General features: G+C 42.8%; 1 protein-coding gene and 1 long non-coding RNA gene across 2 annotated transcripts; both read right to left on the bottom strand.

Annotated features, from left to right (window-relative positions):
• Positions 1-37,293: 37,293 nt before the first annotated feature.
• ULK2 (unc-51 like autophagy activating kinase 2) lies at positions 37,294-100,533 on the bottom strand. The gene is made up of 27 exons (XM_074263911.1): positions 100,332-100,533; positions 98,372-98,464; positions 97,374-97,415; positions 82,601-82,633; positions 82,259-82,295; positions 79,545-79,718; positions 78,198-78,271; positions 76,866-76,967; positions 73,099-73,157; positions 72,390-72,472; positions 70,076-70,123; positions 69,658-69,746; positions 65,610-65,781; positions 61,785-61,848; positions 55,592-55,726; positions 54,005-54,150; positions 53,668-53,748; positions 52,817-53,103; positions 52,510-52,697; positions 52,159-52,268; positions 47,866-48,015; positions 47,085-47,293; positions 45,703-45,881; positions 42,773-42,891; positions 42,187-42,344; positions 39,234-39,369; positions 37,294-38,835 (listed from the first exon to the last, which is right to left on the bottom strand). The coding sequence occupies exons 1-27, from the start codon at positions 100,419-100,421 to the stop codon at positions 38,768-38,770; spliced, it is 3,126 nt and encodes a 1,041-aa protein (XP_074120012.1). The 5' UTR covers positions 100,422-100,533; the 3' UTR covers positions 37,294-38,767.
• A 25,641-nt stretch (positions 100,534-126,174) lies between these two features.
• LOC141540188 (uncharacterized) lies at positions 126,175-143,008 on the bottom strand. The gene is made up of 2 exons (XR_012481477.1): positions 142,907-143,008; positions 126,175-126,738 (listed from the first exon to the last, which is right to left on the bottom strand). It is a non-coding gene; the product is annotated as an uncharacterized LOC141540188 (long non-coding RNA).
• Positions 143,009-144,179: the final 1,171 nt, after the last annotated feature.

Raw genomic sequence — 144,179 nt, 5'->3', positions numbered from 1 at the left:
GGAATACAGAAATTTCGAGGAAAAGGGGTAAAATAAGGGGAGGATCTTTAAGGTGGGGGAGGGATCCTAAAAAGGGAGGGCTGTGAAAAGCAAGTGGTGTTCACCAGTTTAATACTGGGTAGGAGGGTAAAAGGGAAGGAAAGGGGAAAAGCATAGGCAGGGGTTAATAGGATGGCAAGCAATATAGAATTAATCCTTCTAACCATAAATGTGAATGGGGCAAACTGCCTCATAAAGAGGAAGCAGTTAGCAGACTGGATTAAAAGTCAGAATCCTACTATATGTTGTTTACAGGAAACACACCTGAAACAGGGTGAGACATTCAAACTAAAAGTAAAAGGGTGGAGCAGAATCTATTATGCTTCAGGCAAAACCAAAAAAGCAGGAGTAGCCATCCTCATCTCAGATCAAGCAAAAACAAAAATTGATCTAATTAAAAGAGATAAGGAAGGGCATTATATCCTGCTAAAGGGCAGCATCAATAATGAAGCAGTATCAATATTAAACATATATGCACCAAGTGGTGCAGCATCTAAATTCTTAAAAGAGAAATTAAGAGAGCTGCAAGAGGAAATAGATAGCAAACCTATAATAGCAGGAGATCTCAACCTTGCACTCTCAGAATTAGATAAATCAAACCACAAAATAAATAAGAAAGAAGTCAAAGAGGTAAATAGAATACTAGAAAAGTTTGATATGATAGATCTTTGGCGAAAGCTAAATGGAGACAGAAAGGAATATACTTTCTTCTCAGCAGTTCATGGAACCTATACAAAAAGTGATCATATACTAGGGCATAAAAACCTCAAAATCAAATGCAGTAAGGCAGAAATAGTAAATGCATCCTTTTCAGACCATAATGCAATCAAAATTACATTTAATAAAAAGCCAGGGGAAAATAGACCAAAAAATAATTGGAAACTAAATAATCTTATACTAAAGAATGATTGGGTAAAACAGCAAATCATAGACATAATTAATAACTTCACCCAAGAAAATGACAATAATGAGACATCATACCAAAATGTGTGGGATACAGCCAAAGCAGTAATAAGGGGAAGTTTTATATCTCTACAGGCCTACTTGCATAAAATAGAGAAAGAGAGGGCCAACGAATTGGGCTTACAACTAAAATTGCTAGAAAAGGAACAAATTAAAAACCCCCAGACAAACACAAAACTTGAAATTCAAAAAATAAAAGGTGAGATTAATAAAATTGAAAGTAAAAAAACTATTGAATTAATTAATAAAACTAAGAGTTGGTTTTATGAAAAAACCAACAAAATAGACAAATCCTTAGTAAACCTGATTTAAAAAAGGAAAGAGAAAAAGCAAATTGATAGTCTTGAAAATGAAAAGGGTGAACTCACCACTAATGAAGAGGAAATTAGAACAATAGTTAGGAGCTACTTTGCTCAACTTTATGCCGATAAATTCGATAACTTAAATGAAATGGAAGAATACCTTCAAAAATATAACTTGCCCAGATTAACAGAGGAAGAAGTAAGTAGTCTAAATAGTCCCATCTCAGAAAAAGAAATAGACCAAGCTATTAACCAACTTCCTAAGAAAAAGTCCCCAGGACCAGATGGATTTACAGGTGAATTCTACCAAACATTTAAAGAACAACTAACTCCAATGCTATGTAAACTATTTGAAAAAATAGGGATTGAAGGAGTCCTACCAAATTCCTTCTATGACACAAACATGGTACTGATACCTAAACCAGGTAGACTGAAAACTGAGAAAGAAAACTATAGACCAATTTCCTTAATGAATATTGATGCTAAAATCTTAAATAAGATATTAGCAAATAGACTTCAGAAAATCATCCCCAGGATAATACACTATGACCAAGTGGGATTTATACCAGGAATGCAGGGCTGGTTTAATATTAGGAAAACTATTAGTATAATTGACCATATTAATAATCAAATTAATAAAAACCATATGATCATCTCAATAGATGCAGAAAAAGCATTTGATAAAATCCAACATCCATTCCTACTAAAAACGCTTGAGAGTATAGGAATAAATGGACTATTCCTTAAAATAATAAGGAGCATATATTTAAAACCTTCAGTAAACATCATATGTAATGGTGATAAACTAGAACCTTTCCCTGTAAGATCAGGAGTGAAACAAGGTTGCCCACTATCACCATTACTATTCAATATAGTACTAGAAACTCTAGCCTCGGCAATAAGAGCCGAGAAAGAGATTCAAGGAATTAGAGTAGGAAATGAAGAAATCAAATTATCACTTTTCGCAGATGACATGATGGTATACTTAGAGAACCCCAAAGACTCTGCTAAAAAGCTATTAGAAATAATTCAGAATTTTAGCAAAGTCACAGAATACAAAATAAATCCACATAAATCCTCAGGATTTTTATACATTACCAACACAATCCAACAGCAAGAGATACAAAGAGAAATTCCATTCAAAATAACAGTCGATAGTATAAAATATTTGGGAATATATCTACCAAAGGAGAGTCAGGAATTATATGAGCAAAATTACAAAACACTTGCCACAAAAATAAAGTCAGATTTAAATAATTGGAAAGACATTCAGTGTTCTTGGATAGGCCGAGCGAATATAATAAAGATGACAATACTCCCCAAACTAATCTATTTATTTAGTGCTATACCAATCAGACTCCCAAGAAACTATTTTAATGACCTAGAAAAAATAACAACAAAATTCATATGGAAGAATAAAAGGTCGAGAATTGCAAGGGAACTAATGAAAAAAAAGTCAGAGGAAGGTGGTCTAAGTGTACCTGATTTAAAGCTATATTATAAAGCAACAGTCACCAAAACCATTTGGTATTGGCTAAGAAATAGACTAGTTGATCAGTGGCATAGATTAGGTTCACAGGGCAAGATAGTGAATAAAAATAGCAATCTAATCTTTGACAAACCCAAAGATCCCAAATTTTGGGATAAGAATTCATTATTTGACAAAAACTGCTGGGAAAACTGGAAATTAGTATGGCAGAAACTAGGCATGGACCCACATTTAACACCACATACTAAGATTAGATTAAAATGGGTCCAAGATTTAGGCATAAAGAACGAAATCATAAATAAATTGGAGGAACATGGGATGGTTTACCTCTCGGACTTGTGGAGGAGGAAGGAGTTTGTGTCCAAGGGAACTAGAGACCATTATTGATCACAAAATAGAACATTTTGATTACACCAAATTAAAAAGTTTCTGCACAAACAAAACTAATGCAAACAAGATTAGAAGGGAAGTAACAAATTGGGAAAACATTTTTACAGTTAAAGGTTCTGATAAAGGCCTCATCTCCAAAATATACAGAGAATTGACTTTAATTTATAAGAAATCAAGCCAGTCTCCAATTGATAAATGGTCAAAGGATATGAACAGACAATTTTCAGATGATGAAATTAAAACTATTTCCACTCATATGAAAGAGTGTTCCAAATCACTATTGATCAGAGAAATGCAAATTAAGACAACTCTGAGATACCACTACACACCTGTCAGATTGGCTAAGATGACAGGAACAAATAACGATGAATGTTGGAGGGGCTGTGGGAAAACTGGGACACTGATGCATTATTGGTGGAGTTGTGAAAGAATCCAACCATTCTGGAGAGCAATCTGGAATTATGCCCAAAAAGTTATCAAAATGTGCATACCCTTTGACCCAGCTATACTACTACTGGGCTTATACCCCAAGGAACTACTAAAGAAGGGAAAGGGACCTGTATGTGCCAAAATGTTTGTGGCAGCCCTTTTCATAGTGGCTAGAAGCTGGAAGATGAATGGATGTCCATCAATTGGAGAATGGTTAGGTAAACTATGGTATATGAATGTTATGGAATATTATTGTTCTATAAGAAATGACCAATAGGAGAAATACAGAGAGGCTTGGAGAGACTTACATCAACTGATGCTGAGTGAAACGAGCAGAACTAGGGGATCATTATACACTTCAACAATGATACTGTACGAGGATGTATGCTGATGGAAGTGGATTTCTTCAACATAGAGAAGAGCTAATCCAATTCCAATGGATTAATGATGGACAGAATCAGCTACATCCAGAAAAAGAATACTGGGAAATGAGTGTAAACTGTTATTTTTACCTTCTGAATCCAATTCTTCCTGTGCAACAAAAAATTCGGTTCTACACACATATATTGTATCTAGAATATACTGTAATATATTTAACATATATAAGACTGCTTGCCATCTGGGGGAGGGGGTTGGGGAAGGAAGGGAAAAAATCTGAATAGAAGTAAGTGCAAGGGATAATGTTGTAAAAAATTACCCATGCATATGTACTGTCAAAAAAAGTTATAATTATAAAATAAAATTAAAATTAAAATAAAAAAAAAGAAAATAGCTGCCCAAAACCCCTGAAGTTTGGGACCTTGCACCCTCCAGCCTGGAAGCAGAGGCCTATTATAACAAAGAATTAAAAGTCAAATAATAGGCTGGGGAAATAAACAAACAACAAGACAAAAAAAGTTACTATGGTGATAAGCAAGCTCAAAACATACTCTGAAGAAGATTATAAGTCAAAGGTCCCACATCCAAAGCTTCCAAGGAAAAAAAAAAGAATTGTTTTCAGGCCATGAAAAAGTTCAAAAGAGATTTTGAAAATCAGGAAAGAGAAATAGAGGGAAAGTTGGGAAGAGAAATAAGAGTGATACAACACGAACAAAAAAACCAATGAAGAGGAGAATGCCTTAAAAAGTAAAATTGGCCAAATGGAAATGGAGGTACAAAAACTCACTGAAGAAAATAATGCCTTAAAAATTAGAACTGAGCAAGTGGATGCTAATGATCTTATAAGAAATCACAAAACAATAAAACAAAGCAAAGAGAATGAAAAAATAGAAGACAATATAAAATATCTCACTGGAAATAAATCCTAGAGAGATAATTTTGAAAATGATTGTATTACCTAAAAGCTATTATTTTTTTAAAAAGAACATAAATGTCATCTTTAAATGAATTGCCAAGGAAAACTGTCCTGATATTCTAGAACAAGATGGTAAAATAGAAATTGAAAGAATCCACTAATCACCTCCTGAAAGAGATTCCCAAAATGAAAACTCCCAGGAATATTATAGCCAAATTCCAGAACTCCTAGGTCAAAGAGAAAATATTACAAGCATCCAGATAGAAACAAATCAAGTGTTGTGGCACCACAGTCAGGATAACACAAGATTCAGCAATTTCTATATTAAAGGATCAGAGGGCTTGGAATAAGAATCACCTGCCCAGCAAAACTAAGTATAACCCCTCAGGGGAGAAATGGGATATTCAATGAAATAGAAGACTTTCAAACATTCTTGATGAAAAGATAGGAGTTGAATAGAAAATTTAACTTAGAAATACCCGATTTAAGAGAAGCATAAAAAACATAAGGTTAATCTATTTATATTCCTACATGGGAAGATGATACTTAGTACCTCATAAGAACTTTCTCATTATCAGGGCAGCTAGAAGGGAAAAAACAAACAAACAAACATATATATATATATATATATATATATATATATATATATATATATATATATATATATATATATTCCTTCTAGCTGCCCTGATAATTATATATATATATATATAATATATGATACACACATACACAGAGAGTTACAGAGAGAGAGAGAGAGAGAGAGAGAGAGAGAGAGAGAGAGAGAGAGAGAGAGAAAACAAGTGTGAGTTTAATATGAAGAGATAATATCCAAAAAAAACAAAACTAAGGGTGAAATAGAAAAGGGAGAGGTAGAATGATCTAAATTATCTCATAAGAGGTAAGAAAAAGTTTTTACAGTGGAGGGGAAGAGGAGAAAGAAATGACAAGTGCTTGAACTTTCATCAGAATTGGCTCAAAGAGGGAATAACATACTCTCTCATTTGGATGAATCTATTGAGTAGAAATCTATTTTACCCTACAGGAAAGTAGAAGGTGAAGTGGATACAAGGATTGGGGAGGGTGATAGAAGGGAGAGCAGATTCAGGGAGATGGTAGTCAAAAGCCAAGCACTTTCAAGGTGGAACAAGATGAAAGGAAGAGAGAAAAGAATTAAAAGGGATGGAAATACAGTTAGCACTAGTAATTGTGAAAAGAATTTTGAAGTAAGTTCTTCAGAGAAAAGCCTCATTTCTCAAAAATATAAGAAACTGAGATGAACTTATAAAAATAAAAGCCTTTCCCCAATTGATAAGTGATCAAAAGATATGAACAGTTTTCAGATGAAGTAATCAAAGCTATTTATAGCCATATTTAAAAAAATAACTTACTATTGATTGGAGAAATGCAAATTTTAAAAATTCTGAGATACTACTTCATACCTATTAGATTAGTTAATAGGCCAGAAAAAGGAAAATTATAAATAAAAGGAAATGGGGGGGGGGGAATGGGACGCTAATGTATTGTTGGTGGAGTTGTAATCTAATTCAACCATTGTGTAGAGGAAATTGGAACTACACCCAAAGGGCTAGCTGTTATTATTACCATTTCCATTATTACTTATAGGTCTGCCATTTTCTTCCTATTCACCTCCCATCTCAGAGTCTCGGTTTCCTTTTACATCCTATATAAGGATCCTTCTTTATGACCTTGGACAGGCTCTCTCCCTCTCTCTCTTTCCCGCTTTCCCTCTCTCCCTCCTTCTCTCTCTCTTCCTCTTCCTCACTTTTCTTGGATATCAGCTCCCTATTCTGTAATTTCCCAGTGAAAATTTCACTCCCCTTAGCCAAGAAAAGAGAAGACATTTAAGAGCTGAGCATAAATTGTCAATGCTGGAAAATTATCTATGCATAAAATTTTTGTAAAAATTAATTTAATTAATTAATTTTTAAAAAGATACTTTAAAAGAGAAAAGTCTCATAATTCTCACAAGAAAAAATAAATAGGTGAAATCAATATATAAAAAAAGAGCTGAGCATATTGTCAGCTATCATCACCCCATTCATCTCATGCAACAATGCCTCCCTTTTTTTGATCCCCCTTTCTCCCATTATAGCTTTTTTAAAATTCATTCTGTTGTCCTTATCTTCTATCAACAGCCTCAGATCATTCAAAGTTTTAGTCCTCTTGACCCTATTTTTACAAAGCTTTCCCCAATCCTAATCAGCTTGTGTTTCCTACCCTGTTTCTGTGGTACCTTTCTTTTTGAAATCAAAGTTGGCCAGAGAGTTCTCTAGCCATCCACATCAATCTCTTCACACGATTCTCATTTTTCCTCTTAGTTGGTATGTCTTACTTTTATATCTGCAAAATTTGAGAGTCATTCTTGACTTCTGCTATAATTTTTGTCAATGGGATCCTATAGGTCCTTCATCCAAATCCTTTGAAATATGCTTTCCCCAGACTCTACCTGGCTTTCCTCTTCTCAATCATGTTTCAAGAGCTAGAAGTCCCTTTCCTCCATTGTTGTTGTCACTTCAATCCTAGCAACCATTTCTTCCTTGTTTGTGAGAATCAATAAGGAGAATTTAGGTTCACTGTCCACTCTGCCATTAAAAGGATAAAATGATTCTTAAGGCAATTATTAGCTTCTCTGCTTTGAGGATGGAGAGACAGAGACAGGACAGAAAGAAATAATAATTGAATAATTAAAGTTTCCCATCCTCCTATACATTAATATATCAAATATAAAGATATAGTTGTAGACATAAGATGTAGATATTGGTAGATAATGACTCCCTCACTCCCATTGCCTAAAGAACCCCCTTAAGGAGTTCTCTGATACCCTTCGGGAGCTCATGAGTACCCTGGCTCATGTGCTTCAAGTGGCTTCAGTCCAAACCAATGCTATTCCCCCAAATATAGAGAAGGGTCCCCTGTGTTCCATTTAACCACTAAAAGTCAAATTAGCTTTTACAAAGAAATATTTACCTCAAAAGTATAATCACAAATATATAAATTTCTCAGTATATAGTGCTTAATTCCCCTACCCCTACCTCCTTGCAACCGCTCAAAATCTGAGGAAGGGAAAAGAAAGATTCATAGTTTAAGACAGTCCAACATTCCAAGTCTAAAATTCCAGCCTGATCATGTCCACAACACCCTGGCTGCTTTGGGCTTCCCTACCCTGTGGATTGCGCCACCTTTCTGCAAACTTGGCTCCCAGGCTGGCAAGGCTCCAAAAACCTGGATCAAGAGAGATCAGCCTGGCACCTGAAACCACCAACAAACATCCCCAGGCTTTTTTCTCAGGACAAAAAAGAGAGGAAGGGAAGGCATCTCTCTTTCAGGGTTCGGGTCTCTGTGTCCTTGTGATGGGTGATCCTCACCCTCTGAAACTAGGAAAGAGACTACCTGAGTCTGGCAGTCGTAAAAGAAATAGCTCATTCTGCTCCACAGCCAATTGCTGGAGGCTACTCTGGGCCTCAAAGTAGGAGGTCCGTGTTGGGACAGGACCCCCTCCCAGGAGCAGGTTAGGAGGTCTGCACATGTGCCAGGCAAACTCTATAAATATATCCATGAATATAATGTATATGCGTGTATATATATGTATTTTTTATTTAAGAAAGATATAGATATAGATAACCGATTCTTATCATTCATGATAACACTGAATTTAATGACTGCAGAGTCTTGGTCCTAGGACAAATACAGAGTTAGGCACCTTCAAACACTGTTAGAGCAGCCTCACACACAGGTCATGCTGCTGATTTATTAACTGTGAACTTCCAGCCAATTCATGCCCAAACAGAGCTTATCTGATAGCCATGTTTTCTCTGGAAGGCAAATCGAAGCCTTTGCAGGCTCAGGAAAATCAGATAGTATTTCAGCCCAGGGATTGGGAGCCATTTTAAACAGTGAAATCACTAAGAAAAAGGGAAAATGCCCCAAAGGGGCCCAAAATGGGCACCTGCTTAGAGTGGGAGGACTGAAATGAGAACGTGGACGATCACCTTGTTCAGCCTCAGCTACAAATATGGGTAGAACAAATGTTCTGCTGCTCCGTACATGGCCACAGACTGTAACGGAGGCCAGTATTGATCTTGAGGTTACAGATAAATTTAATGGGTAAGCAAATTCTCAAAAATGGAATTCATGAATAATAAGGATCAACTATATACATGTATATATATATATATATATATATAACATATGCACATACATGTGTGTATATGGTATATGTATGCACACACACACACACACACACACACACACACACACACACATCTACAAACATTCCTATTACCAGATGTGATGTTTCCTGAACTCTGCATCTCTTCCCTCTTTCTGTCCAGGAACTCTTATATGACCCCATTTAGCGGTTTTCTTGATAAAGATTCTGGAGAGATTCGCCATTTCCTTCTCCAGATCATTTTATAGATGAAGAAACAGGCAAACAGGGTTAAGTGAGTCAGCCAGGGCCATATATTAGTAAGTGCTTGAGGTCGGATTTTAACTCAGGTCCTCCTGATTCCAGACCCAGCACTCCATCCCGTACAGCGCCACCTAGTGCCGCTATCCCTTTTCTTTTGAATACAATATACTCACTCATGGACCACATTCTGATCATGGATCTCACCTCTGCTAGGTTTTTATATGGCTAGGTAAGCTCTATTTGCTTGTTACTATAAATTTTATGCACTCATGTGCAGACGTTTGAGGCAATGGATTTTATTACTAGTGTCTTACTTGGATTTTTTTTCTTCTTATAAACTTCTGAATGTCTCGATGCGATTCTTTCTTTGTGGTGCCTACTATCAAAACCAGGACATTCGTGCTTTGCTGTATATACATACCATGGACCTCTTGGATGTTAGTGAAAACCCCTTCTGAGAATAATGCTTTAAGGGAAAGGAGGAAGAGAAGGGAACAAGCATTTACTAAGTTCCTACTATACACCAGACACTGTGCTAAGAACTTTATGAATGTATCTCATTTGATCCTCAAATGCATAAAATAAAATACATGCAATTATAAAGGACACCATTTATATTAAAATAGTTCCTTTTTTTTTATTGTTAGTTCTGCAAGGGTCATTTTTCCCTTTTCTATCCTTTTAAATCTAAAACCTTTTTTTTTCCCCTGAGGCAATTGAGGGTTAATGACTTGCCCAGGGTCACACAGCTAGGAAGTGTTAAGTGTCTGAGATCAGATTTGACCTCGGGTCCTCCTAACTTCAGGGTTGGTGCTGTATCCATTGCACCATCTAGCTGCCCCCCTTTTGCTAAATCTTAAGAGGTTCTCAGTCATATTTTGTATATTTGCCCTAGCAAGATGTTGGACCCCTCTGTTGTCATTAGAGAAGCTGTGAGAAAAAAAAAAATTATAAAGAGGAAGACAACCTTGGAAGGAGAAGTGGACATCAAATGAAAGAATGAATGAAAAAAGTATATTAAGTACTTACTATGTGCTAAGCACCGCACTAAATGCCATGTACGTAAATAAAAAAGAGAGAGACCTTTCCCTCAATAAGCTTATAGTCTAATAGGAAGAGGATGTACCTAGCAGAGAAGTTGGGAATTCCCAGGGACAGTGAGTGGAACTATAGGAAAGTTGGTTGGTGAGGGCGGGGGGGGGGGGGGTTCCAGTGGCAATGGCAGTGTTGGTTTGATTCTAGTTCAAGAGCTGGAAAATTAAAAGTGAGGGGAGATGGAAGGGGAATGGAAAGAAGATGGTCAAGAAGAAATGAGAAGCACATAAATAATACATTAGTAGTTACTTATATATGTACTAATAATCAGACCCCTCTAGGAAAGGGTTAATCCAACTCCACTTGGTTCAGACAACTGTTCACTCTCTTCAAGTTAGTTTAGACTTCTGTGTTATGCTCTAGAATAACATAACTCACTCTAGGACGCTTGGTGTGGCATTTGTGAATACTTTTCTTGGTTTTTCATTTTCGATTAATCATTGCAAACTGTTGACTTTTGAGCTTGTGTAATGGAAGGAGCCTGTTTTTCTCTCTTTCGCTGTCTCTGTATTCAACCCCAAAGAATTGTTTAACTTTTCCATGTCGTTTTTGTGGTTGGATCCTTTTGAGTATGGAAGTTTATCTTAAACATGTCAAAGACTGTCACATCACTCTTCTGTAGAGAAGATTGATTCCAAGGTATTTGACTTTGTTTGTCTCCTTTTTCCTAAATGAGTCACTTACTGTCTAATCTGGAACTCATAATAAAGATGCAAGAACAAAAGCTAGTATCATTGTATGTATGTGTTGGTGTGTCCTCTTTCAGTTGTATTTAGCTGGTTTTCAGAATGCTAATAAAAATTTTTGAAGAGTATTTTAAATTTAATTTAATTTACTATAATATAATAGATATAATTTAAATTATATTTAAATAATTAATTTAATTTAATTTTTAAAAAAGAAAGAGAAAAAAAGAAATGAGAAACATGGAGTAAATATATTGGCTCTTATGACACTCTCAACTGACAATTTAGCCCCCAGAGAGAATTCCAGAAATGAAAAGGTTAAGTCCACTAATGTAAAATTTCTAGAGGTCCAGAGATTCAGAATAGTGGATGGCAAGGTCCCATGGGCCAGAAGATGCTGTGTCAGGAAGAATGGATGGTTAGAAAATGGCTAAGGAAGGAATCCACTTTTTTCTCCACAGAATGGAGACAGACAGTGTAAGATATTGCCAAAGCATCATGGCATACAGGAAAGAGCTCTAAGAACTGGAAGACCTGAGGTCCAATGCCACCTTTATCCCACTCTAGCCATCTGGGCAAGTCAGTACTCCTATCTGAGCCTGTCATGATCTTACCACTTAGTAAAAGGTCTTTAAGACTATAGCGGAATATTTCATCATCCCTAATCCGGTGATAACATCTTTGGAAAATTAACTAGACTGATTCTCTCAAAAGACAGTATGGGCTCGCCCTCCAAGCCTTTCTAACTTGGTAGGACCTGCAAGAGTCTGCAAAGTGGGCACACTTCAGGCCTTCAGGCATTTGGCATCCCCCTCACATTACAAAAACACATCAAAAGTCTCCAGTGCAAGGGTTCTAAACTCTATCTTAGGATGGTTAACCTTTTTACTAGTGACCCGGATAATGTCATTGGCACTCACTTATCAAATTCACCAATGACATTGAGGAAGTTGGGAGGGAACACAAACTAGATGATGGCATTAGGACCCATAAAAAGTCTTGACAGCCTGAAGTATTGGACTCAATTGAGAAGATAAAATTCAAGGGAATAAATATAAATTTAAAAAATGTTTAAATCAATCCCATAAATATAAACTGGAAAAGGCATAGTTAGACTACAATTCTCTTGGAAAAACTTTGAGGGCCTTAATGGACCACAAACTCAAAGTGAGTCTGAGGTGTGATATGGCAGCCAATTGCTCATATATCTCATTAACAGGACCTTGGTCTCCAGGAATTGTGAGATTCGCTATGGGAAATTGTGCTTGATTCTGAGGACCAGGGTCTAAGAAGGATATGGATAAGCTTAACAGTGTCCAGGACGATGAAGGGCATTGAGTCTGTGACTCATGAGGATCATTTGAAAGAACTGGGTTTGCTGATGTTGGAGAAAAGAATATGAGTGTGATAGGTAGGGAGTGGTAACTGTCTATATGGAAGAGGGACTAGACCCATTATATTGGTCCTAGGAGGCAGACCTGGAAGTAAAGGGTGGAAACTGCAAATGGGAAATGGGAAATTTTGGTTTTGGTAAATGCCTCCTAAAGATTGGAGCTGCCCATGAGTACAATGGGTTGCCTTGGGCAGCTGGGAAGAGAGCCCTTCAACAAAGGCAGAAGTCCACATATCAAGTATGTTAAAAATGGATTACACCACATTAAAAAGTTTCTGCACAAACAAAACTAATGCAAACAAGATTAGAAGGGAAGTAACAAATTGGGAAAACATTTTTACAGTTAAAGGTTCTGATAAAGGCCTCATCTCCAAAATATACAGAGAATTGACTTTAATTTATAAGAAATCAAGCCAGTCTCCAATTGATAAATGGTCAAAGGATATGAACAGACAATTTTCAGATGATGAAATTAAAACTATTTCCACTCATGTGAAAGAGTGTTCCAAATCACTAGTGATCAGAGAAATGCAAATTAAGACAACTCTGAGATACCACTACACACCTGTCAGATTGGCTAAAATGACAGGAACAAATAACGATGAATGTTGGAGGGGCTGTGGGAAAACTGGGACACTGATGCATTATTGGTGGAGTTGTAAAAGAATCCAACCATTCTGGAGAGCAATCTGGAATTATGCCCAAATAGTTATCAAAATGTGTATACCCTTTGACCCAACAGTGCTACTACTGGGCTTATATCCCAAGGAAATCCCAAGAAAGGAAAGGGACCTGTACGTGCCAAAATGTTTGTGGCAGCCCTTTTCGTAGTGGCCAGAAACTGGAAAATGAATGGATGTCCATCAATTGGATAATGGTTGGGTAAATTATGGTATATGAAGGTTATGGAATATAATTGTTCTGTAAAAAATGACCAACAGGAGGAATACAGAGAGGCTTGGAGAAACTTACATGAACTGATGCTGAGTGAAACGAGCAGAACTAGGGGATCATTATACACTTCAACAATGATACTGTATAGGATGTATTCTGATGGAAGTGGAAATCTTCAACATAAAGAAGAGCTAATCCAATTCCAATTGATCAATGATGGACAGAATCAGCTACACCCAGAGAAGGAACACTGGGAAATGAGTGTAAACTGTGAGTATTTTTTTGTTTTTCTCCCCAGGTTATTTTTTACCTTCTGAATCCAATTCTTCCTGTGCAAGTAACAACAACAAAATTCAGTTCTGCACATATATATTGTACCTAGGATATACTATAAGATACTTAATATGTATGGGAATGCCTGCCATCTAGGGGAGGGGGTGGAGGGAAGGAGGGGAAAAATTCGGAACAGAAGAGAGTACAAGGGATAATGTTGTAAAAAAAAAAAAAAAATTACCTATGCATATGTACTGTCAACGAAAATGTTATAATTATAAAAAAATTAATAAAAAAAAGAAAAGAAAAACAAAAAGAAAAAAAGAAATACAAAAAAAAAAGTATGTTAAAAATGTTCATTCATCCCATGTGTTGCTTGGATGAGATGCCTGAAGAAGGGACATTCAACTCTCAAATTCTGTGAAGAGAACTTCAGTGAAAGTTTATCTTTCTCCCTTATTTTTTTTATTCACATTCATTTTTTCTTTTCATCTTTTATTTCTCTTTTTTTTTCTCTCCCATTCCCCTCCTCCTCTTCTTCCTCATCTTCCTCTTCCTCTTTCTCCTCCTCCTCCTTCATCAACATCTTCTTCTTCTTCTTCTTCTTCTTCTTCTTCTTCTTCTTCTTCTTCTTCTTCTTCTTCTTCTTCTTCTTCTTCTTCTTCTTCTTCTTCTTCTTCTTCTTCTTCTTCTTCTTCTTCTTCTTCTTCTTCTTCTTCTTCTTCTTCTTCTTCTTCTTCCTCTATCTCTGTCTCCCTCTGTCTGTGTGTCTCTGTCCCTATCTGTATGTGTGTATGTGTCTGTCTCCTGCACCCTCATCCTAGGTTCAGCTCCTTTCTGTGACAGTCATATGTGATTATCAACAGGTCCCTCCCCCTCTCTGAGCCTCAATTTTCACAAATATCAAATGGGTTAGTTGAATTAAATGATCTCTGAGGTTTCTTCCAGTCCTAAATCTATAAATCTTGCGATCTCTTTCTTAAATGACTTTCTTCTCTTCCATTTATTTCTCACCTTATCCTTTCTTTCCTCTTTCCTTCCTTCCTTCCTTCTTCCCTTCTTTCCTTTCTCTCTTTTCTTCCTCCTTCCCTCCCTTTCTTTCTTTCTCTTTCTCTTTCCTCCTTCCTTCCTTCCTTCTTCCCTTCTTTCCTTTCTCTTTTCTTCCTCCTTCCTTCCCTTTCTTTCTCTTTCTCTTTCCTCCTTCCTTCCTTCCTTTTCCCCTTGCTTTCTTCCTTGTTTTCTTTTTTTTTCTTTTCTCTTCTCTTCTCTTCTCTTCTCTTCTCTTCTCTTCTCTTCTCTTCTCTTCTCTTCTCTCTCTCTCTCTCTCTCTCTCTCTCTCTCTCTCTCTCTCTCTCTCTCTCTCTCTCTCTCTCTCTCTCTCTCTCTCTCTCTCTCTCTCTCTCTCTCTCTCTCTGTCTCCCTTTGCCACTAGCCCCTTCTGGAGCATCCACACGTCTTTGAATAGGCCTCCCCTGAGTAATTGTTGTTGTTTGTCCTTCATTCCCAAAGATTACCTTGATATTTGGGAGGTGAATTGGACTTGAGTGAGGGAGGGCTGGGCAGGGTCACCTGCCTCACTTTCCCCCCTGGAGCCATCTGGGGCCAGAAGCCAGATGTAGACCAGGATGACAGGAGATGACCCTCGATACACTGGGAGATCTTGGTCTTATTAAGCTAAGGTCTTCAACAGGTCTTAGTTTTTGACTGAGGTAACGCACATTCGGTGATTAAGGAAAGCTAAGAAAGAAATGAGACAAAGAAAAGCCCCTTTTACCTAGTCACAAAAAATAAAATAAAATAAATCCCACCTGGGAGGGGGAACCCTCACCCAGAAGAAGGCCCAATCCCAGAGTTCCTAGCACTCTGTACAAGTACTTCATCTTCCAGTAGGGCAGAGGGCAGGTGCAGGTTGGAGCTGACCCTGAAGCTAGATTGTTTCTCCTGCCAGTCCCTTGCCAAGGCAAACACTTTTCTCTGAAAGTCTCTGTCTCTGTCTCTCTGTGTCTCCATCTCCCCCCCCCCCTCTTTTTCTCACTCTCTCTGAACAATCTTAGATTGTTCAAGCCTGAGGAAAGCAGAACTGGCCATGCCAGTGAGGAAAGCTCAGAGTGCCAGGGGTTCTTCACCAGGGGACAGTCAGTGCCAGTGGCCCACCACCCCACCCCTCCTTTGGTCACCATCAGCCTGAGTCATTTATCTCTGGCAGGCTCTACCTCTGTCCCAGCATCCTCTGCTCCCTGCAGCCCCACCCCACCGGGGTATTCAAGGTGCTACATGCCTGGTTCCACCCTGGGACCCATGCCCAAACCCAAAGCAGAAATCAGCTTCTCAGCTCCCAAGAACTCTCGCTCACTACTTTACCCTAGATTTCTGAGGTGCCTCAATCATTACAGGTCCCTCCCAAATTTCTTTTTTTAAAGACTCCCTTGAACTCAGTCAATCCAGGAGGTATTTACTTGGTAATTATTGGTTAGCAAGTTGCTGGCCAGGCTCTGTGGGAGAGACTCGGGGAGAAAGGTCCCCGCTGGCCAGGACCAAAGGGCAGTCTGCGAAGTTTAACTTTGTGAGAAAGAGGGGAGCAGAGTAGTGCTATGGGAAAAATAAAACTGGATTTGGAGCCAGAGCTTTGTCCCTTCTCCTTTCTATCTGTCTTATTTTAGACCAATCACCTGACCGGTTAGCTTCCTCTTCCTCATCAATAAGATGACCTCTGAGCATTTTTCTCACTCTGATGGAAGAGGAGTCTATCCCTGGATGTCAATCATCCTGAGACTTAAAGGTATCATCGAGATTATCTACGCTCAGCAGCCCTTTCATCAGGACTGAACCCTGCTTCAATGAGGCTAAACAGGGAACTGAGTGATTAGCAAACCAAACAAGCCAAGCATGGTCCTGGGAGTATTCCAGTGCTTGTTGGGTCTGGCAAAGAACATGTCTGATGGTGGAAAATCATTGATACAGAGGAATATATATATATATATATCTTTGAATCTCTCCCTTTCTCTCTGTCTCTGTCTCTGTCTCTTTCTCTTTCTCTCTGTCTCTTTCTTCTATTCCTCTGTCTGTCTTTCTCTGTTTCTGTCTCTCCCCTTCTCCTCTCCTCTCTCCCTTTCCCTCCTTCTCTCTTCCCTTTCTTCCTTCTCTCCCTTTCTTTTCCCCTCTATATTTATATCTTTGTATTTATTGATATTAATATGCTTCAGGAAAGTTACAGGATATAAAATAAATCTTCATAAATCACTAGAATTTCTAATATTACCAAGAAAGTCTAGCCATGAGAGATAGAAAAAGTACATTTAAAATAACTACAGATAACACAAAATACTTGGGGTTCTACCTGCCGAGATAAGTCAAGGAGCTATATGAATTAAAAAATACTTCTCATACAACTAAAGACAAATCTAAACAGTTTGAGAAATATTCATTGCTCATGGTTAAAGTGAGCCAATGCAATGAAAATGATAATTCTACTCAAATTAATTTACTTATCAATACCATACCAATCAAACAAGCTTTTGAGACAAGGGTTCACTATTTGACAAATGTTGCAAGGAAAACTGGAAAACAGCTTGTCAGAAAATAGGTATAGAGCAACATTTTATACAACATACTAAAATAAGCCAAAATGGAACCATGTTTTAAAAATAAAGGGTGCTATAAGCAAATCAGAGGAGCGTGGAATATTTTACCTGTCAGATCTATTGATAAGGAAAGAATTTTGTATGAAAACAAGAGATAGAACATTATAATTTAATATAAATTTTACAATTCTGTAGAATGTAAAAATGGAAAAATTGTAATACATTAAATTTAAAAGGTATTACACAAACAAAACCAATGCAGCCAAGATTAGAAGAAAAGCAGGAAACTTGGAAAAGGAGGATGGAGAATAGAATTTACAACAAATATCTCTGATAAAAGCCTGATTTCTCCAAAAATATAGACAACTAAGTCAAATTTAACAAGAATACAAGTCAATCACCAATTAACAAATGGTCAAAGGATATAAATAGGCAGTTTTCAGAAGAACTCAAAGCTATTTATAACCACATGAAAAATGCTCTAGATCACTATTGATTAGAGAAATGCAAATTAAAACAACTCTGAAGTATCACTTCACACCTATCACATTGACAAATTTGACAGAAAAGGAAAATGACGAAAAGAGAAGATGAGGAAAATTTGGGACATCAATACTTTGTTGGTGAAGTTGTGAACTGAGCAAACCATTTTGGAGAGAAAATTATGATGAAAAACATTACCCATCTCAAGAGAAAAAACTGATGGAGTCTGAATGCAGATTGAAGCATACTACTTCTTTCTTTCTTTTTCTTTCTTCCTTCCTTCCTTCCTTCCTTGCTTGCTTCCTTCCTTTCTTTCTTTCTGGTCCTGTTTTCTTTTGCAACCCGATTAATATGAAAATATGTTTTGCATGACGACACACATATAATCTATATCATAATGCTTGCCTTCTCAAGGAAGGAGGATGGGAGGATGGAGAAAGGGAATTTGGAACTCAAAAATCACCAAAAAAAATGTTAAAAGTTGTCTTTACTTATAATTGAGGGGGGAAAATAAAATAAAAACATTCTTTGAAAAATAAAAAGAATGTTAAGTGATCACTAATAATGGCTTACACGACTTCATCCTGAAACAGATTAACCTTATTCCTTTTTCTGATGGATCAATAGATTTCCAAATCAGAGAAATGCTATAGACCAGCATTCAAACCCTTCATTAACATATATAATGGGGGACAGACCTAGTCTTTGTGAACATGTGCAGAGTGTTTAGCCTGACATAATCCTCTATATGGACCAGCGCTTGGAAGTGAGGGAGGAGTGGAGGGTCCAAGATGCCTACCCTCCTTCACCTTAAGGGCTCCTAACCAGAGAAGCATATCTAACCCCCCAATTAAATTTTAGGCCTCCCAGTCAGACATCCCAAGTCACCAGATGGGACCCAGCTTGCCCCCTTTGCTTGGTACCCTCGGTGACTTTACTTCCCCGAGCCTCAGTTTACTCATCTGTAAAATGAAACCATTAGATTTGATGATCTGGAAGCTCCCTCTAGAGAGGTAGTCCCAATACAAGAAACAGATACCTCCGGTCTTATTTCTAACACTCCAGAGTGCCATCTGCTGCCCACATCTCATCCCCTCCATCCTCCGCAACATCCTTGCTTTAACCCTTAGCCTGTATTGTAGCTCATTAGTCGTTATGATCCTGAGCACCTAGTTTTGTTTTTTCCAAAGGCTCCTGGGCACCAGGGGCCCTGCAGTGGCCACTCGTCCTCCCCGTAATCCCTCCATCCTCTTCAGGGAGTGCTCGTATCGAAGCCAAAGGGGCTCCTCCAGCAATCTCTTAATTTTTTCTTGGCAAGAAACATTCTGGGACACCCAAGAAGCAAAATAATATCCTTGGGGGAAACTGGGAGAAGTAGGAAAAACATGCTTGGAAGCCAGGGAGAACCTTCGGAGATTGCTCTACTTCTTATCAGCAAAATTCCCTCCAGTGACACAACTTGGTGCAATGGCCTGACAATCAGGAACTGGGTTCAAGTCTAGCCTAGGGAGGATGGGCAAGCCCCTTGATCTTACAAGGCTTTTTTTTCTTCACTGTAAAATGAGAGAATAATCCCTTGCAAGGTTGTTGGGAAGGAAGCCTTTTTTAAAGCTTCCATGCCCATAAGAATGTGCATCATTTCTATTAAAAACTTATTAAAGGGATGCATGATTTTGTGGGTGGGGATGGGGAGGAGGTTCTTCCTTCCACCAACACCCATCTCATCCCTTCCGTAAGCAAACAAATGATTCTCAAGGGTCCAAACCTTCATCACTGTGACCAAACACGTGAGACTTACTGGGGCTGGTCCTTGAGTGACGGATAATGAATCCAATGAGTTTGTTTTTATCCTAGAGACAAGAGGGAGCCAATGAAGCTTCTTGAGCAGAAGAGTGACATATTTGGGGAATGGAAATATATGAGGTACAGCAGAGTATTTAAAAGGAATAGTAAGAAACAAGTCTGAGAAATTTTGGGAGATGCCCAATTGTAGAGGGCCCTCAAGGCCATATAAGGGGATTAAACTTTGATCAGCAGGCACCACCAGGCTCCATTTCACCCTGCACCCTTCATCTGTGAGCTCTAACATTTTATAAGTCTTGGATGCTGAGATTTATGGGATGAGTGGGGGGGATGGGAGGAAGGAAGCACAGCGGCCTGCTCCTCCTTTCCTATCCTCCCCACCCAACGGGCTGGCCTGAAGTCTAAATTGTGCTCCTCTGTCTGCAAATCCTCACAAAGCTAGCAGGAAGTAAGCTCCCTGAGGCAGGGGCTGCTTGCAGCCCAGTGCCTCAACTAGAAGGGACCCATAATATTGGTCACTGGGGTCACTGAAGGTCCCCAGACAACCTGGCAGTGGCTGGGCCACTTCAGCCTTTCCTGCAGGGTTCCAGAGAACTCAAAGGGGCAAGCCTAAGACTTGCAAACTAGTTTGTCAAAGTGGAGCGGTGGGCAAAAATTACCTGAAAGAGAAATAGACAGACTTCCGCCCACCCACTTCCCTCCACCTCCGGGGACAATTCCCAATTTTCCATCCCACCTCAAGTGGTGGAAGATCTCCTGTGATGCTTTGCCACCTTGTGGCCTTCTGGGGTAACAGCACCTACCTTATTCCTCCCTTGACTTTCCCAGATCATTTACAGGCAAACTCCTTTCTAACACTGACAGGAATGAATTGGAATCAGTGTGTATCAGTTTCATCGAACCAGAGAGCCGCTTGTTAAATGTTCATTGTAAGTATACATTAGAAATTGGAAAACAGCTCAAAGCAAGATTTGATTTATTATTTTGTTGACTATACAGACTTAAGAAAGCAGTGGAGAAAATGTTAATGCAGATTAAATTTTAAAATGTGTCATGCTTATGATTAGGTTCCCCTGAAAAGCCGGTTGTTAAACATTTGTCAGCACACCTTTGGGCACGGGGCTGAGGTTGGTCTGCTTTTGCCCCTAAAAGCAGATACCTCATCCCTAAGGGAAAGTACAAATAGAATCTGATTTGTCTAAAGCAGTTGCAGGATCCAGGAATATTGCCCAGAGTTAAGTATAGTCCAGACATCACTTGGCTGGTACAGTGCTCCATTCATTAATTCAATTCAATTCCAAAAGGATTTATTAATGGCCTACTATGTGCCACTGGGTCCTGGGACCCTTAAAGAGTTTAAAGAGAATTCTTGGCCTACCTATTCAGCCAATGAGGGATCATAGAATAGAGCTGGAAGAAATTTTAGACCAACTGGCTTCTTTCTTTTTTTTTTTTTTTTTTTTTTTTTGTTTATTTTTCATTTAATAAATTTTTTATTTTAGCTTTTTATTTTCAAAACATATGCATAGTTTTCAATATTCACCCTTGCAAAACCTTGTGTTCCAAATTTTTTCTCCTTCCTTTCCCCCACCTCTTCCCCTAGATGAGAAGTAACTCAATACATATTAAACAAGTGCAATGCTTCTATACATTTCCACAAATATCATGCTGCCCACAAAAAATCAGATCAAAAAGTAGGGGAAATGAGAAAGAAAACAAAATGCAAGCAAAAACAACAAAAAGCGTGAAAATGCTATGTTGTGGTCCACACTCAGTCCCCACAATCCTCTCTCTGGGTGCAGATGGCTCTCTTCATCACAAAATCATTGAATTGGCCTGAATCCCCATCAGAATTGATCATCTTGTGATCTCCTGGTTTTGCTTATTTCACTTAGCACCAGTTCCTATAAGTCACTCCAGGCTTTTCTGAAATCATCCTGATGGTCATTTCTTATAGTACAATAATATTCCCTAACATTCATATACCATTACTTTATTCTGCCATTCCCCAGCTGATGGGCAGCCACTCAGTTTCCAGTTTCTTGCCACTATAGAAAGGCCTGCCACAAACATCTTTGCATACGTGGGTCCCTTTTCCCTTTTTTACGTTTTCTTTGCCAATCCCCCCCTGCACCTTGTTTCACAGATGAAAAAAACAGGCTGAGAATTTCTCCATTCTTATACCAGTGGTGTCTGAGTCAGGATTTGAACTCATATCTTGGCCCAATGCTCTAGCTACTGTACCTGCAAAACAAATGCGCTGGAGATGCTGGGAATCGAACCTTCTGTATGAGTAATGATTTAACAACACATCCCCACCCTAACTTCTTAAAATCTCTTTCCTTCTAAACTCACCTTTGGTGATCTTTCCTGGCCCATCCACCAGGTAATAAGTGCTGCTCTAATGCGGCCTCCCCTCTAGATTAACTTGTAATCCTCTGTCTGCCCTTTATACATATGTACATCTCCCCCTGATACAATATGAGTGCTTAGATAATTGTATGTGTGCACATATTGGATTTAACATGTTTTTACCATGTTTAATATATATTGGATTATTTGCTATCTAGGGGAAGGGGTGGGGGAATAACTGGAACACAAGGTTTTGCAAGGGTTAATGTTGAAAAATTATCCATGAATAGATTATGAAAATAAAAAGCTTTACTTAAAAAAATATTTTTAAAATGAAATAACATGTTAAGTGTTTTAAAGTGGTATTATTTTTAAAATTAAAATGGTATAGATTTTTTACAATAAAATTGCAACTTTATTCACAAAAAAATTAAGCTTTTTAAAATAGCAAACTCCAGGAAATTGCAACTACACATAAAAAGATAGGACTATACAATCACACTGCCCCAAATACAAAAATAAACATTCATAGCCTTAATTTTAAAAAAAATGCTGAGTGAAATGAGCAGAACCAAATCATTATACACTTCAACAATACTGTATGAAGATGTATTCTGATGGAAGTGGGTATCTTCAACAAAGAGAAGATTTAATTCAGATCCAATTGATCAATGATGGATAGAACCAGCTACACCCAGAAAAGGAGCACTGGGAAATGAGTGTAAACTGTTTGCATTTTTGTTTTTCTTCCCAGGTTATTTTTACCTTCTGAATCCAATTCTCCTTGTGCAACAAGAAATTCGGTTCTGCACACATATATTTTATCTAGAATATACTGTTAACATATTTAACATATATGGGACTGCCTGCCATCTAGAGAAGGGGTGGAGGGAAGGAGGGGAAAATTCGGAGCAGAAGGGAATGCAAGGGATAATGTTGTAAAAATTTACCCATGCATAGGTACTGTCAAAGAAAAAAAAAAGTTGTAACTATAAAATTAAAAAAAAATATATATATATATATATGAGTGCTTTTTTTTTTTTTTTGGGGGGGGGGTGAGCATAGGAGGCAAGAGAGACATTTCTTTGTGTCCCAACATCTAGCAAAGTGGAACATGATATTGTTCAGTCATCTTTCATTCATATTTGACTCTTTGTGATCCCATCTGGAATTGTGTGGGATGTAGAAGACCCTTACCCAAAAGGACTACTCAAGAGATCACTCAAAGTAGAAAGCAGAAAAGTCCTTTATTATACCTCTGGAGGATGAGCCATTATATCACAAAATAAGGTAAAGAGAAAGCTCATGGCAGGAGGCCTAAAGAAGTAGTAGAGATCCACAGCTTTTATACAAGAGATTATATCACAAGGAAGAGAGCATTGAGAAGGGGGGGAGGGGGGAAACATCTAATTGGTTGTTGCTATCCGGAGAGATTGGAATGGAAGGAATTGATAAATGGTCAAAGGATATGAACAGTTTTCAGATGATGAAATTAAAACTATTTCCACTCATATGAAAGAGTGTTCCAAATCACTACTGATCAGAGAAATGCAAATTAAGACAACTCTTGAGATACCACTACACACCTGTCAGATTGGCTAAAATGACAGGAATTAATAACGATGAATGTTGGAAGGGATGTAGGAAAACTGGGACACTAATACATTGCTGGTGGAGTTGTGAAAGAATCCAGCCATTCTGGAGAGCAATCTGGAATTATGCCCAAAAAGTTATCAAAATGTGCATACCCTTTGACCCAGCAGTGCTACTACTGGGCTTATATCCCAAGGAAATAATAAAGAAGGGAAAGGGACCTGTATGTGCCAAAATGTTTGTGGCAGCTCTTTTTGTTGTAGCTAGAAATTGGAAAATGAATGGATGTCCATCAATTGGAGAATGGTTGGGTAAATTATGGTATATGAAGGTTATGGAATATTATTGCTCTGTAAGAAATGACCAGCAGGACGAATACAGAGAGGCCTGGAGAGACTTACATCAACTGATGCTGAGTGAAACGAGCAGAACTAGGGGATCATTATACACTTCAACAATGATACTGTATGAGGATGTATTCTGATGGAAGTGGAAATCTTCAACATAAAGAAGAGCTAATCCAATTCCAATTGATCAATGATGGACAGAATCAGCTACACCCAGAAGCAACAACAACAACAAAAAAATTCAGTTCTGCACATATATATTGTACCTAGGATATACTATAAGATATTTAATATGTATGGGAATGCCTGCTATCTAGGGGAGGGGGTGGAGCGAAGGAGGGGAAAAACTCGGAACAGAAGGGAGTACAAGGGATAATGTTGTAAAAAAAAAAAAAATTTACCTATGCATATATACTATGAAAGAAAATGTTATAATTATAAAAATTAATTAAAAATAAATAAATTAAAAAAAAAAAAAAAGAATACATAGATTGGAATGGAAGGTTTCTGTTTCCTCAAAATCAGGAAACAGAAAATCAGGCCTTCAGGTCAAGGCTCAAGTACATATGGCCTGCACATGTTATACAAGTCATAGAGAAAACAGAAATAATGAAAATAAAATACAGAAAAATTCACATATTCCTGTAAGTTCTTCACATTATCTCTTTATTCCACACAACTTCCCCACTTTTTACATGTAAATGATTTTTATCATATTTCTATGAAGAACTTCCACATTGTTCAAAATAAGTTAACATATCTATATACAGTATTTATAAAGTTCACCATCAAGATCATCCCTCTCTAATACATTTCAACCTTTTTTCTGAAGAATAATTTTAATAGCATCTTCTGTATGCAATATTTCTATAGGAACCGTTGAACTATTCTGGTTACTAATGTAATTATACGGGGTAGACAGTGGCAATAAGATAATACCACTGTTGCAATAAGTCCATACCATAAAAACTGCTTCCACCAACTGTCTTGGAAACAGTTACATCACAGAACAGATTGGCATTTGGCAGACATAAACATTATATATTATAAATATATATATATATATATATATATATATATATATATATATATATATATATATATATATATATATATATATAAAATGATAAATTAAAGATGACAATCTAGAGAAACTGAGGCACATTAAAGATGACAATCTAGAGAAACTGAGACACATTATACACTCTCCTTCTGAATATCTGAATTATTAAATTACCTCCACCTGGATACCTGGAAGGTCTCAGCACCATAATTTTGACCCACCCAATGTAACAACTTATGGCAAGGGCCAGTCGTTTCCTGACAACCCCAGAGTTATCAGCAGTACAAAGGCCCTCATCTCAGCCGGAGAATCCAGTTTGAGATGGACAGTTCACTATGTTAGGTTGTCTGCAGTCATTTGTGCACTTAACTCAGCTTCTGCTTATATAGGGAGTAACGGGGCTCAAGACAGTCGTGCTGCCCATTCCCTTACTCCAGGGAAGGGTAAGGCTTGGAGCAGCTGCACCTGTCCCCACCTAGAGGAACAGACAGGGTGCTACTAGGATACAGATTTCTGAGCAGAGTTATCAGAGCATGCCCAGTTAGACCATCAAGGAAGGCAAACCCCGAACTTTTAGAGGCCGGAAACATCCTTTGAGAATGCTGAGATACCAATTAAGAAACTGGGGTTACAGGGCTGGAGACTGCCAGTCCCAGGGCAGGTATCTATATCTTGGAGATTTCCTAAAAACAGGCAATCAGAGAATAGTCTGCCAGAGCAATTCCAACAGAATAAGGGATTTCAAAGCTAAAGCATCAAGTAACCATCCCACATATAAAGTTCCTATACATCCATAAGAGCAATAGTTGCCCAATTTAACAATTTCCATTCCAAATCTTAAACACACAGTAACACAGTTGTAATTTTGACAATAATTCACAACCACTTTCCCGCTTCCCCCATATCAGTCCAAATTACAACAGGAGCAGGGGCAATGGTCTCAATCTAAGCTGCTTCGAGAAATGGGCGAAAGCTCTCAATCCACGCAGGGGTGTGGGTGCGGCGTCAATCTAAGCTTCAGACGGGCCGATCCATGTCTCAGAAGAGGTTCAATAATCTGTAATTTGACCAAAATCTAAAACAACAAAAACCCAAATCTAACAAGATTAGAACAGTCTGAGATAGAAAGACTTGATTCACCAAATGTGAGCAAGCCAGCAACTCAATTTTTTTCACAAGATAGGCGAACAGCTGTCAGCTATATTCCAATAAATGAAACAGCAGTTAGATTTCACAGACAATTGTTAATTGTCCTCTTACCATTTAGAAACCTTTTAAAAACCAACACATCAATACCCAATAACAGACAGATGACCAGGCTAAATACTTATTGGCCTAAGCATTTAGGATATAATGATTGCATATAATCATGTTGAGATAAAGGAGGTATGGTATTATTGAAATGCATTAACAGTTTCTATTGACCATTGTTCTGATCATAGAAATCAGTCACAGGAAGAAAAAATGCAAGAACATAACTATAACATAAGCAGTTAAAACTTAACTTTCAGCAAAACAGGATCAAATAGCTTGAATTCATTTTTACTACTGTTAATTGTCTCACTAACTGTCAAAGGGTGGAGCTGGAAAACTCCCAAATAGCATTAATTAGAAGTATTGAGGGCGGTAGCCCCTTTGGTATTCCTTGTTTGATCTCCAACTTCCTTTGGGACTTGGACTTTGATACAAGATCTGGTCAAACTAGTCTGGGCTTGTACCCAGCCCCCCACTGGATTTGAGCTGGCTCAGATAAAGCCCACCAAAGATCTGGCCTTCTAGGAATTAACCTGAGCTCCGCCCATTACTTCTTCAAGCAGATAAAAAGAGCAAAGCTAGAACCATCTTTGGTTCAGAGATTTGAAAGATGCCAGCCAAGATGCTTGCATCAGAGATTCTCTGTCCCCGCCGCTTTCGGTGTATATCTTCCTCTATCTAATGCCTTTTACTAACCAGACCTTAACTTCGCTTCCAAACCCTGCAATAAACATCTTTTACCCATCTAGGTTTTCGGGCCTGTAAATTCATTTACAGGGGACTCTCGCCGCCACTAGACCTGATTTAACTTTGTATCCTTGCGCCTAATCCTAAGGGGGTTGCAGGGGAGCTCCATGTGACTCCCTGTACCCCGAATCCTGCCACTAGACCTCACTTAATCCTATTGAGGTATATATCTCATTATTAGGTATTTATCTCATGATTTGGTTCAAGTTACCTCATCATTTTGAGGTTCCCTATTACCTCATCAAGAAGTCCAAAGAATTTTACTTCTAATAGTTTCAGACATATCCTACACAGATATTTACCATAACTTTATATTGGTAACAGTAAGAAATTTATCCCTGAGAATTCACACAATTCTTGCATACCAAGTAGATGGTGAATCTTGAATAAGTTGAATATTATATCAATCATTTTGCTTTTAAAATACCCAATACACAGAAAAAGCCCAAAAGACATATTGTTCACAATAAAAACATTTTCAAAAGGATGAAGGCAAACACTATTATTCTTGGAGTCCCTTTCAGATAATTGGTATCAATACAGTTAATTAAAACTTCCTATTTTCACATAAAAGAATCTGAAGTTTTTGAAAACTTCAATTAAACTTTTCTTGAAATAACCCTTTCAAACTATGTATCACATTTCTGATCATATTCTTTAATATTCATAACCATTATGTATCTAGAGAAACAAATGTTCAATCAATTAACATCTTATAAGAGCAGCCTCTCCCATTTAAATCAGTTTGCTTTCTTCAGCCAAAAGCGGCTGGAGCTTTCCATTGCTGCTTTCCCCCCACAAAAAATATCCCTCTCACAGCCCTCTCTGTGACTACCCTTTCCAACCAGTTCCCTCTTTTTCCCACTGATTTCTTCTTGAAATCATTTGCTCCCACTAAGCAATCTTTCTTAAATCACCTTCATTCTCCTGTCCCATCTCTGTCTCTCCTTCCAAGGCCTACTTGCTCAACTTTGTCCGACATACTTTAAACATTCCCAAATCAATAACCCTTCTGACTAGATGCTCCATTTAAATTATTGTTTTGTAAATCAATTTCTTTTCTTGTGTCTTTAAATCACCTTTTTTTAAACTATAAACTTCAAGATTCACAATTAATTTTGAATCAAGTTTCATAAAACTTATAATATAGTTTACAAATTACCCAATAACTTCTAGAAAGCAACATATCATTTAAATAGGGAGATACAAACACGGCCTCCTCTAAGGTAAGCTACTGGCTTTTGTTTAATAATCTTGTTTAAAAAAAATAAAAATAAAAATCTTGTTTAATAATTTTTTGTTTAACAATCTATATTTTAATTTGAAGTCCAACCAAACAATAAAGGAAAAAAAAAAAAAAAGTTTTGCTCTTCAGTTGTAAAGGCCATAATATTCAAACAATTCTTAAGATTTTACAGTCAGAGGGGGCAGCTAGGTGGCGCAGTAGATAGAGCACCAGCCCTGAATTCAGGAGGACTCGTGTTCAAGTCTGGTCTCAGACAGTTAACACTTCCTAGCTGTGTGACCCTGGGCAAGTTACTTAACTCCAGCCTTGGAGGAAAAAAAAAAAAAGAAAAGATTTTATACTCAGAATAAATCTAACATGTGCAAGGCAACAATAAAATTATTTCCCCCAATTTCAAAATTTTAGTAGCTCTTTAAAATAGTTTTTAAAAAATAAATAAATAAATTATATATATATAGTGAGTTCCCAAAACTCTTTATCAAATGTTGCAGACAAACAATTACCCAGTTCAGCCTTCTTAAACTTTCTGTTCTCTAACTCCATGAAAGCAAAATAGCTAGTAATGATTTTTCTTTCTTCTCCTGGAACGTTTTTTTTCTTTTTAGAAGTATGCCTACTTTTCCCACAGGTCCAGCAGGTCAGAGAGCCCCCGTGTTCAGCTATTTACCTCTCTTACTCTATTTTTATTCCTCTCTTCAAATATCTACAACTTATTATTTCCAATCTTAAATTTCCAATCCTAACACATGCCAATTTAAAGTTATTTTAAAATTAACTAGTACTTTAGATTGTGAAATTTCCTAAAATCTACCTAGCATTCCATTCAAACTTCTTTTCTTTAGTAAGGCAGGAAAGAGTGAAGCACCAATCCTTGCTTTACCTTGAATTTTTTTTTTTTTTTCTGGCAAGAATCCACAAGCCTGAGTTATTGGTAACAGGGCCCTTTGTTTACAGGAGTGATAGCCACTGTTCTATTTTCTCAAAACTTTCCCAACTTTCAATCTGTTTTTATTTTTCCCTTCTCTCCCCCTCTTGCTGCAAAGCTGCTGCAGTCAGCCAGAGGCAGAGGGAGAGAGAAAAGCCCAAACTAGTTCCCAAATTACCTTCCCATGATCTAAGACCAATACATTGTGAGCCACTGAAAGATTCTCATTCCCACAATGCAGCCTGATAGTTTTCTAAGCCTGCAACACAGAGGCTGAATTCTCTCTTACGAGCTTGCTAACTTTTAACACAGAACAAAAAATGCAAAGCGGACACACACACACAGACACATGCAGAACTCTATTTTCACCTTTTACATACAGATTTAAGTCCTGGGAACATTCTCCCAGTTTTCTTTCCCTTTTATATCTGGGGAAGTTCCTCCCAGTCTTGATACAAATTCTTGGACTGCTTCTATACCACCCTGGATCCAGTCCAGGTGTTGGCAGAGGCCCTTCCCCTCACGCCCTGCAGCCATCCGAGAGCTTCCTCAGGAAAGTCCTTTCCTTGGGGTCTAAAAGCAGTCCCCACACAAAAACAAATTTAGGAGGGCTAATCCCTCGGGGTCTCCCTCAACCCAGCCAATGGACCGCCAGACCCCTGAGAGCGCTACCTCGAGTTTACACGTGTACATTACTTATCTTTCAGGCTGCAATGCGGGCCATCAAGACTCTACCTCCTTCAATCTTCAATTCTGCTTTCCACTGAGTATCCTGCCTCGGGTCGTTGTCTAAGAGGGAAGAAGGCTGCTCACCCAGAGCCAGAGACCACGGAGAGAACTGCTCCGTGGGCGCCTGTCCCTGTCAGGGTGCACAGCCGTCTCCCCCAAAGACCCCATCCTGGATGAGCCCCCAACTGTGTGGGATGTAGAAGACCTTAACCCAAAAGGACTACTCAGAGATCACTCAACATGGAAAGCAGGAAGGTTGTTTATGATACCTCCAGAGGAGGAGCTGTCCCATCATGAGATAAGAAAGAAGCAGCTTGGGGTAGGAGGCCTAAGGAAGTAGTAAAGATCCACAGCTTTTATACAAGAGATTACATCACAAGGAAGAGAGCACTGAGAAGGGGCTGGGGGAGGCATCTAATCACAGTAGCTCTCAGGAGGGATTGGAATGGAAGAAATCTCCTCATTTCTAGGAAACAGAAAATAAGGCCTTCAGGCTTCAGATATCGCCGGCCACAGCTCAAGCATACATGGGCCTGCACATATCATCCGGGTTATAGGGGAAACACAGAAATAATGAAAATAAAATACAGAAAAAATTCACGTATTCTTGTTAGGTGCTTCACCTTCTCTCTCTATACCACACAGAATGGTCTTGACAAAGATCCTGGGGGGGTTGACCATTTCCTGTTCCACTCCATTTGACAGATGAGGAAACTGAAGCACTCAGAGGTAAGTGACCTGCCCAGGATCACACAGCTAGGGAGGGTCGGAGGCCAGGTTCGAATTCAGAAGATAGAAAACGAAGGTGCTCAGTAAATGCTTAATCATCGGATGGATATTTCAGTTTTAAGGCTGGGAATCGGAGAAAGGGATGGAGGGCCCAAAGCTGGCTGCTTTTCCTTCTTGTTTTAAAAGTGCTGACAAGTTCCTGCCTTTGGGGCGATGGTTGCCTTTGACTCCAAATGGCAGGATCGATGACTTCAGAGCCTCCGCTTCTCACCTGCAAAATGGCGGTTAAATTGGATCCCCCTGGCCGGAAACCCGAGGGGCTATATCAATAATAACCCTCTTCCTGGCTCAGGTGAGCCCCTTCCCCATTCTCCCACAGCTCAGGCCTGTCCCCCTGCATCCTGACCCAGGACAATTAACAACTCTTTCCAGCTAAGAGAGGGCCCCTTCCAGCCCACACCTACCCTGGTCCGCCATGTTCCCCTTCCCGGTCTGCCATGTTCCCCTTCCCCGGTCCGCCATGTTCCCCTTTCCCGGTCCGCCATGTTCCCCTTTCCCGGTCCGCCATGTTCCCCTTACCTGGTCTGCCATGTTCCCCTTTCCCTGGTCCGCCATGTTCCCCTTCCCTGGGTCCGCCATGTTCCCCTTCCCTGGTCCGCCATGTTCCCCTTACCTGGTCCCCCATGTTCTCCTTACCTGGTCCGCCATGTTCCCCTTCCCTGGTCCACCATGTTCCCTTTCCCGGTCCGCCATGTTCCCCTTCCCTGGTCCGCCATGTTCCCCTTTCCCGGTCCGCCAGGTTCCCCTTCCCTAGTCCGCCATGTTCCCCTTCCCTGGTTCGCCATGTTCCCCTTCCCTGGTCCGCCATGTTCCCCTTCCCTGGTTCGCCATGTTCCCCTTTCCCGGTCCGCCAGGTTCCCCTTCCCTGGTCCCCCATGTTCTCCTTACCTGGTCCGCCATGTTCCCCTTCCCTGGTCCGCCATGTTCCCCTTCCCCGGTCTGCCATGTTCTCCTTACCTGGTCCACCATGTTCCCCTTCCCTGGTTCGCCATGTTCCCCTTTCCCTGGTCCGCCAGGTTCCCCTTCCCTGGTCCGCCATGTTCCCCTTCCCTGGTTCGCCATGTTCCCCTTTCCCGGTCCGCCAGGTTCCCCTTCCCTGGTCCCCCATGTTCTCCTTACCTGGTCCGCCATGTTCCCCTTCCCTGGTCCGCCATGTTCCCCTTTCCCGGTCCGCCATGTTCCCCTTCCCCGGTCCACCATGTTCCCCTTTCCCGGTCCGCCATGTTCCCCTTCCCTGGTTCGCCATGTTCCCCTTTCCTGGTCTGCCCCAGACCCTCCCAGCTAGGATAATGCTGCCTTCCCCCTCCCTACCCAAAGCTGCCCCAGGAGCCGCCAAGCCGGGCCTGGACGAATGAGCTGCAGTCCCGGGAGGCAGCGGCTGTTGCCATCTGCGGGGGAGGGTCAGACAGGCGGGGGTTCCTCCTCCTACAGCGACATGAGGACAGACTATAATTTCGGAAATGCTCCCGAAGGATGGGGGTTCACAGAAGGGGGTGCCCCCCAGGACCACAGTGGGATTCCCGGCCACCACATCCGGGTTTTTACCTGCGGGGTGAGTTATGGGGAGGCTCAGAGGCCCAACCGTTGCTCCAGTACTTAAGTACTTCCACTTGAGCCCACGTGAGTGCTGCGCGGCGCTTTTTAGAGCTCTCCCCTCCCCCACCTCCGCGCCGTGTGCCCGTGAGCGGCTCTGCCCGTGGAGAGGACGGGGATGGCTGGGCCAGGCCAGGCCTTCCCAGGCTCCCCAGTAGGACCGCCCGGCGGAGGGGGCAGGGCCATGGGTGCTGGGGCAGCAGGAGCAGGCTCAGTCACTGCTGCCACAGCCCAGTAGGGCAGCCATTGTGGATGGCACCCCGGGCCTGAGGGGGGCGCTCTTGTACCTCTCTTCCCGGGGGTCGTGAAGTTAAAAAACGCCAGGCCCGAGGACTTGGCCCGATCAGGGTTTTGTTCTGGAGGGCGCCCTCAGCGCGTGGGCGGGCTCCCGGAGGGGCCCAAAGTTTATTGACCAGAAGCCTCAGGGAAGCGCCTCATCCAGCAGGCCGGCTGTCTGAGTGATGGGAGAAGTACCTCATACCTCTCCTGAAGGCGAGAGGGACCCCTCCCCCAAGCTACGCAGGGGAGCACGAGCAGTCCCTTTCCGGTGCTGGGGGGGGAGGGTAAGACAAGGGCTTTCTTCCTCCCTCCCCCTTGTGATCCCACCCAAGCCTTTAGACAACTTATAAATACACATCTAACATATGTAAAATGTATGGGATCGCCGGTCATCGAGGGGAGGGGGTGGAGGGAAGGAGGGGAAAACTCGGAACAGGAGGGAGTCCAAGGGATAAAGTAAAAAATTGCCTATGCATGTGCACTGTCAAAGAAAATGTTGTAATTATAAAACTAACTAAAAACAAAACCGAGAAGGGAGAGAATGCTGACAGCTCCTAGGAGATAAAGGCTTCCCATAGGAGGTAGCAGCCTTCTAAGAGGCAGAACTAAGGAAGGAAAGGCTTTCCGGGCATGGGTCACAGCTGGGGCAGTGGCACGGAGGCAAGAGCTGGATGACCAGTTCAGGGAGCGGCGTGTAGTTGGCTGCAATGTCTAGGAACGCGATAAATGGGAAAGTATTTAGGAGCCAGGCTGAGAGAGGCCTTCATTAAGCTGAGGAGCTGATGTTTATCCAATAGGGACTTTGGGGAGCATTGCTACGACAGCTGTGGGGACGGGATCCGCAAGGTCCGAGCCCAAGTGAGCCGGGCTAGGGGCTGGGATTGGAGTGGAGCCCCCGGAAGGAGGGGGAAAGGGGTCTGCTGGGAGCAGGCTGCTCGCCCTTCAGGACGTCAGGGAGGCGGTCCCATGGCATGCAGGTGACTTGGATGTGGAGGAGGGGGAGCCATGGGGGGCCAGTGGCCTCTGTCAGGTTGGGGGAGATAACCAACCATGATGTAAAACAGAACCTTGGAAAATGGGGGTGAGGATAATGGGGAGACGTCAGCATGTTGGGAGGCAGAGGAGCCCATCGACAATCCAGAAATGCTTTCAAAAATGGACCAAAATAAAGAAAATCAGCTGCAGACTCTTCGGCCCTGCCCAGGACCACTTACAAGGCTGACCACTCCCACAGAAATGCACAGTAGAGGCGAGCTGCAAGAGGACAGTGAGAGACCTGTCTCCCAGCAAGAGATGAGGCTGACCAGCGCCCCCGCTGGCCCTGCGGCCCCATCCTCAGCAGCCCGGAGAGCCAGGACGGGGCCAGGCCAGCCTGCATTAACCTGGATGGAGAAGCTGTAAGACAATCCCAGACCCACATCCAAGAGCTTAGCTGGGCCGTTTCATGTCTAAGGGCTCGGGGTAACCTGCTTTACCTTATTTTGCATGAAGCCAGAGTTAAGTAACCGCGCTCACACAGGCTTCCGGCTGTTTCTGGCCCCACACTGGGAGAAGACGGAATGAAGGGACTAGATCCAGCAGCTGTGACTTACTGCAGTTACTTCAGACTTAATGCCAGTAGTTTGCATTTGCTTTAGTGAATTCTGTTCTAAATGCTGAATGAATTTGAGCCTTTAGTAAGGGGAATAAGTGAAGTCTGAGACTGGACTTGAACTCTGGTTCTCCCAGCTCCCAAACGGGCACTCTATCCTAGTCACCCACCTCTTCTAGGTCATTCTTTAGAAAAACCAATTATGGGGAAAGCCCAAACCTGCATTGGTGAGGGGAGCATCCTCACTCCTTGGGAACACTTGGGACTTCTCCCAGCCGAAGCAGAGATTTAGTTCCTATCTATCCCTTTATCCCAATATAAGTGGTACCTTATTGGATAGAGAGGGAAAAAATGATTTAAATACAAAAAATAAAACAAATTATAAAAACTGACTCATCTCATCTATCAAAGCATTGGAAAAAGCCAATTTCTTTTGTCCTGATTCTCCATGTTTCCCTCCTCATCCAACAATTCTACATTGGCAGGTGCTGGGTGCTGGGGATTCAGAAGCAAAAGTCAGTCCGTATTCTCACGTTCTAGACGAGGGGTTTTCTTTTTTGTCTCGTCACCAGGTGCCTGGCATTGGGTGGTGCTGATGGAGGAAGGGATGATGTGGAGGGGGAAATGGGACCGAAGGCGATCTAGCCAAGGAAGAGCTGTATGTAGGTGGACCTCCCGGGTTCCCTCCCCAAACAGCAGAGTGCCCTTGATCCTCCCTGGCAGCAGGACGAGGGCCGGACTTCTGAGCAAGGAGACAGTTGTGTCAAGAGCATCACCTGCGTCGCAGCGTCTCAGGTGTCCCAAGAGGAAGCCTTTCTGCTCCAGCCTGGTCCAACAGCCCTGGATTTCTGCTTTGTTCTCGGCTAATTCTCCCGGCTTCTGCCTTCCCTGCAGATGCCTGATGGATCTACAGGAAGCAAAGCCAGTTCCTCTCTACGGATCCCTCTTGGCTGGGAGGAGGCAGCCAGGGCAATCGGCATTGAGAGCACATCCTCCTCCGGTTCTCCTGGAAATACTCCTTTTGTCTGTCTGTGCTCTAAGGAAGCAGCTTGGAAGAACTCAGCAAGCTCCGGCCCGAGACTCTCCCAGGGCAGTCACGTTCCTGTAGAACACAGCAACGTGTTTTGGGAAGAGGATGAGAAAGCTCACTCTGCCTGGAGATCTCAGGCAGTAGCTAGTGATGGCTGCCCTTTATTTGGACTCTTCAGGGAGAAGGGAAGGGTTCAATAGTTGGCGAAAAATACAATTACTGCTAAAGGCCGGGAGACTGTAGGTGTGAGGATTTGCGCCTCTCTGGTCAGAGCTCTGACAGTCCATTTCAACCTTGTATGTCTGAAACTCTAAGAAGCAGCCTTCAGGCTTCCTATATAGAAATACAGACTAATTCCATTCCCTCCCAAACCATAATTCTTTAGCTCATGTTACCCCCATCACTTGGGATCCCCATTCTTGTTCTCCTTACTTTTAAAGACCCAAAAATTCACTCAACGTTTAGAACAGAATTCACTGAACTCAAAATATTAGCACTAAATCTGAAGTGATTTCAATAAATCATAGGTGCTGTGATAGTCTGAATCTGGTCCCTTGACCTTTTTTTTTGCTTCGGTTGTTTTCTCACAATATGGGGCCAGAAACACCCAGAAGCCTTTTTCTTTCCTTTTTTTTTCTTCTTGGTAGATGGGTACTCCCCAAGTATTTATCTCAACCATTAAAAGGGCAGGAACTATGTTCAGTACAAGTCACTCGGGTCCTCTTGCTGTTCTGCAGGCCAGACCCTGAGCAGCCGACTCCAGATATTAAATGTTGGAACAGGCCGGCTCTACAACCGGTAGGTCCCGGCGGCCCCCTTCTCTCTGGAGAGACTCCCCCCACCAGCCAGAGATCCTCCCAAGCCTTTTATAGCATCCCACCAGCGCCAATCCCTGGTATCTGTCCTTCATGGCAGGGCTTGGAGGCTCTCCCCACTCCTTGGGCCTTATATTTATCTCTTTGGTGCTTAGAGATCTAGAAAAGGAGAGAAAAATGGGTTCATGCCATGAAGCAAAAAAGCTGCTTCTAAAGAGGTTACAATTGTAATTGAATACTATTATACTCCAGTAACCAACCACAAATAGAAGGAATAGAAACACGGGCAGTCTTGCAAGAACTGATGCAGAGGGAAAGAGCTGAGCCAGAAAACTGTACACAATGAGAATATTAATGAAAATATCACAAAAAAAAAAAAATCCTTCAATCCTCATTTACAGATGAGGAAACTGGGGCAAACAGAGGTTTGTCCAGGGTCGTACAGCCAGGGAGAGTCCAATTTGAACTTCAAACTTCTCAGCTTCCGGAGGCGGGTGTTGCACACTGTCACCTAGCCACCAAATGGAAATCAGACTCCACAGACTCTACACTCTGTGGAAGGACCCAGAGCAGCAAATGTTTGTGAAATGTATTCCTTTCCCAGGTAAGCAAAGATGCTGTCCCTTGCAGCATTGGTCAGTTTTCCTATAAGAAGGGAGATTAGGATGGGGGAGGAAACAGAGCACACCTGCTGAGTTTTAGGGGTCAAGTCCATGAAGCTCTTGGAGACCTGGGACTACCAGGAGCCATTAAGGACGACAAAGCAAAGGTGAGAATCCCCAGACAAGTGACACTGGACCATGTAGGAGCACCTGCTGGCCAAGGGGACGCTGGAGGGGGACAATGTGGAGCGGCTACCCAGACCCCTTGACTGTTACCAGAAGGAGTGGGGGGCCCAGAAGGACACGGCTGACCAAAGCTTCCTCCAGTCAAGGATAGGGAAGGCCGGAAGGAAGAGGCCGGATGGAAACAAATGTTCTACAAGGCTCTGAGCCAGAGAGGAGGGCAGGCTCCCCATAAGGCTTTAGTCATCCTGGTGGAATCATGGATCCCACAGTAAGGAACATTACAGGATGCTGCAAGACCCATCCCTTGTCCCCCAAGGACAAAGACAAGTGTCTGCTGCAGCAGGATCTCACCATCTTATTATCAGGAGGAGAAAAATGGGCTCTCTGGACAGGTAGAGAGGTAGGGTCTCATCTGTCAAAATAGGGATAAAAGTAACTAAAATAGGGATAAAACTAACTCCTAAAGCATGAGGACCAAATGGAAACATGTGTGAGGTGTTTTGTGAACCCTAGAGATATATAGATAACATTACACGTACACTATTACCAGGTTGACAAGTAGCTACCTGTCTGTCAGGAATCAAATTTTGGAAGAGACCAAACTGCACCTAGAAACCGTTGTCAGTTTTATTTTCCCTTAATATACATTTATACAGGCGCTAATAAAAAGGCTCTCACACAACAGTTCAGTGAGTTATTCCCTAGTTTCCAGAAGAATGCATGCTGTTACAAATGAGAGGTAGAAACACTGTATTAAAGACCTAAAAATACAAACATTGTATAAATAAACGTTCAAATTAACTGTTGGAATTTCATACAGATAAATAAGGTAAAAATTACATTACTTTGTCAAAGTAAAGAGAAACTCATGGTTTTCATCAGTACACTAAAACGCTATCGATGCCAGAGCTACTGTACAACTTTGTCAAAGAGTTCAGACCACGTTATCTAAAAGGATTAAAATGATTTTGTTCTGGAGAATGGTTTATTCAAGTATTCAAGCAGTTAAGTAACCCAAACAAAATAAAATACAATATTGGAACCATCTCCAGTGGAGTCTTCAGGTGACTTGCCTAAACACTCCAGGCCTTACTATTTGGTAAGCTGCAAGAACTGAGCTTGAAATGAAAAGTGCCCACCCAGGTGAGGGAGCCCCCACCCCCACAAGAAAAAACAACCCTGATTTTTTTTTTTTTGTTAACTTGATGTAGAAACACCACCTCCTTCAAGACCTTGGTTCGGGCCTTGCAGTTCTGGAGAATCCCCTCTCAATTGCCGGCACTGGCTCCAATGCGGCCCAAGAATCCGGAGACGGAGCACCCCAAGACCCCAGGCGCTGATTAATGCACATTCTGCATGCACAACAAAAATGCAACCAAGCCTTGCAGAGGGAAAGCAACAACAACCAGGAACTCCAAACATTTCCATTACTGAAAAAAGTGGTAGCTGTAGACAAACAGGTAAAAAAAAGGCAAAGGATCACATGAAGATAAGTTTGTACAGTCTGTTTAAAATTCTCCTAGAAGTTACATTTGAAATTCCACGAAGGGTTTATTTACAATAAAATGAAACTTTTTTGGAGTTAAGTCCATTGTGCCTTATCTGGTGTTAAAGTAATAGTTCTGCAAAGTCCAATACGATTGCTTTAGTAAATTAGTGCAATGTGAAATCGGTTGGAAGGAGTTCTAGCTGTATCACATCAGATCAAATCCAAGACCCCAGGCGGGGCAGGGCACAACTTCATCCTTTAAAAGGCATCTTCCCCTTCTGGACACAGCTTGGCCTGAGCCCATCTTGCCCCAAGAGTCGGAGCTGCCCCTGTCTGGGGCAGGGCTTCCCACTTGATGCCTCAGGCATTTCCTGGCAGTCTGAGAGGCAAATTTTGAAGGAGACTCCCCTCCGGCAGCATTGGGGCACACTTACCCAGCTGAGACTGAAACCCAGGGAGAGGAGGGGGCTTCTCCCAAGGGCAGATCCTTGCTACAAATACAGCAGGAGTTGGGGGACCCTTGTTCCTCTCTGCCTCTTGGTGGACCCCACCTCCCTCATGTCACTGCTGCTTAGTCCAGGGGAGGGGCTATGGCTCGTAGACGGTCACCGCCCCATAGCAGAGTGCAGAAAGCCTTCTTTCAATACTAGATTTATCTGCAAGCAAAGCCAGAATATTCCCTTTAGGACAGACATTATCAATCAAGAGAGCTGACCCTCCCTCCGTTGCCCCAACCTTGAGACTCCAGGACCAGGTCCTTCAGGACTTCACCACTTGCTTGGGGCACCTGCCAACCTTGTTCTAACTCAAGCCCTGAGACGGGCACTACCTCCTGGGCAACTCCAGCACTGGAGTGCAGAGCCTGGCATAGAGCAGGTGCCTCATGGAATTGGACCTCAAAGCGGGATCTAAGTCCCTTCCTCTCTAGCACTTTCACCAGGATGGTATGTCTGGTGCCTCGGACATACGTTTTTCCAGTTAATAGCCTCTTCAAAGTTTTGGGGTCAAAGGGGACAATGATTTTATCAGGATGAAGAGCTGCAGACCCACTTACATTTGTGAACATTTTCAATGTCTGCAGGGTCCTGCAGGATCTTTGTTAAGCCTTCCAAAAGAAGAGCTGCTTTGTGGTAACGATATACAATATCTTCTGTCTGCTGAAACATCTCATCAAGGGCTGCTGACTGTACCTAGAGATAGAAGAGAAAAGCAAAACTTTCTAGACTATCCCAAGCAAATATTTAAAACGAGGCGGCTGCAAGTCTTGGAATTAAAACAAATGCCTTTCACATTTTGAGGAAACTAAGTTGAATTACTATACAACTATATGAAGCTAAAAACTTATCTACATGAAATTTTGTTGGAAAATGTAAAAGCTCTCAGAGAACCATCCTTTTGGGAAGTAAAAAATGGCTTTATCTTAAAAGCTAAGAGGATAACTATACAGCTTCACAACGCGCACGTTAGCATAATTAGTACAACTGCCCTTCATAAAAGTAAGTTTGTCATAACATCAGACATAATCTGATCGAGCCTCTCCAAACCAGGGCCACCCTATTAATCACCAACATTCTCCTGGTATGGATTCTCCTTCGGGGCTGTGGTCCAAACACTCTGGGAAGCAATTCAGAATAATGTTCCCTGTGCAAGGAGTTCTTTGTTGAAGAAAAACAAATCCTTCTATCACAGAACCCCGGGTACAGCATCCAGTCCATGAGGGAAAGGAGTCCAGCTCTGCCAGGAGGAACACCAAAGTCCACCTTGGAAGGACTTGTGCAGAGAGACCAGCTAAGTGTGAGAGGGCTGAAGGAGCCTCCTCTCTCTCCCTAACACAAGTGGGGGGGTGGGGCCGGCTTTGGCTATGGCATACTGAGGAAAGCAGCAGAATTATACAATGGGTGGGTTAATTTTGCTCAACAAAGATCCCTCCCCCTTCTTATCTTTTGTTATAAAGGCTGGATGTGTGGAAGAGGATGGAAGGGGAGGGATGAAGAATGTATTTTAAAAAACTAATCAAAAGAATGTATCCACTGTAGAAATATTCCTTTGCCTCTGAATTATGAAATAGGTTTTGAACATATCTGTGGGTAGCTAATAGACCCATTATGATTTAGATATCTAAATTAGAGATCTCTAAACTAATTACATTTAAATCTTTTAATTATAATGAACCAAGAGTTGTTCTGTACAATTAGTCTTTCATGTTGTAAGGAAGCAAAAATTACCTGAAACTGGAGAACAAGATTATCTCCTGATGGCAAGAAACTTACCACAAAATCTTACATTTAAGTTTTGTTCTTTTTTTCCTTTTCTAACATGGTCAACATTTCCATTTCAACATATATTTTTGGTTATGATGATCATATAATTTTTCATATTAAAACCAGGCAATTAAAAAAGTCACTTATTTCGTTTCTCTACTTCAGTAACCTGAAAACGAAATCTGAGCCTGTAAATTTCTGCTAAGTCTAGATAAGTCAAAGCATGTGTTTTCTTAATGGCTTTATCATGGCCAAACTACTTAAAATGCAGAAAATATTTGTCATCAAAGTAGCAAGCCATTATTACAAACTGAACAGTCAGATCAAGAAGCCAGTACTAAGTGCCTACTATGAGCTAGAGAGACTGTCCTAAGCCTCAGGATTCAAAGAAAGGGAAAAGAGCCTCTGTTCTGGAGGAATTCAGAGGGCAAGGATGGTGCTTCAGAGGGCTGGGTCCTAGAGCAAATGGGGAAGCCTCCAAAGGAGAAGCAGGACTGTCTGATCCTGGTGGGAAAAGTATGAGGGACATGGTCCGTACTTGGAAGTCCAAGAAACGGAGCAGAACAGAGACAGTGGGAGCACAACATGTAAATGAGAGGACAGAGGATGACACCTTTGAGGGTAATGGGCAAGGGGCCAAGGCAGGAAGGCCAGTAAGGAGACACCCTAAGAACTGGACAATGAAAATAAGAACCAGAGGCCACAGAGACAGATAGGAAACTAATCTGTGGCAACCAGTGAGACCATAAAGAGAAATATTATAAAGGGAGAAAAGGGGGATTTTGATCACATTGGGGGCCTCCCCACCAGAGAGAGGGCACGACCTAGACAAAGCCCCAGAAAAGGAGCCTGAGCAGTGAGGTTCAACAAACAGGAAGCCTGGAGGAGGAAGAAGATGGAAGCCAGGCTGCAAAGAGCAAGGCCTGGAGACAGCCTTCAAGGAGCTTAGCCACAAAACCAGGGAGGGGATAGGAATTACATGAAGATTTGGGGGGGAGGGGAACTATGCTTAGAAACAGCCAGTGAATGAGGACCACCAGAAAATCCTCAGGTGAGCCGGTTTGGGGAGGGGGGGATGGGAGGTCAAAGGGCAGCAGTGCAGGCCCAATGGGCAGGGAGCTGCACTGAGACATGCTCCCAAGGATGTGATCATGGATCTGTTGGAGCAACCCTACAACAAGGTCAGAGCCAAGCAGGCCCCTTCTCTATTCAAGCCTCCCATCCACCTTTCCTAATCTCTCCCCTTCCCAGGCACCTTGCTAGGCCACCCTGCAGCTTCTGGCTCCTTCCTTTTCCTAGAAGGTCCTAATTTCGATTCTGTTTGTGAAAATACTATCTGTGCTTCAAAACCACATCAGATGCTGCCCCTTCCACGGAGCCTTTTGAATCTCCCAACTGCAAATGATTTTTCCTATTGTGGACCATGTAACAACTTCTAGCTGGGGCTGTTGGAGTCCCCCACTAGACTGTAAGTATCATTAAAGTAGGGACTGCCTTCTTTCATTTGGATAATTCCTAATGCCAAGAATACCTCTGTATATATCAAGCATACTTCTTGAAGTCAATGTATAAATTATATTAATGATTAGGCAACAAAAAGCTTTTAGATTTATTCTATTACAAAGACAATCCTCTCCATTCTTCTTAAAGGAAGAAATGGTGCTGCATGATAGATACAGGCAGAAGCCCTAGAGAACCTCGGCCATTCCCATGTAAACCCCACAAAAGGCAAAAGTGATCACTTACCATTTCTACAGCACAATTGTAGATGAGTTTCTCTGCAGTCACACTATTGATCTCATCAATGAATCTTTGCTTGTCAGAGAAGAAACGATTCAGCTTTTCTGTAAGTTTCTTGCACATGGCAATACAGAATTTATATCTCTCATTCAGATTTTTGACAACTGGAAAAGATATGGTATGAATTTATCAATATTAGAAATGGAAAAAATCCCCTAATTTGCCTCTTTCTACTCCATTACACTAAATTAAGATTTATCTTAGAAATGTGACTAAAAAATCCATTTCCCCCCTAAGGCTTCCTTTCTCTTGATTAAAATAATAAAGAAGTAATTTTAACACTTTTTTCTCCATCTCCTGCATAGTGGATACTCTTTACAAACTTTTTTTTTTTTTTTTTTGGCTGAGGCAATTGGGGTTAAGTGATTTGCCCCGGGGTTACAGAGACCAGATTTGAACTCGGGTCCTCCTGACTCAGGAGTACACTGTGCCAGCTAGCTGCCCCTACTTTTTCCTTTCTTAAATAACTCTCATAAACTCTTACTGGAATAATTAAGACAGCGCCACTAATGCCTGTGGCAGAGTTCCATACCTTGTTTGACAGCCGTGGACGGGTTCAGCTTCCCTGATTTGATCTGGGCTTTGGCAAGATGCAAAGATGAGGCAAGCAGCTGCGCCGCCTTCATGTATAATACGAGTTGTTCTACTTGTCTAGAGAGGAGACAGGGATACCAAGTGTAAACACCAGACCCCTCGAGGATGACTCCCCAGCCTTCTGAAGGTGGAATGGAACATCCCACCAAGCCCGACTGCCCACACCTCAGGAAATCAGAAATACCAACAGGACAGAAGTCTCTGCCGCCATCAAAGTCCCAACCCCTAAGCTAGACCTGTGCTTGAGTGGCTGCTGGGCTGCCAACCGGCCCCATTCTGATGAGTATCTGTGGGCAGAGCAGCTACAGAAACAAGAGTGAGGGTCCCACCAACAGCACCGCCTCTGGCTGACACAGACTCCCGACAGAGACAAGTGAGCATCCTGAAGATGGAGGGCTGGGTCAGAAACGAGTATCAGTCGTGTTCTAAAACAAGGAACTCACCATAATTTAAAACTCACACAGAGCAAAGTATGTATTTTACTATTAAATGTCCAACAATTATTTGTAAACTAAATGTTAAAGTTCCAAGCTGAGATGCACATAAAGGCAGATGTCAATCATGGGACATAAAATGAAATGTAAACTTGGCTTTTTGGGAGAACAGTATTTGGGAAAGAGCCTGGGGAGAGGGGACGAGAGGTGTGTTTGCGACGGTGCATCATGGGACTTCCTTCCCTCAGCACAGCTTTTGTCAGCTTTTCTCTCTGCATTTTCATTTGGAGCAAACGCTTTCATTCTTGGGGACCAGGGACAAAGTGGTGAGCGTCCCCTCGCTCCCTCTTAAAGCACTGCAGAGGAAAGGCCACAAGCTCGGGTCTCAGTCCAGCTGCTTTTAGCCTCAAAGCAGGGCCAAAGGAGGGGGAGAATTGCATCAACCCCCAGGACCAGACTGTTCAGAGCTGTCCCCCACCTCAGCCCAGAGCCCAGCTTCCCTGCAGGTGTTCCTTGTCCCTTGGCTGCCAATGCTTTTCCTCTTCTGAAGTCCACTCATCAAATGATGGTTGGATGGCCAAGTCACCTAGGACAGGCCCAAATGAGGGAGACCTGCCCACCTGACCCCCGCTCCCTCAGCATGCTCCTGGTGCCCACATTTGCACACATCTATCAAGTGGCGTAAGCTTCTTTATCACTTTGTCTTACAGCCTCAGCCCTTAGCACAGTGTCTGCCATGTAGTGGGTGCTTAAGAGTTTGCTGACAGATTTTTTCCATCCTTGGCAACCACATGGCATAAGGTCAGAGAAAGACATTTTAGAGATATCTTCCTGCAGATAATATTTTGAAAGCTACAAAAAGGCCATTTTCAAAGAAAGGTAAGCTACCAATAGTCATACAAAGGCTACAAATCAATCACTAAGAAATTTGAATGAAAACAAGTCCAAGTTTGTGCTTCTTACTCAAACTGGCAGAAATGAAAAGAGTGAGTACTGAGGGGGCTGGAGGATGATGCTGGCAGAGCCATGCACTAGGCTACCTGTTCTGGAAAACAACTTACAATTGTTACAAAATGTACTTATACAAAATGATACCACTTTCCAGGAAAGAAGGAAAGGATCCATAAACTCAAAAATAGTCACAGCGCTTGCAACAGCAACAAACTGGAAGGAAGATGGGGCTACACAAAGTGGTCAGTCAACAAAAACGTATTAATTGGGAGCTTGATTTCTGGACTAAACAAGAAGGAAACAAAGAAAGGCCTCCTGGGCAGGTAGGCTTGGAATAGCCTTGAAGGAAGTCAGAGGATGTAATGGACGACAATGCATTCTAAGAAACCAAAGAAAAGAGAAAAAGCTGGGCAGAGTGAAATCAGCCCCCTGAGTCCCCTGCAGAGACATGGGGTAGAAGCAGTATGGGAGGCTGTGCTCACTTATTACTTTTTTAATAGCTTTTTATATACAAAACATATGCATGGGTAATTTTTCAGCATTGACAATTGCAAAACCTTCTGTTCCAACTTTTCCCCTACTTCCTCCCCTTCCCCAGATGGCAGGTAGTCCCATACATGTTAAATAGGTTAAATCAGTGGTCCTCAGACTTTTTAAATAGGGGGCCAGTTCACTGTCCCTCAGACTGTGGGAGGCCGGACTAGAGTAAAAACAAAAGCTCACACTCTGTCTCCGCCCCTCAGCCCATTTGCCATAAGCCGGCGGGGGCATAAACGTCCCCAGCGGCCGCATGTGGCCCACGAGCTGTAGTTTGAGAACCCCTGGGTTAAAGTATATGTTAAATGCAATATATCTATACATGTTCATAGTTATTTTGCTTGTATGGTCATAAAAAGAAAAAGAAGTAGGACAAGACCCTATTATTTTTGCTTCTTGGTACCAAGAGGATTCTCCCTCTTTCAGAGTATTAAAAAATAGTTCCCCCCATACTCAGATGCTCAGAAAGGACATTAGACTCTGTCTTTTTTAGCAACGACACACCTCACAACCTCTTCTACTCTCACCTGTCTACAGGCAGAGGGGCAGTCTTTTACTTATACTAAGTTTAATAAAACTTTTAAATGTAACAGTTCCAAGTTTCAAATAGTGTCATCTTTGCTCACTGAATGTTCACAGTTGCTGGTAGTGCTGTTCAAAATAAAAGTTTTTTAAATAAGAAAAGACATGGCAGACAGGCTGAGTCAGCCTAGAGAGGGCAACAGGAAAAGCAAGAAGCGCCCCCAGGATGAAGGTGCCTGGTCTGCAGGTCCCCTCAAGGCCCGTTCAAATCCAAGTCCCACCTAACAGCCTGGGCACAATGAAGTTACGGCAGAAAAGGGATTCTGCACCTCCTGGCTCCCTCCCCCTCCTCGCCGCCACCGAAGTCTGCTGTGACAGGACAAAATGGAACAAAGGGTGTTTCCCCAGGAATGGAAGCACTTACCCCCAGTCTTTGCTCAGCTGGCTTATCTGATCCACCACGACGCTCTCCTGGATCTGGTACAGGGACACGGCCGACGTGCACAGCTCGGGGTTCCCTCCCCTGATGGCGGTCAGATCTAGGACGCACTCGGTGAACGTCAGCATGGTGTTCAGATGGCGCAGTGTGTCTGTGTGCTCCCTCTGTGGGGAAGAGCAGGGTGTCTCTTAGCTTCAGCCCCAAGGAAAGAGTCTCTGCCTGTCTAGGCAAGGTAGAAGATCGATTTTAACTTCCCCAAGAAGGATAAAGTGACATGTGCGCTGCCGTTGTACCGCTTCATGGGGAGAAGTTCCTGAGCAACTACAGCTCTCAGGCCTAATTATGGGCTGAAAATGAGCATTCACTCAAAGCCACAAAGCAGTTATTGGGGGGGCCAGAGAGACAAACACAAAACCACCTCTACTCGCAGCAAACCCACATTCTCCTCTCTGTGAAAAGGAGGCAGTTTCAAGAAATAACATTCCATGGTTCTTCATCTTAAAGCTCATCTGGACCTTTTAAAATCAAGGTTTTCCATACTGAACAACAATTTCAAAGGTTAATTTCCTCTTCCTGTGCTCTTCAGGGTGCACCACATTGCTCCCTCAAGACACAGATGTGGTTTAACGTGACTTAACTGACTTCAAATATGGTCCAAATGGTAAAAGATGGCTGGACAAGCCGGCTGGATCAGAGCAAAGAAACACCCTTTGGTTTAGCTTTCCCCTGGAATTCTGTGTTGGCAGGCAAACAAAATGTACAAGAAGGGCCACAAGACAGGGACAAAGGAATAAGCCGCCTTATAGCAAAAAGAAACCCTGCTGACCTACTGCCTCAAAGAAGGAGGACAGAGTTTGCTGCTGGGGGCCAGCCCGAAGGACCCTGGGGTGGGGGAAAGTGCCCCCTGGTGTAGCCCAGGGAAAGAAGCGAGCTGAAAGCTCTGGGTTTTGATAGGCTTTACTGAGGATAGAGATCAGATCTCTTTGGCTACAACAGGGATTGGGAGGGGCTTGCATGAGCAGGCTAGTCTCTAGCAACATAGACAGTTTGCCTATTTTTAACAATTTTGAGAACAAACAGTGAACATAAGTTAATTTTTTTTTTGATGTTGGGCCTCCTTGGTACTCCCTAGATAACTAAGAGCGGCTTAGTTACAGCCCTCTGTTGATATTTCCCATTGGCTCTAGCTTTTAGTAGATAAGGTCACATCTAGTTTATTTGGAAAAGAGTAAAACAATTTTTTTGGATAAAAAAAAAAAAAAAAGGAAAAGAAAAAAAGAAAGCTTCTAAGTGTGATTCAGTGGTGCCTTTTCAAATTTATTTTAAATAAGACATTAAAATGCCAAAATCTCTTTTTTTTTTACTACCTCCATGAGAGTTTCTTCTGGAAGTTCTGGAGCTTCAAAAGTGATAAAGCCTTCCAAGCTGGGAGGGGATGTCCCATAAGGTGCATACTTCAGGCTTGGTGCTGCCTCTGCTCCCGGCGGAGAAGAGCCCATATAAATGCCAGGAGGGGAGCCCATATAGACACGGCCACTAGTGGAGCAGAGAGACCCTCCAGAACTGTTTGATCCAACTACATAAAAGAGAAAGCACAGGAGTTAACTGCAGGTAATTCATTTATTTATCAAACATCAGAGGATTAAAGACATACATGAACCACTGAGGCTATAATATCAAATGAGAAAAGAAGGAAAATACACAATTCTATCTTCAAGCTTTCTATATTCATAAAATTAGAAATCTGACTGAATCATATGCAAAATGTGAAGAAAAACTCTCCAAAGGGAGAAACACTTGAAACATCACTTTGGCATCCAAAACAACTTTTACTTTCCAAAGTTGTTTGGGTCTATTGTCACAGGCCTTCAAGTTAGGATCTAAAACACCTAAAACTGCTCATTTATCTTTTAAATTATTCCATCAAGGAATCAAGAGATAATTCACATTTTTAAAATACCTTTACCCCAGACATTCTTGATGACAAATATTAATTTGCTCATGAGGTCCCGAGAGGTCCTCTGACCTGTCTCTGAGGCAGACACCGATGGCACCGTCTGGAATAGGTCCAAGTCAAAATCCCTTCCAATACCAAGGTGGTGCCCTGGCCAGCAGTCTAAAGCCTGCCATAAAACCGCCAAGGCTCACCTGAGGTCGTCCTTGTCCGCAGAACCATCTGGGTGCAAGTGGGAGGCGTGGCGCTGCTGGGCGGAGAGCCTACAGTGAACATCACAGCCCTCGAACTCACCCCGGGGGCCACGGGAGGCCCCAGAACTACCGCACAGGCGCCCGCAGGAGCTGCAAGACAAGAGCATAAGGTGGGGAAACAAGCCTGCGCTCTCCCAGAAGTCTCTGGTCCTCCCTCCCAGGTCGGAGGTTCTGTATCAGAGCAGAATCTGACAGGACTGAATGACTGCTAAAGCCTGATGGCCTCTCCTACTGCATCAGTGATCTTGCTAAACACTTTTTTAAGTGAAATTCCATCAAATAACTTCTATTTTCCCATTGACTTTATTATTAAAATCAGACATTCACTCCTCCAAAAGAAACTTCTACCTCCCAAACCACCAGGAGTCTTCCCATCCACTGTCTGCTCAGCATCTCAGCCACTACAAACACCACATGCTAAGTGGGGATTATCCCCAAAGCATTCTTTCTTCCCTCTTCCACCAAATTCTTTCTTCCCTGGTCTGGACACTATAAATGAGGGATGAGGGAAAAGGCCCACACTGAAGTGACAGGCGCTGGCTTTTCCTAGTGATAACCCACAAGTCCTAGGATGTTCTCTCCCCTGTTCCTATAATAGTCCCCAAATAAGAGGGAGCTAGGGCATAAATTCAGGCTGCTGAAGAGTCAAATGGAAATCTTGGTTTTCCAAGATTCTCCCTCAAGAAGGAATTGTCAATACAAATGTAAGAAATCTGCACTGAACTGGCTCTAAACTACATTATAGTCAACTTTCACATAAGTTGTCAACACATGCTAGTTGGAGCACAGCCTAGCCTCTAGCTGAGGCACAAACTGCCTTTTCCTATCTGTGGCCTCAAAATTTGGGTGTCTGGTCAGCACAAACACTGAAACAAAAATTACTTGTGTAAAAACTGCAACTCCCCAACTAACGCTTATCAACCACAGCTACAGACAGTACACACAGAAACACTTAGAAAAACTCTCCTGCTCACATTGGAGAAAACCAGAGTCAAAGACTAAAAGCATGACGTTTGTTAATTATAAGGATGAGCATAAAGAGGCCAGAAATAGCAACAGTTCTGCCTTAGTGTCTATTGTCTTAAAAAGCTCTGTGTGTGTGTGTGTGTGTGTGTGTGTGTGTGTGTGTGTGTGTGTGTGTGTGTAAAGGACAGGAGACAAACAGGACAGGAATATTCTGTTCTTAACTTACATAAAACTGGGGAAAAAATCTCACTGGAAAATTTTTTAAATCTCAATAATACCACAAATATTACAAATGCAGAGATGGGGATAGAAGATGCACAAAAATGGAGAGTTATTGCTTTAACAGCCGTGGAGAAAAGTAGCCAGGCGATTTGGACTGCCATTACAAAGCAATGTTTGCAAGTTTTAAAGAAGGAAAAACTCCAAATCAACAGAATGCTGCAGCTACCCAAATAGATTCTCTAAGTACATTGATATTAAGAATCTATTCTCTAGTTTTTACACTGTAGGTTCATCATCATAATCACCACCAATTTAGAGTCCAACAAGGGCTTCCAGAGAGCACTTTCCTACTCTCTGCAACCTTGTATGTATACATATGGCACACATGATTTATATTCTGTGGCTGTACAGCTAATAAGATTCAGAAACTGGATTTGAACCTAAGTCCCCAGACTCCAAGCTCATCCTCTATTATAAGATGCTATCTCTGAACAAAACTGAATTCAATTTCTATATTTTGAATTCTCTTAGGGCAGGACAAAAGCCCAATGTTTCTATGTGCAAGTGAATTTCAACATTTTTTCTGTCTCTCATGAGCAAATGACATGTTATCATCTATACAGGTATAGTCAAAGGAAAGAATTTATTATGAAACCTGAATTATACCAACAATGATAATGATGCTAGGATCTGAGGTTTAGAGGCTATTTGATCTAATCTCTCATTTCACAGATGAGAAAGCTGAGGTGCCAGGATGCTATGGGATTTGCCCAAGATCATCTCTTATCTTCTGGTGACAAACCCAGCATTTTCTCCATTGAAGAAGTCAGCCAGCACTCCAACACGGACCATCCGAGAGGGCTAGGGCTTTTCCCATTGACCCATCCAGTCCTTCTCAGCTTGAAGCTGTGTTAAGATTACTAACTGCTAGCTGTGAGAACAACCCGATCTAATGGAGCCTGTGGTCAAGCTGGAAAATGGCCCCCACGGCAAATAGATGCACCTAGCCCGTGTAAGTAAAAGCCGAGGACTGTGTGGTCCCAGCAAGAAAGGGGAATTGTTTTTGGATGAGCTGGCCTTTGAGGTTGCCTTTAAAGATGGGCAGGATGTTCTGGGCATAAGGGAGCAGTAGGAGCAAAAGCACAGGGAGAGGGTGCTGGAGGATGTGAGAGAAAAGCAGTGGCAGATAATCCTGGGCTGAGAGAGAGCGCTGGGCTGGGAACATGAGCCAAAGTCAAGCAAAAGATCATAAACTTCACTAATTGTCCACAGGGAAGCCCAGAGAGGCCCAAGCAGAACTGACCAGACGGGATGGAAGCAGCAGGTGATGATACACGAGGCACCAAGCAGCAGCATGGGGACTCAGACTACAGTTCTGGGACTCTAAGTTTTCCAATCTATCACCTATAAAGCGCCTGCTAAATGCCAGCCACCAAGCGAGGTGCTGGGAGAAAAACGGAATGGTCCCACCTCCACAAGGGAGATGGAGGAAGTACACACACAAACCAATACAAGATTCTTAGGGAAAGAAGCCCCAGGTTGGAGGTTCAGCAAAGGCTTAGAGTAGGAAATGTGGGCTCTAAAAGGTGGAGAAGGCACCAAGATGGCCTACGCAAAGCCCCAGGGGGTGAGGATGGAGTCTGGAGTGATGAGGTAGTGAAGAGGCTGGGAACATGATGAAATGTTTCTGGAAAGCCGGGCAGCAGAGGAAGCAGGGAGAGATGGAGAGAGGCTCCAGTTATTGTGAAGGTGGAAGCAGGCAGAGTCCAGCAGCCCTGGGGAGCATTCCACGAGCCAACCGGTCAAGTCAAAGTGCATCAGTAGATGCTTACTATGGACCAGGCACTGAGCCACGAACATGAACATCTCATAGACAGAAAGATAACGGGGTGGGGGAGAAAACACTACACAGGAGAGACTCAGAGAAGAAGAGAAAATGGTGGTGAGTATCTTGGAAACATTTATGGCCTAAGTGGATGAGAAGGGCTTAAGGTGCCTCAAAGTAGGTGAACTGCCAATGAAAGAATGGAGAGGAGGAGCTGAGAAAAGGGATCGCTATAAACATGAGATCCAAGGATGATAGTACAGGATGGGAAGAAGGATATTGGGAAATTTTTGAATACCTGGAGGAACAATATAAGCAGAAGACATCAAAAAAGATAGTGTAAACATAATGTAAACAGAACACAAGGACTCCAAAGAAAGAGTACTAAAGATCAATGGAAGAGAAATGGTCCAAAAATTTATAGAAGTAATCAAGGCCTGGGGACAATGAACTCAAAAATTCCAAAACCATACTTTTGATCATTAGCAGTCTCAGTCAGACGTGTTAAGCAATATACACAGAAAACATAAAGGAAAACTTGATGAAAAGGAGAAAAATAGCACAAGCTGATGAGATCCCATGTTCGCAGGGAGAGAGCTACTTGTAGAAGGGCTGAATATGCAAGGTCAGCTCCTTCAGAAGGACCATTCACGGGGATCTTTGTAGGTGCAGGAGCTGCTCCAGGGCTGGACCCAGGCTTTATACTAGTCAGCATGTCACTGGTGGAGTTTAGAGTAGTGGAGACATTCTGGAAAGCATCACAAAACTGAACAATCTGGCTCAACAAGAACTGTACCCCAAAAAGTCATAAGGATCTTTCTGTACCAAAAATCTTCTTCTTTACTTGCAATGGATGTTTATTTATCAGTCTTTGATAAAGATTAAACAAACTTTTTTGAGGGAATATTTACCTAGGGAAAAACATGAAAGGTATTTCCTCTTTTCTACATTGCCCATGTACTTTTAAGTTTCAGTATGCTATATCTAATGCCAAAGATTTCAGCAGTATCACTGTTTAATAGAAAAGTGTAATTTTTACTTTAATTGAGTGACACACTTGTTATGTTCTGAAGCATGATTTAACTTTTTTCTCCCTGTGCTAGGGCTCATCATGAAAGAAATGGGGTGATAGCTGCGGAGGCAGACAGAATTAAGACCTAATGAAAAAATGCTAGTACTATATAAATTCTACATTTAAAAAGAATCTTAATCCCTCTTACCTGTGTCCATTGGTCGTTCTGTGTTGAGACTATCTGTACTGCCCTGATACAGTTGCCCCCCTAAAGGTGTCTTCACTTGTTGATCTGACAACTTTCCAGTACTTACAGATCTATAAAAGAACAGTAATGTTATCAATGGAAAAGATAACACTTGATCTTAAAAATTATTTTGAGTGCCAAAAAGACAAAGGCTTATATTGAGATTATAAGTAATCCACAAAAACAGGTGGGAAAGGAGTGCATGCTAAAAATTGTAGGGTAGAAATAAATTTAGACACAAATGTAAAGTTGTTTATCTTATAACTTCCATAAGGGAATATGTACAGCCAAAGAAAAACTGGCTTATTTTACCTGCCAAATGTGGCCTTGCTATGCTGCTCAGCCACCTGCCTTTCACTTCCTTGGGCTGAGAGAAAATGTGAGAACTCTCGTGGGTCACTCACATCCTTGGCTGCCACATCTGCTGGTCCCTGACGAGTAACCAAGGCTAACAAATTGGAAGATGCTTGGGTTTTAGGGATCTTGGAAGGAGCTGTGGCCTGGACAAACATATTTAAAATGGTTTTAATAGAATTCCTGTTCATTTTCCATTTGTGACATGCTAAAAGATGGAGGCTTTGGGTAAAGCACTACCATGTTTCTTAACTTATAAGCCAACCTTTGTGGGAGAGCCAATGATTGTTGGTAAAGGAGTTTTAAAGAGCCAGTCCGAGCTCCTGGGAGAGGATCCCATGTGCTTGGTGGGGGAGGTCCCCAGGCTGACGGGCCGACTGGGCTGCGGTGAGTAGCTATACCCAAATCCTGCGTGGGACGGGCACACAGGGTCAGAATGCTGCTTCCGAAGCTTTTGTTTGTTCTGATAGATATCAGTGAGCGTGGGGGCGCTCTGAAGTCTAGCACCCAACAAAAGAGACTGTGGTGACTGCGACTGTGGTACTGGAGAACCTGGGAAGAAGAGTGAGCAAGGAGACAAGAGTGGGATCACGAGTGGGATCACAAAGCAATGTTCACAGTCCCTACGAGGGCCGGACACACACTTCGGCCTAAGAACTCCAGTGACTCGTCCTTCCAGGACGCACTGACCTCTTCATTCAAACCTCCAGGAAAGGCCCCTGTGCTCAGCCTTCTCGGGACAACGGCACATCCTGCCTTTACCAGCAGCTGGCAAAACCAAATAACTAGGGAACTAAGGAGCGGAAAACTATCCAAGGGTCTAGATCGCCACATCACAGCAATGTGGGAGATCATTTTGGCCTGCAGTAAGAATACTATAAAGACTCATTTTCTGCATCATTTATCATATTTACACGGGATTGTTTGGTGCTTCAGAGTCACTTTTCTGAAGCACTGATGACACAGTAAGACAGTGAAGTAACTATGATGTAAACCAAAGATGGCACACAAAAAATGCTGAAAACCTAAAGACTTTTAGTTCATTTCTACTGACAACAGTCTAGGACAAAATTAACCTGCAAAATCCCAGTCAATCCCCTGCCTAAAGTAACCCACCTGAAGAATTCCTACTCCTCGAGTCATGGCCCTGTGGCTGGCCACAACAGCAATGGCCAAGCTGTTCAGGGATGGTGCCAACTGTAAGAGAAGGACAAAGAATTGAAAGCTTGACTGTTCTCTTACCATAAGAGGCAGAAGAACAGAAACATATCAGACTCTCAAAATAATTTGGTAAATTAGGATTTTAAAAATATCTAACTTTAACCACATGCCATTTGCAGTTAGAAATCATATTAAAACAAAAACACTCACAATTCTCCTTTTACTTATCCACAAAATGCTTCTACCAGTGCACATCAGTAAAGATTAAGATAATCCCTTATGCCTTCCTTACCTAATGGAGAAGGGGAGTATGGCCTTGAGGATCCCGTGGACAGCCTACGCCCAGCAGTCTGTACGGTGTCTGCGGGTACTGGAGAGCAGGAGCCCATCTTGAGAAAGCCCAAAGGGCTGGTATTAGACCTTCGAACTACTGCAGATCTGAAAAGTTTATTTGTTTTTAAAGGTGGAATTTCAAGAAAAACTACACAACCCAGTATGCTAAAACTTTAGCAAGGAATACATGCCAGGCACTGAGTAAATGCTGGGACACAAAGAACCCCAGGCCTTGGGAGCTCACAATCTACTAGAGAAGACAACATGAAAAACCTTGCACAAACAAGCCTATGTAACTACCAGAATTAAAAGGGCTTTAAGAATGTTTCCTGCAGGTGAGATTTTTAACTGAGACTTGAAGGAAGACAGAAGAGGGCAGACGTTCCAGGAGTAGCGGAGAGGGAGTTGGCTGGGAACAGCCAAGTGCCCCAGGTTACTGAACTGAAGAGTACAAGCTGGGGAGGAAGGTCTGAGCCAAGATGAGGTAGGGTTCTCAGCAAAGGGAGGATTTAATATTTGAAGCTGGAGTTGAAATGGGGCCCCTGAAGTTTATGGAGTGATGGACGTGGTCAGGGCTACACCTTAGGAAAATCCCTCTGGTGGTTGAATGGAGAAGGGACCTGAAGCAGGAAGAGCTCCAACAGAGGGTGAGGAGGGCTGAACCAGGGTGGGGGCAGAGGGGAAAGGGGGAGGCTGCTGAGGAGAAGCTGACAGCCGTGGTGACTCTGGATGGGGGGGGGGGGGGGGTTGAGGGATCATTCCCATGACCATCCTGAATCCCATATCCAGCTACTATTAGCAAACAGATGGCCCCAAACATTCCCCCCCTGACAGAATTTCCGACACAGGGCTAAGAACTAGTCCAAGCCCTCTACAAGTGAAGAATCTGAGACTCAAGAAGAGAGTGACCAGCCCTGAGGTTATTTCCCTCACAAGTCTTAGAGCCGGGCCTGGTCTTCTGGGCTGGAGACCCAAACAGCTCTTTTAACAGCTCCTGTTCCAGAGCAACTCTGAGAGCCCAGACCACAGAACTGAGGCAAAGTCTCCAATACCAACATCACAGGACCAGGACACAAACAAAAATAAAAGAACACAGCCCAAGCAGCAAACAGGGGCTGAATTCAGTGGAAAACAGGAGTTTGTTCAAAACAGAGGGAACGCTGATCATCCCCTGACAAATGCTAGCTGGTGGACGATAATGCAGCGGATGGACAAATCAGCACTGAAGAAGAAGGCACCCCAAGGTCTGCTAGGGTTGTTCAAAGACAGCTACAAACAAAAGGAGACTTTAATCTTTCCATAAAGCAATGCTTCCTTTTGGAACAATTCAGTCACATGGACCAAGCCAAGAGGCACTGTCTGGACCAAAGACTGACCCAATTCTAAATGCACAAATCATCACAGAAATAGCCAGATCAAATCTGGTCTCAGACACTTAGCCCTTCCTAGCTCTGTGATCCTGGGCAAGTCACTTAACCCCAGCCTCAACTGCCTCAGCAAAAAAAAAAAAAAAATATATATATATATATATATATAATTGGCTCACCTTGGAGAACCATGGGGGTTTGCCCCAGGGCTGGCTGAGGAGAGGTTCTGCTCAATCCGCTGATAATTCCTTAACTGAGTAGGCACTGGAATAGGGGCTGTCTCACTGTGAGGTGATGGAGAGGGCTGACACGGTCTGCAACCACAATTTGTTGACAAAGGTAAGAAAAATGCTGACAAAGCAGCTTCTCTGGCCTGAATTGGCACTTAGGGATTTAACATTCTATATGTGCATGTGGCATGACTTGAAGTTTTTCTGAGGTCAAGCTAAACGCAATGACTTTAAAACTTAACACATTTTGTATCGTCATTTTAAAATGTTCTTCCAACCCTCACTAAAGACCAAGAACTGTGACATGAACTAACAAGAACTAAACAAAGACAGTAATGGACAAAGTTCCCAAGTCAACTGAACTCCATGTCTCCTACTGGCAGATCTCTACACATTGAGAGCAAAACAGTTCTAGGAAAATCTACTGCACAAAAGAACAGGAAGTTCAGAAGCAAAGAGGAGTGGAATGTTTACCAAAGCTGTTAATCAGAAGGACATCAGAATTTCTCAAGATTAAAAACATGTTGTATGAATGATTCCTCTCTTTAAAAAACTCACATGCTGCTCTGATGTGGACTTTGAAACCAATTTATTTTCTTCCCTTATTATCAGCTTTAGCCAAATCCCAGATAACTTATGTGTATACAGAGTTATATAAGGACAGAACTTTTTAATCAGCCTCCACTGTCTACTCCTCCAACCTCTGAACATCTTTAAACAACTTTTGAGATCTTGCTTAGCATATGATTAGACAGGTCTGAGATCTGGTCAGCCAGATGGAGTCCACCTCCTCCTCGATCCCTCTCTTCTGAGCTACCATACTGATTCCTCCCCTTACCTCAGAAATACCTTAAAAACTGTGTGCCCTGAAATGTAAACTGCTCATTCATTTATGACTCTGCATTGTAACCGCTTCAGCCTGTGAAACTATTTTCATGCAAATTGTGTGTAGATACTTGACTTGATTTCTTCAGGTTAACCGAACTGTAATCAAATCTCTTTCAAAGTATTTTTATAATATTCTTTACAATTATCCTTTCCCAAATCTATTGTTCTCCCAAATCCAGTACATATTACCACTCCTGGTAACTCTACCTCTTCAGTTCTATTTTCTAAAAAATTTACATATAAAATTAGGTCCAAGGATTTTACCTCCTTCCTCAGTTTCAATAAGTGTAGAAAAGTGACTAAGAGATCACTATCAGAAATGCAGGAAATATTGTTCTTAAGATGATTTCATATTTCTGGTTTAATGTCTAATATCACAACAAATCTTGAAATTTCATCATGGCTCAGGAGCAATACAGGAATAGGAAAGTTTCCTAAGAAGTTTCCTTTCCCAGGAAAGCTTTGTGAACTTTTTCTCTTCCTAACAGGATTAAGCATAACAAAAGCACCCGTTCAAATATCCCAAACAAATGGCATTTATATCCTCAATATTTATCTATTAGAATATTTTAACACTCTTCCAATTAAAAAGAAAAAAGAAACCCCAACAATACACTTCAAACAGAGAAACATTCTTTGTCTTTTAAATATTCAGATAAAGAAATATGCAAAACAATTATTCATATTTAGTAACTTTACACCTGAACTTTATTGCAAACTGAAAAGACAGAAAGCCATTAACTTCCAAGTTAAATGGCTTTCTCAGAAGGCAGCTATGGAGTGTCTGCCTTCATTATGGTATCTTGCATTTGAGATGGTAGAGAGATCACTAAAACAATCAGAAGTCCGAGGATTAGAGCACGAAAAAATTTCTTTCTCATGAAAAAGGGTGTGCAATTTGACATACAAAGGGAGGTTTGAGAGAGAGTGACACGAACACCCAGGCAAAGGATGGTCCCTTTTTGATTCCCTAACTCAAGCTGCCCTCCCCAAGCCCCTGGCTTCTTTCCCCATTGGCTGGGTTTTCTAAACAGCAGTTTCTAAAAATGTGAAGTAAAAAAAAACTGAGAGGATCAAATGCTTAACAGAGCAGGATGTTTCCTATTCAATACAGTCTCTGCCCCCAAGGAGCTTATTCTTACATTCTTTTAGGCCAGTTTATCTCTACTTCAACCACCCTCCAATGTCCCTGTGCATTTCAATTTTCTAATTTAAGTTTCATAACTGTGGAAACCGAATAGATGCCCATCCAACCTGGCGGAGTGAAGCTAGGAAGCTGCTTGAGCTCTCCCAGTTTCCCTTGAAAACCACATGAAAACAAGTCTGAACAGTCTGACGGAATGAAACCTCTCTCCAGCTCAAAACATATTGGAAGGACTTCAAGAAAGCTCAGTCTCACTGGGGTGAAAAGGGTGTTCAGCCCAGCTCAGACTGTAGAAAGCCGGTGAGAGGATCTTAATCACAGCAAATAGGCAACTCAACTCAGACCCTCAGTCCTGGCTCAGTAGAGGAGCTGATTGGGGGGCAGCTTCCAGTTCCAGCTCAGAAGGCAAACTCTGGGAAACCAGGCTGTTTTCTGAACAGAACCAGCAAAGCTAGCCCCCTGTTCTCAAAGTCAAGGCTCAGAGATGCTTGGGACAAAGCCCCTTAACTCCAGGAGTAGAGTTTGACCATAAAAGTTAAAAAAAAAAAAAAAAAAAAAAAAAAGAGGAAATACCAAAAGAAAAGGAAAGAAAATGAGCAAGAAACAGAAAAGAACCTTGACCACTATGGTGACAAAGAAGACCAAAACACCAACTTAGATGAAAACAAAATATCCACAGAGGAAATCTCAATGATATGAATTGGTTCCAAACCCAGAGACTTCTTGGAAGTGCTTATAAAAGACTTTAAAAAGCAAATGAAACAAGGAGAAGAAAAACAATGAGAAAAGTGAGAGGTATGCAAGAGAGTCAACAGCTTACAAAGGGAAGGCCCTTCCTTAAAAAATACAATTGGGGGGCAGCTAGGTGGCGCAGTGGATAGAGCACCAGCCCTGAATTCAGGAGGACCCCGAGTTCAAATCTGGTCTCAGACACTTAACACTTCCTAGCTGTGTGACCCTGGGCAAGTCACTTAACCCCAGCCTCAGGGGAAAAAAAAAAAAAAAACACTGAAGAAAACACCTTCAAAAGTAGGATTAACCAATTGGAAAAGGAGCTAACTGAAGAAAATCACATATTAAAAACAAGAACAGGGGAACAGGACAAATGAAAGTTAATGATTCTTGAGACATCAAGAATTAGTCAAGCAAATTAAAACAAATAAAAAAGGGGAAGAAAATGTAAAATATCTCAATGGAAAAACAGGGGACTTGGAAAATAGATCCAGAAAAGACAACTTAAAAATTACTGGTTTACATGAAGGCCATAACCAAAAAAAAAAAAAAAAAAAAAAAAGCCTGATTAGCATTCTTCAAAAGAATTGCCCTGATAGTCTAGAAACAAAGGGGCAAACAGTCATTGAAAGAACCTATTGATCACTTTTGGAAAGAGATTCTCACAAGGAAAATATACAAAAGCCCATCCATTTCTCACCTGTGATAAATGTGCAGATGATCCTGCATTTTCAGTGATTGAGGAGAGCATGACTGGCAGTGACCTATGTCTTTTTGTAGGGTGATGAGGCCATGGGCAGCTAGGTGGGCATCAGCAGAGAAAGCCTGAATCACTACATAATCTGGAAGAGCAGCCACTCCTTGAGGCAAGCTGGGAGGGGCACTGATTGGATCACCTCAGCCTTAAGTGGGCCTTCTGATTATAGACCCACCCCAGATGGGAGTCTCTAGAAACCCCACCTTTACTTTCTTATACAATTAAAAAGCCAAGTTATGTCAAACACCTCTCCTTCAGGTTAAAACTTCCCTATAAAAAATATGCTTGTACTATATAGATCAGTGGTCCTCAAACTTTTAAAACAGGGGGCCCTCACACTCTGTTCCTGCCCCTCAGCCCATTTGCCATTACCCGGTGAGCCGCATAAACGTCCTCAGTGGGCTGCATGTGGCCTGCGGGCTGTATTTTGAGAACTCCTGATATAGATCCTTGCTCAACTCCTTTTTTAGGGTTGGTCCACCAGTCATGGCTTCTAGGTAAGTTCAGACCAGTCAGTCAATGGCATAATTCCCTTCCCCCTAATAATTACCCCTTGGCTAAATTTCTCTATGAACTTAGCACTAGTGGAGCACATGGCATTTTCCCTTTAAGGATGCCTTCCCCATGTTTAATTGTGAATTCCACTAGGAAATTTGTTTTTCCCTTTGTTAGTTTTTCCTTTCTCTTCCTTGCTAATTCCCCTTGGAACTTTGTTCACCCTTAGCAGCATTCATAAAATCTTTGCCTCATGATTTCCAGCTCTATGTCTACAAATTCTTTTGGGAAGACTAGCAACACAGGTCCACAATCCCAATATACTTTGGGGATCTCACCCTACATTCCATTATTTTGGTGGCTAAGCTCATCATTCTGGAAGACAGGAAGAGTCTGTACCCCGTAACCTCAATCAGAAATTGTGGCTAGAAATGTTCTGCATGGGGGAAAAGAAGAGAAGGAAGTGTATGTAATAACCTACTTGTAAACTTATATGTGATAGAGAACATGAAACTGGTTATAGGGAACTATGGTCAAATAAGGTAAACAATAATGGGAGATGTAATTAGAGACAGGGACTCAGGCTCCCGTGGGGGAATTAGGCATGCCAGATAGGTGGTAACCAGACAGGTTGTCCCCAGCCTGTAGGCAATCAGGGAAAGACTGGCCACTGATATCTGTTCTTGCAAGAACCTGAACAGAAATCTTTTCCTGGCTTTTCCAGCAGCTTTTTCAAGCAGCAAGGCTGCTTGTCTCACTCCATGAGGAGCAAGATGACTTTTGTGTTGTCTTCCATCCATGTCTTCCAACCACTAAATGGTGAAGAGTGGTATGGTCTCCAGCAATGCTGGAGGGACTCCACAGACCCCCCAGAGTGATCTCAGGTCCTCTCTCCCCTAGCAACAGAGTACCTGCCTGAAGGCATTACCAGTTCTGGGCAACAAGAGCTTGCCACAAAGCAACCAAGAGCAAGGACTCCCTCACTGGCTTCTTCCTCCCCCCCCTCCCCCCCCCCCGGGTTTGAGTGATAGGAAGAACCCTAAACACTTCATTTTACACATGAAACAGCTGAGACCCAGAGAGTGAAGTGACTTGTCCAAAGCCACAGGCCCTGGACTCTCTAGGGAGGGGGGAGGGGAGATGAATGCTGGCCCTCTGGTTCTCAGCTCTCTTCTCTGTGCCATTGTGTCCTCTTGGATGAAAAGACAGCAAGTATATGAAGTGGGCTTTGTTATAAAATCAAAAGTCTGACCCTGTCTCATCATGATCCTGCCCCGACTACTGTACTGACAGGGCCCTTCCCTACCCACAGCTCAGGGCTTGGCTCTGTTTCTAACCCAGTGAATCTCACTCAGCTGCTCTCATCACCCCTACCTCCAGCCACTGAACTTTCGAGGGCAAATGCATGGAAAAAGTCCTGAACAAACATCTCTCTAGACAGAAAGTCACGGTGTTGAAAAGCTTCTTACAAAATACAGTTAAGACTAACTCTTCCCACTGAGAAAATCAGCAATGATTCTATTTGAGACAGACTCAATTATTTAGCACTGCCAATATTTTGTAAAATTGCCAAAATACAGTGTTTCCTTGTGTTTGAATTTAGTTCAGAAGTTCATAAAGTCAGCCTCCCTCTTAGAGTTAGGTTTAAAAGTTTATTTTCCCTATAAGTCACTTTAAATAAAAGAAAACTTATTTCTATACCACTAGCTGCCCTTAGAGAAATACCAATAGTTAAATCAATCACCCCACATTCCTGATTTCCAGCCAATCATACTCCACATGGTTATGTTTTACCCTATGTAAATTTCAGGGAAATGATGGAAAGCTTTCAATCATTTTATAAATACACTGGTCAGAACAATGGAAAGATCTGTGTTAGAAGTCTGCTTCAAACACTAATTAGCTATGTTGACAGTTAAGACTTTTTAAAAAGAGGCATATGCATGGTGAGAAAAAGAGTTGTTAATTCATTTAAAATGTTCACATTGGATGTGAGCTTTCCATTTAAAATTTAAAAGAAAAATCCTAGCAACAATAACAACAAGAATGCTCCTAAAAAACTAAAAGCCTGAGAGACAAATGCAAAAATATTCAGAATGTTACGGTAATGATCTGTTGAAACATACCCTCCACCACACACCAAGAACTCGCTTGAAGCCCGTCTGCCCGCAGTTCCCATCGGCATATCATCTGAAAAAAAGGAAAGAAAAAAATCAAAGCTTAAAAAGTAGCCCAGTCTTCAAAGCCATTCCCCTGCGTGACAGAACGTCACCCACAGTGGCCATTTAGCAATGTGGCTTTGCTATCTCCCATCCTAACTCACCAGGGCACTACCCTCTTTCTCATCCCCAAGCACGTTCTCAGGCTCCCCCAGGTCAGTCACAGCAAGCTTCAAGGACAGAGTGTGGATCCAGAGCTCCTTCCCATCAGCACAGTTCTAAAACATGCCCTTCCCAAACCCACCTTATCCCATCCCAGTGAATAAAAAATGTATTTTAAAAATAAATCTATAACACAACATATAAGTCTTCAAGAGACTCTTTTTACTCAGGAAAGGGCAACTGGCAGAATGAAAATCCAGTGGAAGTTCCTTAAGGGAAAAGGCAATCACTAAAGCCTAACATCCCCATGGGATCCTCACTAGGACCCAGGAAGGGGCCACTCCCCTCATTTACTGATAAGTCAAGTGAGGTCCCAGCCCAGGCCTCCCGGTCCAGGCCTTACTTGGTCCAGGCTTGGTTTCCAATGGCTCAGAACAAGTATAAATAGCAATTGTTTTTGTTTGGGCCAGAAATCCTAAGGGTCTCACCCTCCCATACTGATTTGGAGTTTTTTGGTTTTTGTTTTGTTTTCATTAGATAAAAGAGGCCATTCTTTGCCTTTACTCTATTGAAGGCCTCTAATCATTGAATTCGTGCTGTCTCAGGCTAAGACCCATTAAGGAACATAAAAAGGCCCAGGTCTTCCCCCTGCATCCAGGGCCATCTCCAATCTCTAGGCTTCTATGCTGATGTGGACCCTCTGTGGCTTCTTCTTGGCATTTCCCAATCAAGAATCCCTGTGACTTGTCCTCAATCTTTGTTAAGCTAGCTGGAAGAGAACTGAGCCGGCTACTCCTTCCTCTCTCAGAACACTGGCATGAAATGACCAGCATAATAGACAAGATCAATCTCAGTCCCAGATTCCAATCTCATAAGAGGTGAGGGACCACAGCTTTGAAATACTGCCCACATTGTCAGCCGATGTCCTTGCTTCGGTTGGTTCTGCCTAATTGTTTTCCTTAGTGGGGTATAAATCTAGAAATGAGTGACATAAAAACCAAGGTACCAATACTTTTTTTTTTTTTTTTTTAAGAAAAGGCATAGGACATGTTTAATATATGGTGGATTACTTATTGTCTAAGGGAGAAGGGTGAAAGAATGGAGGGAAAAAAATTTGGGACACAAGAAGGTGAATGTTGAAAACTATCTTTGCATATATTTTGAAAATAAAAAGCTATTATTATTATTTATTTGGGGGGGGCTGAGGCAATTGGGGTTAAGTGACTGGCCCAAGGTCACACAGCTAGGTCACATTTGAACTCAGGTCCTCCTGACTTCAAGGCTGGTGCATAAAAAGCTATTATTAAAAATAAAATGAAATAAGAATTTAAAAAGAAAAAAGGCATAGAGATTAAGAATATACAAGGGAAAGCATCTTTCTTTGTATGAGGGTCAGAAAATTAGATAAAGCTGACTAAACTACTTTAACAACACAGATAGGTAAGTGGGGTTGGTTCAGTCCTGAGCTAAAAGAATTCCAACCCTATTCAACTAAAGATCTTCTATTCAATTCAACTCTACCCACCAGCTTCATTGGGAGGGGGAACAGGCCTCCATTGCAGCCAAAGACTTCCTTATAAAAATGGCAATTAAAAACTCATTTCCTTGAAGAGGTTCTAAACATGCCACGCCAAGCTTGCTATGCCAAGGAAACCTCTACCCACTGGAATAATATTCTTTTCCAGTGCTACCCTCTCTTAAACCTTACTTATAGCTCTCTGTCAGGATTTCTAACCTTACTTCCCAATGTCTAAAATCAACTTCTTTTATCAGTCTAGCCTTTTCAGGTTTGTAAATTCCTTTACAGAGAATCTCTGTGCTGCCAGAAGGGGAAGGGGGAGGGAGTTTCCAAGGGGCTGCAGGGGAGCCAAACCTCTCCATCTGGTTCTGCCACTAGACCTTATCATTTAACTCCTGACCACCAGAAACTCTAATCTCATTTTGGTCCCCTAAATCTAAACTATCATTTGGTTCCCTACAAAAGGGAACCCCAAAACCTAAACCTCATCATATTTTTGGTTCCCTAAAAGGGAACCCCCAAAACTACATGTCCTCATCACCTGAATTTTGTTCTCAAACAGCAAAAACAATGGGCCAAAAATTAATACATCCAGGGAAAGGAAAAGATCAAATGAGAAAAAAATGCATATATCAAATTTGTTAGAGATATGGTATCCAAGACACAGATAATAGAAATATAGGTACATATATACAACATATACATGTGTGTGCACATGTATATATTCACATACACACAAACACAACTCAAAATATTCTCCAATAAATAATCAGTTCTCAAAAGAATTGCATACTATTAACTATGAGAAATGCTCCAATTCACTAAAAATAAGAATGTAATTTAAATTAACTCCAACATTTTACCTCATATTCAGCAAACTGGAAGAGAGGGCAAAATATAGGAATAATCAATATTGAAGAAGTTGTGGGAAGATAGATACACTATTGCCTTGAGGGTGAAGTATGAATTAGTACAATCATTTGGGAAAATAATTTGTAATTTTTCAAATAAATAACCAAAATGCGCATACTGAGGCAGAGAAGCCACTACTAGACATATACCCCAAGGAGGTCACTGCAAGCAGAACCAAGAAAACCATAAGAGGCCTGCAACTAAATGCTAGGAAAAGATGGCCCTTCCCACTCCTCTGCAGAGAAAAGAAGTTATTTCTGTGTGGAACACAACATAGATTTCCTTCAGATTTTTTTCAATTTATCGACTGGTTCTTCGAACTCATTTTTCTCTTTTAAAAATACTCAGCGTCATATGGAATGGCTGTCTGGGAGCAGAATAAAAGGAGACACTTAGGCAATACAAAAACAAAATATAGGAATAAAATTTCTTGTCCTATGTGAGAAAGAAGACAGCAGGTCCACCCAAGCAGATGCCATTATAACCACCTTAGGTGTAATCTTGGTTTCATTTACAGTGCTCACTTTGGTATAATCAAAATCATGCCTTCCTAACTTATCAATGAAAATATTGAACATAATAGGTCTGATGTTTCCTGAATACATTGTGTTTGAGATCCCTCCTCTTGATATCACATATCATGAAAAGATATTTAATTGCACTAACAAAACCACACTAGTTGGTTCCTGATATCTTTTGCTAATTTAAGGGGTGGTAGTGAGGAACAAATTTGTAAAGCACTTAGCCCAGTGTCTGGCCTATAGTTAAGTGTTCTATAAATACTTATTCTCAAGGAAAGGAAAGGGAGAATAAGTATTTATAGAACACTTATGCCCTTCTTTTCTTTCTCTTTCCTACTACTTTATCTTTGAACAAAGAATAAAAGCATTGTAATCATTTCCAAACTTTCCTTCTACCTTCAGATCACAGACTAACTTTTAATTGTTAGAAAGTTAACAAAAGTCTAGCCTGATAAAGGAACAATTCTGAACAGCTAAAAATCCATGAATAAATCGATAAATTGTACCCTGGAATAAGATACAGCATCTTAAGAACTGTATGAAACTTTAGAGACCACTAGTACAATAGCTCACTCTGGAGATGAGGAGGTGATCTGACAAAGTACAATAAATATTCAGATACAGAAACTATTTTTAAAACAAGATATTCTTCACTGCCCAAGTGGAAAAAATACTCACATGAATGATCTGATGAGATGTTATGGGGAACTAAAACAAAGTCATCTGTGTCACAAGAAGAATTCTTGCTGCTAGTACTGGCAGAATCTTTCGACACCTGGAGATAATTAGGAGGGCCCAAGGGTGGCGAAGATAGGTTATCTTCCTGAATGTGCTGCATATCTGGAAGAGACTGAAGATGAAAAAATTTAAAACTAGCCCAATTACTACATGCAAGCAACAATAAACAATAAAACTATAAAAATTCTTAATCTTTTCACAAAAAAGAGGAAAGCAAAATTTTTTGATACAAGTTAAGATTTCATAAGTTCCTATTTTAAAAGTTTTCCACTTAAACTAAAGTTATCTTTGCTATCTTTAAAGGGTTCTAAAAATACAATGATCAAGCTGGGCCCCAAAGAAAAGATATGAAAAAAATATATGAAAAGAACCTCCAATTATCGGTGGAGGTGAGGAGACATGAGTATGGAACACTGCAGGTGTTTTGTTGAACTTTTGGCTTCTTCACACACACACACACACACACACACACACACACCCCTTTATAAGGGATAACAAAGGACATTGAAAGAAGGACAGGAAAAAAATATATTAGGAAATACAGATATAGGGGGTAAATTATAAATATTATAAAGTTGACAGGACATCTTCAGAAAATTTTATGTAGCCAAGGATTTAAAACTGCTTCACCATAAAAGAACTAAACTAAAAGATACATTCAGAATAATAACAATGTTTCCAAATATAAAATGAAGAAATGGAAATTCATAACCTTGGGATGTTTCAAAGAATGGGTAGAGGAAAAGGAACAAGGACATTTAAAATTACAACCTTTATCCATAAGAACATAATCAAAGCTCTTTGGAAAGTTTTTCCAACTATGTTTTGAGAGTGAAAGGAAGTTGAAAAGGTTTCAAGCAACCAGCAAGAGATCCTAACACAAAGCAATACAGCCCAGGTTCCACAGGCAGTTATTTACCCGATTCAAGAATACTAATTCTAATAGAAATTTTATAACATACTAAACTAAACTTCTGGATTAACAAGTTTCCTATAACTGATTTATTGCCTAAATTGCCCAATTACCACTTAGCTCATTCTAGCAGGCAAAAATACTTGAGTCGTTATAACTACAGCATCATTGATGGGTCAAATCTTCCAGCCACCCTAATCAAGTCTGTAGGAGACCTAGGCTGGTCATACACTACAGACACAACTTAGTACACTGGTTGATCTCTCTCAAGGGGTGCAGCAGCACCTTTCCTACTAGCCCAGTTAAAAGTTCTGTGTAGTCATTTGGCCTTGCAGACCTCCAGGTTCCTCAACCTACTGATGTAATATAGCTTCTTCAGGAGATAGCAATCATTTTAAGGTTCCCTGGGGGCTTCTATTGTAACAATCTGTCAATGATTCTAAAGTCCTCTGGCTTTGGAATCTGTGAAGGAAACGCCTTCACCCAACCTAAGAATACTATTGTTCTAACAATCTGTTTCTGAAGTCTTCTGGCCTCAGGATAGTCCCACAAATCAAACTCCTGAGACAATAGTGAACAGACCTCTCTTCAGTTCATAGCTGACTGTCAGATAATCTGTTGGTCAGTGATAGCCAAATTCCAGAGACCACTTCTTGGTCCTACCTCAGGGTCATAAAATTAGCATATCTGTAACATAGATAAATGTGTCTCCTAGCTGGTTTCTTTGCTAAATTCTCTTGGAATTCAGACTGCTCCAACTAGCGTTACAATTAAATAAACTTTGCCCCTTGAGTAGGAAATGGGTTCTGCAAATTCTCTTCAGACACTTGTGACACCGGTCTGTGACCCCAATCTTTTGGGGTCTCTTCCCAACCTCAACACTATCTCTAGTCAAAGCCTAAAACGTTCCCTTTTTAGTTCATCCATTCTCTCTGGGGCACTCTAGGAAGCCCCTTTCCCAAAGCATTTACTGAAATTCTTGCTTACACTTGGGGACAAATGAGGCCCAGATTGAGACCATTCTAGGCTTCTTTGAGGAGCTCAATGTCATTGAAAAGAAAATTCAGCAAGAAAGGTATCAGGAGGGTTGAAACCCAAAAAACAGCAGAAATCAGTAGGGTTACTAAGCTTTATAATTCAGTTAGGAGCTGTTGTAGTAGTAGAGACAAAGGAATGGTACAAGGGGATTCCAGGTGAACCCAAAAGCCAAGCCCCATCTAGCTACTATTCTACATGTCCCAATTTCTCAGAGTGACCTTTGATCTGAAGTGTCTTTCATTTTGTGAAGCAACAATTCATTTCCTTATAGGAAAACAGGTTTCTCTGAAATAGATTCTTGTGTTTTTTAACATAATAATTTGGTAGAATTGTTTTAGAACAAACCTTCCAAAGATGTCACATTTCAGGAAAGGAAGTACAATGAGGACTAAGGGGCAATAGTTGGACTAAGGAATTTTCATCAGATCTTACTCTATCACGTCCTGAATAAGACCTGGCTCTGCTTCTCGAAAAGGTCTGAGGAAAGGAGGGGAAACCTTCCAAACACTATCAAAGAAGGCAATAGCCAAAGCCTATTACTTTTACATTTGCATGTTAGCTTTTAAGCATTAGAAAATGCTTGACTAAATTAGAAGACAACACTGCCCAATTCTTGTCAAATGTGGTTTTTTTTGTTCCTCTTTTAAAAATACTGAACCCACAAAACTTTCTTAGGGTATTCACAAAGTCAAAATATTTCTACAATAATACTGAAATTATTTGCTTATTAAAGTATTCCTCCCTTTTCCAAAGAACAAAAAATGCTGGGCCCATTAATCCAATTTAACATTTATTCATTCTCTTCTGGGGACATAAGGCATTGTGTTGAGATAATGGCCTGACAAAAATATGGTCCCTATCTTGGAAGAGCTTACATGGTTTTCCCCTGAGACAATTAAGTTTAAGTGACTTGCCCAGGGTCACACAGCCAGGAAGTGTTAAGTGTCTGAGACCAGATTTGAACTCAGGTCCTCCTGACTTCAGGGTTGCGGCTGTTCTCACTGTGCCAACTAGCTGGGCCTCGCCTCTTTTTTTATTCCAGTTTATTCCCCCCGCACTGCCTTCTTGCACCTTCAAGTCCTCTTCTGCTCAGACAAAACCCATCTCCTCCAGCCTTATACCTCCAAGCCAGGGCCCCCCACTGGCTCTTTCCATCCAACAGTACCTCCCCCTGACTTCCCTTTCTGCTTCCTGGGCTCCTTCATTACACCCCCCCCCCAATAGCTAACCACATTACATTAAAATAGGACCTAACGCCCCAGCTGGCTCTCTGTGCCCATGGACCAAGGCTCAGCTTCACTAGTGCCGCTGATGGCCCAGGACAGTAGGGGACAAGAACCGCGGCATGGTTCCTTCAGCACCAAGATGGCCGTCGCCATGATGGTGAACCTCAAGGTGCTGTTTCTGGCTGCAGCAGAACCTCTGTCTCTTTCCAGCTTGAATTGGGCAAAAAAGACAAGACCACAGCCTAGATAGAGCGGATCCAGGGTAGAGCCGGAGTCCCTGGGACATACAGGGCTCTGAAAACTCCCAAGGGTGGCCCCCAAGCGGGGGCAGCTGGAAACAAAGTCCGACCTGGGGGAAAAAACAGGACTAGTGGCCGGGGGGCGGGGGGAGCTATGGAGCCAGAGCAGCTAGAAATCCTAAGACAGGCCGGGGCAGCTGGATGGCGCAGTGGATAGAGCCCCAGCCCTGAAGGCAGAAGGACCTGAGCTCAAAACTGGTCTCTGGGTGACCCTGGGGAAGTCACTTAACCCCAATTGTCTCAGAAAAAAAAAAATTAAGAAAGAAAGAAATCCTGCAACAGGAAAGAGGATTTGGTCAGGATATTTAAGTGATAAACAGCCATGGAGATGAAGACGACCTGAAGCTGCAGAACAAGGGAGACAAGTCTGGGCAGAAACAATTTTATGGGGACCAGTGTTGTTGGCTCAGACTATTCCTGAACCACTGAGAATCCTATATGACACGGATGGCTTAATATGAATTTACAACAGCTGTTACAGACAACACATGTGAAGGTAAACCAGAACTCACTGGTGGAGAAGCAAAGCGGCAAGATGGAGAGCTCCCACACGAACTGCCAGAGACGGAACCAGCATAGATGGGCACTGGCACTGGGCAAGCTAGAGGAGAGAACAGAGGAGAGAGGTCACTCACTTTTACACCTGAATTCTCTAATAGAAAAACTCTGAAAATTGCTCCAACTTAGTGCTGTGCTTGTCTAAGAATGGAGCACATTTTTCAGTTCCTCAAAACAAAAAAAATCAATTGGGATGAGGAGGGAAGAGAAAGAAAACTTTCTAATGAAAAATCTGAATATCTATTACATAGTGCAGAAGAACCCCTACTGACACCTAAAGAGAAGTTTCCACAAGACCGTGAGCACTAGGTTTCCTTTGGGTGAACCATTCCCACGCCAGCATCATCCTACTGAGTAAATGCAGCTACTTACATTTTTTTACTGGAACTTGTTCAAGAAAAGGATGGCTAAAAAATGCTTCTGTAAGACAAAAACACAAAAATTTTATCAGACAAGACAATAACTATAGTCACATAAAGCAGCTAAGCTGTAGGACTCCTAATATTTTGGAGATTACAAATAGTGCTAATGTATAAAACAGATTGTTTCTGATTCTTCAGGGATATGGGTTTTTTTCCTAAATAAATATCTTTAAAAAAAAAAAAAAAAGAGTATAAGAATATTCCTGCTCCAAATTTTAAAAACAAATATATAGCAGATTTGCAAAAATAAAATAGATTTTCCATCAAAAACAAAGTTTTTGTCTCTAAGGTCTTTTTTTTTTTCCTTTTTTTTTTTTTGAGGCTGGGGTTAAGTGACTTGCCCAGGGTCACACAGCTAAGAAGTGTTAAGTGTCTGAGACCAGATTTGAACTCGGGTCCTCCTGAATTCAGGGCTGGTGCTCTATCCACTGCGCCATCTAGCTACCCCTTCTAAGGTCTCTTGATCACAATTTTTCTTCTGTCCATTTTTAAAACTCTTGTTTCTATGGAAACCTTAAATTAGATCTTAAGTTAGAGAGTTCTGTAAACCTTTGTTAAAGAGTGGTGAGAGTATCATTGCTGCTTTTCACTGTCTAAATGAAAAGGGCATTTGGCAGCTGAACTGTCTAATATATTCTCTTCTATTCCAGCTCAGTTATTTTTGCGGTTGGTTTCACAATTTAAACAATACTATTCTCCTTAATTTTATTCATCCAATTAGATGCCTTATAGTTTCAGTAACAGAAACATTTCCTTTTTTTATTGTTACCATACATACACTGTAGCATCCACTGAGAACAGATCCAAATAAGAATATCTAATTGTTAAATTGGGATAATGCTTTATGTAATAAAGCATTTTTTAAACCTCTTACAAGACTTACTAACTTCCACCTTGCAGGACTTTCTTGCCTTATCTCCCCTGCATGTTCATTTATGCATCTGTCTCTTACACATTTCATTTTCCTCACAGTATCTAGCTAGCAATGTAAACAATACAGACTTTTTAAGACAAAAAAAGAACTGCAAAATGAAATCAGAGACAGAGTAATTTCACTGTGTGATGGATAATTAACAATAACAGAAAACAATCTGAGCTGTACTTTTTATTTGCAAAACAGGTGTAATAAATAGGTCAATGCACTCTCCAATAAGTCCAAAAACCCTGAATACAGAGAATTTTATGTATCTTAATACAATTCATCAAATAAGGCCAATTAATTAAAAGAAAACAATTAACCAGGATTAAAAATTAGATAATATGATTAAGGACTTTCTACATTGGGAGGGGAGAGCCAAGAGGTCCCTCCTCCCCACATATCTGTAATTCAATCAAAGGAACATGGAAATAATGACTTGACTGACCAAGACAGGGCCAGTTTTCAGATTAAACATATAGACTGTTTGAGATGTATAGTTGGGAGAAAATTCCTTACATCCGTCTTCAGATCTGACATAACCTAGGTTATTAGTTAAGAGTCTCTGAACAACAGATTGAGTTGGTTCAGCTTCGAAGGCACACAGCCACACAAAGCTAGGTTCAACAATTTAATGAAGTTACCTCACAATTCCCATAATTGAATAAATTTTCCTACAAGGCAAAAATTGTACTAGACCTATAACTGAATAGAAAAAGAACTGAGCTCCAGAACTTAATTACAAAATATAGTCAATGTAGTTCACTCAATGTCTATAAACTGTAGAAGACATTATTTCTCAAACTGTGCTACATAAAAAACTCTGAAACATCCCTTGTATATTTTTAAAATAAATATATGTTAATAGGTATTAAAAATAATACAGGATTTTACTGCAAAAATTATGCTAAAATCTTGTTAAATTGTGGAAAGCCTCGAGAACCTCTGGTAGAAGGAATTTTCAGCAAAGAAGTTCCTTCTGGCACTGAAGGTATCTGTTCTATATCTTGTTATTTCAGAAAGCTTCCTGGGACACTGGGAAGTTCCATATCTCTCATACAGTCACAAAGCTAATATATCTTGGAGATGGAGCTTTTTATCTTACTATGTTGCTAGAATCAGTTACACAGATTTTGTTTAACTGTTTTTCTTTGTTATAAGGAAGAATTCTATGAGGAATTACTGAGAAGCAACTGATAAAACAAAAGCATCAACAAAATATTTTCTAAAACCACTAGAAAATGCAGTTTTCATTATGAATACATAACCCCAATTTAGTCATTTCATTCTGAACATTAGAAATTGCACACTAAAAAAAAATTTTTTTTAAATTGTACAACATACGCACCAAAGTCCATTCTGTCCTTTTGATTTCTCTGAAGCAAACCCAAGAGAAGATTGGCCAAATATGGTGATGTTTCTCTGGGAATACTATGAGAAAGGGGGGAAAAGATATTGAGTATGTTAGCTAACTGTAGGCAGGCAAAGGCCTCATTGGTAAATAGAAAGTTAGAAAAGGCTTGGGGCTTGGGAACTGGGAAGGAGACCAGGCTACATGTTACACATATTGAATTTTTTTTTTTTTTTTTTTTGAAGCATTGATTGTGCTGATTATTTCTCCTTTATTTTCTTCTTTGTGGGCGTTATTTTTTGTGTGTGTGGGTGTTTTAAATTAATTAATTAATTGATTTTTTTTTTATTCATTTTCCCAAATTATCCCCTCCTTCCCTCCACTCCCTCCCCCCGATGGCAGGTAATCCCATACATTTTACATGTGTTACAATATACACATATTGAATTTGAAATCTCTACAGGACATCCATTTTGAAATATCCCAAGGTTGTCAGTGATGTGAGACAAGAACTCAGAAGAGAGACTAAGGCTAAATCTGAGAATCATGTGAATATATATGATAAACAAATCCATGAAAACTGATTAACTGAATTTCTTCAGCAAAATTATAGGCCCAAATGACAGTCCTTAAAATTAATCTGAAAATATGAAGTAAAAATAAAATTCTCAATTTCCAAGTATTTCAGTGTAACAAGCATACATACCTAGGAATCAAACTTCTGTTTTTTTCATAAAACATCCTCAAGTCTTGTGGACTATTGGCCTATATGTGGAAAAAAAGAGGAAATGTTAGTTTTCTGGAGATCTTGGAGCAGCCTTCTTTTTAACCATCACAATAGCCAGGTGTTAAAAGTCCAAAGTCTTTATTTTCTCCTTCACAATCTAGTTTCCTTGCCTGGGGCCCAGGCTAGCTTTCTTAGAGCCTTTCAGACCGGCCTTGGTCTCAGTGGGGGAAGTGCAGGAGGCCAGCCACCAGGAGCCTGACCAAAAATGGAATGGACTCTGGCTGAGTTTGTCCCAGTTTATATGCTCTACACTGAGTATAAACCAATCATTATATCACTAGGAAACCATTATTTGTTATAAGATTAAATCAATCATGCTGAACTTAGAGAACTATTAAGCACCATGCTCAACTAGATACCATTCTCATCAATTCCACTGAGTCAACACCTTATAAGAATCCTTACAGGAAGTTCTGGCCCATAACAGGGGGAAAAGGGGAAAAATAGCTAATCAGTCTCCTCATCTGACAAAAGGCTTAAAATCTTTTTTCCTGGAAACTAAGTGAATGCCCATCAGTTGAGAAATAGCTGAATAACTGATGGTATATGAATATAATAGAATATTATTGTTCTATAAAAAATGATAAGCAGGATGATTTCAGAAAAGCCTTGAAAGACTTACATGAACTGATGCTGAGAGAAATGAACTGAACCAAGAGAACACTGTTCATAGCAAAAACAACATTATCAACTGTGATGGACTTGGCTCTTCTCAACAATGAAGTAATTCAAAGCAATTCCAACAGACATCCACATCCAGAGAGAAGACTGACTATGGATGGAAGTATGTTTTCACCTTTTGTTGTTGTGGTTTGTTTGCTTGGGTTTTTTCTTTCTCATGATCTTTTGCCTTGTGATGATTTTTTTTTTTTTTTTTTTTTTACATAATATGACAAATACGGAAGTATGCTTAAAAGAATTCCATATGTTTAACCTAAGTTAGATTGCTTGCTGTCTTAGGGAGGGAGGGGGTTAAGGGAGGAAAGGAGAAAAATTTGGAACACAGTTTTACAAAAATGAAAACTATAACATATATGTGGAAAATTAAAACACTATCGAAAGAAAAAAAAAAAGAAATTGAAAAAAAAATCCTTTTTCACACCTTGGATCAATAGTAATCTTACTATAAAAGCTACCCAGTCTGCCTGGTAACAGATGGTCCCGCTGCACGCAAGCTTTCTTGCAGGACCCCTGAGGGACCATGACCCACATCCCAATTGTTCCTTTGCCTTGGCCTACTAATTTCACAAGATGATCCCTCTTCAGATAGTAAGTATGGCATAAATGCTGGTGACAATTAAGAGGATTTAGTCTCTGGCTCCAATTTAGACAACCAGTATGATCTCTGCCACCAGAAAACTGGGGCAAAATGATTATCTATCCAAAAATAAATATTACATGAAGAATTCAGGATCAAGATTATGACAGTCATACTTAAAAAGTATTTCTGGGCATTCTTTAATGAGCCTTTAAATGAGAACAGGGAAAAATCCAAACAATTTTTTAATTAATACTTAATGCCTGAATAAATCTATCCCACCTTACATTCAGTCTTTTCCAGGGATTAATGAATGTGGAAAATTAAATTTATATTTTACTAATTACAAATCCAAATCAAGCTACCTCTTGGTCAAAGTTACCACTACCTCTACTCAGCACCTAACTAACCTCCTATCCCAGCCCAGACCCTCGTTTTGAGCTATTTTTTTAGAAATGTGTAACAAATTTTTTAAAAGAGCATTTCCATATATAAAGCAGAACACAGAAGGGAATGTGAATTCAAAACTGCAGTTCTAAATTTGATTCTTTCAAAAAAGTATCTAACATATTTCAAATATTGCTTCCGGTTAGCTATGGGGAATCTTCAAAATGTCTCAATCTTCTTCCTCTTCTCCAAATTTCCCAATCCAAAAGAAAAAAAAGACTTGCAACTAACAATCAATCAAACAAAACAGATGTACAAAGTGACTATGTTGGAAAACATGTCTCTTTCTATAGCGTGAAGTCCATCACCATTCTTGTCAGAAGATGGCTAATGTCCATCAAAAGTCCCTCTGGGAACAAACACGGTTTGTCATTACATTAGTTGGAGTCCCCAGTTCTTTCCAAAATGCTTTTCTTGGTTCTCCTCCTGTTTGTCTGCTTCAGGTCACACTGCCCAGCATCCTCTGACATTCCCTCATCACTTATCTATTAGACTCCCACATCAGGATTGGCTCAGTCATTCCCTAAAAGAGAAGGTACCACTCCTCCATCCCCCAGATTCCAGTTCTTTTCTTTTCTTTTTTCTTTTCTAATTACCCTTCAAGCACAACCCCTATCTTCACTTATGTCTACTGCACTGATGTATTTATATCCCAAGCTCTGTATGTGTAGTTCTCCCAGGTCCACTTTTTGGGTCTTCCATGCTGCACCAGTCCCTCCTTTGGCTCTCCTTTCGGCTGTGCCCTCCAGAAGGCCTCAGCCCAGAGCCAGCCCCCAGCCCCGCTACTCCTTCTGCTCTGCAGGATCCCTAACTCTCCTTCCCCCCAAAAAAATGTTCACCTGACATCACTCTAGAGCCCTTCCCAGCTGCTCCAGCTACTTGGAAATGCTCCAGTTTTCTATCTCAGCTCCTGCCTAGGTTTAAGGAGGAACGCCCAAGTTTTCTGGTCCATCTCTCTTCTCTCTTGTCCATGATTTCTCCTCCATGAGCATACTCTCTTCTTCGTCATAAACTTCTCCCTTCTGCTTTTGGCAATACTTTATTCTTAGCTCCCTCATGAGATCTCTGAGAAGCTGCCAGATTGTGGTTCTTTGCTATTTGCTAGATAGCTGCAGTATTTTCTTTGTTCTTTCAAGAGGTGATTGGTAGTTTTTATGTTCACTTTGCCCTTTAATAGATCTGGACAGTTTTTACTTAAGAATTCTTGAATATAGTGTTCTGACTTTTTCTTTTAATCAAGGGAGTCATTAGACTCTTAAATTACCTGTCAACTGTTTTCCATATGAAACACCTCACATTTTCTTCTATTTGTTGACATCTTTTGATTTTGTTCTACTATTTTTTGTCTCATGAAGTTAATGGTTTCTCTTTGGTCTATTTCAGTTTTCAGAAAGTCTATTATTTGTATACAGTTTATCACTTTTTTCCCCCCTATACTCTATGTTCTCCTTCCACCTCTTTGTTTTTTATTTCATTTTCAAAATCCCTTACTTCATTTCTGGGTCGTAGAGTACTTGTGAGAAACCCATTTTTCTTCCAGTCTACTTAAAACTGTTACAAATTAAATCTCTGGCTAATTTCTCAATGAGTTTCTTACACTTATTTGACCCATGAGAATTTCAGATTTTTGCTAAAGGAGAAATGTCAGAGTTGGTCATTCTGCCTTCATTCAAGCAGCCATTTTGTCCAAAAATCCTGGACCCTTTCCTGTTACTCCAGCCTAAGAAATATAAGAGCTTGGTTTGTAGAGTTCAGCTGGAAGGGGCGGGAGGAAAGGCAGGAGAAGTTTCTGATAAGCATTAAGTCATTTTTTCCCACTCAAAAGTAACCAAGAGTAAGAACTAGTCTGGCTTTCCCCTCTAACCTCTGAGTACAGACAGCACAACCTTCAGGACAGAAGAAGAGAGCTTGGGAATAAGATGAAAGACTCCACCAGAATACAAGGTCAATCCAGAGCCCAGTAGTCAAGAAACTGTGCTACCTGAAAGGGGGGCTTTCCAACCAGGCACTGATAGATCACAGTTCCTATGCTCCATAAGTCAGCCTTGGCATCATAGTGTTGAGACATAATAACTTCAGGAGCCTAGACAGAACAGAAAAATCCAGAAGGCACAGTATTAACTAGTACAATATTTATTTCCCCTCCCCATCACCACTAAAATTATAAAAAAGTTTAACATTTTTAAGGATGGTATCAAGAACTGCCTATCCATCTATGAATTATTTGTCTATTTTCCCCAAAAAACTGTAAATCCAGAGCCAGTTCCCCCTACTATTTAGCACAGGTTAAAGTATCTGTCCTTAAGTCACGGTTAGTTTATGCTTAAAAGTCAAACTAATTTTTTAAAAAATTCTCTTAAGTAAAATATAGTCAGGAAGTTAAAACTGTCTCCCCTCTACCCCAAAAAACAAATTTCCTAATCACATCAAATATAAATTACTCTAGGATTATCCACTTTTGAGCCAACCAAATTCTGGGTGCTGATCAGCACAAAGAGCAAGCTGGCTGTCAGGTTATAAAGCCCTCTGATAGAGCTGATCAAAAGGAACATTAAATTCAGTTCATGTCAGGGAAGCTTGAAGTTGTAAAGGAAGAATGCTGTACTGTAGATGCAGTACATCGTATACCAAAGGATCTTGGAAGCCCACTCTCAGACACTGTAAATCCTCAGATAAGGAGAGAGGGAAGAAGGCTAAGATCCTAGATCTCCACGTGTGGCCCAGAAAACTCCCACCTAGAGGACTTGTCTTGGATTCCAGGAATGCCTTTAAATCCAAGCTTATTTTTCACATCTAAAGTGGATACATTTTTCTAACTGTCTCTGAGACATTATTAAATGTAATGTTCTAATATTATCCACAAATAAGCTACATGGAAAGACACGAAGAAGAAGAAAAACCTGTTCTGAGGTTGAGAAAGTGTTTCAAGGTGCTAAAAAATTCTTTGTTTTGCTTTCTAAAGCTATTTTTAGTCATAGCATCAACCATGTCTTGGATGTATCTTCATGAAGTTTTCATTTTAGAAAACTGGGGAGATCATTTTCTAGGGCAACATTTTTGTACTGACTCCTATTGTAAAGTTTTGTTTTACAGGAATTCAGTTTACGACCAACTTTGCTGGAAGGCATCTATTTACTTAAGTGAGAAATTACTCACTGAGCACTATTAGTTTGCAATGTTATATTTATTCATCCTATACCAGAGTCTATTAGAAAACTAAATGCATAATTTTTATAATCACATCCATTCATTTATTTCTAGCTCACATTACTTATGATTTACAGTTTTAAACAGACAAGACTACATGACTCACCATGTACATAGGAGAACCACAGAGTGTGGCAGCCATCATGTTACTATGCAGATAACGAGCAAAACCAAAGTCCGCTATTTCAAGAAATGAGAGGAAAATAACAAATGTTTTTCACATTTACCAAAATTCTGTGTTTCCCAACCCAAACTCCTAACCGAAAAAATGTCTAAATTCTCTACTTTTGATATTTCTGCCACTTACATAGGGTCTGAGAACTGGGAAGATACAGAAGGGAAGGAGGAGAATAAGGAGTCAGATTTTTAAATGTCTAGACCGGTAAAAGATGGACTGGCAGTTGTAGTTTAGCATCATGGACCTTTTGAATTTTAAGGAAATGAAAACAAGTTGGTGGAAAACATCTTACTGAAAATGGTTGATAAGTGGCCTAAAAACAATTAAAAAGAACAAAAATTTAATCCCTGAATCAACAAACCAAAAAATAGACTGGCATCAGCTGCATACACTGTGGCTCTGCCAATTTTGGGGGTAAGGAATACTATTCTTGGCACCAAGAGAAATTGAACAACTATGTATAAATCATTCATTAAAAATGTTAAATGTCGTATTTCTTGTTAAGGAATTTTCACTTTTTATTTTTTTCCAGAATCCAAATGTAACCTGGGCAAGATTAAAGCTGTGTAAACAACTGCTGACAATTCCTATTATCAGTAAGAAAGCATAATCCTGCTTTACAACTAATCACCTCCAGCATTACAAACCAAGTGCTCCAAAAACATCTGATGTCTACTTAATGATTTTACCTGTTACATGAAGGACTCTCAAAATCTAGAGGGAATGAGCTAGAAATAACAAAGGGCCGTTACAGCTCTATCCTTCTGTAATTAAATTAAACCTGCAGCTAGACAAGAAGTCTTGATGGACACTCAGAGAATGTGATTATGATCTGTTTTGATGCTATGTGCTCAATATTCAGAGTTTTAACCTTAGTGTCTTGGGAACCAGCAGCAGGAAGAAAAGGAGGCAATCTTTCATGTAGTATCTTAAAATTTGCCAAGGAATTGACACACTTTATCCCACTGAGTCTTCATGGCAACCCTGAAGTCCAAATATTTTAGTTATTATCACTTTGTTTATGGATTAAAGAAACTAAGGTTAAGAGAGAGGAACTGACCATACTCATACGCTCTCTCCTGACTCCAGTTGCTTTTCAAAGTAACACTGACTCCCTGAGGGAGAATTTCTATCCCAAGAGCCAAGAAAAGTGCCTATACTCAATAAGAGTTTGGTTACAACTCTTGTTTCAAAACAACATCAACTTTACCCCTTGTTCCATCACACGGATCACAATCACCAGAGACTAATTTTCAGGGAAACATTTCCATTTACCGATTTTGATGCGAATGCCACTGACACTTGACTTTCTGCGACTGGCGTAAGACAGTAAGATGTTCTGGGGCTTAAGGTCTCTGTGAATGATTCCTTTACTGTGTAGAATGCGCATGGCGGCTGCAATCTGATGCAGAAACACTCTGATGGTGTCTTCGCTGAGAGTTCCTTTAGCTGTTGGGAAAGCAGTTACATAAATATTTGTACATACTTAACATTCAAAGCCAAAACACCATCTGCATACACTGATTGAATTATCAGTAGTAATAGGGGAAAGGATAACTAGCAAAGCCACAGATGCTAATTTTATTCAGTAGACTCAGACTATCATCCTCTAAAGAACTGATTTCAATTAGTTAGGTCAACCAAGTCAAGTTTTCATCTCTTATTTTAACTCCCTATCTCTGGTGAAGAGGGTGGGGAGAAGGGAAAGAGAGGCCCCAAAGGGTTACTCAAAAGGCCTAAATAATCAGGCACACAGAAGTGACTTATTCCAAGATAAATCTTATTATATGTTAAGTATATTCATTTTCTCCCCCCCCTGAGGCTGGGGTTAAGTGACTTGCCCAGGGTCACACAACCAGGAAGTGTTAAGTGTCTGAGACCAGATTTGAACTTGGGTCCTCCTGAATTCAAGGCTGGTGCTCTATCCACTGCGCCACCTAGCTGCCCCTGTTAAGTATATTCAAATACATTTATATTTTATAGCTAAGTGGATGCTTTCTTGACACTTCTAATTAAACTTAAATTATACTTTAAAGGCAAATTACAGCCACTAACCACACCATGGAAAAAAATTCCATTCCAGAATGACTAGACATTTTCAGTAATTTTCATGTTAGTTCCCTCACAAGTGTTACTACATGGAAAGCAAAGTGTGGTCCAAAGGACCAAATCACAGCAGGATACAACCAGGATATGAGCCAGGCCATATCTGAGCTTTTCTTTCAATGTAAAATATTTTTTTTAGGAACCACTTTTAAAATTGCAGTGTGAGCAGTGACACCAGCAATATTCAGCAATCACCAAAATCAGGACTTATTTAATCTTTTGTTGATTGCCTAAACTTAAAGAAATGTTGGGGAAAATATTAACAATGCAAATTAAACTGTAAGTATGTACAAACATACTCCCCCTAGGAGAGCCCACTTATTAAACATGCACCAGTGCATCCTTGCACTGCTCTAAAATACCACTTGAGCTCAGAGACTACAGTCAATCAGCAGACTGCAGGATATTAATGACAACTGACAACTCTTGATACCCTAGTCTGCATCTATGTCTACAGATACACGCCTGTCTGTACTACTGGTGTGCAAGCTCCTAGAGGAAAAACTTTTTTTTTGTTTTGGCTTTGTCTCTGTGTCCCAGAGTGCTTAGTACAAGGCTAGGCACACTGTAGGTGCTTAATAAATGCCTGCTGATTAATACTTTCTCAGAGAGACCACCTATCAAGATTTTGCCCCAGGGGCCGCTGAGTGCTTACTAACACCACCTTACAAATACTGTCTGTGAGAAATGAGGGAACCCAAGAGCTGTAGCCCCAGTGGCCACTAGTGAGGAAGCAGAGGAGGGCTGCTGGGGTGACCTCCGGGATGCTCAGCTGCTACATTTCTGAGGAAGCAGAGATTCTCTCAAACAGACGTGGGGCTCCCCCAAGAAGGGAATGAGAGGCAAGCTGGAAACAGGATAACAGGAGTCAGGACTTCCAGGGCCGAGAACCGTGCAGATCTGCACTGAGGTGGCCCTGGATCCTTTGTGGTTGAGGCAGTTGGGAGCAAGGGCAGGAACAAGGGGGAGCAGGGATATTCAGAATCCCTTTTAAAGGCTTACTCCTGCAAACTAATGCTCTAATTTCAACTGTTCCTCCTCAGGTGGAGAAGTACTGTGAAGCAAGGGGGCCAGGAAGGACTGCCCCAAGATCATGCTCTCTTTGCCCCTTGTCCATTCTATCTGAACCTCTGGCTGGCTTTTTAAGGGATAATAGAGAACAGGATGGTCTCCATGGCCAGGACACCAGGGCTCTTTGGTTTAACTACTTGCTAACTTTATGTCATGCAAGAATATTTTCAATACCAGCTCTATTCCCTTCAGTATCTCTGCCACCATATTTTCCTCCTCCTCCTCCTCCTCCTCCTCCTCTCCCCAGGCCTTGGAAATCTGGCCTCTCAGATCTCCTGTCATTTTTCCATCACTAATCCAAAGCAACTCTGTGTTATAGTTCCCTTATCATGCTCTAAGGTAATAAGGCCTTCACAGAAAATTTATCACTTCTTCCTCAACATTTAGCACAATATTCTGTATCGAGAAAGCATTTAATGCTTTTTGAATGAATTTGTAAAGTGCTTTTAATTTTACTCAAAAAGTTATTTACTCAAAAAGTTACTTATAAAATTAAAAACTTTTTGAGTAAAGTCTTTTGTCTTTGAAAGTTTTTGCTAATGGCTGCAGTATATCATTTTTGAGAAAGAAAATACAATTTAATTTTTCTCTCTCCCATAAAGAATGTTACTAATCATTACTGAAACATATTCATATGCAGAGCCATAAACACTATCAAATATAAACCTATACAGATAATTTATAAAATCCAAAGTCAAAGTTTTGTAACCATGACAATCTTAAGTTGCTGCTATTCATTTAAATTAAAAAACAAAAAACAGAAACAGAAACAGTAAATGTCAAAAAATAGTTGTGTTTATTGATTACAATACCTTGTAAATAATCTGCCAAGTCTCCACCATTGCAATACTGGTTTTTAAAAAGAGAAAAACATAATTAAAATCAAGGGTATTTATTCAATGGTTATTCAATACACTACCAGGAACTAATTTTTAATTGGACTTCTATATAATTTAATAAATATCATCTAAAACATATCCAATCTGAGACCCACAGTGTCAAAAATCCAAATATTACTTATGACAATTCAACTGTGCTGTAGTGAATTATTCATTTCAATTATCAAAATCATCTCATTTGCCCACATATTCTCAAAGTACTTATCAAAGAAATTCCAAATCCAATTAAGCAGACATTTATAGACTACTACATACCTCCATCACCAGAAAAACAGAATTGGGTAATTCCTAAAATAAAACATAATAAATCTCACTTAGATAGATGATCAAAAGCCAAAGTCTAAATTATGGTTATTGTTCTCAAAATAAATTTCAGAAACTGCTTATCAAAAATTTAAAGACTAAATACTAATATTAAACACTAACTCTAAAGGGAGAACATTTGCTAATATAAATGCCACCAATGGCTAAAGTTATAAGCATCTCAAAGCCCAATCAAATTTCTTCTGATTTAATCAAAAAAGGAAGGCAATTTTAGATATTAAACACAAATTTGATACCCTTTGATTATGTGGTACATGAATGCAATTATTACTGAGCTATAAAAAACAAAAAGATATGATGAAAATGAATACTTCCAGAGAAGCATGGAAAATTTACATGATCTAATGCAGAGTAAAGTAAGCAGAGTCAAGAAAATATACATAATGAATGATAATGTATATGGGGAAAGAACCTTAAACATTCAAAAGTGAATGTTGCAAAATTATGAAGAACAAGCATGGTCTCTAAAGAAATAGGGGAAGACATACCCTCACCCCTCATTCCTTTTGCAGAGGTGAGAGCCATGGATATAGAATATTTGCATATATTTTCTGATTTTTTTTTTTTGTTATGCTGGTTTTTCTTTTTTTATTTCTTTAAAAAATACCATCATAGGGAATGGCTCTCTGAAAGGAGGGCTGAAAGGGAAATTGAGATAAATTTTGAAACTGAAAAATAAAGGATATCAATACAAAAAGAATCTCAACATATACATATATATATATAAACTTCATTTTTCAAGATGTTAAACAAAAAAACTTTCCTGAACCATGTCCACATGTTTTGTTTTGTTTTTTTGCATCCACATGAATGCAATTTTCAGACAGTTCTGCTCTCCACAGAAAGTTGTTCCATTATAAATCAATTCCAAACATCTATAAATTTAAGTCCAGGAAATTGCCTGGATAATCTTAGTATCCCCAAATATCCTGTGAATTCTCTTAATAGTTAATCCAGTTAATTAACTTAGCTCTCAAAGGTGTCATAGAAAATATAAGAACAGACTGACTTTGGGCACTATTTGATTTTGACAACTTGATAGCAATCTCTTCAAGTTCAAACTACTACAGATCTGGGTTAAGTCAGTTCAAAATTTGAACTGCTGACTTCTAACTGTTTTCATTTCATTCAATACTTTCAATGGCATTTTTGGGACAACTTAACTAGACTTTATCTTTAAGCTATGAATGATGCAATTTGGCATTTCCTCCAAGCAATCACTGACTTCATCATAATCCTAAATTTAAATTTAAGATGCTCCACAGTAACAGTTCAGTCCATGGAGTATGTAGTCAAGCAGCGGGCAAGATGAAAATGCTTAGAGCTTTCAGCAAGCACAAGCCTAAATACAGGGCAACTAGTGGTGTTACAGTAGATAGAGCATTCGTCTTGGAATCAGTTCTTGAGTTCAAACCCAGCCTAAGACACTAGCTATGCTAACCTGAGGAAGTCACTTAATCCTGACTGCTTTAAGAAAAAAAAAAAAAAAAAATCACCCAGTATAATTCTAACCATAGGCAAGAAGTCAAATTATCAAATGTAAATGTAATCAACTGTAAATTAAGCAGAGAGCAAAAAGAATGTTCACCAATGTACCCTTCTGAAATGACTTTCTAATTCCATTGAGTACAAATATGGACCTCATCAACCACACTTGCAAGTTGACTATAGAGATTTGCTTCCAACTGTCAAACATTACAGCAGAAACAGATTTCTATAATAATTGATCCTTGTTAAGCAAACATACATGTAACAATGAAATGGCTGATTAGGTCAGAAGTTTCCATTTGCTAGAACTTCTAAAAGAGGTTTTTGTTTTTTTCCTTTATGAGTCTTTCAAGTACTAAACCTATCATTTGCTGCTAAAAAAAAAAAAAGGTACAAAACTGACAGCAATACACCACTATTCCTGAAAGTTTATAAATTCCATATACTTCTTAGACAACTTTTCTAATAGTATTTTCTTTTAAGTAACGTAAAATACTACTTTACATTCAAGTATTTCACAATTATGAAGAACTTGGGCAATTTTGGGATGCCACTAAAATGTAAGAATTTTCCACAAATACTGGCTTCTCTAAGCCTTATCTTCCATCCAAGATAATTAAAATTTCACTAAACTAAATTCCTGTTTCAAAGCTAGTAGAGGAACATAAATCAACCTATACATTTAGAAAGGTGACAAAGAAGAGTAGACCCATCACAATAATTCCTGACAAATAACGATGAATGTTGGAGGGGATGTGGGAAAACTGGGACACTGATACATTGTTGGTGGAGTTGTGAAAGAATCCGGCCATTCTGGAGAGCAAATTTGGAGCTATGCCCCAAAAGTTATCAAACTGTGCATACCCTTTGATCCAGCAGTGCTACTACTGGGCTTAATCCCAAAGAAATACTAAAGAGCAGAAAGGGACCTGTGTGTGCAAGAATGTTTGTGGCAGAAGCTGGAAGATGAATGGATGTCCATCAATTGGAGAATGGTTGGGTAAATTATGGTATATGAAGGTTATGGAATATTATTGTTCTCTAAGAAATGACCAGCAGGAGGAATACAGAGAGGCTTGGAGAGACTTACATCAATTGATGCTGAGTGAAACGAGCAGAACTAGGGGAACATTATACACTTTAACAATGATACTGTATGAGGATGTATTCTGATGGAAGTGGATTTCTTCAACATAGAGAAGAGCTAATCCAATTCCAATTGATCAATGATGGACAGAATCAGCTACATCCAAAGAAGGAACACTGGGAAATGAGTGTAAACTGTGAGTATTTTTTTGTTTTTCTCCCCAGGTTATTTTTTACCTTCTGAATCCAATTCTTCCTTTGCAACAACAACAACAACAACAAAATTCGGTTCTGCCCATATATATTGTACCTAAGATATACTATAATATATTTAATATGTATGGGACTGCCTGCCATCTAGGGGAGGAGGTGGAGGGAAGGAGGGGAAAATTTGGAACAGAAGGGAGTACAAGGGATAATGTTGTAAAAAAGTTATAATTATAAAATTATTTAAAAAAAAAATTCACACTGATACTAAGACCAGTGATCTACGCAATAGGCCAGGTAGCTGCTTCTAACAATAGTACTCTAGAACAAAGTATATAGCAATTTATTATAAAATGAAAAAAGATTGAAAATTAATGGACAAAATCTTGATGGAGGCAGAAAAATAACTAAGAAAATTATACCTTACACAGCAAAAATATTCAAATGTTGCAAAGCAAGTTAAACTGGCTGTGCGGCTTGAGATTATTTGTGATAAATACATCAGAAGCAGATTTTGGATAGCTTGGAATGCTTGGAGCTGTTTATATGGGATCCTGTAAACAACAAGGAATGTTTTGGAGCAGGTGGGAGACAAGGTTAGATTTATGCATTACTCTGGCAGCAGTGCAAACAATTCACAGGAGAAGAGTCTGGAAGCAGAAGGAAGGCCAGTAAGAATCTGCAATAAATAGTCTCAATTGGTCTGCCTAGAACTCAGGCCAGAACTGGAACCTCAACTCAAATGGCTCTGGGGTATCTCAAGCCTCTGGAAGGCAGACAAGGTGGGGGTCGTCAGCCTCCAAGCTAAACATATCACACATCTTTAATGAGTTCCTGCGGGACTTTCAGTAAGTTCCTTCCCTCAGTTTCTTTTTCTATAAATTAAGGGCCATGACACATCTCACTGGGAAAAAATGACAGAGAAGCAGTCTCTGATGAAGAGACTGCAGAAAAGAGGCACAATTAAGGCTAATTAATTAATAGAAATTAATTATTTCATTTAATTAATTGGTTTCAATTGGGTGAAAGGCTAAAGCAGCTGTTGTACATGAATGTCCCAGCTAGTTTCGCTGAAGGATCTTTTTCTCATCCTTTCATTCTTTCTTACAAAGCAGACTTGCGGGGCAGACATCTCTCCTCCTTTGAGGTACATGCCATCCATTTCTACTGCCCTTATCAAAATCCTCACAGCCACTGTCTACACACTACTAAGTCACTTTCCTTCCTTCCTCCCTCAGATCCCTTTGGGTACCTGCTCCCAAGTTTTCTCTCCCTCATACTAGGGGACTCAACATATGTATTGACTCTCCCTCTGACATCATAGTTCCTCAACCTCATCACTTCCCATGATATGAGCTATTCCTCCATCCACCTCAGTCCCACACAAGGCTGGTCAAATCCTCCATCTGGCCATCACCTGCAATTTTTCTGAAGAGCTTGCTTTTTACAAATTCGCACTTATCTCCCCCAATTAAACTGTAAGCTTCTTGGGAGCAAAGACTGCCACTTGACTCTTGTATCTTTAGCACAGGGTCTGACACATATAGGCACTAGATAAGTATTTTAATGAATGTGATAAGGAAAAATGGCACCAAGAAAACGAATGCAAGTTTCCTGAAGGCAGGGCCTAGTTTTTCAGTAGGGAACTTAATAAATTTTTGCTGGATGGAAGGAAAAGAAGGGAGTTAGATCACATAACTTCTCTTTCACCGCTTCCATTCAGAAGTTAAACCTATCAAGACAGAGATGAATCAAGGCAGAGAGAGATAAAAACCACTTGAAGCCTGAACTAGAGTAAAGGCAGTGGGAGGAGAGGAGGAACTAAGAAATTTTTGGAAGTGGACCTGGAAACCAATTAATTACATATGAAGGGAAGAGGTAAAAACAAATTTGACTCAGAAGATTTCAGGCCTGGATGCCTGACAATCAATAATGCCATAAAGAGAAAAAGTTTGTGATCTTTGGTAGGGACCCAGCAGAATCTAAGCACCCCGATCCAGCTGGTACTACTCATTTATTTTCTCACAGAAATATGGGAATGGGCTGGAGTTGCAGAATGAATGACATGGCCAAACCTATAAGCCTATTCTGACTGTGCCTATTTGTGGCAAAGGTTTTGTTTCTTTTTTTTTTTTTCCTCAATGGGAGGGAGAGAAGAGAAGCTAAAGAAAGGTTTACTAAAATGGGGGAAAAAAAAAAAAAATCACTGAAACATGTTTCTGAAATGCAGAAAAGAAAGGCCAGAAGCCATCAACTGAACATCTTTAGAAGTAATGTGTTGATTTTATTATATATTTATATTATAGATTATATTATTTTCCTTATATAAGGAAAAATGCAAGCTACACATTACAGATCTGCAATTTCACATACATTCCCCTTTCTTCAAAACCATGTATACAGAAACATGTCTTAGTTAATGCTTTTTAAGTTTAAAATGTTTTAAACTAAGAAAAAAAAAAATCAAAATTCTTTCCTTTCTCTTCTGATCATCTCAATCCTACACATTTTAACATCCACTCAAATGGTGCCATCTCCAGTCCAGACCTTAATCTCCCCTTTCACTGAATGTATCATCCCTCACACTTAACCTTTATCATATACTTTCTTGTAACTTTTTACTTGACTTAAGTATGCATTTTGTGTCCTGCAATAGATTTCAAGATCATGGAAAACAGGTCTTAGATTTCTTTTAATGCACTATATAAAAAGTAGACACTCAGAATTTTAAAAATCTCACTTTTAAAACCCCATTAGAACTGATGAACGTGGCAATATTAGTTAACTCAATTACCTCTGCTAACAGAGAACAGTAATGGCACTAATAACCCACAACCTTGGGGAACATATTTATATTTAAAAAGTGTTTCCAAGAAGCTAAGAATTTGGGTTTCAAAATTTTAAATGGGGGCAGCTAGGTGGCGCAGTGGATAGAGCACCAGCCCTGAATTCAGGAGGACCCGAGTTTAAATCTGCTCTCAGACACTTAACACTTCCTAGCTGTGTGACCCTGGGCAAGTCCCTTAACCCCAGCCTCAGGAAAAAAAAATATATATATAAATAAATAAATAAAATGAAGGTAAAGTCACCCAAAATCCTGAAAACAGACAGTTTAACCTGTATCTCTTCTAACTTGGTGAATGCTTTAAAATTTGTCACTGATAATTACAGCTCCTAGATAATTAGTAGTGGATGAGTATTTGCTAACTATGATCCTTTTAAGTCCATTTTAAATTTTTTTTTGGTGAGGAAATTGGGGTTAAGTGACTTGCCCAAGGTCACACAGCTAGGAAGTGTTGTGTCTGAAGCTGGATCTGAACTCCGATCCTCCTGACTCCAGGACTGGTACTCTAAGCACTGAACCATTAACTTCCCCAAAAATGATCCTTAAAAAAAAAAAAAAAAAAAAAAAAAACTTTATAATTTTTTTCCCCCTTTTTCTGAGGCTGGGGTTAAGTGACTTGCCCAGGATCACACAGCTAGGAAGTGTTAAGTGTCTGAGACCAGATTTGAACTCCGGTCCTCCTGGATTCAGGGCTGGTGCTCTGTCCACTGCGCCATCCAGCTGCCCCTATAAATATTTTTACACCACTAATATTTCCCATTGTATATAGTAGATTACTTTTACAATGTTCAGTTTTTAAAAACCATTCTTCTTATACTGCCCCAAAGTACTTTTTATTTTCTTCTGGGTGAATAGCAAACAACATCAACATAAAAGGATTAAAATTTTGCTACCAGGCTAAATGTCAGCTGACTTCTGACTACAGGATCAGATATCCTGCATGATGCCAATTATTCATATAAAAACAGAATCAAGACCAGCAATCTTACACAAAGCAAGGTGAGCCACTTTCTGACAAATTAAGGGGACTCTTACAAAGACCTCCTCCCTCATAGGATCCTAAATGGTCCCATCTCTTTAGCCCCCCAAACCAGGCAGCTAGAATTCGCCCAGAGCCCTTTCTTGTTGCTCCCAACTGTAAATATGGAAGTCCCTCAGACTAAGAAGATAAGCTTAAGTTTCCAACTAGTCTGATGTTTACCTTGAAAAGGAAGAAATTTATCTTCCCATCACACACAAACTGAAGGGTCTATAAGCTGAAAGTAAAACATTTTCATAAATGAGCAGACCACAGGGTGAGTTAAGGATAAAAAAGACAACTCTAATTTCCTCTTGAGGACAAGTAGATCTCTGTGATCTTGAGAATCTCTGTCCTCAGCTGATCCTTTGAAGTCCTTCCCAAATGGCAGAAGAATCCTCAAACCTACTTTTATCAGAGACGTTCTTTATCTCCAACAATCAGCTATGCCCAGAAACATCTTCAGACTGCTCTGAATAATCCTAATAAAAGTTCAGGCTTCTTTTATATGTGATCCATTTTATTTACTTCTAAGTATAAGTACCACCTTTCAGAAACTGCATTGTGATTTGAAAAAAATTACTTTAAATTATCATTCACTACACTGAGTAAAAGAACAGAAAGGAGCATGGTAGAATGCATAAAAAAGGAGCACTGAATTTGGGGACAGAAAATGTTGTTACAATTAGCATCTTCATCTGTAAAGTTAGGGACTCAAAAATGACTTGAGGGTCCCTTCAATTCCAAGTATTAGGATCCCATAAAAAGGCAAAGAACTTGGTATTCTCGCAATAAAGACCACATGAACAACCAGGGGACATATCTCAGAAAGAAGCCATTTCTAGAAATCATCAAGAATTAGCTATAAAAGTAATAATAGCATGGAGGACAAAAATTCTTTTGTTCATTTCCTCAGACCCAGGATTCATGATGTCTTCAATTGTAATTGTTGTTCAGTCATTCAGTTGTGTCTAATTCTTTATGATTCCATTGTGGGGATTCTTGGCAAAGAGCCTGGAGTAGTTGCCATGTCCATTTCCAGATCATTGTACAGATGGGTAAACTGAGGCAAACAGGATTAAATGACTTATCCAGGGTCACACAGCTAATAAATATCTGAGGTCAAATCTAAACTCAGAAAATGAAGTCTTCCTATATCCAGGTGCAGCGCCCCATCCCCTGTGTTGAGGTGCCCAGCATCTCCTGCAGCCGCCCTCGTGGCAGGCACTGTAGAATCAATCTACACTTGGCTCAGGATGGTGGGGAGGGGCCGTTAAGGGCAGACTTTTCAGCTACATAAGTCAGAGCCACATTTGCAAACACCCCTTGCCAGGAAGGCCAGACAACAACATCGTGCCCCGTAGAGCACAATACGGCAAATCCTGAAGCAAGAGCTATCGCCCACTCAAGTGAAAAAAACAAGCCTCTCGGCGCATTCATCCTTGCTTCCTTCCCATCCCCAACTAAAATCTACAAGGGAAACGAACTCTTCTGTGGCTAAGTGGTCACACTAGACATGTGCACCTAGAAGCAGATCTGGATTTCTACAGGGACTTCTTACAAATAAAGCCTAAATTCTGAAGTGACGAGCACCACTGGTATCCCTGTCCCCCTCTCCGTCCATTCTGCTCTTTCCTGACATGAACAAAAGCTGTGACAAACTCCAGAGGGGGTGCCAAGGGGTGACAGTGAGAACTGGCACAGAGCTCCCCCAAATACACAGACTCATGAATGGCTGCCAGAAAAATGGAAAACAGTCTTCACCTCTACGATTCCAGGTCAGATTTCCCCTCCAGTGTCCAAGTTTGTCACTTGGGTAGCAGATCTAGTCATGTAGAAGACTCTGCTTGCCTGATTTTTAAATGTCAACTTTGACCAACATTCCCCTACCCTCGAAGCACAGCAACATGCAAGGCAAAAAATAAAACTTACAAGATCCTTAACCGGAGTCTGTGGAAAGATTTCAAGAAATCTATGAGCATGGGTGGGGGAAAAAATGACACCTTTATTTTCACTAAATTTTAAAGGAAATTTAACATTTCCTTCGATTACGAAGTAAAAAAAAAAAAAAAAAAAAACCCTATTCTAAGAGGAAGTTCATAAGTTTCACCAGACTGCAGGAAGGATCTATAACACAAAAAATGTTAAGAAGTTCTAATTTGAAACACTCTGACCCACAAAGTGATGCCCTGCCTATTAAGTGTTCTAATATGAAATTAAGAAAGGATGTTAGAAAAGCAAAAAGTAAAATCCAAGACCATTCTCCCAAAAATGATAGAAATGCACAAAGCACTTCTATGAAAAATCATCAAAAACCTCTCAAGTTTTTGTAAGAAAGATCTCTACCTGGCAATATTAGTTGTTTGATTTTGGTGTTACTGTATTAGGCCTTTTTCCATTTTCAATTTCTTATTCTATTGAGGACATTGTAGTTACATAAAGAAAGATCTGCAGATATCAAGCACCTACCTGAATGCAAACTTTACTAAAGACTGACAAATACCACCACTTAGTGTATGTAATACAACAAGCTTCTAAATGTCATCTACTATGTGCAAAGTTCACACAGGAAACATACCAGATCAAAGAACTCATGGCAAAATTTCTACACATTTGAGGTTTGCAAAAATCATATTTGGAGGATATTTTTACTTGGTAAAAAAAAAATCACAAATATAAAAACTACAGATACATTTTTATATCTATATATAAATGGAAATTTTTTTTAATGTACCTTCTACAAATCTAAAATTTGCTAAAATGGGCAACTAGGAATAAGCAAATGGACAAGCTCAAATACAAATGCTGATCTCTCTAAGTAAGCAGAGAAGAAGAGAAATCTGCATCCTCTTCAGTCCAGAAACTGATAAATTATTGTCAACATAAAAGCACTTTGGCTAAAAGTTGGTTTAGCTGCAGAGTTCAAAATGGCTAAAAACACCAAACCTAGATTTATGCAGTTCTTCCGCTAAGTGCTCAGCCTTCTAATGAAACCCAGCATCCAAAGAGTTGGGAAGGACTTCAACTGTTAGCTGGTCCAATTTCCTGCCCAATGGAAGAGAGTCTTCTACAACATCCCATCTGAAAGGCAGCTGTAAATGCAGTCTCAGACTGATTATGTTCAATGGAGAACCCCTTCCATTTCTAGACTCTTATAGAATTTGCATACAAGATACCAAAATATAATACATGCCCTTCAGGAACTAACCAATAGGGAGCCAAAATGTACCCACAGAAGGCAGCTCCGTTACACATACAAGTACCTGGGGCCCTCTGGATCCCTCTCCAATCTATACACCTCCCTCCCTGTGACCAAGTACAAATCCTCCAGAGGGGCAGCTAGGGGGCGCAGTGGATAGAGCACCAGCCTTGAATTCAGGAGGACCTGAGTTCAAATCTGGTCTCAGACACAACACTTTCTAGCTGTGTGACCCTGGGCAAGTCACTTAAACCCAGCCTCAGGAAAAAAAAAAAAATCCTCCAGAAATGGCATTTTAGTTAAACACACCCAAACTGGCTGAGGGCTTGGAGGAGGGAGGTCAAGTGACCCGACATTTTTCAAAAAAACCTCTTGAAGAGATAGAAACACACAGACATCTCTTTTGGGGACAGAAATACTTAAAACATTGTCCAAGCAACTGGGTCTGCTCAAAGGTAGGAAGTATCTAATCCTCTGAAATGCTGAATTCGGCATTCCCTGAAGCTCAAGACTGGAACAGGGCAGGAGCGCACAGCACCACAGGCCCACAGTAAGGAATGCGCCCGGAAATTCTGGAAGCTGGCATGACACCTGTGCCACTTTCCCTGCACACATTGGAGCTTCACTGAATTTCAAGCAGCTGAGGAGGGCCAGAGGGTGGGGACTGCAGTCCGGAAGGCTGGGGTTCAAATACAGCCTGACTCTTCTAGCTGTGTCACTATGGGACTTCCTGGACAGTCCCTTAGCCTGGGTTTGCCTCAGTTTCCTCATCTGTCAAAAGGGAGTACGAATTGCAAGGACCTCCCAAAGCTGTTGTGAGGATCAAATGAGAACATTTATAAAGGGATTAGCACAGCCCTTGGCATGAATTATGATGAGGATTGTTGTGATAATTATGCCTAAAATGCACATATTACAGTACCCAAAAAGACTAGAGATAATTGTTTTCCCATAAAGTCCAAATCTCCTTCCAAAAGATCACAAGAGAAGGGGCAGCTGGGTGGAGCAGAGGATAGAGCAACGAGCCAAGTCAGAGTTCAAATCTGGTCTCAGACACTTCCTAGCTGTGTGACCCTAGGGGCAAATCACTTAACCCCAATTGCCTCAGCCCCCCCCCCCCAATCACATGAGAAGTACCTAGCACATGTTGCATTTACATACCAAACCTGCAAAATCAAAAGAAGCTAATGCTACAGATGCTGGTTTCCCCAGCATTCAACTCATTTTTAAAAACAGATTCCATAATGTTGCCTTTGCAACAAGAGTCTATAATTAGCAGAGATTAAAAGCAGGGGAGGAGGAAACAAATTATTAAGCAAGGAAATCATTTCTAACAGTGTAGCTATTCTTTATTTTTCCACCAAGGTGATAGAAATCTAACAGTAAAGCTTACAAGGAGCTTGCTTTTGTTCTGTGCCACACTTATCAGGTATAAATATTAACCCAAAATAAAAAGGACAAAATTTCCTCCTCACTCCCTCCCTGCCCAGTGCAAACTTAGGAGCGATGAAGTCAAAGGGATGACAAACTTTCTAGTTCTCCCCCCACAGGCCTTTCCTATATCCCTCATGGGTATGTGAGCACAAGATTTTATGTGAATTCATCCCTAACCTCTTGGCTCTCTGTGCTAGACAAACTGCAAACGGCAGACAGTCTGTTTCTGGGACCATTTTTGAAGCTTCACCATCAGAGTAGATTCAGCCAAAATGTACACTCCCCAGAGGCACAAGTTTTGAGAAATCAAGGACTTGCCTCAAAAGACATGTTTGTATCTACAAATGGGAAAGTTCATTCATACAAGATGGTCTCAATTTTTGGTAGATATGTACAATACTTGGATACCTGCCTTCCAGGGAAGGGGATGGCAGGATGGAGGGGAAAAATTGGGACAGAAGGTTTTGCAAGGGTCAGTGTTGAAATAATACCCATGCATACGTTTTATAAATAAAAAGTTATATATAATACTGAGTGATATGTTCCTATATAATTCAATGTAATAACTTTAATAACTTTCTAAAAAGTAACTGAACATTTGCTAGATAATTTTGAAGTGCTGAATGATCGTTAAAAGGCTCTAAGTGTGAGCTATTATTATCCTTTTCTGATACAAAGCTAGAGGAACACAGAAGGAAATATTTCTAGTTCCAAATGAGCTTTATCACTACTCAGTTCTGTTAGAGAACAGTCTAGCTCAGGACCTCTTAACTTTTCCTGCTTACAACCCCTTTTTGCCTGAGAAATGTTTATGTGATCCTGGATATATAAGTATATAAAACAGGTATACAAATCAAACATTTACTGATAATAAATCATAATTTCACAATCTCCACATTCAGTTACATAGCCCTATGTGGAAGCACAGTTAAACAAGCTGGGATCTAGCCTCCTTTCCCCCAAACCCTAAGAATATCTCAGTGTACATCCAGGTTTAGGAAGGACAGTCATGAGTCTGCAAGTGCATGTTCCCTGAATAGGTCTTAATTGTCAATATTTAAGTATGTGGCCACTTGAAAACGAATTACAAAAATCTCTGGGTAGCTCTAATCTTATCAAATATATTTCAGAAAAGCCAAAAGACTTAATAGCAGAAATATGCATCTCCCATCTGCAGTTTCCCTTTTCCCTCAAAACTGCTGCGAGTTCTCCTCATTACTTTTTACTGACAAGGAGAATGGACCAAAGGCACTGCACAAATCATGTACATTTATGTCAATGGCATCTTTCTGGGCACAGTAGCCTTTTGAAAAGCATTAAGTCACATGTAAAGAGAAACTTTACTTACTATATTACTATACTTACTATGTTACCAATTCTATATTTGTCCCAAATAAAGGCAGATATTAATATATGGAAACTAAGAACTTTAGGAAAGAAAATGAGTCCTTCATTTTTTACACAGGATAAGAAATGATTTGCATTTATTCTAATGAAACTTTCTAGACTGTTAGACCTTACAAATTCTAAGAACAATATTCATAAAACCATTCCTCTATCTTCGGAGAACATGCCATTTTATGACAATGCTTATTCCAGATACTCTCTCACAGAACACCAGAAGCATAAAGTTAACTATGTATCATGGGCATTTTCCTCCTGACTTTCTACATAAGGGAAAGCAAAGAAGTTAGGTCAGCTGCCTGGAGTTAGCTTGGGGCAAAGCAATAGCCTACAGGGAGAGCTCAGTGTCCAAGCCAGGGCTCCACTCCACTGACAGAATATCCAGATATAAGACTGCTCTGTATTTCCCATTGCATAAGTTCAAGGAACAGAAATACTTTGCCCAACTCTCTCCCAGTAATGCTATCAGTTTAGGGTGGCAAGAAAATTCAGCATCTTTAATACTAATCATGGCCCAATCACCCAAATTACACTCCCCTCCATTTCAATCTATTCTCAATCTAGTTTATTTCCTGGCCTCCTTATCACCAGTTTTGTGAAGTGTCATTTAGTTGTCCCACTAAAGTCACCATCTTATTTAAGGTGTCTCCAAACACCAGTAAAAGAAATATTCTGAACCAAAATATTATTAAGCCACAAACTGAAAAGCCTAGTGGCCCCAATACATCCTTTGGTCAATGGAAAGCTTTCAAGTTAGGAGGGAGGTGTGAAGGCCAGAGGCAGGGCTCTAACTCACTAGTGCCTACCTGCTGTAAGGGTCTGAGCTGCCCCAAAGGCAGCTGACCCTATGCAGAAGTGAGAGCCCACCTGAGTGAGTTCTGGAGGGACGAAGGGAACATGGCCGTACTAGAGACAAGCCCCATCGGTGGCCGTTGCAGGACAAGGGGCAGGGGACCCATCTTCCCATTCTCCGAATGATTCACTGGATCACAGAGCTAAAAGGGACCTCAGGACATATAGGGAAACCGCCTCCTTTTTCAGATGAAATTGATCACATACTCCTAAGGATCAGACCCAGATCTTCACTTTGCAAACAGTGCCTTAGTAAACAGTATTCATGAATTCCTACCACCAGTGGCCAAATCTAACCCACAATCCCACAAAATAATTGTTAATCCAACCACCTTGAAGATATATTCTAAAATTCCAATTTTTAATTATTATATCATTTCTTTCAACAACCAAAAAAATAGTCCCCAAAGAGAATGAAGTCACTGCCAGAAAAAAATCTGATGGTATGATATACACTCCCAACCTGAATTTAACAGGATTTTCCGTAAGCCACTGAAATCAGGAAATTTAACTACTCTACAATTCTCATGATGAGTAATGACATGCCAGCTGATGCTCTCTGTCCACAGAGACTTAAGTCAGACTACATCAAAAGCCTTTGAAGAAAAATAAATCCTGCTCATTTCCAACAAGGGATTTCTGGACTAGCCTTGTTTTCTTATTTTTCTTTCTATAATCCTCTCAATTCCCTAAAGAATGTTCAACTTACACTTTTGCAATAGGGTGAGAAAAAAATCCAAACCATCAAATTTCCCACAGTCCTTTATGTAGTTGTTAATAACAGAAATTATGTATTTAATATTAAGAAATAACATTAGCCTAAAATACAAGGCCATACATCCTCAATATTTACCAATTAGCTTTTCTACTGTCTTATGTAAGGCTCATAATACATGTAACTTAATGGCTTTTTTAAACTAGGATATAGGCCTTAAGATAAATGAAATTTTACATGTCATCTAAGTCCAATCGATTTTACAGTAAAAAACTAAGGTTAAATGAAGCGAAGTTGTACATTATGTAATCCAGTCACACTTAGCAATAATTTTAATGTTATTTCTCTATTTTAATTTCCAAAATTTTCTACATGTGATGTGAATTTTCTGCGAAATATACTTTTAAAAAAAACAGACAATACAGTTAAGAAAATAGGGAATCCAAATTAACACACCTGGACATCATAGAGAGCCACAATATTTTCATGCTGAAGTTCCTATAAAACAAATTCAATCATAAAAATATTTCTTTTAACAAAAGTTAAGTGAAAATGAGACTAATAATTAAAACAATTTTCACATTTTAATCAAATATAACAGATTATAAGTAGGCAAAGAAAGCACAGATTTATCTGATGAGCCATATTCTGGAAAAATATAAGGACTCAATTTCTTCTACCACCTACATTTTAACTAAATGTAAAAAGAACTCCTGTAAGTTAATTGGTTCAACCCTAAAAAAAAAAAAAACAACTGATGTGTCTAAAAGGACCACAGGTGGTATAGCTGACCACCTAAAAGCACTGTACAATTTCTAAATAGCACTGATAAAAATTTAAAAGTACTTTAAAGGATACATTATTTGCCTGAGAGATGAAAGATAATTAACCTAAGTGAACATTTCATTTCTGGAATAAACATCAAAGGCCAAATCCAAGGAATACAAGTCATAGCACAGTTTTTCAATTTAGCAGAGGTAAAGCTAAAAGCAGAATTTGTAAAATTAAGTGGCCAACTGAAAATACAAAAACTGTATGAGATAGACAATCCCTCTTCCTCTATTTGGAATATGGGCTTTCTCAATCAATAATTATAATAATAATAATATATATACACATATATATAAATATAAATATAAAGAAAAGAAAAAAAATCTCAGAAGTCAGATTTAATATATTACTAGTTTCCACTAACTTTTAAATCTAAGAAGAATTGTTATCTAGTCGCAAATTTAGTCTCCTAAAACATTTTAGAGCATCAAGTATTCCAAAGGACTAAGATCCCTTCTATAAGATAAGAGCAATCAGTGAATGCTCTTTGGCTGCCTTCCCAATACTCATTTCTCTTGAAATCTTAATGTGGCCCACTCAATTCTAGGCCTCTTTGCCAGTCAAGGCTGCCGAGCTTCATTTGTGAACTTAGTGTCAATGAATAAGAGGACATATCCACATACCTTTAGGATCTTAATTTCCTTTCCAAGAAGTATTTGTGATTTTGACAAATTTTTTTTATTAATGCTTTTTATAGCTACTTCCCAATCAGTTTTCTGAAAAGGAAAAAAACAAAAATTTCAATAGGTTAGCACTGAAATAAATTCAAATTTTAGCACATCCAATAAGTAAATTATCACTCTTGGCAAAAAGAATGGCCAAACCTTTTAACAATTATTTCTACTTCTGACATACTTTTAAACTAAATAGATTCTGAAACGTAACATGACCATCAACTTTTCAGTTCATTAAAAAAAATTTTTTACAAGTCTTGAGCATGCTCATTAGATGTTTAAAAGTCCACAGTGAAATCATTTTTTTTCCACTTGATACTGTAAGATAGCCAGGAAGTGGGGGGAGGTGGGGAAGAGGTTGCTACTCGGCTTGTCGGGGGTTATATAGGAAGTAATGCTGGGAAACATGACACCTCTGAATTTTAGAAAACCTCAGCCAATGGGAGAGCAGCCAATTTTCCATTGGGTCTACAATTATCAACATTAATATGACAAACACTGGGACTACTAGACTCCCCAAAGACTCAAAGGCTCCTAGCCACAACACTGTTTAAAATGTCTAGATAAATAACATTTGAGTCCCAGGAAAAATAGGACAAAACTTTTCTTCTGTTATAGACACTATATATACACATACATACATATATACATATTTAACAACTTGAAGCCAGCAAGAAAAACACTCCAGTAGTCGGTAGATGGAGCTCTGCCTGTTGTGTAAGATTTAAGCTCTCAAAACAATCTGGGCAATACAAACAAACAAAAAAAATGCAGACAATTGCAGACTAACAGGCCCTCCAATACAGCTAAGACTAATTATGTTTAAGGACTAATTTCTTTCCAGTATCAACAGACCCTCTACTTTTCATTAGCCAGAGTTACCCCCCAAAAAAATCCAAAAAACACCGACTTTAAAAATGTTTCATGATTATACTGTTCCCTATGAAGTTCAATTTTTTCAAAATTTGATGGTTTAAAAGCAACTTTAACCCAATACTAAGTGCACAAACTGCTGACATCAATCATGGGTCAAAACAGAAAAGTTAATGCAACTATGTGAAGGCTGCAATCCCTGCTCCTGAAGGAAGTCAGGCTTTTTTGGTCTGTTTTTGTTTTGTTTGAAGGGAAGGAAGCGGTAGGAATGTCAAGTCCAATGGGCTGAGGAGAGAAAGGGGTCGGAAAGTTGTCGGTGGCCACAAATCTCTTCTTTTGCAGTTTAGGAGCAGGCTGGGGGGGGCAGGAACACATGGGCATTGTCAATCCTAGGGGATGGAGCAGGGAAGGAGGGGATGGAGGTGGGTGGAGGGGGCAGAGAAGTCAGGGAGAAGGGAAAGCGGAGGGGGAGACAAGGGACCCATTAGCACTGTCAATCATAGAGGATGGATGGAGAGGGACAGAAGGAGGAAGCTGTTTGGGAAGAGATGACGGATGAAAGGAGGGTTAAAGAGGGGCGGGGGAAGGGGTAGGAGAGTTAAAGAAGTGGCCGGGGATGGGGGATGGAGTGGGGATGGGAGAGGGGACGGGGAAGGATGGAAAGGGGGTTGGTAGGCGGGGAGGTTTAAGAGGGGATGGAGAATACGGGGGGGGGGGGGTTAGAGGGGGGAGAGGGAGTGGGGAGAATGGGGGGATTAGAGGGGATGAGGAAGGATGGAGGGGCACAGAGGGAATGGGGGGCCGCGGGCACGGGGCGCTGTCCATCCGGGGGCACACTCGGACCTCCCACTCGCCACCCGCGGCACACCGAAACTACCCCTGGCAACCACGGCCCACGCCCGCTTGTAGGAGAAAACCTGGGGACAGCGGGGCCGCCCCGTCCTAAGTTGGCAGGTGGAACATATGCGGGGGGAGTTGGGAAGGGGCGCGGGGGCCACGGCCGCCGGGTTTGGGGAGGGGCTCGAGCAGCGGCTACCTTGCGATGCCGGCCTTTGAAGACCACGGCGAAGGCTCCGTGCCCGACGAGGTCTTTTTTGCTGTACTCGAAGTCCCCCACCACCTCCATGCTGGGCGCGCTGGGCGGGGGGCATGAAGCCCGGCGGGGGGCGGCTGCAGGCGGGAGGCCGCTCAGCCCCGCAGGGCCCCCAGGCCCGGCCGCGGCGTCTCCCCGGCCGCACGGGCGGCGGCTACGGGCCCGGGCCCCGGGCGGGCGGCGGGGGCGCTCATGCTGGGGCCGGGCGGCCTCCCTCGGAGCCCCAACGAGCGAGGGCGGGACTGGGCGGCGGCGGCGGCGGCAAGCGCGGGGTGCCGGAGGCGGCGGCGGGGCAGCGGCCCCGGGAGGGGGAGCGGAACGCCCGGCAACCGGGGCTCAGCCAGGCCTCGGGGGCCGCCCGCCGCCGCCGCTCCTCCGCATGGCCCGGCCCCCGACTGGGGGAGCTCCCGCCGCGCCGCTCGCGTCCCGTCCCAGCCCGGCCCGGCCTCGCCCGCCTCTCTCCTATCCCCGGTCCCGGCTCTCCGCGCCGCCGCGCCCCGCTGGGCCCAGGCCCGCAGGCGGCCGCTGTCACTGAGGGCCCCCGGAGCCGCTCGCGCCCCCGGGGCAGGGCGCCGGCCGCGCTCTCGCCATCCCCCACCCAAACCCCCGCCCCTCCGGCCCGGCTCCCGGGCCTCTTCCCGCCCGGCTCTCGCGTCGCCCGAGGCCCGGGGACGAGTGCCCGGCTCCGGTCACCCCGCAGTGGCAGCAGCCCCCGCGCCCCGCCCGGTGAGCCCCGTGCTCCGTCGGCGACTGCGCCGACTGCCTGCTCCTCCGCGCCGCTCCGCACGCTTTATAGGGCGAAGCGCTCGGCCGAGCGCCGGCTCCCTCCGCCTGGGAAAGAAGTGCACCCCCCCACCGACGCCCGGCCCGAGAGGCTGCTCGGCCTTCCCCACCCCCACCCCGCCCCCTTCGGGCCTCTGCCTCTGGGGAGGGGTCCGGGCGTCTGACACCGGAGTGGGGGAAGGGTGAAGGTCAAGAGCCAAGCCCGGCCGAGAGGGGCTTGGAGGAGCGAGAGGAGGCCAGGACTCCGCCCCCCACCCTACCCCAGTCCCTGGCTCGGACTCCGTTTCCGGATGGTGTCAACCCGGGACAGCGGGCCGAGCCGCAGGGGGGATGCAGCGGCCGGTCTGGACTCGCAGCTGGCTCCGCCCGGGCTGAGCAGGACGGGACAGGACGGGGAGCGCCGGGGAAGGATGCTGGGGACCGCTGTCTGCGACGCTCCCAGGGCTCCGGCCCCCGGGGACACCATTGTGCAATCGTCCCCTCCCAAGGAGGGCGAACTCCGGGGACCAGGATTTCTGTGCCCTCGGGGAGTTCCGAGAACGGGCTCCCGCAAACTAGCGGCCCCTGGGGACGCGGGGCCGCCGCCTCTGAGCGCGGCCGGGAACGTCGGGCCTGGGGCTGGGAGGAGAGCGGGAAAGGACCTCCGAGGCACTTTACAGAAAACGAAACCGAGGTTCAGGGAGAGCCCCAAGGCACACGGGTGTCCGAAGGAAGCATTTGAACCCAGGTCTCACTTCCTGGCTGACGGGGATTCCGAGAGCAGGCTGCACAGAGGCCCCCGGAGCCGGACTACGGCCGCGAGCCCGCCGGCCTCGCCTTCCCCGGCTGCTGAAGCCTTTTCCTTCCGGATTAACTTCCAGGCCTCCAGCTGACCCGTGTGTAGCCAGGGACTTACCGTGATCTCCCCATCAGGACGCGCGCCCCCTTATTATTCCTGCTCCCTTTGCTGCCATGCCCTGCGCTTAGCAGTTCTTTCTTTCCAAGTAAACTTATTCATTTTGGATGCTTGTTGCTTTAAGAGTCATGTTGGGAGAGAAAAGTCAGAGCAAAAGGGGAAAACGGTGGGGGAGAGAAAAACCCAGAGACAAGAAGTGCGCCTGCACGTGCCGACTCAGTCTCCCCAGTTCTTTTTCTGGCTGCATTTTGAGTCCCACGCCCGTTGGGGGGGCTGTGGCCGGAGACCTGAGTCTGCCCCTCGAACCTCAGAACTTCCTCCCAGGGCTTCCTTACCGAAAATGGGGGGTTGGCTCAGGTGACGCCGGGGGGGCCCCCCTCCCCCAGCTCTCAGATCCCATGACCAGCCCCGGCTCTCAGTCTCTGTTCCTGCACCTGTATTAGGGAGGTATCTATAGAGCCATTCTTCCCAGAATCCCTTGGGGATGCGTCCCTTCCTTCTCTATTCCCTGAGAAAATTTATTTGCCGTGAGACTGTCCAGTGCATCCCTGCCCCCTCCCCCCTGCCAGAAATGTAGCGCCAGCCCAGCTTAGGCCCCTTCGATGCAGAGCGGGAGTGCTCCCACCTCGCCACCTCGGGAGCACATTTCCTGTGGGCTCCCTGTGGGGGAGCTCTCGGGGTCTGGGGATGGGGAGGAAAGGGCGCCCTCGAGCCAGACTGGTGGAATGGGGCGGGGGCGGCCCGCCGAGGAGTGACCCAGGCCCAGTTCTGTGTTTACCCCAGAGGTGACATCAGAAAGTCACTAAAACTTCCCGGACCTTGTTTTTCCTGCCTGTGAAACCAGAGTTGCTCTAGATGGCCTCTGATGCCCCTTCTAGCTTTAAAGCAAAGCTCCCCCTGCCTCCCATCCAGCTAATGAGTGTCTCGGTGAGTAACTCCCCTGCTCCAGTGGCAACTCTCCATCCGCCGGCACCCTGCCGCTCTCTGAGATCCTAGCAGCTTTGGAATGCGGCAGAAATCCCGGCTCCTCCTGGGGTCCAGATAAAGCGGGCCAGGGAGCCGGGATCGTAAATGGGCCTTCCCCAGAAGGGCGGTGACTGCCTCCTTCCGGGAGTGCCGTTCAAATTAGGCATCGCACTCCCGAACCCCAAGTACTTGGGGGCGGTCCTCACCTACTTGTGGGGGGAGACAAGAGGAGGAGAAGATTCTGGGAGATCTACACCCCCTCCAGGGCCTGCTGCATGGACTCTTGGACCCAGGAAATCCTAAATCCAAAACAAAAGATTAAAGGGATTTGCATTCTCTCTTAAGGCCTGCAAGGCTCTCCCTGAATAAATAACAAGTGCTAAGTGTGGAGGAAAGCTAGTCCCAGCTCCCAGGAGCCCCGCGGGAGGTAGATGGCCAAGCCCAAGAGCCCTGGACGTGATCAGCAGGTCAGAAGGAACCCAAGTGAGGTGGACAGCCATAGCTGGAAGAGAGAAGTAGGGCTGAGGGTCTGAGTGGAGCAGGGATTCTGGGACAGGCTCTAGTAGCGAGGAGGAAGTGTCACACTTCCACCCCCACCTGGCCCAGTGGCCGGGAAATGACTTGATTCTACCCATCCTGAGGTGGATGTTGCAGTCTCATTACCTTCCCTTTCCACACCACGGGTAGGTGAGGGCGTGGGATGCTGCATGTAATAAGACACAATTTCCCCGTTATTGAGATGTGTTTGCCCGGCTCAAAAATAAACACAGAACAAACATCCTCTCCCGCAGGAATTCCCTTCCAATGGGGACAATGCCGCTAGCCCTGACATTGCTGCTCTAGACATCTCTTCTTCAAAGCTGCCGCTGCCTCCAAAAATTCTCTGTGGGAGCACACTGAGAGGATGCTGCAAGAGGCGAGGAGATCCCTCCCATGTCTGCAGCTCCGCAAAGCTTGCCACAGCCCATGGGGTAGTTGGGGTTCAGTATTCTTCTCCCCGTTTTACAGATGAACAAACTGAGGCTCTGAGCTGATCCATGCAGTCTAAAGATTGGACAGCTGGGAAACCCTCAGGGCATTCTTGGGTGCTGGTTCCTGGCCTTTGTCACTAGATAACTGTATGATTGTGGCCAAATACATCAGGGCCATCGCCAGACGTCCAGATCTGTATCTGGCCACTGGACCCAGATGGCTCTGGAGGGAAAAGGAGGCAGGTGACCTTACACAGCCCTCCCTCACTTCACTTGCATGTCATGGCGTCACCTCCCTGCTGTCATAATTATCTTTGACAATGAGGGACAAACAGCACTTCCCTGAAGTAAAGCTTCCTCTAGGGAAAAAAAAAAAAAAATGAGTGTCTGGTAGTGGAAAGACTCCAAGTTTGAATCCCGGGTTCAAATCCTGACTTTTTTTTCCCCTGAGGCTGGGGTTAAGTGACTTGCCCAGGGTCACACAGGTAGGAAATGTTAAGTGTCTGAGACCAGATTTGAACTCTGGTCCTCCTGAATTCAGGGCTGGTGCTCTCTCCACTGCGCCCCCTAGCGGCCTCATCAAGTCCTGATTTTTCTACTTTTATGACCTGGAATCTCTCAGGGCTTCGGCTTCCTCCTCTGTAAGACTTTCCTCTAGGCCCCTCTAAGGTCACTTGGAGCTCTAGCTCTATGAGGAGGATCACACTAGGTTAGGAAACGAGCCCCCTCTCTCCTAAAGCAGTCCCGGCAGGTACAGGGAGGTAACCATTTGCACATTGCAACAGCATTAAAGAGAATTCAAACTTTCACCCCTTCTGGAGCTCTTCCCACATTTTGGGAAAATTTCCCCACCCAGTCTCTCCTTTCACTCACAGGATTTTTAGGCTGAGTCACACAATTAATAAAATTCCAGGATTGGATTGTGTGTGTGTCATGTGTTTCCCACTATACTACGACCTCCCTGAGGGCAGGATTTAGGCCTGTATTTCCCACAATGCCCAGGAAAGGCTGGGCACATTTTTAGATAATTGTAGAATACAATTAATTACAGAATGTTATCATAAAATGAATGAAGCTCAAACACTCTTAGAAGGCGTCCATCCCTAATTAGAGATAACTGGTCCAGGTCCACCCTCCCGCCTCCATTTTACTGACAAGAAAACCGAGGTCAATGGAACCAGAGTTTGATGATGATGTGAGCCAGCTGCAGTCCCTTCTGTAGGTTCCTCAGCTGACCGTCAAGGCCCTTCAGCAAGGTTGCCAAGTCACATAGCACTCCTGGGTGGGATTGGTATGGAGCGCTGGCCAGGAACCAGCACCCAATTTAGCTTCCACTTAAAACCCGCCCAGAAGTGAGGGAAAACCAGGAGAATGAGTAGCATCCACACAGCTGGCAAGTCGGGACCCAGGGCAGAGCCTGCCTCGTCCTAATTACCTCATTTGTTGTTCTCATCTGTAAAATGGAGGGAAAAATACTGATCTGTTTCTGATGAGGTCCTGGGTCACCAAGTGGGGCCTACAGTACTGATAAGATTACAAGTCATTTAGCTTCTATCTGCCTCAGTTTCCCCATCTGTAAAACGAGACTCATAATATCACTGATCTCCCAGGGTTGTGAGAATCAAAGGAGATAATATTTATAAAGCACTTGGCACATAGTAGGCACTATGTGAATGCCAGTTGTTATTATTGCTATTATTCTTGTGAGCATTACGGTCTGTATTATTATTAAGTGACTTGCCCCATGTCACTTAATTTCTATTGTATGCCTCAGTTTCCTCACCTCTAAAATGGTGGAAATAATAGCTCCTACTCCCCAGAGTTTCTCAGCAGAAAATGCTTTGCCATTTCCTTCTCCAGCTCAGTTGACAGATGAGGAAACTGAGGCACACTAGGTTAAGTGCCATGCCCAGGGTCATACAGCTAATAAGTATCTGAGGTCAGATTTGAACTCAAGAAGTTTCAGCCGGACTTTCAGCCCGGCATTCTAGTTAGTATGCCATCTAGCAGCCCAGGAAAAGGAACAGCTGGCTTTTAAATCAGAATTTCGGTTTACCATCTGACTTTCGCAATAGAGGCAGCCAGGGCAAAGAGTGCTGGACTTGGGTCAGGAAACCTCCGGTTCCAATCCTACTTACTGGCTGTGTGACCCTGAGCAGGCGCTTAGCCCCTCTTAGCCTCAGTTTTCTATTAAATGGAACTAATAATGTTGTAAGGATCAAGTAAGATTTACGAAACACTTTATAAATTTTATGCATCTTATAAAACACTTTACAAACCTTAATACCAATCAGTAAACATTTATCAAGCACCTGCTGTGGGCCAGACGCCTACTAATGCTAAGGATACAAAAAGGACCAAATGCTCTGTAAATGTTCCTTTTATTATCAGTTTTTTCCTCTGTATAATGTTAGACTAGGTGGATCTCTCTATTGAAGAACAACGAGACACTGTGGCCCAGAACAATCAAAAAAAGCCTCACAAGCTGAGCCCTTGGGGTTGAAATGGGCAGTGAGAGGAAGGAGCACACAGGCTCCGGGAACAGGAGCAGGAGTGTTGCAGAGCATTCCTCCAGTGACGAGGAAACAGAAAGACTGGCCAGAGAGCGGGTGGAGGGGCTGGCTCCTGTTAATCCACTGACAGGAGATCTTGAGTCACCAGAATCTACCTTAGGTCAGTAGACACTGTCAGGAGTGACCTAAGGTAGATACTGTCAGTTGGGACTAACCCATCCCTAGACGGCCTTGCACATCTTAACCTGCTCGATAAATATTTAATGGAAAATGTGACCAGATTATTAGGAAACTCTTCATGTCCAGGGCATGGAAGTTAAGACTTTTTCCAGCCTAATACAAATGCAATAAGGGCCTAGTTCCTAGAACGTGGCTCAATCTGCCCCCCAATGGGTTCAAGGCACATCCCACATTCCCTTCTTCCTTCCAAACGTAGCATTGTGCTGATGGTCTTTTTTTTCAGAGGATGGTCCCCCTCTCTCACCCAGGCTGGAAATACAGTGACCACTTATGGTCCCTCAGCCAAGCCCCCTGACATGGAAGCTTTGGAAAAGCCTGGTTGCTTTGACCTGTTGTCCCACTTGAGGCAACATGGTGGTCCCCTGCTCTTGGGCTTACCATCCATGGCACCCAGCTCCGGTTCAGACAGACGTTTCTCCCTCTTTCCTAGGGCTTGGAAGGAGAAGGAATACTGTGAGTATTCGGGACAGGAGGAGAGAGGGAAGTCCCTGAAAACACAAGGCCCATTTCTTTTGTGACGAATCTTTCCTGACTTTAGAACAAGTATCTGGAGACAGAATGGACTAAGTTACCCCTGGAGCTTCCCCAAATCAGCACTCACTAGGAGACCTCAGGAGCCAGGAGCAGCAATGGCTGGGTCTGGGGAAGAGCCAGCCCTGAGAAACCCGGGGCTCCGGCCCTAGCCACTGACCAGTCTGCCCTTGTCCTGCAAGGAGCCGGCCCAACTGAACAAGAGAGGGCTTCCCGCAGGCCATGGCATCCGCAGAAGGAAGCTCTTCAGTGGGGACTCTAGAAAGGAGAAAGCAGAGGTACCCTTTGCCTTATGGGTAGACTTTATACATGGGGGTCTCATCCCTTGTATTTATTATAGGCAGGCACAAAGGCTCACATAAATCCAAACTTGTCTGCCCAAATTGGCAGAGGGGGAGTGTTTACAGGAGACCTAAGAAACTCTAACTGAGGTTTCCCAGCTACCCCCTGGGCACTGCTAAGAGAAGGAGTCCAGTATGGGGGCTACACAGATTATTAGAAAGTCCTCCAGAAAAAAAAAAAATCCATCTCCTGCCTCAACAAGAGTCATTTTTTTAGATCAAGTCAGAAGGAGCTCAGGACACAAAGCCAGTGGGATTAATAGAGATGGACACAAAGAAGCAGAGCACAGAGGCAGGGCACCTGAGGTTCTGGAGGCAATGAAGGAGAAAAAAAGAGAGAAGCAAAAATCCAGGGAAAAGAGGAGGAATCTTAGTCCCATAGTGATCCAAGGATCCACCTAGATCATAAATAGCAGAGCAAGGAAGATTTGAACTCAGGTTTTGACTGTTGAAATATTGAATTATGTATATTCCACTAGGTGATTTTGATTTGGAATGATTGGACTTGGAATCACGGTGATTTTCAAACAGATCAGTTATCCTCATCTTCTTACAACTGGCCCTACATGTAGGGAAAATAGATAGCTACCTATGGGATGTGCGTTGTCCTGAGCAAGACACCTCTGCAAAGAAATATACCCCTCTCCACGATCACTCTGAAATTCTTCTCTTGAAGATTTTTGTTTTGTTTTACCTTAAAAAAAAAAAAAGCATAATTTCAGCACTTAGTGCCTATAATATAGAAAGTACTTCATGTTTAATATATATTGAATTGCTATCTAGGGGAGGGAGGGCGAGGAAAGGGAAGGAAAAAAATTGGGAATACAAAGTTTTGCAAGGCTGAATGTTGAAAACTATCTTTGCATGTGTTTGGAAAATAAAAAGCTACTATTTTTTTTAAAGTGCTTAATAAATCTTTGTTTGACTTGATATTAACTTCCTTTTCAGCTTTGTTGTTTATTAACATGCAGGCCTCCAGAGACTTCAATTCCTGGGAAAATTCTAGGACAGATAATCAAAGAGATGGTTGCTGAGTTTCTAGAAAGGGAAACAGTGACAAACAGCCAGGATAGTTTCATCTGGAATGGGTCGTGCCAGAAGGAAAATTTGTGTTTACAGTTTATCTAAATGTTGGTAAAGCTTTTTGAAGTTTCTCATACAAGCTGGAGGGAAAGACAGAGAGATGTTGGCTAGAAGGTAATACAATCAGATAAATTGGGAACACATTGGGACTCAAAGAGTGGTAGTTAATAATTTAACTTTTTCATCAATGACTTGGATTCTGGCCCCAAAGTGGGAGTGTTGTTTAGCACATTAGGTGATAGAGCAGGATCCAAAGGGACCTTGACAGGCTAGAACACTGGGTTGAATTTCAAAGCTGAAATTCAGTGTAAATTCTTGTACAAAAATCAGCTCCACAAGAATGAGGTGGGGAAGGCACGGCTGGACAGCAGCTGTTCTGAAGGTCTGGGGATTTTCTGTGTGCAGGCTCAATGTGAGTCAGAACTGTTGGGTTCCAGACAAAAAATCCCAATGTATTCAGAGGGGCATAACTTCTTTGATTTTTTTTAATTAAAGTTTTTTTTTATTTTTAAAACATATGCATGGATTATCTTCAACATTTACCCTTGCAAAACCTTGTGTTCCAAATTTCCCTCCCTTCTCCAACTCCCTTCCCTGATTGGCAAGTAATCCAATGTATGTTAAACATGTGCAATTCTTCTGTACATATTTCCATAATTATCCTGCCGCACAAGAAAAATCGGATCAAAGAGTAAAAAAAATGAGAAAGAAAATAAAATGCAAGCAAACAACAAAAAAGTAAAAATGCTATGTTGTGGTCCACACTCAGTCCCCACAATCCTTTCTCTGGGTGCATATGCTCTCTCCATCACAAGATCATTAGCCTGACTTGTCTCATTGTTGAGAAGAGCCACGTCCATCAGAATGGACCATGGTATAATCTTGTTGCTGGATACAATGATCTGGTTCTGCTCACTTCTCGAGTTCATGTAGGTCTCTCCAGACCTCTCTGAAATCATCCCAAGGAAATAACTTCTACAATTCCTAGGGCGTCCTCTGCCCTTCTTATCTGGAGTAGTTCTCATCCCAGGTACCCCAGTTTAAGGACATTGACATAGGAGAATGGTGACGGGCTTTGAGTCAACAGCAAAAAAAAAAAAAACATTTAGCTGAAAGAAATGGTAAACCTGGAGAAAAGAAGGCTCAGGGAGGTAATAATAGTTTGCAGATATTTGAATGTGGAAAGGGAATTTTACTTGTCCTTTTTGACTCCAGGGGCAGGATCAAGGGAGAACAATTTGACGCAGGGAAAGGAAGTGGGAGTGAAGATGAAGAGTGGGATGGGGTGGGGAACAACCTCCCACCCCAATTATCCCAAAGTGGAAGGGACTGCCTGGAGAGTTGGTGAATTCTGCCTCCTGGGAGGTCTTCAAGTAGAGACTGGAGACCTTCATGTAAGAGGTTGAACTAGCTCCCTTAGGGCTCTCAACTTCTGTACTTCTGTCATTCCTTTGGAGCCTTGTAGACTCTGCGTTGCAAAATTGAATTTTCAAGTTTTTCCTTTAACTTTAAAAAAAAAAAAAAAAAAAAGGAAAAAATTAAAATGACCTGAGGAGGCATTTTTCCAAGGGAATCCAAGTTAGATTTGTGCTCCTTGTAACCAAATAAAGGGCTTGAATTGGATGCCCTTGCTGGTACTGGTGGCAATCTCAGCCAAAGGCTCACGTCTTCCCACCCCACAGCTTCTGGTCCCCCTCCCACCCTCTCTAGCTCCCATCTTTTAGAACCAAAGAAGCCTCACAGTGTTCAGGCATTCTTTATTCCCCAGCAAGCTGCCTTCCCAATGCCACCCCACCCCAACCCCCCAGCTACTCCCTCTTCCTAGGCACAAAACCCCACAGCCAATGCTCTGCTCGTTATCAGCCTGTGTCTTACAGCCAGCTGTTGAAAGCATCCTTATGTGGTCTTGGCCTGAGATGGGGGCGATTACAGGGCACTTCCCAGGGCTGGTGGCTAAAATACCTTATTATTATATCCGGGACAGGAGTCTCTGATAATGGAGTGCGGAGGGAGCTGCTCTCTGCCTGATGGAAGCAGTGAGCATATGGCTGGAACATCAGAGTGAATGAGGAACCCATTCCTCCCCCTGCGGGAACTATCCAAAGCCATCTGAGATTAAACTCAGCACGGCTCCTAACACAGAGTCATGGGAAAAGTCATTAAGCCCCCTAAGGATCTGAGGGGCTTTATGAGTTTAGAGGCCATCTGAGCCAACCCTCTCATTTTACAGTGAGGGAATTGAGATCCAGAAAGGTAGGGTGACTTGGCCAAGGTCATACAAGTAGGAGATGTCAGAGACGGGATAGGAAGCCATATTCTGACCCCAAAGCCAATACTCTTTCCATCATACCGAAGAAAGCCATAAAGTGCCTTGTGATTTTCTAAGCCATAAAATGCTTTAAGTTATAGTTATTCATGTATGGGACTGACTGCCATCTGGGGGAGGGGGTGGAGGGAAGGAGAGGGAAAGTTGGAACAGAAGGTTTTGCAAAGGTCAATGTTGAAAAATTACCCACTCATATGTTTTGTATATAAAAAGCTATCATAAAAAAAGAAAAGGAAAGAAAAGAAAAATAATAAGTTATAGTTATTGCAGAATCGAGATACAGGATAGAAGTGGTAGTTTGGGGGGCTCCTAGAAGGGGGGAAGTCTAGTGAACTGTTGAGGTGGGAGGGAGCTAATGAATTAAACTATGATGACAGACGATAGGACAGCTAGGTGGTGAAAGAGATAGAGTGTTGGGCATAGGGTCAAGAAGACTCAGATACTTAATAGTTATGTGACCCTGGACAAGTCACATAATCCTTTCTACCTCAGTTTTCTCATCTGTAAAATAGGTTGGAGGAGGAAATGGCGAATTACTCCAAGAGAATCCCAAAGGGGATCATGAAGAGAAGGAAATGGTAAATCACTCCAGTATCTTGGCCAAGAAAACCCAAAATGGGGTCACAGAGTCAGACTTGAAAGAACAACAACAAAAATGACACCCAGCCAGAAAGAACCAGGGGAGGCTGGGAGGCAGGGTTTGGTCACATGCAGCAGGTTTTCAACATCCTATTGCTCACTCTGAGATCAACTTCTGGAATTAGATTTGCTTTGCTTGATCCCATGACAGAACTAGAAACAATGGGAAGATATTGCACATCAATGGATAAACAAAACTAAGAACTTACTAATACTGCACCAACAGCACTGAGGGCTGCAGACATGAAGGCAATAAAGCAGGCCCCTCTCCCAAAGAGCTTATATTCTAATAGTAAAGACAACCAGGACGTACATATTTTTATAGATTACATACAGAAATGCATATGTATATACATGCATATATATATATATATATATATATATATATATATATATATATATATATATATGTAAACATATGTGCGTGTGAGTATATACATTCACTATCTATGTCTTGTTTGTCCTTCATTTTCAGAGAACCAGTGACATCACAGTCATATCTTGATTTGTTCATGACCTGGATTTAAATGAGAAGATGTTACACAAAATCAACAGCCTCCTTTTCTTTTGCAAAGTCCTCAAACTCTAGTGGAAAAGACTGGACGTGGCCTGGGATGCAGCAAAATGACCTTGGTGTCTGTTTCCTGATTAAGCTCCAAGCACTTCACAGGGCCTGCTTCAGCTGCCTTCATGACATTGGAACAAATTATTCTCATCCACCCATTCTGCAGGCAAGGGAAGTTGAGGTAGACACTCCTTCCAACCTACCAATTACTTTGAGAGCCATTGGTTGCCCTCAACCTGGTTTAGCCCATATGCTGTGCATGCTACAGCCTCTTAGAGCTACAGGGGATTGTTGGATGCCCCCATCCATCCCTATATATCTACATTGTAGAGTAGACACAACACAAGGTAGCTTAGAAGAGAAGGCACCAGCAGCCAGGATCAGGTGGTCTTTATGCTGCTGGGTCTTAAAGGCAGAGATAGATTCTATTAGACTGAGATGAAATGAGAGTGAATTCCAGGAGGGGAGAGGGGGGCAGCAGTACAAAACATGGCAATGGGAGATGGGATATAGTGTAGAAGGAACCAAGAAAAAAAGTTTGTTGGGATTAAAGAGCACAAGAGGGGGATGGTTTGTGACAAACTTTGAAAAACAAACAAAGGAGTATATATATATGTGTGTGTGTGTGTGTGTGTGTGTGTGTGTGTAGCTGCATTGTGTGTATATATATTTATATATAATAAATATATATACATAAATATATAAATTTATATAAATAAATTTATATATAAATAAATATATATACACACAATGCAGCTACAGATTAGATGTAAAGGGAACATGAACATCCCAACAATTACAGCTGTCACAAAGTAGAATCCTGTGTACTTCCTTATCAGAGGGTATTCAAGCACACCTTAGGAGACAACTTGTTGGGTAGAATAGAAATTGAATTCTTTTTTAGGGATGGGTTGGACTGGAGGACCACTGAAGTCTCTCAACAATTCCATGGATTGTAGACTTTTTTTCTTGGCAGCCTGGAAAGCCCGTGCTCTTAAGCTACATAAGAGAATCACGGTGTTTCGTTCGAACCATGAAATGATGGTCCTGCTGTACTCTGCTCTGGTCAGATCATGGGACTCAATTCTGGAAACCATGTTGTAGGAAGAGTGGATGGGGTCAAGCTGGGATGAGGTCAGCCCAGATGGTGAAGGTCATTGAAACTGTCACATGAAGATCAGGTGAAAGAAGCAGAGATGTTTAGCCCAGAGAAAGGGATGATTGAAGGACTGTTATCTGAAAGAGGGATTGCCCTGGTTCCTCATGGTCCCAGGAGACAAAACAGGGAGTAATGGGTGGAAGTCACAGGAGCTAACTGGAAGATGAATTTAGGATCAGAAATCAGGAGCCAGAGGGAAACTCAGAAGTCATCATTTCACAGAAAAGAAACTGAGGCCCAAGGAGACCAAAAGAATTGCTTACAATCACTTAGGTAGTTAAGTAACAAAAATAGGATTTGAACCCAGCTCCATGGAAGGAAAAATTTCCTCATAATTAGAGCTGGGCAAGAGGATGATGGATGGGTCATCTCAGGAATAAATTTCATTTTCCTAAAGATTTCTGAACAAAGGTCATCGAACCACTTGATTGAGGAAGGAGAGATTTTTTTGTTCAGGAACAGGCGAGCCTGAAAGCCTTTTGGGGTCCCTTCCAATCCCATTTCCTGGTCATACTGAGATCTTACCTCCTCCGGAGCCTCTGGGACTTGGGGTGAGTTTGGTTTGCTTTAGGCAATGCTATTGTCTGGTTCTTTGTTCTGGGAAGACTTTGACCCCTGTTTCCCAGACTTGGTATCCACTCCAGACTCTGCTCTGGCCTTTTCAGTATCTGAGGCCGCTGACCTCTGCTTGTTTGCCCAGTGGCTTTGTCCCCTCCCTTTCTCCACTACCCAACACTCCCCATTCCTAAAAGCTTTTAGCTGCCCCAAGAAAGGCTCTTGGGAGGACAGGGAGAACAATTCAGAGAAAAGCTCAGTGAGAGTCGGGTGGCAAAGGCCTGCTTTGCCCATTTCCTGCTGCCTTGGATTGCCCATGACTTTCTGACTCCAGACCTGGCACTCTAGCCATTGCACAATCGACTCTCTTCCTCCATCCTCCCCCTATCATCCCTGCTGCCATACGCTTCCCGTTGGGCACATGTGCCACAGGCCAGCCATCTGATGGCATCAAACTCCAAAATCCTACTCCAGCCCAGTTCTCTTTGGCTTGGCTTGAAAGCCTGGCTGGTGCCTGGAAGCCTATTGGTACATGTGCCCCAAGGACCCGTGGCATCCCCGTAGAGGAGACACTCACAGTCACCTGCCCCACAGGAGCCTGCCTCCTGCGGGGAGAGTTGATTCTAGAGAAAGGGCTGTCGCCTGGAAGAAGGATCCCTCTTACTCTATGTAGTTACAGAAGAGCGAGAATGGGCAGAAGTCATTATGGCCAGGCCCAGACCTGGAAAGATCTTCCATCTAGACTTTAGGTTTAGGGTTAGTATAAATCTCAGAGCTCAATGAAACAAGGATTCCTCTTCTCTGCTTCCACACTCCCCTGTCGCCTGTGCTGGCCCGGGTTCTCCCTGCTCTGATGCATCTCAGTTTTCCCTCTATTTTATTTTCATACCCATTCCTATGACATAACCCTAACAGAAGGTACCTTTCTGGAAAGCAAGATTGTTTTATCTCTTCTCTGCATCCCCAGTCCGCAGTACACACAAGGCACCAAATGAATGCTTATCAAATAAGCCTGAATCTAATTGGAACTTCTGATGCCTTTCTAGGATCAAGGAGGGCTTAAATAGGTCATGGGTGTCAGGGGGATGGCTGAGTAAACTCCTACCCTGGGAGCTCTATTTGGATCATTAATTTAGATCTAGAAAGTATCCAATATTCCACCCGTCCACCTAAAATCCAAGAGCTTCATAACTGCTTTCTCCCCTTGAGGCAATTGGGGTTAAGTGACTTGCCCAGTGTCTGAGACCAGATTTGAACTCAGGTCCTCCTGACTTCAGGGCCTGTGCTCCATCCACTGCACCACCTAGCTCCTGAGTTTCATAATTTCAAGTATAGAGAAGTAAAAAGATTTGCTTGGGCCTTATGTCATCATCATTAACAGCTACTATGTGCCGGGCATTGTGTTAAGTCCTCCCCAGATTATCTCATTTGATCCTCACAACAACCCTGGGAGTAAGATGCTATTATGACCCCATTGTACAGATGGTGAAAACTGAGGCAAAGTTGGCCCAGTGTCATCCAGCTGGGACTAAGGCTGCATTTGAACTCAAATCTTTCTGACTCCAGACCTGGCCCTCTAGCCATTGCACAATCTACTCTCCCCCCTCCATCCCCCCATAATAGAAAAAAATGCTGATATAACGCTAGAGGTCCTGGGTTCAAATTACATCTCTCTCAATTACAATTTTGGTCAAGTCTTTCCAACTTTGGGTCTTGATTCCTCATCTGACAAAGGGGGAGTTGTACTTGACCTCTAGACTCCATCTCTAAATCCTATGAGGTCAAGGCCATTTCCTGCAGTAAATAGCAAATGTGTGATTTGAACCAAGAACCCTTTCTTCTGATACCAGAACTCCTCCTGCAGGCACAGGCTTCCCGCTTGTAGAAGACCAATTCCATGCTCTTCTTCAGGGCTCACTGAAGGTTCAGTTGCTTGGGGGTTTTTCCAGTAGCGTCCAACTCTTCATGACCACATTTTGGGGGGTTTCCTTAGCAGAGGTACTGGGATGGTTTGTCATTTCCTTCTGTGGCCCATTTGACAGATGAGAAAACTGGGCCAACAGGGTGAAGTGACTTGCCCAGAGTCACACAGCTAGGAAGTGTATAAAATGGTGTGTTGTTATTACAACGGCTGGTTGTGAGGTTCACTGAGAGAGTTTGCCGGGGCTAGCGGCCAGGACACTGACTGTAGACTGAGACTTGTGGGTTTAAATCCTATCCCTGATACTGACTTTGTGATGGTGCTTGTCACCTAATCTCTCTGAGCCACAGTTTCCTTAAGATGAGCCCAGCCCCGCTTGCTATCCACTTTGCCATCTCGCTACCCTAAGTAATCGAGAGGACGGCTCCTGATTTTGGGGTTAGTTTAGAGGTTCTAGAGAACTTCTCTATACCCTGCCTCATCCAATTCTCTGAGCAGTTTTTTTGTTTGTTTTTGTTTTTTTTACAGTGGTGAGGGCAAATGTGACAAGACAGAAGGAAGAAAATGGTGTGCCGGAGCCAAAAAGTCCTATTTCTAAAATTTACTTGCTGTGATATCCTGAACAAGTCCTTCAATCTTTCTCAGACTCAGTTTCCTCATCTGTAAAATGGGGTATTATTATCGCAACAGGCTTGTTGTGAGGTTAAATGAGGGTTTGCAGGGGCAGTGGTCAGGACACTGACTTTGGACTCAGAGAGCTGTGGGTTCGAATCCCATCCCCCCATATGGACTAACTTTGGGACTATGTCACTTACTCTCTCTGAGCCAGTTCTGTGTTCTGTAAGGGGCTTAAATGACGTCATAAATCATAATCTGCCCGCCGGTTGTCATTATTACCATTAGTTAAGAACAAATGGGAATGGGAAAGTAGAGGGGGTTTGGAGCCGGCTCTCCCAGTCCCCTTTAGCTGGGCTGCTCTGTGCCAACTAGAGAAAAAGTTATGGCCAGAAGGCAAGTGACTTAGCTAAAGTCACCTGATGAGTCAGGAGCAGGAATAGAAGGTGAAATTCTCCCCGCCCTGCCCTGTCACCTGATCCAACTCTTAGGTAACCATTCCAAGAATCTCTAAGTAGGGGACAGGCACTACCGGAGAGCCCAGCTAAAAAAATGTCCTTAGGTGCCCGGGTTAGAGGTCAGATGGCTTTGTAAGGGACTCTCAACAAGGCAGCCTCTTGGAAGGGCGTCAGGACAAATCTGCCTTACTCCGGCGCTGTAGATGGCCCCCCAGCCCTCAGGTTCTCTCAGAATGAGAGCTCTGGGCTCACAAGAAACCAGATCCAATCCTGACTCCTCCACCCAGAGGATCATGGTCTCTCTATGGCTCATTGCCCCCCCCCAATAAAACCCAGGAGAAATATAAATGATGCATGACCCATGCCTTGTTTTCCCCAAGAGAAGAGCATCCTCCTTCCTGCAGAAGTCCTCAGGCTGAAATAGGAATGAAGGACACGAGGCAGCCTCCTTTACATCCACCACAGAATATACCTGGGGTGCCAAGGAGTCGCCAAAGCCCATGAACAAATGGGCAGCTATGAGGCGCTCGGATAACCCACTGGATGTGGCTGAAATAACACTCCCCCATCCACCTCAGGGCCCACCAACCGAGCGACTCAACTGTGGCTGGTTCTGTTCAGTTTTAAGGAGATGAGGTAGAAGAGGAGGAAGAAGAGAAAGAAAAGGAGGAGGAAGAGGGGGAAGAGGAGGAAAAAGAAGAGAGGAGAAAGAGAAAAAAAAAGAGGAGGAAGAAGAGGAGGAAGTAAAGAAGAGGAAGAGGAGCATGTGGCTTTTATTTCTTTCATTTTTTTTAAGTTTTTTTTTTTTTTAATTGAGCATGTAGCTTTAAGGTTTGCAAGATGCTTTACAAATATTATTTCATGTGATCCTCACAACAACCCTAGGAGGCAGGTACTATCATCACCCCATTTTACAGACAAGGGAACAGATGACCTCTTCTGGTGAGCCTCCCTTCCTTCTAAAATACTCTCAGGGTTAAGGAAATCTGTTCTGAGAGGCTCTCTACCCTCTTGGAAATTCTGGAACTCCAGATCAGCCATGAGGTGATTTGCCCAGCTGGAAATATCTCTCCTCCTGTTCCCTAGTGTCCAAAAAGGAACCGGAAAGAAGTCAGGAACCGGAGGTACAGAAACTCCCTTCTCAGGCTCAGCTAAGGAAGCCCAGACCACACGCTGCCCCTACAAACTGCTACTTTATGCCAGGGTGGGCTGGGATCTTAGTGGCTCAAGAAATAAATCCCTTTACTCCTTGCTAAATTATGCAACAACTCCTCCCTGACCCCTTGCTATAGTCCAGCTTAGAAGTGCAAGGAAGAGAAAACATGGAAAAGGAAGGGGAATAGAACCTTTCATGGCTCACACTTATGGACCACAGTGACCAGAAGTTCACATTCTCCCACATAAGTCCATCCTACTTAGCTGAGTTAATTCTAAACACCCCCCCTCCCCCCCACTGCTGCAGCAAGGGCCATGTTTTGTAATATCATCAAGCTGATCTGGGAAAGTCCTGGGATTGATGATGGTCATGTGTCCTTGAGAGCGTGCTTCTCTGTGCATGTGCTCCTTCTTCCCCTTCCACTGTGCATGCTTGTGGAAGAATCTGCCCTGGGTTTATGGAGAGAACATCTGGCCACTCTTCTTCTAAAGATGCCTTCTCAGCAAATGCTTTTGGGTTTGAGGTAATTTCAGTTCATGTCTGACTGTTTAAGGGGAAGGATGCCATTGAAGGTTCATAAGCTATGGTTTTAGGGCTGGGAGACTTACAGAGTTTTTCTGACCCAAAGAGAGCCATTTCCTGGGGAGTCCAACCTATAAGAGCAGGGACAAAGAAAAGGTACAAGAGCAAAGTGTGAGAAGTGCTTATTTTTTGTTTAAGTTTTTAATTTTCAAAACAGTTAATTTTCAACATTCATCCTTGCAAAACCTTGTGTTCCAAAATTTTTCCCTCCCCCACAGACAGCAAGTAATCCAGTACATGTTAAACATGTCCAATTCTTCTGTACATATTTCCACAATTATCCTGCTGCACAAAGAAAAATCAGATCCAAAGGGGAAAAAATGAAAAAGAAAACAAAATATAAGCAAACAACAATAAAAAGGGTATACAATAAAAATAACAATTTTATAACAATAAAAAAATGCTATGTGGTTATCCACACTTAGTTCCCACAATCCTCCCTCTGAGTGCAGATGGCTCTCTTCATCACAAGATCATTGGAACTGGCCTGAACCATTTTGCATTTGAAGAGAGTCATGTCCATTAGAATTCATCATTGTAAAGTCTTCTTGTTGCCATGTATAATGATCTCCTGCTTCTGCTCATTTCACTCAGCATCAGTTCCTGTCAGTCTCTCCAGGCCTTTCTGAAATCCTCCTGCTGGTTATTTCTTGCAGAACATAATATTCCATAACATTCATATACCACAATTTATTCAGCCATTCTTCCACTGATGGGCGTCCACTCAGTTTCCAATTTCTAGCCACTGCAAAAAGGGCTGCTACATTTTTGCTCACATAGGTTCCTTTCCCTCCTTTATGATCTCTGTGGGATACAAGCCTAGCAGAGACTCTGCTGGATCCAAGGATATGCAGTTATATCGCCCTTTGGGAATAATTCTGAATTGCTTTCCAGAACGCCTGGATCAGTTCACAACTCCACCAACAATGCATCAGTGGCCCAGTTCTCCCACATCTCCTTCAACATTCATCTTTATCTTTTCCTGTCATCTTAGCTGATCTGACAGGTGTATAGTGGTACCTCAGACTTGTCTTAATTTGCATGAGAAATGATTATTATTGACAAATATCTTGGAGATTCAGAAATCCTCCCTCTTCTAACAAAGTCCTGACTCTAAGTTCAGTTCTTCAGAAGGACATTACTGATAATGAGATTGTACTGACTCCAGGTCTTGCTCAGACACCACCCATCCTTGCAAGGAATTTAATTTAGTGTGGGGAAGCCCACTGTGTTCTGCTCAGGCTTGGATGGGATGTGCATTCTTTGAACTGCTAACCTAAAACTATGGTTGGCCTGCCACAGAGATACTTTCCCTAACTCAGTCCTCAGGTGGGATAGCACACCTCCCATCACATTAACAAATCAGATTTGATGGCTGTTTGATGGACTACCTGCTGTTTTGAAGGGTCTAAGACAGATGGCCAAATGACTATTTTTTTTTTATTAATAACCTACTGCTCTTATTAATAAATTATCAAATTATCCCAAAACTATGTCTTTCAAATCTTTTTAAACTTTGCAAAGCACACAAGAGCAGAGACAAAGTTAAAGCAGGTCCAGAAGAAGCTGACTATAGAATGGCGAAAGCATCTAGGAATATGTCATATGATAACTAGTTAAATGAAGTGGAGACCTGTAACCTGGAAAAGGCACCTGCATGCATTCTCATTCAAGTGTGGAGTGTATGTAAGAAGTCTTTTATATATATGTTGTTGTTGTTGTTTGTTTGTTTGTTTTGTTTTTTGGGGGATGTGGTTTGTGAGGCAGTTGGGGTTAAGTGACTCGCTCAGGGTCACACGGCTAGGAAGTGTTAGGGGTCTGAGGGTGGGATTGAATTCAGGTCCTCCTGACTCTAGGCCCTGGTGCTCTATCCACTTGGCCATCTAGCTGGCCCCTGTCTTTAAATATCTGAAAGGCCAATCATCAGACTTGTCTTCAAAAGGCAGAGAAGTTATAGAGGAGAATGGCAGGTCCATATCAACTCCAGTTGTTAGTATCCTTATCCCCATCACCTACTTGTGCTGAAGATTATACTCAATCAGTCAATCAATGAATAAGCATTTATTAGGTACTCACTACCTGTCAGGGCCTTGCAAGCACTGAGGATGCTAAAGAGATGGAAACTTAGACCTGGCTTTAAAGGAGGTTGTGTTCTAAAGAAGAAATTCAGCCCCCAATAAAGCTCCAGGTCCTGCCAGGTGGACCTTCTCAAGCCTAGACGAATTAGCCTTGCCTCTGAAAGAGTCCTGCAATGGGAACAGGTCTCTATTGAGAGCTGAGCTCAGACTGGACAGAGCCAGTGCCGGGAGAAGACTGAGTTGGCAAAAGCCATCCTGGAACAATCCTGGAAAAAATGGCTGCCCCCCCCCCCTACCTGCAAGGCTAGAAGGGCACTGAGGTGTTGAATAAGTGAGCTGTCGAAAGAAAGGGTCAGAGGCAAGGAAGGATCTTAGGAGGATTTCCCAAGCAGAAGCAGCCGGGCCATACTGTTCTGGTAGAAGTATGGTTAATAGAAAGAAAGGAGTATCATTTTCAGTTCCCCCTGTTTGTCTGCTGCCTGCCCTTGGCCCTATAAAGTCCCTCTTTGAGAAACTGGAAAAGGTTATTTTCTCTTCCTCTTCCTCTCTTGCTCCCTTTTTCCCACTCCCTCCCTCTCTCTCTCTTACTCTCTCATTCTCTCTCTTCTCTCTCTCCTTGTCTCTCTCTCTCTCCCTCTCCCTCTCCCTCTCCCTCTCCCTCTCCCTCTCCCTCTCCCTCTCCCTCTTTCTCTCTCCCTCTCCCTCTCCCTCTCTCTTTCTCTCTCTCTCTCCTTCTTTCTCCTACTCTCCCTTCTGTCTGACTCTCTTTGTCATAATCAAACCTGAATAGGAAAGCTCTCCATGATGTTGCTAACAATTAATCACCTCAGCTCGCTAGGCTTGAAGCCAGGGGGACTGTTCTGTCTAAAGTCACCGACAACCTCCTAAATACTCTGAGCTACATCCAAGCCTCTTCTCAGTCCTCGAGCTCCGTGACCTCTCACGTGTATCCATCCCTGTCTCCCAGTTAAGCTTTCATCCTGGGTCTTGAGACACCATTCAGGAGCACAGCGGGACTCACTGGTCTCAATTTAATTTCATTCAACACACACTTATTAGGGACCTACTGTGTGCTCAAGGCCCAGTACTTTTGAAATACAAAGACTTAGTGACAACTTCGGGCCTGAGAGAGATTACACACATCTGGGGGGAGGGGAAGGGGAGGAGAACATGACATAGAAGATGGATGATGTATTAGTGAGTGTGCACACCAGGGAAGGGCTGGAGATGCTGACAGTGCTGGGTGGTCAGGCAAAAGGCAGCAGGTAAAGTCTGCCCTGAAGGATTCTGGGACTCCAGGAGGCAGAGCGGAGGTGGGCACTCAAACACATCTAAGGGATGGATTGTTTTACAGCCTAGATACAGAGGCAGGAGGGACTTCAGGACTCACTGGTCCGGCCGGATGAAGAGCTCGGGGCCCAAGAGCACCCAGGGGTGGACATCTGAGGGTTTCTGAACCAGGTCACGTCCACAGAAATGTTCAACAGACCAGTTTGACTGAAACTCGAAGGGATCAGATGAGAGCTGAATGGGAGCTCTCAAGCCATCAAATTCAATGCAGGCATTTTACATATGACAAAAATGGGATTCAAGGAATTTGTTTATTTATTTTTTGCTGAGGCTGGGGTTAAGTGACTTGCCCAGGGTCACACAGCCAGGAAGTGTTAAGTGTCTGAGGTCACATTTGAGCTCACGTCCTCCTGACTCCAGGGCTGGTGCTCTGTCCACTGCACCACCCAGCGGCCCCGGATTGGATGAATTTACGAGCAGGACTTTCCCGGACCCTGGGCCTCCAGAGGTCAGTTCTTTCCATTGCACTCATTCTGCCCAAGCACTTGCATCCCTTCCCGGAACTTCTCCAGGTCGTTTGTCCCTGTGATGAAAGTGCCCGGGACAGGAGATGTTTACCTCGGCTGGGCGGGAGGATAATGAGGCGGCTTCACCCCAAATGCGGACTTCTGATGGTTACCACACGGCGGGTGGGGTTCCGGGCCCCCCAAGCTGCCCTCCCTCCTGGCTGGGAGCTCCTTCACAAGCAGGACACTGCCCCAGGCCGGGCGCCTCGAGCTGCCACTTTGGGAAACAGATCCGCAACATCCAGGGCTCTCAGGGAGCCCATCTGCCTCCCTGGAGGCCCAACAGAAAGTCAGAGGCTGCCCTAGAAGAGTCTTGGCGGAGGCTCCAGGGTAGGGTCCGGGAGCTCTCAGCCCTTCTACACTTCTCTCTCCAGTCATTGACCAAAAGCTCCCCCAGAGTCAGGCGGCCTCCCCGGGCATCTTGCATCAGACCTCTTCCCTCCACATCCCCAGCTGGCAGTCCTCCTCCCCGCCCCAGGGAACGATGGCAGTAACCTGCCAGGTGTTGCTCCAGCCTCCCTGCCTCCTAGCCTCCCAACCTTCCAGCCTCCCAAATCCTTTCCTTCTGCTCTTGGCGGGCTAAAGGTTCTCCAGCCCATGTTTGGTCTGGTCCTCTTCTGCTGACCAGTAAGGACAGAGGAATTGGGCCCGAGTCCAGGGGTCAAGTTCAAAGTCTTGCCAGGCTCCTTCTCCCAAGTGAGTTTGGGCAAGTCACATCTCCTCCCCAGGGAGCAGCTCCTCGACTGTTATTTTTTTAAAATGGGGGATGGGTGGGAGAAAGGAATGGAGATCTCAGAGAGTGGATAGTAATAGCAGATTTTTAGTTCCCCATAGGGGACCGCAAAGCAGATGGGGGACAACTAGGACAGAACAGCATATGCTTTGTCAGAGAATGAAACTTATTTCCCTCCTCATAGCAGAGTCAAGGCAGCACTAGGACAGATGGTCTGGAATGGGGAAAGCAAGATGATTTGGAGTCCCAAGTTCTGGATTCAAATTTTGCTTCTGCACTCTATGGCCTATATGACTCTGGGCTGGTTATTTCATGTCCCAGGGCTTCAGTCTCCTTATCTGTAAAATGGGCAGGGTGGGGGTGGGGGAATTTGACCTGATGATCTCCTGGGTTTAGCTCGGCTCTAGACTTACTATGCTAGGAGTCCCTATCTCCCTTGGCAAAGAGGGAGGGATTATGAAGATAAGATATGGGACATTGTCTGAGACCACGACTTCAAGTTCTTTTTGCTGGATGGCTTTGCTTGGGATTGGGGAAAGGGGAGTTTCATCTGGTAAGGGGGAAAACTAAAATGATAGTGATATAAAAACAACATACTTATAGAGAGGGTTGGACCAGTGGCCTGGAAGGTTCCAGCATTTCCTGGCCCATCTCACTCTTCCACCATTCCAATCTCAACTTCACTTTGTGTGATATCTTCCCCATTATAATGGAAACTCCTAGAGAGAAGGGCCTGTGTGGCTGGAATCCAAAGTCTCTCCTTCCCTCCAACCCATTCCCCATCCTAGGTATCCTCCTGCATCCAGGACCAGCTCCTGCCATACTGGTCTATATCTTGCCATGGACCCAGAAGACTTTGCTTGGCCTACTTTCACTTAAATCCAACTCACTTGCATGTCACATGCTCCTCTTTGAGAATAAAGGACAAACAAACGGGGGTCACTTGGACAATACAGCTCTCTTCTTCCTTCCTCCCTCCTTTCCTTCCTTCCTTTGGGAAACGGGTCAGCAACATCCAGGGCTCTCAGAGAGTCCATCTGCCTCCTCCCTCCCTCCCTTCCTTCCTTCCTTCCTTCCTTCCTTCCTCCCTCCCTCCCTCCCTCCCTCCCTTCTTTCCTTCCTTCCTTCCTTCCTTCCTTCCTTCCTTCCTTCCTTCCTTCCTTCCTTCCTTCCTTCCTTCCGTATCCTAATATATAGGGTGCTCTGCCCAAAGGAATGTAATTTTTTTGGGGGGGAATCCCCAAAACTTCCCTATTGTCATGGTCTTCTTTGGGGATGAAGGACAAATCCATTGAGAAGGCAAGTAATATGCTAGCAATTATACATGTAAAGTCATGCAGCGTATCGCATATCACATGTTGCAAAAAAAAAAAAAAAGAAAAAAAGAAAGAAAATTAAAAAGTCTGCTTCAATTTGCCCTCAGAAAGCACGAATTCTTTCTCGGGAGATGTGTAGAGGGCTGGAACTCTGGAGAAGCATACTTGAAACAAGGAGAACTTTTCCCTCATCCATAGATTTATCAGGTACATTTTCCCATGTTCCCCTAATTTGCTTATGATATATATCTAAATTATGTACCTGTTTTGACCTTATCTTAGTATGTTGTGTGAGATGCTGGTTTCTGCCAAACCGATTTCTAGTTTTCCCAAACAATTTTTATTAAGTAGTGCGTTCTTGCTCCCAAAACTTGGATCTTTGGGTTTAACAAAAATGAAATTATTAGAGCCATTTATTTCTGTATATTGGTCCCCAATCTATTCCACTGATTTATCACTTCATTCTTGTTCAGTCATTTCAATCATGTCTGTCAGCTCTTTGTGACCCCATCTGGGGTTTTCCTGGCAAACATACTGAGTCGTTTGCCATTGTCTTCTCCAGTTCATTTGACAGATAAGAAACTGAGTCAGATGAGGTTACCTGACTGGACCAGGATCACACAAAAAAGTGTCTGAGGCCATTTTGAACTTGGAAGATGAGTCTTCTTGACTCCAGACAGTGTGCTCGGTCCATTGCATGGAATCTGACCTTTCTATAGCTTAGTAAATTGTTTCCACAATTCTGTTTTGTAAAATGGTTTGAAATCTAGCCACCTTCACATAAAAAAAAAAAAAAAAAAAAAAAAAGGTTCCTTTGATATCCTTGTCCTTTTGTTCTTCCATATCAATTGTTTTTTTTTCCAGCTCTATAAAATATTTTTGGGTGGTGTGCTCTGTCTAGCTAATTACTGTGGAAGGAACGAAGGTAAATATCTTCCCAGAATAAGTAACTTTGAATATTAAAGAAATTGAAATAAGGTGAGTGTTTTGGTTTGTTTTGGGGGTTTTTTTTGGTGGAGACCCTCAGGCTGGCAAGGTCAGAGTGGGCCTAACAGATTTCTAACTAGGAGAGTACTATTGTCTTAACGATTTCCTAACAAAATATGGAATAAGATTAACTTCGGAGAAAATGTTGCACCGGAGGAAGCCAGATCTCCCGCAATTCCTGAGACCTCCAGGTGAACAGTCGGGCCCCAGGTTAACGCGTTCTTCCCAAATCACCAGACATCCTCTCCCTCTTCAGTTTCCCCCAAAGGAAGGTGGCTGAGCTGCCTCCTGAGGCTCCGATAGCTCCAAGTGTATACACCAGTGTCTGTGCGTGCACGAATGTGTGGGTCATCCCCCTTGTTCCTAAAAACGGGAGGAATAAATACAGAGGCAACAAGCATGGATCCATCTCCCAGGCCATGGGTCAGCTTAGGATGAGCCTCTCTCCTTACAACGTCGTCTTTCTTTCTTTCACCAGAATTTGGTCCAGAAGGAAAAAAGTCCGACCCAAAAAGGCTCAAGTCAACAAGCATTTATTAAGTGCTTACAGTATACCAGCAGTCCCTGCCCTCCGAGAGCTTCCATTCCTGAGTGGGGAAGCGGGGCCAGAAGAAGACGCCGAAAGTGGAAGAGGGGACAGGAGGCTCTGGAAGACGGGCTGGAGAAGGTCTGGAAGGTTAATACTACAACCGGGACACTCGGTTGGGCTTTTAAGTGTGTGAATCCTCCAGATGGAGGCAGCAGCAGAAAAGGGGCCTGTGATCTTGGAAGGTCACAGATCTATAATCAAAGGGGTCGCAGCGGGGATCTGTCCAAGGCCTTCGTCTTAGAGATGGAAACTGAGGTTCAGGATTGTAATCCTTCTCTGGGAGGGGACTCTTTTCTGTGTGAATCTTTTCCTCTGTGAGCAGGTTTCTTGGGGTTCTTTTGGAACCTTCCCCTCCAAAAGTGTGGGATTGTGGACTTGTCACAGGACGGCTTCATCGCAGTCTAGATGGCTTCTTTTATCCTGGCAGAGAATGGGCTGGTGAGAACTCCTACAGCCAATGAACTTGCTCCTTTTAAAGGTGTGAACTCTGAGCTGCAGAATTGTTTAGACAACCTGAGTTAGCACCTTGAAATCCTAACGCAGGACCTTTAAAGAAATAAAGGGATGGGATTTGAACTCAGGTTCTCTAAATTAAAAGCCAGAGAACTTTCCACTGAACCACACTGCCTCCCCTTGGGAGAAGGGCCTCCCGGACAAGGCAGCCCCTGCCTGCACACCTCTGAAACTAAGTATCTTAAACAGGAGCCTGGGCTACAAAGAGATTAAATTCAGGACTCTGCAACTTATAGTTCCATAACTATATATACACACACACACATATATATACATGTATATGTACATTTATGTATATATATAGTTATAAGTATAAAATTATAGTAGTATACAAGATATTATAATATAGTGATTTATTTATTAAGTTATAATATTAAAACTCCTAAATATGAAATAATATTTACATATCATATATATCATATATAACATAAATTAACAATTTATATGGAAGGTCACAACACATTTTCCACATATTTATCTTTATAACCGCCCAGAAGATGATGGTAGGATTTGAACCTAGATCCTGGGACTCCAAGGTCAATGTCATTTTTACAATTATCCCGCCAAGTGTCCATGCCCTTTCTGTGACCCAACTGATGGGCAAAGGCTTAGTCCCAGGAAGGAAAAGCCCTCTTCTCCCACGACAGCCACCGTGTCTCTGATAACGACCAGGTCCAAAGGGGATGCTTCTGCCCAGGCTCTCTTCCTGCTATGGACAGAGATGTGGTTTTTGTTTCGTGTGCCCTACTGGTGCTGCCCCTGTGCCCTGCACCCAGCTGATCTGTGAGAGTAGTCATTTTGTATTATCTGGAAAAAACATTTTTCATGATCATTTATTTCATTTGATGACTGTCAGATTTCCTCATGTTCCTTCCCTTTGATTTCCTATTTGTGAATTTCATTCCATGTATTATGAATATATTTTTAAAATGTTCTGAATCTGGTTTTTCTTTTCTGAACTTTCAGATCCTTACTGTGTTCTGAAAACAAAAATAGAACAGTAATGAAATGGTTTGTTTTTATATTTCGAATCTCAAAATATAGATGAAAACATTTAAAAATAACTTATAAATAAAATGAGAAAACATCTTTTTCCCCCATTTGTTTAAAAGTGGTGTAAATATTTTTAAACCCATTTTTCTTTTCTTTAAATAATAATAGCTTTTAATTTTTCAAAATACATGCAAAGGTAGTTTTCAACATTCACCCTTGTAAAATCTTGTGTTCCAAATTTTTCTCTTTCAGCTCTCCTTCCTCCCTCTAGACAGCAAGTAATCCAATATAAGCTAAATATGTGCAATTCTTCTAAATATATTTTCACATTTATCATGTTGCACAAGAAAAATCAGATCAATCGGGAACAAAAATGAGGGGAAAAAAGCAAGCAAACAACAAAAAACTAAATACTATGTCGTGATCCACCTTCAGTCTCCATAGACCTCTCTGAGTGCAGATGGCTCTCTCCATCACAAGACTTTTGGAACTGCTTTGAACCGCCTCACTGTTGAAAAGAGCCACGTCCATCAGAATTGATCGTTGTATAATCTTGCTGTTGCCATGTATAAAGATCTCCTGGCTCTGCTCACTTCACTCGGTATCAATCTCTCTAGGCATCTCTGAAATCATGCTGCTGGTCGTTTCTTACAGAACAATAATATTCCGTAACATTCATATAACATAACTAATTCAATCATTCTCCAACTGATGGGTTTCCTCTTAGTTTCCAGGTTCTTGTCACTGCAAAAAGGGCTGCCACAAACATTTTTGCACGTGTGAGTCCTTTTCTATTTTTTATGATCTCTTTGGGATATAAGCCCAGTAGAAACACTGCTGGATCAAAGGATATGCACAGTTTGATAGCCCTTTGGGCACATAGCTCTCCAGAATGGTTGGTTGCGTTCACAGTTTCACCAACAATGTATCAGTGTCCCAGTTTTCCTACATCCCCTCCAACATTCCTCATTATTTTTTCCTGTCATCGTAACCAGTCTGACAGGTGTGTAGGGTACCTCAGAACTGTCTTAATTTGCATTCTTCTAATCAATAGTGATTTAGAGCATTTATTCATATGACTAGAAATTACTAATTTCTTCATCTGAAAATTGTCTGTTCATATCATTTGACCAGTTATCCACTGGAGATGGTTTGTATTCTTATAAATTTGAATCAATTCTCTATATATGAGGCCTTTATCAGGAACACCGGATATAAACATTTTTTCCCCAGTTTTCTGCTTCCCTTCTAATCTTGGCTGCATTGGTTTTTGCATTTTATAATGTTCTCTAGTTCTCCTTTGGTCATAAATTTCTTCCTTGTCCATAGATCTAGTAGACTAGCCCTTGTTCTCCTAATTTGCTTATAGCATCACCCCTTATGTCTAAATCATGAACCCATTTTGACCTTATCTTGGTGTAGGGTATTAGGTGTTGGTCAATGCCTAGTTTCTGCCCCAATTTTCCCAGCAATTTTTGTCAAATAGTGAATCCTCATCTCAGAAACTGAAGTCTTTGAGTTTATCAAACACTAAATTACTCTAGCCATTGAATATTGTGTCTTGTGAACCTAACCTATCTTCCACTCGTCCACTACTCTATTTCTTTTTATTTTATTTTTTAATAATAATAGTTTTTATTTACCAGATATTTGTATGTTGTAATTTTACAACGTTGACAATTGCCAAAACTTTTTTTCCAATTTTTCCCCTCTTTCTCCCCTCCCCCCCAGATGGTAGGTCGACCAATAAATCTTAAATATGTTAGAGTATAAATTAAATAAAATATATGTATACATGACCAAACAGTTGTTTTGCTTAACAAAAAGAATCGGACTTTGAAACAGTGTACAATTAATTAGCCTGTGAAGGAAATCCAAAATGCAGGCAGACAAAAATAGAGGGATTGGGAATTTTATGTAGTGGTTCACACTCATCTCCCAGAATTCTTTCCCTGGGTGTAACTGCTTCAGTTCATTACTGCTCTATTGGAACTGATTTGGTTCATCTCATTGTTGGGGAGGGCCCACTACTCTATTTCTTAGTCAGTACCAAATGGTTTTGATGACTGCTTTATAACATAGTTTTAGATCTGATACAACAAAGGCACCTTTAATTGCATTTCCCCCCCATTAATTCCCTTGAAATTCTTGACTTTTTGTTCTTCTAGATGAATTTTGTTGTTATTTTTCCCAGCTCTCTATAATTTCTTGGCAGTTTGGTATGACACTGAATAAATAGATTAATTTAGGTAGAACTATCATGTTTACTATATTAGCTTGGCCTACATGAGCACTTGATATTCTTCCAATTGTTTAGATCTAAATTTATTTGTGTGAAAGTGTTTTGTAATTGTTTTCATATAGTTCCTGGCTTTCTCTTGGCTAGTGGACCCCCCAAATATTTTATATTATCTACAGTTATTTTAAGTGGAATTTTTCTATCTCTACTATTGGATTTTGTTGGTAACATATAGAAATGCCTATGATTTATGCAGTTAAACCCATTTTTCTATTTGATATCGCAGTTCCTTATTGCTCTTTAAAATACTTTTTAAAATAATATTTTTTCAATAACATGTAAAATTTTTGTAACCATGTAAAGGTAAAACATGTAAATGTTTTCAACATTTCTTTTTGTAAGATTTTGAGTTACAGTATTTTTTCCTCCCTTCTTCCCTTACCTCCTCTCTCCCCAAGATGGCAAGCAACCTGATAGAGGTTCACATGTTTTTAAAATACTTTGTATGGCTCAAAGGGCTATAAAACTGTGTGCATCTTTTGATCCAGCTGGGTCTGTATCTCAAAGAGATCAAAAAAGAAGGAAAAGGATCCACATGTGCAAAAATGTTCATAGCAGCCCTTTTTGTAGTGGCAAAGAACTAGAAATTGAGTGGGTTGCCCATTATTTGAGGAACAGATGAATACGTTGATCTATGAATAGAATGGAACATTTTTATTCTATAAGAAATGATGAGCAGGCTGGTTTCAGAAAAGCCTGTAGTTCATGTAACTTTCTATAGGCTTTTCTGAAATCAGTGTGATAAAATACAATTTTTTAAATGACAAAAAATATAATGAAACCAAATAAAATACTTTGTATACATATATTTTGAGATATTTAACAAGTATGGGACTACCTGCAGCTACGGGAGGGGGTGGGAGAAAATTTGGAACACAAGGTTTTGCAAAGGTCAGTGTTGAAAAATTACCTATGCATATGTTTTGTAAATAAAAAACTTTAGTAAAAAGAAAAAATACTTTGTACGCTACTATGAGCAAAGACACCTAAGGTCACAGTCCCCAGAGACTGCAACAATTCCCTCCTCAGTAAGATTAGAGGTTTTGGGTGAGAGGGCCACTGGGGTCCTTTCCAGGCCCAACCTGCTGGTTTTTAATCCAAGTCTGACTCAGATCAGAGGGCAAAAGAGTAGGTGGAAGGCAGCCCGAGACAAGATGTGCCTTCCTGTGTGACCTTCATCTCTCTGGGCTCCAGTCCTCATCCACACAAGAGGATTGACCTAGATGACCTGTGGGGTCCCTGCTAAGTCTCTGATGGGAGGATTCCATTTCAAAGTTTTAACTAGGGCTGGCTCTGGGCCCAGAAAATGTTCCTCTTCTTCCTCCTTCCTCTTTCTTCCCCTCTTCTTTCTGCTCATGCTCTTGGAGAATTTTTTGCTTCACCATTTCCTGACTCTTTCCCCTCCATCTTCTCCTTCCTCCTTTTGACCCCCAGAATTCTGAATTTGGGGTTTCTGCATTCCGAACACTAGCTCCCAGGCAGCAGAGAACTGCAGAGAGGCTCTGGTCCAGACCCTTCTTTGGACAGATGAGAAAACCAAGTCCCAGACAGATCATCCCAGAGCTAAAACACATTAACGGTAGGCGTTGAACTTGGGTCACAGGGACAGAGATCTGCAGCTCCAAGGACTCAGAAGTGATATCATCTTAGCATCCCTCTTTCTACAGTTGAGGAAACTAAGCCCTAGAAAAATGAAGTGGCCTAAAGCACTAAGCCCTGGGGATGGGATGTGAACCCAGATATTCCCTGCTCTTCCCACTGGGCAATTCTGTATCTGTGTTCTAGAGAGGATAAAGCTGAAGCTCAAGTCCAACGAGATGCCCCCTTGTGGCGTGGACATGGCACTCTTGGGAACAGACCACGAAAGGAGGGATTATTTCAAAAACAACTCATGAGGATTATTATAAAGGCATGGAAAGGTCACCATCAGCATCGCCAGCACCCAGAGAATGAAATCGCAGATCTTTGAATTACTGGAGTAAATATGGACTAAATTGGATTTGGGGCTGGCCTGGAAACCCAACTCCTTTTTATAAGTTTGTTTTTGTTTTTTTTTTTAATTTTAATAGCTTTTTATTTACAAGTTATACGCATGGGTAATTTTCCAGCACTGACAATTGCAAAACCTTTTGTTCCAACTTTTCCCCTCCTCCCCACCCCCCCCCATGGCAGGCTGACCAATACATGTTGCATATGTTAAAGTATAAATTAAATATAATCTATGCATTATTTTGCTGCACAGGAAAGATCGGGCTTAGAAATAAGGTAAAAATAACCTGAGAAGGAAATCAAAAATAGAAGCAGACAAAAGCAGAGGGATTGGAAATGCTATGTATAGTTCACACTCATCTCCCAGAGTTCTTTCGCTCGGTGTAGCTGGTTCAGTTCATCACTGCTCTATGGGAACTGATTTGGTTCATCTCACTGTTGGAGACGGCCACGTCCATTAGAAATTATCGTCATATAGTATTATAACAATTTTTTTAAAACGGGAAAATGCCTCCCAAGTTTCAGAAAACGAACCGCCTTTAAAGGGAAGGATGGACTAGCGTAGATGGTGCTCCAGACCGCAGGGCTCCCTAAAAGTCAGACGGAGCCGGGGCTGTCCGGTCCCTGCCTCAGCCTCCTGGTCCCCCAAGGGCAGGCAGGGATCTGATGGGTTTCTGCAGACGGGAGAGTCAGCATCTCTCTCACATCTCCCTGCTTTGCCGAGCAGTTCATTATTCTTTGGTGCTGGGTTATGTCCAAGCCTTTGTGACCCCACTTGGGGTTTTCTTAGCCAAGATACTCAAGTGCTTGCCCTTTCTTTTTCCAGCTCATTTGACAGATGAGGAAACTGAGGCACCTGGGGTTAAGTGGCTTGTGCAGGATCACACAGCTACTGAGTGTCGGAGGAGGAGTTTTCCCTCGGTGCACTGCCCCGTGTCTCTCCGCCCTATCCCCCCAGCTGCCCTCTTCCAGGCTGCCCTCAGTAACCATGGGACAGCTTCTGGCTTTTGCAGCACTGTACACCTACTGTTTACAAAGCACCTACTGTGCGTCAGGCACTGTCCTAAGCACAAAGAAACCAAAAGATGGCCCCTCCTCACAAGGAGTTCAAAGTCTGATGGGGGGGGTGATAACGTGTAACAAAATTGGATAAATGGGGGTTGGGGCTAAGATTAAGGAGGATTGTGAAAGACTTCCTGTGGACCCGGGCCTTGAGTGGAAGCTTGAAGGAAGCAGGGGGAGTGGAGAAGTGGACATGAGAAGGGAGCACTCCAGGAGGTGGACATGAGGAGGGAGCACAAGGAGGGAGCACTCCCAATGAAAGTTCGCCGAACTGGGAGAGTGAGCATGCAGGGAACAGCTGGGCAGCCAGAAGGGAGTGACACAACTGGGAAAAGACAGGAAGAAGCGAGGTTAGGAAAGGTTTTCAAGGCCCTGTTGCCCAGCCTTGCCGGATTAGGGCAGAGTAAACATTCTCTTGCGGTCTGTTTGATGACATCTTGTCCCCCAGTGAACCTGAATGGCTGCTGGTCCTCTGCCTGTCCCTGGCAGACGGCCCGAGGTTCCCTCCAGCTCCAGACTCGGCACCCGGCCGGGACGGGCGGTCCTCCGGCGCCCCAGGAGAAGTCCTTCAGGGGCCCGTGGTCCCGAGCTGCCCCAGGAGGGCTCAGGCTCCGCAGCTGGCCTGGCCTCTAACGCCTTTGCCTGCAGCTTCTGCTGCTCCCGGGACAGTGGAAGATAAACAGGAGCCCTGGAGAGGAAGCGGAGGCTGGCTGCAGCTGGCTGCTTTGGAGCCAGGGAGCTCAGATTAGAATCCGGGCCCTGCGGACCACCTGTGGACCCAGGCTGGGGGCATCCACTGGCTCTCACAGAATGCCCCGTGTCCAGTCCCCCCTCCTCCCTCTCCATCCTCCCCTGCTCCAGGGGCAGGGCTGGGCAGGCAGATTCCCCACTTCAGCTTTCACTCCTCCCTTATTTCTCCTTTTGGAATTCCTCCCAAGGAATTTCTGGCCACGGCTGGGGGAGGGGTGGGACGAGGTGGGGAGAGGCTTGTGGAGCCTCCTCCTGGCAGCTTCCCCCAGGACTGGCCTGGAACAGAAAATACTCCCCTATTTTAGGGCCCTGGCAGGGGGGGATCAAAAAAGCAGCAAAAGGGGACGAGGTCAGAGCCTGTATCCAGAACTGGAAAGGGATCTCAGAGGCTTGTCTATGTAGAGCCAGAAGACACCAAATCCCTTCTTACAAAGGAGGAAACCGAGGCTCAAAGAGACCAGCTGACTCGGGACCATTCAGGGAGGAAGGTGGCCCTCACTGTTACCTCTCCAAAGCCCTCCCTGTAGAGAAGAGGATTGTGGGGTTTTTCTTTGTTTTTCCCGAGGCTGGGTGACTCGCCCAGGGTCACACAGCCAGGAAGTGTTAAGTGCCTGAGCCTGGATTTGAACTCCGGTCCTCCTGACTTCAGGGCCAGGCTCTACCCACTGCACCACCCAGCTGCCCCTTGTGGAATGTTTTAGGGGGACTTGTTCAGGCTCAAACAGAACGTCAGCATGGGTGGCAGGATGTGAATCTCAGGGTTCTGGAACTGTATCGCAGCCCGTCTCACCCCTCCCATGCCATTCTTCAAACCTATGCTGCACCCCCATCCCCCGAGCAGAATATAAATGCCTTGATAGGAATTTTTTGCCTTTGTGTGTACAGAGCCTCGTACACAGCTGGTGCTTAATAAGTGCGTGTATGTTGGCTGAACAGTGGCACCTACTTTATCAGGCTGTTGTAAGGATAAATAATAAGTGAAAAACCTTTCCTCAAGAGTGGAACGCTTCAGAAAGTGTTAATGATTGTTCCCCCATGCCCTCTGTGCCCTTGACCCCCGACTCCAGTGATCAGGCTCCAGGCTTCTGCTGCCCTGAGTGCATATCCGGGTCACCAGCTAGGAGCAGAAAGCCCAGGGGCCCAGGGAGCTCCTCCGGGGTCAGAGGTCTTATGGAACAGGACTGGCCAGGGGAGCACGCAGGGGGGCACGCAGGGGGGCACGCAGGGGAGCATGCAGGGGGGCACGCAGGGGGGCACGCAGGGGAGCATGCAGGGGGGCACGCAGGGGAGCACGCAGGGGGGCACGCAGGGGGGCACGCAGGGGGGCACGCAGGGGAGCACACAGGGGGGCACGCAGGGGAGCACGCAGGGGGGCACGCAGGGGGGCACGCAGGGGGGCACGCAGGGGAGCACGCAGGGGAGCACGCAGGGGGGCACACAGGGGAGCACGCAGGGGAGCACGCAGGGGGGCACGCAGGGGAGCACGCAGGGGGGCACGCAGGGGGGCACGCAGGGGGGCACGCAGGGGAGCACACAGGGGGGCACGCAGGGGAGCACGCAGGGGGGCACGCAGGGGGGCACGCAGGGGGGCACGCAGGGGGGCACGCAGGGGGGCACGCAGGGGAGCACGCAGGGGGGCACGCAGGGGGGCACGCAGGGGGGCACGCAGGGGAGCACACAGGGGGGCACGCAGGGGGGCACGCAGGGGGGCACGCAGGGGGGCACGCAGGGGGGCACGCAGGGGAGCACGTAGGGGAGCACACAGGGGGGCACGCAGGGGGGCACGCAGGGGGGCACGCAGGGGGGCACGCAGGGGGGCACGCAGGGGGGCACGCAGGGGAGCACGTAGGGGAGCACACAGGGGGGCACGCAGGGGGGCACGCAGGGGGGCACGCAGGGGGGCACGCAGGGGGGCACGCAGGGGAGCACGCAGGGGAGCACGCAGGGGGGCACGCAGGGGGGCACGCAGGGGAGCACGCAGGGGAGCACGCAGGGGGGCACGCAGGGGAGCACGCAGGGGGGCACGCAGGGGGGCACGCAGGGGGGCACGCAGGGGAGCACGCAGGGGAGCACGCAGGGGGGCACACAGGGGAGCACGCAGGGGAGCACGCAGGGGGGCACGCAGGGGAGCACGCAGGGGGGCACGCAGGGGGGCACGCAGGGGGGCACGCAGGGGAGCACACAGGGGGGCACGCAGGGGAGCACGCAGGGGGGCACGCAGGGGGGCACGCAGGGGAGCACGCAGGGGGGCACGCAGGGGGGCACGCAGGGGAGCACGCAGGGGGGCACGCAGGGGGGCACGCAGGGGGGCACGCAGGGGAGCACACAGGGGGGCACGCAGGGGAGCACGCAGGGGGGCACGCAGGGGGGCACGCAGGGGAGCACGCAGGGGGGCACGCAGGGGGGCACGCAGGGGAGCACGCAGGGGGGCACGCAGGGGGGCACGCAGGGGGGCACGCAGGGGGGCACGCAGGGGAGCACACAGGGGGGCACGCAGGGGAGCACACAGGGGGGCACGCAGGGGGGCACGCAGGGGAGCACGCAGGGGGGCACGCAGGGGGGCACGCAGGGGAGCACGCAGGGGGGCACGCAGGGGGGCACGCAGGGGAGCACGCAGGGGGGCACACAGGGGAGCACGCAGGGGAGCACGCAGGGGAGCACGCAGGGGGGCACGCAGGGGAGCACGCAGGGGAGCACGCAGGGGGGCACGCAGGGGAGCACGCAGGGGAGCACGCAGGGGGGCACACAGGGGAGCACGCAGGGGAGCACGCAGGGGAGCACGCAGGGGGGCACGCAGGGGGGCACGCAGGGGAGCACGCAGGGGAGCACGCAGGGGGGCACGCAGGGGAGCACGCAGGGGAGCACGCAGGGGGGCACGCAGGGGAGCACGCAGGGGAGCACGCAGGGGGGCACACAGGGGAGCACGCAGGGGAGCACGCAGGGGAGCACGCAGGGGGGCACGCAGGGGGGCACGCAGGGGAGCACGCAGGGGAGCACGCAGGGGGGCACAGGGAGACTCCAGGCTTTTAGGATGAGATTCACATGAAACAAATGGGGAAAATAACCAACCCATGGACCAAATGTTCCTGATTTATCAGTTAACTGAGCACTTATTAAGCACCTAATATACCAGGCATTGTGCTAAGCACTTGGGATACAAAGGCAAAAACCAAATCATCCCTGCCCTCAAGAACTGGGGAGGGGGAGACAACGGGAAGGGAACAACATGTTCCCTGGTAAGTAAATACCAAATAGTCGATCAATCCATAAGCATTAAAGGCCTACTATGTGCTAGGCTGGGGAGGCAAAGAAAGGTAAAAGACAGTCCCCGTTCTCAAGGGGCTCACGTTCTCATGGGAAGACAACCTGCAAACCATAATGTGTAAACAATTTTAAAGTATCAGCAAAAAGAACATGCCAAATGACTGCATGGGTAAGGAACGAGAAGCACAAACTTCCCGGAGGAGCAAGGAAGCAGGGAGGGCTTCCTGTAGGAGGAAATCCTTAAATGAAGCCTTGAAGGTAGCTAGAGATTCCAAGAGATGGCCATGGAGTCTGGAGCCCTGGGTTCAAATTCCGTCCATGCTAAATGTGTGACCCTGAGCAAGGTCTGTCCCTCTTGAGCCTCAGTTTTTGTATCTATGAAGTGGGACCCTGATTCTTCCTTGGCTGCCTCCTTAGCTGGTGGGGGATGGAGGTTGAGGAAGCAGTGGGTAAATCTCAAACCACTAGACAAACACTCCTGTATATGCCGGGTATTGTTTCCGAGGGCACTGGTAGTCTCCCGTACACAGAGCTTCCTATTGTGAGCCCCATTCCAGCGGCAGAGTTCTCAGAAAGTAACTTGGTACCAAAAGGGTGAGGGGAAAGGGAGGCACTTACAGGAAGCCAAGCTGGGGGAGGAGGCGGGCGGTAACTGGAGACAGCAAAGGAAGAGACAAGGAGAAAACTGCTCTCCATCCACCGGTCACTCCACAAACAGCCCCTCACCCCTGGCTGCGGGCCTTGGGCTAGGCCCTGGGGACACAAAGAGAAGCAAGAGACGGAGGAGGTCTCCAGGATAGTCTGGGGGTAACAAGAGACGGGCACTGAAGTGAGGGGCAGTATCTGAGGCAGTTGGGGTGGTGGCGATGGAGGAAGATGAGCCCTTGATACCCCCTGAGGTTCCCAGGAGGCAATATTCATGAAAGGATGGATGAGGAGCGGCCTTCAGCGCTAAAGCACAGATGAACCCGAGTGTAGGGAGGTAGCAAAGAAAAAGGCAGAAAAGGCCCAGCGAGGGCAGGGGAGGCGGGCACAGCTGGCTCCGCAGGGACGGCCCAGGCTCTCTGGGGACCCTTGCCAAAGGGCACATGGGACACAGAAACTGGTCCCTTGGTCTCTGCACTTAGAGACTTGGCTTCAGGGCCAGAAGGAGCCAGAGACTGGCAGGCTGTGGGAGGAAAAGCAGCGTTTTCCTTCTTTCTCTCTCCCTTGCTTGCCAGCAGCGGGAGAGGGGGAGGGGACGGGGTTTCTCTCTCTGCCCTCCTCATCCTCCCAAAGCTGGGGCACTTGTGAGCCCAGGCAGTGAGGCTATGCCCTGGCCCATTAGGAGCCTCAGCACTTAGAGCAGAGCCTGGCACAAAGCAAACAGGTCGTAAAAGCCTGGGGACTGCTGGCCTAATGGCCTGGCTCTCAAGTCCTTCTGCCCTTGCTCTCCCTTAGCGGAGGCCATGGAGCAGAGAGCAGTAATCCTGGTGCTGAGAGGCTGGGGGGCCTGTGGACGGCAGCAGAAGGAAGCCTTCCACAAGGCCCGATGGGGGAGAGGCGCTGGACTCTGTCAGCAAGGCCTGGCTTTCAGCCCCACTTGGCCACTGACTAGTCGTGTGATCTTGGCCAAGTTCTCTTTCCTTGTGTGCAAAAGGACCGGCTGGACCCGATGGCCTAGAGGCCTTCCAGCTCCGGATGTATGGGTCTTAGGTGCTTTCTCACCCAGGCTGACTCAAGTGACCGTTTCCTTCTAGGAATCCCACCATTAGCCAAACAATCAATTAGCATTTATTAAGCTCCTACCAGTTGCCAGTCACTGTATATGCATGCCAAACAACCTAGTGCTCAATTATTATACTGCTCTAGGATATTTCTAGGTTATTTTACCTGGATCTCACCTGGATCACAAGTGCCTTGAAAAAGATCTTATTCAGTTAAAATTACTATTATTATATACTTTTATATAATTAGATCCTATTGATTATTCTAAGAAGAAAATTGATAGCATCAAAAATTGAAGAGAAGTCAATAATAGTCGATAATAATGACAATAATAAAAAATAACTGATATTTCTAAAGTTCTTTACAGTTTGCAGCATGTGTTCCTCACAACTCCCTTGTAAGATAAACACTGGGAAGTTTTATGACTAATTATTTATAAATAATAATTAACAAATACTAATTAACATCAACAATCAAAACCTTTTTCTTATTCTGAATTGGATAAACAAAAGCCTTTTTACATATAAAGAGAGAAAGAAAATCACACGAAAACACAATTCTCTATTATACAAACTTTGCTTTAAAAAAAAGTATACATTGACTTCTTCCCATTGACCCCGTTGTCATCTTACTTCTCTGTTTCCCCTCTGAACTTTCTTCTCTTTTGCACTTTAAAAAAAAAAAATGCTTCACTGACACTCTTTGTGTTTTTCTTTTTTATAGCATCATTATTCTTCATCTTCTCCCCAAATCTCTGGTCCCTCATAAAATAAAACAAAACTCTCTTATAACATAGCATAGCGGTGCAAACTAAATCTACATGTTGACCACCACAGAAAAGATCAATCTTATTCTTTACCACTGGTCCATCACTTCTCTGTCAAATGGCAGAGAATCCTTCATCACTGGCCTTGTAGAATCTTGAGGAAGTCATCATATTGACCAAAGTTTAGTAATTAACTGCTATCACCTCCCACACCACTGGCCCATAATGAGGTGGTTCTCTTTGCCAAGATTCACAAGTGACTCTACTGATAGAGAAATGCAAATGGAGACAACTCTGAGGTTGTCTACACACCTTTCAGACTGGCTAAGATGACAGGAAAAGATAAAGAGGAATGTTGGAGGGCATGTGGGAAAGCTGGGACACTGATGCATTGTTGGTGGAGCTGTGAAAGAATCCAACCATTCTGGAGAGTGATATGGAGCTATGCCCAAAGGGCTATCAAACTGAGCATACCTTTGATCCAACAGAGTTACTACTAGGTCTGTTTCCTAAAGGGATCATAAAAGTGGGAAAAGGACCTCTATGTGCAAAAATGTTTGTGGCAGCCCTTTTTGCAGTGGCAAGGAACTGGAAACTGCGTGAATGCCCATAAGTTGGAGAATGAATAAGTTCTGGTCTATGAATGTTATGGAATATTATTGTTCTGTAAGAAACGACCAGCAGGATGATCTCAGAGAGGCCTGGAGAGACCTACAGGAACTGATGCTGAGTGAAGTGAGCAGAACCAGGAGATCGTTGTACACGGCAACAAGAAGATTATGTGATGAACAACTGTGGTGGTCTTGGCTCTTTTCAACAATGAGGTGAGTCAGGGCATTCCAATTGTCTTGTGATAGAGAGAGCTATCTGCATCCAGAGAGAGGATTATGGGGATTGAATATGGATCACAACTTGGGATTTTCACCTTCTGCTCTTGTTTGCTTTTCTCATTTTTTTTCCCTGTTTGATTTGATTTTTCTTGTGCAGCCTGATAAATGTGGAAATATATTTAGAAAAATTGTAAATGTTTAACCTAGATTGGATTACTTACTGTCTAGGGGAGGGGCAAGAAAGTGAGGAAGGGAGAACAATTTGGAATACAAGGTTTTACAAGGGTGAATGTTAAAAACTATCTGCATCTATTTTGAAAATAAAAAGCTATGATTTTTAAAAAATGGAATTCACAAGGGATCCATTCCATCCTGTCTTCTCCAGTTTCCCTTCTACCATCCCCACTCCTTTATTTTCAGTTTCTCCCTGTCTACTGGCTGCTTCCCTATGGCCTTCAAATATGCCCATGTCTCCCCTATCCTCAGAAAACCCTCCCTAGATCCAGCCATCCTCAATAGCTCTTGTCCTATCATCTGTTCTCCCTTTTGTGGTTAACACTCTTTGGAACACTGTCTACAACAGATGGTTCTTCTCCCTTTCCTCTAATTCTCTACAGTCTGACTTCTAACCTTATCTACTGAAACTGCTTTTTCCATAGTTACCAATGATCCCTTGGCTGCCAAATCGAATGGGTTTTCCCCCCTCGATGCACCCTTTTCTTGACTCTCTTTTCTCTAGGTTTTGGCGACATCCTCTCTCCGATTTTCCTCCCCCATCTGAGCACTTCTCAGTATCCTTCGCTGATCTTCACCTAGGTTAGTTACCCTTGTTAACGAGGGGCATCTCACTAGATTTTTTCTTGGACCTTCTTCTCTTTTGCCTCTATAATATATCGCTCGATGATTTCATTAACTCATTTATCATCTCTAGTCTGATACTTCTTAAATCTATTTGTCCGGCCCTAACCTCTCTCCTACCTTCTAGACTCACATTATCAACTGCTTATTTCACATCTAAAAGAGAGTTCTGTAGACATCTTACACTCAATGTGTTCAAATCTGAACTCAGTTTCTTTCCCCCTCCTAATTTCCCTCTTCCTGTTGAGGGCAATAGCATCCTCCCAGTTATCTAGAATTGTAGCCTGCACAATGTTCTGGATGCTTTGCCCTCGCTCACCTCCCTTCCTGCCCTCCACCCCGTATCCAATCCGTCACCAGGGTTAACCAATCACAACATATTTTGATTATATCTTCCTTCTGCCCTTTAACCTGTCACCTCCCTGGCTCAGGCCCTCATCCTCTCACACCAGGAATATTGTAATGTCCTGGTTCTACCAGCTCTACCCGCTGCAAACCATCCTGATGTTGCTAAAGAGCAAGTCTGACCATGTCATTCCCCCTATCCAATCAATTCCAGGGGCTCCCTATCACCTCTCTATAAAACCATCCATTAATAATCTGGCCAGCCCTATCTTTGTAGTCTTCTTATCACATCATTCATTCTCACTACAAGGTCAGAAACTCCAGGGTCTGGGGGAGTGGGAATGCCATTCATAGGATTAAGGAAGTGGAGGTGAATGGAAGAGAGCAGATTTGGGAGGGAAAATAGTAGATTTTTTGTTTGTTTGTTTTCTCTTAAATTTTTTTTTAAATTTTTCAAAATATAGGCATAATTTTCAAATTCTTGTGTTCCAAATGTTTTCTCCCTCCCTTCTCCCCATCCCTCCCTCAGACAGCAAGTAATCCAAAATATGTTAAACAGGGGCAATTCTTCTGTACATACTTCCACAATTACCTTGTTGGACAAGAAAAATCAGGTCAAAAAGTTAAAAAATGAGAAAGAAAACAAAAAGCAAGTAAACATCAACAACAGAATGAAGGACTGTGTTGTGATCCACAAATAGTAGATCTTAAACCCATGGATTTGGGGGTGCCGAGGAGAAATCTGGCTGTCAGGGTGGGAGTCTGGGGATAGATTTCAGAAGGGCCCGTGAAATTAGATGGGGAAAAGATATATTTTAATATAAATAAATAATATAAATAATACAAAATAAATAAAATATCAACTACAAAATATAACAATAAAATAAACTAAAACGTATCTTTATCTTCACTAACCTTTCACTGTAATATAGCATTTGCTTCCAATATTTAAAAACCTTTTTCTGAGAAAGGGTCCATAGGCCGGTCAAAGAGGCTCCCCACTCAAACTGCGACCCAGGGGCAGTGGGAGACGGGAGCCCTAAGCTAAGAAGGGAGGTCAGGGCTGGGGCTATGACCCGGAAGTCGCCCTGCGGGAGAGAATACCGGTAGCTGCCGAGGGCCCGAGAGCTGGTGCCTCGGGGTTCCTGCTGCCTCCTTGCAGTGAGATGGATCCCTCCTGCAGCTCTTGCTGGGATTCCCGTGGCTTCGGTAAAGTACTGGGTCACAGTAGTTTGCCCAGCGGACCTCCCAGCAGAGGATGTCTGACTGCCTCCTGTCACTTACCTGTGGGGAACAACGGAGAAGGCAGTAACTGACATGGTAAATGTTCTCTCCATCTCCAGGCCGACGTGCATTCCTCCTCTCCTCCACCCCTTGAAAGCTTCCTGGAAAGGTAAATGAACATGCCAGCTTCCACAAGAGGGGTTTCCTCATAGCCGCGGGTCTGTGCAGCCCCCAGCCTTTCTATATAATTCGATTGTCTCCCTTGGCAGGTGTAACCTCCCTGCAGGAAAGGACTATTTCATTGCTGTCTTTGTGCTCCCAATGCCCGGCCACGTGCCTCGTGCACAGCTGATGCTTAATAACGATGACAATAATGATTATAATAATGGATGTTGGTTTCTTAATCCTGAAAGTTTGAGTTCTGATTCTCTACTTTGTTTGCTCTCTGACAGACCGACACAAACTCAAGCTCCATGGGCCGCTTTCTCCTCTGACGATGGGGGTGGCCTAGCTGGCCTGGGGGCAGAGAGGGAGAGTCTCCTGCGGGCCCTGCGTCCTGTCCCTTGTGGAAGGGGCTGGTGTCCAGCGAGCACTTCTGCGCAGGGGTCGGCCCTCCATCAGACTTCTCAGTCCTGGCCCCACCACAGAGAGGAAATGGCAGGACAGGACGTTCCCTCCCTGCTAACTCTGGGGGAGAGACAGCGGAGTTCCTCTCCACCACAAGAGACAATGGAAAGAGGAACGCTGATTTCTCAGTGTGCACAGATGACACAAATGCAGCAACCCCCCATCAATACCCGGGTTTTTTGGGGGGGCGATTTTAAAACACACTTTTAGGAAAATTATCTTTAAAACATGAACAATCCAACTCAAATTTATCCTGTTTGTCACTTGTTTGTTTGGGATTGGAGGTGGGAAGGAAGAAAAGAGAGAAAAGACCATCAAGGAAATGTCACCAAAGCCCCGAGAAGCTCCAGCGGGGGTGGCCGCCCCGTTAAAAACAATCCGCAGCGCTCCCCATAGTGCTTTTCTCCAGCTTCCAGGTAGCTGCTGTTTACGTCGCCCTCCGAGGTCTGCAGAGGCTCTGCACGTGACTTCACCCCACCCGGGAAGGAGGGGACTTTGGGGCCCTCGAGGCTGGGGGGGCTTCGGCTGCGCCCAGCTCGGGAAGTATCTGGGGCGGGATCCGCCCCGCCCCCCCTCCCGGCCTGAGCCCAGGACCCTCCCCAGCAGATTATCCTAATTCTGTGCATGGAAATAGTCACGTTTGTGGTTCCCTAATTCATAATAAAACGAGTTAACAAAAAAATGAAAAGCTCTATAGAAATGCAAG

Source organism: Sminthopsis crassicaudata, chromosome 4 (genome assembly GCF_048593235.1).
Source record: "Sminthopsis crassicaudata isolate SCR6 chromosome 4, ASM4859323v1, whole genome shotgun sequence".
NCBI lineage: Eukaryota > Metazoa > Chordata > Mammalia > Dasyuromorphia > Dasyuridae > Sminthopsis > Sminthopsis crassicaudata.
This window is presented reverse-complemented; position numbering and strand designations above follow the sequence as displayed.

Bases quoted from the DNA above. Each gene is read 5' to 3' on its own strand.
- ULK2 (XM_074263911.1), bottom strand. From the start codon at position 100,421: ATGGAGGTGGTGGGGGACTTCGAGTACAGCAAAAAAGACCTCGTCGGG. The intron at 61,849-65,609 runs GTGAGTATTTTT...CCTTTTTTTCAG, and splicing joins CATCTCATCAGATCATTCAT to ATGATATGCCGATGGGAACT. The intron at 42,345-42,772 runs GTATGGAACTCT...TATCTTTTCCAG, and splicing joins GTCCACGGCTGTCAAACAAG to TTGTCAAAAATCTGAATGAG.